At 41.6% G+C, this 144,179-nt stretch overlaps 2 protein-coding genes and 1 pseudogene across 3 annotated transcripts; all 3 read right to left on the minus strand.

The window, feature by feature from the left end:
- Positions 1–6,665: 6,665 nt before the first annotated feature.
- On the minus strand, positions 6,666–14,460 carry ANKRD46 (ankyrin repeat domain 46; the record flags this gene model as incomplete). Its single annotated transcript, XM_079722853.1, has 3 exons — positions 6,666–6,882; positions 12,426–12,584; positions 14,150–14,460. The coding sequence occupies 3 exons, from the start codon at positions 14,458–14,460 to the stop codon at positions 6,666–6,668; spliced, it is 687 nt and encodes a 228-aa protein (XP_079578979.1).
- Positions 14,461–49,924: 35,464 nt separating this feature from the next.
- SNX31 (sorting nexin 31) lies at positions 49,925–114,460 on the minus strand (the record flags this gene model as incomplete). The annotated part of the gene is made up of 14 exons (XM_079722852.1): positions 49,925–50,017; positions 52,524–52,580; positions 57,745–57,822; positions 60,784–60,897; positions 66,204–66,407; positions 71,472–71,564; positions 76,684–76,753; positions 80,189–80,276; positions 81,240–81,330; positions 85,846–85,956; positions 97,101–97,165; positions 100,188–100,302; positions 114,210–114,284; positions 114,395–114,460. 14 exons carry the CDS (start codon positions 114,458–114,460, stop codon positions 49,925–49,927), a joined length of 1,320 nt encoding a protein of 439 aa, XP_079578978.1.
- Positions 114,461–120,500: 6,040 nt separating this feature from the next.
- Positions 120,501–120,786, minus strand: LOC307065863 (proline-rich protein 3-like; annotated as a pseudogene). The gene has a single exon. The product of its transcript is annotated as a proline-rich protein 3-like (transcript).
- Between the last annotated feature and the right edge of the window lie 23,393 nt (positions 120,787–144,179).

Genomic DNA, 144,179 nt, shown 5'->3' on the forward strand with positions numbered 1-144,179 from the left:
AGAGAACATAAGATGGAAGCAAAGCTCAGCAGAAATGCAGTTATCTGTGGTTGTAAAAAGCAATCGGGGTCTTCATACTGAAGAACTGTGCCAAAAGCATGCTCAGTAACTTTCCTTAGAATAGATGCAATGGTTAACACACTGGGCTAGTCCTCGAGACAATTCATACTTCAAGATGATGGCACCACAACTAAGCAGACGGGGGCATCACAGCGCAACGGTTAGAAGAGACTCCAGTCCTATCCTGTCAGACTTCAAACCCCAGCTCTGCCACTTAATAGCTGTGTGACCTGGGGCGTTTTTCCAACCTGCCTCAGGGTGACCTCATTTGCCCTGTGAGGTGGGGATACAACAGCAATGTGCTGAGGATTAAGTGAGTTAATAAGCACTGTTACAGTGTTACCACTTGATAACAAAGAGTTCAGTAAAAGCAAATGCGGTGGAAACTGCCTTAATACAGTTCCGTAGCTAGCTCTACCCAGACCCGACGAGCCCAATGTAGATTTGAGAACAGTGCTGTCCAAAAGAAGTTTCTGCAAAAATGCTGTCCAGGGCTTCCCTGGTGGCGCAGTGGTTGAGAGTCCGCCTGCCGATGCAGGGGACACGGGTTCATGCCCCGGTCCCGAAGGATCCCACGTGCCGCGGAGCGGCTAGGCCCGTGAGCCATGGCCGCTGAGCCTGCGCGTCCGGAGCCTGTGCTCCGCAACAGGAGAGGCCACAGCAGTGAGAGGCCCGCGTACCACAAAAAAAAAAAAAAATGCTGTCTAATACAACAGCCTCTTGTGGCTACTGAACACCAGAAATGTGGCTAGTTTTGTTAAATGTAAAATGGAGTTGGGTTTCAGGGTCAGATAACTGTGCTAATGAAGAACTGAATTTCTAATTTAATTTAAATTAATTTGAGTAGCCACAATGATGAGTGGCTACCACACCAGACAGCACAGAAGCAGAAAATCTCCATGACTGCAGAAAATTTGGACAGTGCTGACCTAAAAGAGCTTCCAAGGAATACTCTCTTAATACTGTTATCAGCTAAGTTTTTGATGACTACTAGGCAACAAGGAACTCCACACTGTATTATTCCTTGACATCTAACTGGAGCGTGACCAAACCTCTGTTGCCTAATGAGCAGAGACCCCTATGCCTTACATGGAGCTGTCCGTTTGTGATGTAAAATGAACAGAATGAACACATGAGCGACTGAACAGAGTGCCAGCCTATCTGCACTTTGAGGGAAGCCAAGGAGGTACCCATAGCAAGGCCAAGATCCTCCCTAGAAAACTGTTTTGAATCGACTTCAGAGCTCAAAGGAATGGGCTTGATCCCAAAGTCCTACTTCATCTAGCACAGCTGGGATTGTTTCAGCTTGAACAATTTTAAAAGGTTTAACCAGATGCTGGCTTCTTTTCTTCTCCCCAGTGTTCTATTAACTTTGAGAAATGCTACTTCCTGGTGTACCCTCCAAGATAAACTACTAGGAAAAGGTATACCAAGATGACTAAAAGAAGCTCTAGTATACATCCCAGATAAAAGTGACTAACAACTGCTGAAATAAAATGATTTAATATAAAGGAAAAATAAAGGGAAAGTAATTGATAACAAAGTGTGCATTTCAATATGTGAAGACCCAGGCACAGCTACACTAGAAGAAACAACAAAGTTATCGGTAGCCACACAGAGAATTATATGGGGGACTCAATTATCATCAGTAACACCGCCTTCAATAACAAGATTTCTCAGAAGAGGTATAATTCCTGGTCAAGCTTTGAACAAAATAGAGTAGAATCTCCCCTCAATTATCTTGTGGTTGTATTCTTAGAAAATTCAGGGTATATTAAAACCGTATGAAAAAATACTTTAAAATGTAAAATGGATTTAGGGTTTAGGCTCGGAAAACAAACTTAAAAAAAAAACCACCCATATGAATGACCAGCAGAACATTCAAGAATCATGTGGGGGGCTTCCCTGGTGGTGCAGTGGTTGAGAGTCTGCCTGCCGATGCAGGGGACACGGGTTCGTGCCCCGGTCCAGGAAGATCCCACATGCTGCGGGGCGGCTGGGCCCGTGAGCCATGGCCGCTGAGCCTGCGCATCTGGAGCCTGTGCTCCGCAACAGGAGGCCACAGCAGTGAGAGGCCTGCGTACCGCAAAAAAAAAAAAAAAATCATGTGGGATGTGGAATGATTCTTTGTTGTGCTGAACTGCCCCATGTTCTGTAAGACATAAAACATCTACAGGCCCTGCCCACTTACCACCAGCAGCACCTCCCATCATTTCTAAAACAACTGGTCCAAGCCAATCACATTAATCCTACCAACCCCACCCTCCCCGATGACTGATCCATCAAGCTAGGCCTAGTAAATCAGTGCATGGCATTGGCTGGTTTGAGAATAGGGTACACGATGTAATGTCGGCCAATGAAACCAAGAGGAAGTTGGCTGGGGACTCTGCAGGAAAGCTTCCTAGGAGAACACCAGAGGAAAGATGGTTTCTTTCTTCTTCTCTACATGGTCACAAATGCATGTCAGTCCTGAAAATTCTGGACTCATCTCAGATCCAGCTGGAGGATAAAACCAACAAATGGGAGGACAGCACGAAAAGCAGAGGGTGACTGAGCTAGATTTGGATTATGTCACCCTTGGGGTCTACTCTACCTCTGGGCTTCCAGTTACATAAGTCAACACATTTCCTATGGTTTAAGCCACTTTGAGTTTGGATTTTGGCTTCTTGCAGCTGAAAGCACTTTGATACATTCATAAACAATTTCACAAGTCAAAGACTGAGGTCTGGTTAAAATAAAACAACAACAACAACAACAACAAAAGGTGACTATTGTTTCTGGACTTCTAATACCATGTGGTAAAAAAGATAGCAACTATGCTTTTTTTAAAAAAACCTATGGTAAATGTGAGGCAGGCTATACTAGTGGAAAGCCTGCATGCTCTTACATAAAGAAGCCAGGGGTACAAGACTCTAGCCCTTCCATCCAGCGGCAGGCATACCGCGGAAGAAGAATGGTCAGCACATTCACACATGCAGCCTGTTGGAGGAAACGTGTGAAAAGCACGTTTAAATCTGAAAAGAAAAAATACAGTTATTGTAAAAAAAAGTCTTTGTGTTCAAAGAGTTCTACAGGGTGCACTGTGAACAAATAGGAAAGGAAAAACAGACCAAGTCCCTGCTCTCATGAAACTTATCATCAAAAAGACCCAAAAAAAAAAAAAAAATTCAGTTCAGGACTTCCCTGGTTGCACAGTGGTTAAGAATCCGCCTGCCAATGCAGGGTCCATGGGTTCGAGCCCTGGTCTGGGAAGATCCCACATGCTGCAGAGCAACTAAGCCCATGCACCACAACTACAGAGCCTGCACTCTAGAGCCTGTGAGCCACAACTATGGAAGCCCGTGTGTCTATTGCCCGTGCTCTGCAACAAGAGAAGCCACCACAACGAGAAGCCCATGCACTGCAACAAAGAGCAGCCCCTGCTCACCACAACTAGAGAAAGCCTGCGTGCAGCAATGAAGACCCAACGCAGCCAAAAAAAAAAAAAAAAAAAAAAAATCCCACCAGGCTTTAAAAAAAAAAAAAATTCAGTTGCCCCTTGAACAAGGGTTTTAAGTGCATGGGTCCACTTACACCCGGATTTTTTTGTTAAATACATAGTACAGGGACTTCCCTGGTGGTCCAGTGGTAAAGAATCCGCCTTACAATGCAGGGGATGTGGGTCTGATCCCTGGTCGGGCAACTAAGCCCATGAGCCACAACTACTGAGCCCACGCCTCAACTAGAGCCCACGTGCTGCAAACTACAGAGCCCACGCACCCTGGAGCCTGTGCGCCACAGCTAGAGAAGAGGAAACCCGTGCAGCACAACAAAGAGCCTGCGCGCCACAATGATAGATCCCGCACGCCTCAACAAAGATCCCGGGTGCCGCAACTAAGACCCAGCCGCAGCCAAAAATAAATAAATAAATAATAAATCTTAAAAAAAGATACGTAGTGCAGTACTGCAAGATCATCTACTGTTGGCTGAATCTGCAGATGCAGAACCATAGATACCAAGGGCCCCCTGTCAAGTTACTCGCTGATTTTCAGCTGTGCGGTGGTCAGCGCCCCTACTTCCTAGTAACCCCTGCAGTGTTCAGGGGTCAACTGTACCTGTTTACTGAGTACGGTAAGTGATGAGGAATGAGAGGTAGAGAAGTGGGCAGTCAGATACGTTTAACTCTGTTAGGTTTTCTGAACATGCCAGGGTCTGAGCTTCAGTATGAAGGGTTAGTAATCCTGGGAGGATGTGGAAAAATGGTGCATTATAGGAGGAGGAAAAGATAAGTATTTAGAAACAGGAGTGAAAATTTTAGTAACAGGTGTTGCTGAGATGACAGTAGGCAAGACTCTAGATGGTTCTACTGCCAGACTCATGACAGACAGCAGGGCAGAAGGAAAAAGCAAACTTATAATTGGGGATAGAGCCTGAATGTGGAATCCCTATTCCACTATGTCCTAGCTGTCTGATATTGGACAAGTTACTTAAACCTCCTAGTATCAGTTTCCTCATCTTATAAAATGGGGAAATACAGCAGGGGTAGGGTGAACATAAGGATGAAATGAGATGAGGCACGTGAACTGACCTGTAAAATTGGGAGGTGCCTAATCCAAAAGCAATTCAACCAAATTAGTGTCAGAACATTTATAAGGCTAACATACGTGAAACGTGATATAACTATTACATCAGGTTTAAAAAAAAAAACTTTGTTTTTATGAACAGCCAATTGGAACCCACTTAAAAAAATCCTAAATTAAAAGAAAAACGATACCTAAGCAAACAGATTGTGATTAAGAGATTATAAATACGTTTATTGGTAGTATTACTGAATACTGAATGCAGAGAATAGAATACAAAGAAATGAGCACTTAAAAGGAAACATAAATCTTTAAAAAATGCAATATATTTACATACATGTTAACCAATTTTGCACATCTGTTTAGAGTTACAAACAAAAGCAAAGCTAATTCCAAAGCTTTTAATCTGAATATACTTTGAGTTCTAGTGCTCTCCATTCTAACATCCACGGTTTGCTGTATTTACACCAAGTATGATTAATTTTGTTTGTATCTAACCTAAAAGCAAGATGCTATGAGCTGATCCTGAGGCAGCCAGGTAAATCAGGAATTTTAGAACAGCTCTTTAAGACAGGATAAAGTCACATGAAAGAAAAATGCCTCAATCCTAGATATATAAATGCAAAAGAGAAAATATTAAGAAGCAAAAAGAATCACAGAAATACCAGTTCTGCTTTAAATTATAATTTCTAATTCTAGCAACAATTCAATTAGCAGTAGCTCAGATGACTTATGTTCTAAAAAATAAAACCATTAGTTCTTTCACTATAATTTTCTGACTACACCCAATGAATAATTCTCAAGTCTTCATATCCTTTTTTAATAACCCAAGAATATGACTTAAACATAGCAGAAAAAAAAACATAGCAGAATCATTAACAAAAGAGGACTTCAAACTGCTAAAAGCTGCAATAAAGTTTGGGGGCCGTATTTCAATTTACATAATATTAGCATTCATAAAGAGTTTAGGACACCTAGTACAATAGTGTTCAACACTGTTAATTCAGAAATACACCATCCATTCTTGCCATCAGAGAACAACTGACATGGATGGGATTGTCACCACAATTCTAACAGGGCCTCTGAACAGGATTGCACATAAAATGAAAAAATTATGAACTACAATACAATTGTGACAACACAGCTAGCTTATAGAACTGAATTTTTCACCATAATAATAGTACTACAGAAGTACAGTGACATTTAAACATCAGAATTATTTTCCCCTGCTAACTACTGAGTAGAGAAAGTTTTCTGACTGCATTTTTGATGAATAGAATAACTCTGAAATAAACACTAGGGGAAATTGACAAATGAACAAAATGAACTTCTCAAGTTCGTCACAGGTATCAACAACAAGCAAAGTAGCTTAGAAAAAAATCAAAATTATCCTAAAAACAAATAAATATAAGATCAAATCAGTCATTTTTGAGGAAAATACAGCTCATTTTCAAAAGTTCTGTTTGGTATGTGACTAGACTTGAAAATATTAAAACAAACCAAACATTCCAAAAATACTGATTTGCTCTACAGGATTTGAAAAAAGCATTTCAAGTTTTAAGCTGAATGCTTCATTCTCCCCTAGCCCCCGCCCCCGATATTCCCCAGAGAAAGTAAATAAAAAGAGAAAAGCAGCTCTTGCAAAAATAAACAAAAACAAAACAAAACTACCAATCAAAACTAATCATATAAGACAAGCTTCAAACACTTCACTTTAGTTGGTCTTATGTTAGGGTAAGGTTTCTGTAGCAAGGATTTCCTAGTCTCATCCTCTATCTCTCATTCTTTAGTCACTTCCATGTTTTTATCAAACAAGGCTATGCAGAGCCTTTCCTAAGAAGTCAGGCTGAGTTGGAGGTAGCTTTAGGACAGTATACTTGACTACAGTATGTAGTTAGTTCTTCTACAAGGATTACAATGTGTAAAACTGCAAAAAGAAAAAATGTACAGCCCTCACTGCCTTGCACCAAGAGAAAACTTTGAGAAACTGAGAACAAACAATGGAAGCCAGGACACTGGCATCTGCCTCCTCTCCCATGGGCTCTTCTAATGCACCAGTTCAGGCTGGTTTTCCACGAAGGGTAGCACCCCACTCACATAGTAGGCGATGCCAAGAGACAGCAGAGCAATGACAAAGATCAAGAGCAACACCCTCCAGAAGCCCAGATCCTCTACAAACTCCTGCCACGTGGTTCGGAAGCTGGACAGGACCCCCTCACCTTGCTGCAGGTTGGGATTGAGGAGGGAATGGCTTTCCATGGCACTGTGAGAGAAGCAAAGGGAAAAGAAAGGGCGTGAAACAACACATTTCAAAAACATAAAACCATAGGAACTGCATTGTTTAGAAAAGACCAACCTTAAAATACAATATTTACAAGAAGAAAACTGACTTATATATATATATATTCTCACCCATTTGTGTACTGATTTATATACGTGCAGGTATCTGGACAATCTAACTTCAACTATAAACTGCTAAACAGTAATGATTATGTTTCTTGGCTTAGTATCTAGAAGAGTCAGTTAAAAATCCTTTTCTAATAAAAACGTCCCAAGCAGAAGTCTTGAAGTAGGTCAAATGAGTTGTTTATACCAGGTACTAAAGCAAAACACATTTGGTTATTTGAAATTTAGAATTCAACACGATGATTCAAAATTTGAGAATTCATGTTAATGGAAATAAGCAAAGATGGGCAAATCTAAAAAACTGTTCTATAAAGTATGTGAATCTTAAAGTGAAAAGGGAATTTTATTAATTTAGTTCAATAATCTGACCAATGAAGGAATTCCTTCTTTAAACTGTAATACTCTAGTAATGGATGCTTACTCTTCAGTCTATTGTACACTTGGACTGGGCTAGCCATTAGGAATTCCTCTTAATAGGTTCCTCCTACTGGTTTTAGTTCTATCTTGTAGAATAACACAAAATATGTTTATTTCTCTTCTATATAAAGGCTGAGTCTAGTTGAAAATAAGGTAGCACAAATACCATAAAAACACTGATTCAGGTTTTCGTAACTATATAAGTGAGAAATATGACCACTACAAATACAGTATATCTGACATTGGTATTTGGATGGCTGCACAGTGATGAATTTGAAGCTCTAAGGGATTAGCACCCACAATTATGTCACAACGTGCAGGACCAACAACAGGGTATCATTTAGATTAAAGCCACAATGACCATAATCATAGGTATCAACTATCTACCACTGTTATTATCCTTCCTAAACTCCTTCTCTTCATGTTCTTCCAACCACCTTGGGGCAGAACAATGGAAACAGCACAAAACAATGTCTTAAGAGTCTGGTTCATCATGCAAAATTGACAGTTGTTTTTTTTTTTTTGGTAACCTACAACTTTATTTTACTTCTTGACACTGTTAAACAAAGGCACTTCAGCGTTTACTGGCATTTAGAGTCTTCTCTAATCATGGGAAGGTGATTTCTTAATGGGCCAATCTGTTTGACATCCAAACTTTTTTTTTATATTTATCTTCTGAATAGGAGAAGAAATTTTCAATGGGAATCTACAACAACACAAAAATTTAAAGAAAACTCAAGCAAGTTCAAAAATAAGATTAGAATTTTAAGAAGTTCAGGAGAGGTTAATTTTGACTTACATGAAATTTATTGACTACGTCTGAGTCAACATGCTCTCATACTTAAAAGTGTTAGATATACAGGTATCCCCCATTTTTTGAAAGTTTGCTTTATGCCACCTCACTTTTTTTTTTTTTGCGGTACGTGGGCCTCTCACTGCTGTGGCCTCTCCCATTGCGGAGCACAGGCTCTGGACGCGCAGGCTCAGCGGCCATGGCTCACGGGCCCAGCCGCTCCGCGGCATGTGGGATCCTCCCGAACCGGGACACGAACCCGCATCCCCTGCATCGGCAGGTGGACTCTCAACCACTGCGCCACCAGGGAAGCCCCACCTCACTTTTAAGAAACATCTACACTACTACCAGTGTTTGCTAACTGAAAGAAATCCCAAGAGGATTTTTGCTTTTATACAAAAAAAGGCGAAAAGCAAAAACAGTGTTCAGTGTTTATTTTGCAGCAAGAGTGGCACCACCAAGCTCCTTCCCCAGGAACTACACTCAGCATCCAGCTGCAATATCTTTGAACTGTGTCTGTGAGCACCTGTGCTTTATCTCGATTTATTTTGTGCATCCATTAGTAAGATGAGTCCTAAGGCAATTGCTTTATGCCATCTCAGCTTAAGGAAAGTTTTCCTAGGAACACTCTACTTTTGGATAGTGGCGGGTGGGGTAGGGACCTGTAAAATGAGAATTCAGTTGCACGTTCTCTAGGAGCCCATGAAGTTTTGCCAATCAGAACTGTCTATAGCAACCTGATCCAATGAAATGTTTTCTACTGTCTAGGAAATACCTGATTCTAGCATGATGGTCTGTGTGTGCACGTGTAATCTTTTTTGTACATGTGTCACCTACACTGTCTGTTATCCCATACCTACAGAGTAAAAAGGAACTAATTAAACTTAGGATATAAGGGGCTGTGGGGAAATGTTTTTCATCAACATGACTGATAGGCCCTTAAGAAGTTATGCTATGTTTCAGGGAATCATAAGGGAACTGGAAAATACTAAATACATTCAAAATTTTGCTTTATCTCCTGTTCTAGAAAAGGCTAATCATTACACAGCTATGCCACAATGCCATGTACTAGCCAATCCCTTTAAGCTTTTCCCCCACTTTTTTTATTTTTTAAAAAATATTTATTTGGTTGCACAGGGTCTTAGTTGTGGCAGGCCGGCTCCTTAGTTGTGGCTTGCAGGCTCCTTAGTTGCAGCTCACCAGCTCCACAGCTGCAGCACGTGGGCTCCTTAGTGTGGCATGCAAACTCTTAGTTGCAGCATGCATGTGGGATCTGGTTCCTTAACCAGGGATCAAACCCAGACCCCCTGCACTGGAAGCGTGGAGTCCTATCCACTGTGCCACCAGGGAAGTCCGTCCCTCACTTTTTTTAAATTGATGTAATTCATATACTATAAAATTCATCTTTTTAAAGTATGTGATTCAGGGGCTTCCCTGGTGGTGCAGTGGTTAAGAATCCACTTGCCAATGCAGGGGACACAGGTTCCATCCCTGGTCTGGGAAGATTCCATATGCCGCGGAGCAACTAAGCCCGTGCGCCACAACTACTGAGCCTGTGCTCTAGAGCCCGCAAGCCACAACTTCTGAGCCCACACGTCACAACTACTGAGACTGCATGTTGCAACTACTGAAGCCCGTGTGCCTCGAGCCCATGCTCTGCAACAAGAGAAGCCACCGCGATGAGAAGCCCACGCGCCACAATGAAGAGCAGCCCCCGCTCGCTGCAACTAGAGAAAGCCTGCACACAGCAACGAAGACCCAACACAGCCAAAAATAAAAATAAGTAAAATTTAAAAAATTAAAGCACATGATTCAGTGGTTTTTAGTAATTCGCAAAGTTGTAGACCCATCTCCACCATCTAATTGTAGAACATTTTGGTCGCCTCTATAACAAACTCTGTACCGTCAGCAGCCACTTCCCACTGCCCCTTCCCCTGCTCCTGGCAACCACTACTTTCTATTTGCTGATTATGGACACTTCATATAAATGGAATCATATGATATTTGGCCTTTTGTGCCTGGCTTCTCTCATGTAGCATGTTTTCAAAGCTCATCCGCGTTGTAGCACATATCAGTATTACATTCCTTTTTATGGTGGAATAATGTCTCACTAGATGGATAGATGACCATTTGTTTATCCACTCATCATCGATGGACTTTTGGGTGGTTTCCACCTTTTGGTTATTATAAATAATGCTTCTATGAAATTCATGTACAAGTTTTTGTGTGGACATGTGTTTTCAATTTTCTTGGGTGTATACCTAAAAGTAGAATTGTTGGGTTGTATGGTAACTCTGTGTAACTTTTTGAGGAGCTGCCAGACTGTCTTCCACAGCAGCTATGCTATTTTACATTCCCACCAGCAATGTATGACGGTTCGAATTTTTTCACATCATTGCCAGTACTTGTTATTGTCCATCTTTTTGATTGTAGCCATCCAATTGGGTATGAAGTGGTATTTCACTGTGGTTTTGATCTGCATTTTCCCTAATAACCAATGATGCTGCTTTAAGCTTTTTAATTTAAGCTTCAACCACACCTTCCTACCATGACACTGAAGGGCAGGAGTAAGATAGGACAACTAGGTAGTACAAGTATTAATAATTCAAGTTTCAAAGGACAGGCTTTACGTAATGCCGTAAATAATGCAGGTTCTCATGCTGAAGTGCAACGGCAGGTACGTGAAAGAAGTAGGAATAAATACTTCATATTGCGTTGCTCAAAGGACTAATCACTTCTTAGTTAATAAGTAATCACAACTGAGGCAAAATAAAGTGTATTTCTAATAAAGAGATGACAAGAAATTGGCTATTAACAAAATATACCAAGCAAAGTCCTGAATATATACCAAGAAAATGCACATTCTCGGACATTTTTCACAGTAAAGGAGCTTAAAGTAGTTTCGAAAATAAATTTTAAGTTATTTTGCAAGAACATGATCTTTAACAAAAAACAGATAACTCAATGTTATTGAATTGCTTATAGCACCCTGACTGCCAATCCAGAGCACACAGGTGAAAGAAGGGCTTGCCAATGCACCTCTGGCTTCTTATTTTATGTCCTTGCCAGCCTTCAGTGATAACTCATAAGGAGCATGTTCTAGAAGTAAAACTGTTTAATTTCTTTGGACAATAATAAGTATTTGTAACAAACAAAATAATCCTAAACTTGAGAGTAGAATTAACAGTCCCCAACGAGTACACCAGGCAGTCCATGAAGAGGGAGGAAAGGAGTCACAGGCACAGAAGAATCAAATTAAGGGTGAACTATGAAAAACAGAGGATTTCATCTGGAACTCCCAGAAACAATGATCCCAACAGTCTAAGTGGACCATAGGCTCCTAATTCCAAGTCTTGGTCAATCTGCTACTGGGTCAATAGCTCATGAGGGCCCTAGTCCACTGACAATTTTGGGAGGAGACTGTAAAGCTCATCATCCTTCCTCCCCTGTAATACCTGGAAAGCTTAAACTCCATGGTGGTCAACCAAACTACATGCTAGTACAACTAAGTCTGGCCTAGAGACTTTACCTGTTGAGCCCATGATGCCAGAGAAAAGATGACTGGTCACCTTTCCAGAGCTCCCTGAACTATGTTCTAAACTGCTTCTAGATGAGAAATGATGAGATGTTTGAGACCCTGTCAGTCACTACATCTTAGCTTCAATTACTTACAGAAGCCCACATTTCCATTGTTCCGTCTCATGTAAAAGTCACTTTCACATCACTGAACTGTGTTAAGTCTTGTCTTACTCTCCTCCTGTTTTACTTTTCCTCAGCACTTTAATTCCCTACCTTTGAAAGGTAGCTTTTTGGTCTTTTCTAATACTGTCCAAGTTCTTGTCCTGACTTATCTTTCTCCTCCTTTTTCGAAATTCCATTCTTTTTGTGATCTGTACTTAAATTCTCAGACTCCTGTTTCCCTCCCTCTTATTCAGCTCTTCTCACTTGTACTGCCAATATAGCAGGCTGCCCTGCCCAGTGGCTAACAGAACATTCTGTGCATGTGGGCACACAGTACTTTCCGTTAATAGCTTTTCATTTGTAATCTGGAGCCAGAAGGACTAATATAAGTTCAAAGAAAGTATCAAAGCACTTTACTTGAAAGCAAATAAATATAAAGCTGACAAAAAGTTGTCATAAAAGATTCACTTAAAGTGACTTGCCCCTTAAAAAAATGATATCTTAAGTACCTTTCACTCTCAGCTGTCTGCATAGTCTCCAGTTTTGAGTGAGCTCCTCTGTTAAATCCTTTTACCTCCTGTTCTTCCAAAGATTCCAGCAATCGGATGACATCTTTATTCACTCCCCTGCGCTTTGCCAGAACTAGGGGTGTAGCACCTTGATGATTGCTAAAAAGTTCATAAAAATAAAGAGGTTATATTATACTGTTGGTAGCCATTTGTGTTGATCTCACTGAGGAGGGCATGGGCCCCATTAACTCAAAATTAAAACACAGAGCAGAACCAGTGGTTGAGTTGGAACCTGAATTTTGAGTTAACCTTTTTTTTTTTTTCCTTTTAGGGAAAAAGGAAAAAAATATATATACAGGCAAGAGTAGATAAGTGAGACTAAATAAAAGGAGGGCATCTTCCTAGAAATTAATTGGAAAATTCTAGATTCATCCTTATCTGACATTTATATATTTCATGAGAAGGGTGTATACATATATATATATATATATATATATTTTTTTTTTTTTTTTGCGGTACGTGGGCCTCTCACTGTTGTGGCCTCTCCTGTTGTGGAGCACAGGCTCCAGACGTGCAGGCTCAGCGGCCATGGCTCACGGGCCTAGCCGCTCCGCGGCATGTGGGCTCTTCCCAGACCGGGGCACGAACCCGTGTCCCCTGCATCGGCAGGCGGACTCGCAACCACTGTGCCACCGGGGAAGCCCAAGGGGGTGTGTGTGTGTGTGTGTGTGTGTGTGTGTGTGTGTGTGTGTGTGTGTGTGTGTGTGTGTGTGTGTGTGTGTGTGTGTGTGTGTGTGTGTGTGTGTGTGTGTGTGTGTGTGTGTGTGTGTGTGTGTGTGTGTGTGTGTGTGTGTGTGTGTGTATATTAATGTCTAAGAATTAAACAAACAACAAAAAAAAACACCCACGCTCAAAAGCAATCAAATAAACTGCTTTGGTCCACCTAGCTATTTAACAACAGGAGAGAGCCCAAGTAACACTGAATCCTATAGTTAATTCCCACCACATCCTGTTCTGTAGCAGCCGAACCATTTACTGTCTTATTCAGATTTAGGGACATTATAGCACCAATAAATTAGGGCAACATGAAACTGTAGCTTAAAGGTCAAGGTCACTTTTTAAAGTGGCCTGAGAACAAGGAATCACTAAAACAAACCAAAAAAACCACTACTTCTTCAAATTGTTCAGTATCAAAAGGACTGTGAGCGCCCCAGAGAGATTATGAAGCTAGCATGGTAAATTATACGATAGAAGGCAAACAAGCTTTGGAATCAGGTGGAACTAGGTTCAAATTCCAGCTGTGTGACCTTTGTTAAGTCATTTAACCCAGAATGCTTGTCTCAATTATTTCATCTATAAAATGAATACCTACCTTAAGAGTTATTCATTCTGAGATTAAATGAGCTAAACACAGTATGTGCAGCACCCAGGTCATAAGAGATTTTCAACAAATGTTAGTTCTTTTCTTCTTTTGCCCTTGTCTTACAATACACAATTAATTAGTAGCAGAACCTAGGCACTATTTTCATAGAAAAACATACACTGCTTCAGCATAAATCTAGAAGTCAGCCTCTTGTTCCCTCACTCATGGTCCTCAATACCCTTCTGAACTTGTCACTATGCTCGATCAGTGAGGAAACAAAATCAACAGACTCCAAGATTAGATCATTGCTTGACAGACTAATGGGAAGAAGTGACAAGACTTCAAAAACCACAGAACTTACCAAATATCAATTTTGAGTCCATTGGAAACTAAGAATTGAATAGTATCCACATGGCCACAGAGATGAAGAGCTGTGTTTCCCTGATAATCTGTGGCCAGGAGATCAGCACCAAATTTATGTAATAACTGGCAGATGTCTACATTCCCTCGGGCTGCTGCGAGGTGAAGGCCTGTTCTGCCCCTGCTGTCACGGATATTTGGGTCAAAGCCACTTTCCAAAAGCCTCTTGGAGTAGTTAAAGTCTCCATCAATACAGGCTTGTAGCAGGGGCACATTAGTCTGAGAAGAATCATTCACAAAAACGTAGGACATTGTTCAGATGTGGTGACGGAATGTGCCTGTAATGAAATATGAGGTGAGCAAGATTCAGAGAAGTCAACTAAATCAGGACAATGAAGTCATTTAGAGGAGCGCTATTTCTTTTCCTTCTTGGCCTCCTGCCTCTAATAAATTACCTCACTATCAATTATTATATTTTATTTTCCATTAAAGTGTCTCATTTTTTTCATATCTGTTGAATCAAAATTGCAATTAAATTACCATAAAGCTGTATTTCACTTTTCATCGTATAAAAAGACTGAGATTATTTTTTTTTTGGCCACGCCACACGGCACGTGGGTCTTAGTTCCCCAACCAGGGATCAAACCTGCATCCCCTGCATTGGAAGCGTGGAGTCTTAACCACTGGACCGCCAGGGAAGTCCCTGGATTGAGCTTTTTTAAAGTGAAGCAAGATATAAATGCTGAGATTTAAGTTTATTACATCGTCAGAAGACAAAGACAGCATGTTCCTTAAACTTCATAAAACTACCTATACATGCACATACACACACACAAATGCTACTACTGGTAGAGATTCTTATTTAAAACAAAGTAATTCTCTTTCATATATTTGCTTTTTATTGTATTTGAGATATTCTATATGGTAAAACAGAATTATCAGCTCAAAAGTTAACTAAATCAGCATGAAAAAAACAATAACTTAATTCACACTCAATAAGGACCTGCTAAATGTTGTGTTTAGAGCATAAACTTCAAATTTTTCCTAGAAAGAGAAAAGCTAAGGAAGGCAACAAACTAAATTTAAAAACTGGAAATATCATGAAATTAAGAATTCTGTCCTTTTTACAGTATTGATCCTATTCTGCTTTGTTCTGTGGTTATCTAAATATCTGATTTTGCCAAACTCCCACTGTCTGAAGATGGAGAGATGAGGAAAAACAGGTCTCTGTGGGAATGCAGAGGCAGGAAAAGGCAGCAATCCCAGCTGTGTCCATGCTAATACTTCACCCATCTGAGTAGCCTTGGTTCACCAGTAGGTGTTTCCACACATCCTTCATTGATACTTCCCCGCCCTCAGCAATTCCTTGGTCTCTCAGTGCATGCGTGCGTGCGTGCGTGCGTGTGTGGATGTGTCTCCACTCCACCTGCAATTGTCCCTTCCTTGGTTCATTTAAGAAAAAGTTAAAGCCTGACAAAAGAAACTTTACTAAGAAGTTAAAGAGAAAACAAACCAAAACAAGAAAACACAGGGGCTTCCCTGGTGGCGCAGTGGTTGAGAGTCCGCCTGCCGATGCAGGGAACGCGGGTTCGTGCCCCAGTCTGGGAGGATCCCACATGCCGCGGAGCGACTGAGCCCGTGAGCCCGTGAGCCCGTGAGCCATGGCCACTGAGCCTGCGCGTCCGGAGCCTGTGCTCAGCAAGCCTGTCCTCCGCAACGGGAGAGGCCACAACAGTGAGAGGCCCGCATACCGCAAAAAAAAAAAAAAGAAAACACTAAGGCAGAGACCGATGTGTTTGTTAAGATGGCTCCCTTACTCGAAGGTTAAAAAAGCTTAGTCACAGATGAGCTTGGCTTATAATTTATCAGGCAAAGTCTTCCTGGAACACAGATGGAACTGGATGCTAGATCAATCTATTGTGCCTAACCTCCCGGGGATTTAGGAAAGCCTGGCTCTGGAGTTCGGTGAGATTCTTGGCCCCTACTCCTTTTAGCCTGGTTTCCAGCAGAGCCACTGTCCCTCTATTCCCGGGCCACCTTAAGCTCTGCTGCTGCCATGCGTGCAAGGGGGAAACATTAACACAGACTGAGAGCCTGTTCTGAGCCAGGCACTGCATTAAGGGGTCTTAATGAATTTTATTTAATCTTCCTAACAAGTCCATAGTAAGATTTATTATACCTGAATTTTAGTAAGGAGCCACTGAAGGATTTTAAGTCAAGGAAATGGCATGGTCTTAGTATATTAGTGTTTCAGAAAGATGACTTTCTGGCAATACAGAGAGGTTAGTTTGGAGGGGGTCAAGATTGGAGACAGGGAGATCAATCAGTATGTCATTGTAGAGATCCAGGCAAGAAATGATGATAGCCTGATCTAAGGCAGTGGCAGAGAGAAGGGGGCATACTGGAGAGGGATACACTGGTTAGAATGAACACAACTCAGTGACCTGTTGGATATAAAGGGTGAGAAGGAGCTGTTAAGGATAATTCTAAATAACGGGAAAATATGTTTATGATTAAGAATTACAGGGCTCAAGAGAAGATAAACCTCAGATTACGATACTATATAATGCTTTTTAAAGAAATTAACCCAATGGGAAGATGTTTCTCAAAAAAACAGTCAAGAATTCTCTTTCAAGGGTAATCTCCCTATTTTCCCCTACGGTAGTCATTGGATTGGATCATAAAAAAGACAGAGGTATCACAAACTTTTAAAAAATTAAAATACCACATATCAAGTGCTTTTCAAGAGGTACCGTGTTTCGGTTAAATTCTCTAAGAATAGATAATGAAAAACAATCTACTTGGTCTTTTTGGTTCAAACAATTAAGAATTCTTGTGGTTTGCAGACTGGGATTCTTTCGAATATCAGCTCAGTAAAAAGGGCAAGTCTTTCTTGTCTATTTTTTAAGTGAGAATAAGCATGGTTTATTCTGTGATTTCTTTGTGTCCTTAAGAAACTACTAACCTCCAAATTTAATAAGCCCAATGATAGATAACATTTTTCATCTTGACTATAGAACTGAATCTGCACAAAAGCAAGGCCACAGTTCACTGAAGCTTTCACATGTTGTGAGGGAGTCCACAGTAGAAAATACTCACGCAAGCCTTAAGATTAGATCTTTCTCTCCGTGGTCACACGGCAGTTTCTCTGAATTCTTAAGAAGGTTCAACAGACTATCCAGAAATGTGCCTGCAAGGATCTATAATAAATAGAAAATTCAGTTATAACAAAGATGTGGTGTGAAAAAGGACTTGCTATTCTACTAAACATGGACAAGGTACAGGGACCTGTAGATATTTTCCAGAAAACCTATGGGTAAGGCATCAACTTATGAGGCTACTAAAGTCAATGACGAGTAATAAAGTGGTGAAAAGGAGGAAAGATGGGCTTAATAAGGAGAAGCTCTGTTGCCCACTAACAAGAAAGCACGGTCAGAAAGATGAAAGAAAGAGAGCCAGATTATGTTACCGTCAATAGGGGAGAAACTGCGCTCTGAAAATTCACTCTAACTTACCAGAATCTGATTGCATATTTTTCCCATTATAAATGGTGGCTACATCTCAGGTTAGCCCGCTAAAGCAATTTTAGAAATAAAATGCTATTTGGAGTGGGGGAAAAAATTAAAAACAACCAATACTTGTGTTTAAACCAGACAGGTACATTAAGAAAAAAAAATGTCTAATCTGTCTTGAATACTGGTACTTAAATCTCCTCCTGAGATTGTCCCCCTACCTTTTCTTTTCAGTGTGAAAGAAAACTGGCTCAAATCTATCTGCAGTCTTTTCCACATGCCTGACCCCACCCCTCCTGCATCTCGGTGCAGCCCCACGCTCACACTTTCGCTGGGACCCCCCCTCAGGTTTCCCCTTAGGTCACTGACATTTGGAGAGTCCCCCGTCAGTCCCACTGCACTCTTCTCTTGAGGGAACATGGAAGCGAGGGGGTCACGGACAGGCAGCATGGACCACAAAAAATCAATAGTAATTTGTTAGGCAAACATTTACTGTGTGCCCAAAATGTTCCAGATAATATGCTAAGTGGTAAATTTGGGATATAAAGTCTAAATCCCAAATTTATAGTTCCAGCTGAAATTCATGACTTTTACTAGTCATTTACGCTGTCATCAAGTCCCTTTAAATAAACTTATAGGGAATAATCAATGGCATTTTATGAAGCTCCACTTGCCATATGTAAGTCAGGTTGTATCATAAGGGCTATCAGTGCGAGGTTGGAAGTGAAGACAAACTACATGTGAGGACCAGTCCCACGACAGTTCAGCAAATACCATGATGACATGATAATACACAAAACATTCAACCCTCTTCAACTGTTCCCTATATTTCTGCAAGTCTGTAATACCAGTTTAGACAGACTTCATTATCACTGAGCCACTTAATTGATTTCCCTGAACAAATAGTCTGTGTTCACCCAAAGCCTACTATTTTCCTTTTTTGTCCTGCCCACTAGGGCTGAGTCTTCATGACTAAAGTCTCTCTCTAATATATTAATATAAGATGTGGCTTTTTCAATGTTAAAATGGTACAGGGGTTATTCTGAAGATAGTAGGATTTATATTATGAAAAGGACAAGTGTAGCTGTTTATTTGGAGATAAGAATTATAGATTATATAGTTATGTGTCCCCAAAGTAATCCTAATGTTTCCATAAATCCATAAGAAAGACCATTTTCTGCCAGTTTCTTTTGATATGACAAGGTCACGTAAGAAAACAAACGATCAAATTACAAATTTATGCGATTTCAAACTTAATACTATATAAATGCATTAGACCTAATTACTAGAAACCTGCCAAGAAAATGCTGAAGACCCTAAATAAACCACTAGAAAGCTATTGATAGATTCCCCAAGAAATAATAGAAATGAATAAAAATCGGGACACGTTAACTATTGTCCAAAGGGTGAAGAGGACTAAAGATTTTTTAAATTAAACTTTTTATTTTGAGATAATTGTACATTCAAATTCAGTTGTAAGAAACAATACAGAGAGATCCTGTGTACCTTTCACTCAGTTTCCCCTGATGGTAACACAGAGTGAAGCAACAGTAGTACCATATCACAACCAGGATATTGACATTGATACTGTCAGGATACAGAACATTTCCAGCCCCACCAGGATCTCTGCCCTCTTACAGCCACACCTACTCCCCTCCTGCCCCTACCTCTCCTTATCCCCTGGAAACCACTACTGTCTTCCATTACTATAATTCTGTCATTTCTAGAGTGTTACATAAATAGAGCCATACAGTATGTAACCTTTGAGGATTTTTTTTTCACTCAACATAATTCTCTGGAGATTTATCTGGGTTGTTGTCTGTATCAACAGTTTCTTTTCTACTGCTGAGCAGTATTTCAAGGTATGGATGTACCACAGTTTAACTGTCTACCTACTGAAGGACATCTGATTATCTCCAGTTTTGGGGTGTCACGTTAAGGCTTCTAAAAACATTCAGGTACGTATTTTTATATTAAGTCTTCATTTCTCTGGGATAAATGGCCAGGAGTGCAATGTCTGGGTCATATAGAGGCCTAAAGATTTTGATGGAAAGACTGTTGAGTCTAAATGTGCTCATCTCCATGAAGAAAGGAAGAAAGGAAGGAAGGAAGGAAGGAAGGAAGGTCTTCTTTGAGGCCATTTCTCTGGGTGCTAGGAGAGTAAGAGGTTATTTATGGAAGAGTTTGTAGGACCTACCATTTGGAAGGGCTCAGGTGGAAGCCCTGGTATTTACCAAAGGGAATGTGTCATAAGAACCATTCCACAGGCAGAGTTAGAGGCACTAATGTGTGATATCTTTCAAGATTCACAGAAGGCTGAGTCTGTCACCTTGTGAACGGATACAGGCATACTGGAGGCTGCTTTAGAGGTGGGAAAGCAGAAAGGAGAGACGTGACACAGTCTGACTGTCCTGAGAGGCGCTACTTTCAGGAGTGAACAGCACTCTAGAGAGGCGGTTTCTCTACTGTCAGACGTTCAAAGAACTTGGCTACTCCACCCAGAATGCATCTGGAGCTGGAACGCCTGGGTCTGAATCCCAATTCAGCTACTTACTAGTTGTATGACTTAAGCACCCAAAAAATAACAGTTATTGCTCTCCTGGGCCTGGGTACAGTCCTCAACTGTGCTCTAGCTTGCATAGAGCACTGATCCTCTGGTAACACAGCAGTTTCTAACAACTGGGTGACATCTAGTGGGGAGTAAAGACCTCCAGGAAAGAAAAAGAGAACTGGTTCCTCCTGGCAGAAGAAAAACCACAAGAGCAGTCAATAATGGGAAGAGTCAAGCCCCAGAAAGTCCTCTGGTTGTTCACCATGGCCTGGTTCTGATTCCTAAGGGACAGTGTCCATAACGGACAATGTCCAATGACTGGCTCAGAGGCTAACTCCCTGGGATTGTTAAAAGCAGGACTTTGGGGGTCAGATCTTAGAGGGCTGGCACAGCTTAGATTTAAAACTCCAACTCCATACTCTGTGGCACTGCCCAGGAAACTTCATGAGGATGGAGGCACTCATCCTTTGGGACAAGGCAGTCACCCAGATCTAAGCAACAAGAGCTCCTAACGCCAAACAGCACTTGTCTCAACCCACATAACAATAAGGAGGTTTTAGTGAAAGCTTGTGAGTCCCCAACTTGATAAGAAAGTTCTAGTTAATACTCTCTTTCCTTTATATTTTATTTTATGTTCATCTTAGGTCAATCTACAGAACTTTAAGATAAGTATTAAGAACTAATGGAGAGAACGGAGCCCGCGTTTCCGCAGAGCTGGAACTCCCGGCTCGGGGTCTCTTCCCTCTGCTGTCACGGAACTGCCCCGGAGACCGAGGGGAGGGCGGCGTCACTGAGGCTGCCGGTTCTGGAGGGGCCCCGGCAGCCGAAGCCGCGACAGTACTGGGGACGGCGGGCCGGTTGTTTCAACAAGTAACTTAAAGACAAAATGGAAAAACAAGGAGGTTTGTGCCTGAGATCATGTTGACATGAAACCAGGGATGGCCAACTTGTGCCAGCCGTGTGGATGAAAGGCTCTTGGTGCTCCAGCCAGGAGTCAGTGCTGTGCCTCTGCGCTGGGAGAGCCAACTTCAGGACACTGGTCCACAAGAGACCTCCCAGCTCCACATAATATCAAACTGAAAATCTCCCAGAGATCTCCATCTCAACACCAACACCCAGCTTCACTCAATGACCAGCAAGCTACAGTGTTGGACACCCTATGCCAAACAACGAGCAAGACAGGAACACAACCCTATCCATTAGCAGAGAGGCTGCCTAAAATCATAATAAGGCCACAGACACTCCAAAACACACCACCAGACGTGGACCTGCCCACCAGAAAGACAAGATCCAGCCTCATCCGCCAGACCACAGACACTAGTACCCTCCACCAGGAAGCCTGCACAACTTTACTGCACAACTAGTACCCTCCACCAGGAAGCCTGCACACTGAACCAACTTTAGCCACTGGGGGGAGACACCAAAAACAACAGGAACTGCAAACCTGCAGCCTGAGAAACAGAGACCCCAAACACAGTAAGTTAAGCAAAATGAGAAGACAGAAAAACACACAGCAGATGAAGGAGCAAGGTAAAAACCCACCAGACCTAATAAATGAAGAGGAAATAGGCAGTCTACCTCAAAAAGAACTCAGAATAATGATAGTGAAGATGATCCAAAATCTTGGAAATAGAATAGAGAAAATGCAAGAAACGTTTAACAAGGACCTAGAAGAACTAAAGAGCAAACAAACAATGATGAACAACACAATGAATGAAATTAAAAATTCTCAGAAGGAATCAAGAGCATAATAACTGAGGCAGAAGAACGGATAAGTGACCTGGAAGATAAAATAGTGGCAATAACTACTGCAGAGCAGAATAAAGAAAAAAGAATGAAGAGAACAGAGGGCAGTCTCAGAGACCTGTGGGACAATATTAAACGCACCAACATTTGAATTATAGGGGTCCCAGAAGAAGAAGAGAAAAAGAAAGGGACTGAGAAAATATTTGAAGAGATTATAGTTGAAAACTTCCCTAATATGGGAAAGGAAATAGTTAATCAAGTCCAGGAAGCACAGAGAGTCCCATACAGGATAAATCCAAGGAGAAACATGCCAAGACACATATTAATCAAACTATCAAAAATTAAATACAAAGAAAACATATTAAAAGCAGCAAGGGAAAAACAACAAATAACACACAAGGGAATCCCCATAAGGTTAACAGCTGATCTTTCAGCAGAAACTCTGCAGGACAGGAGTGGCAGGAGAAAAACCTACAACCAAGATTACTCTACCCAGCTAGGATCTCATTCAGATTTGATGGAGAAATTAAAACCTTTACAGACAAGCAAAAGCTGAGAGAGTTCAGCACCACCAAACCAGCTCTACAACAAATGCTAAAGGAACTTCTCTAGGCAGGAAACACAAGAGAAGGAAAAGACCTACATTAACAAACCCAAAACAATTAAGAAAATGGGAATAGGAACATACATATGGATAAGCACCTTAAATGTAAACGGATTAAATGCTCCCACCAAAAGACACAGACTCACTGAATGGATACAAAAACAAGACCTGTATATATGCTGTCTACAAGAGACCCACTTCAGACCTAGGGACACATACAGACTGAAAGTAAGGGGATGGAAAAAGATATTCCATACAAATGGAAATCAAAAGAAAGCTGGAGTAGCAATTCTCATATCAGACAAAATAGACTTTAAAATAAAGACTATTACAAGAGACAAAGAAGGACACTACATAATGATCAAGGGATTGATCCAAGAAGAAGATATAACAATTGTAAATATTTATGCACCCAACATAGGAGCACCTCAATACATAAGGCAAATACTAACAGCCATAAAAGGGGAAAACGACAGTAACACAATCATAGTAGGGGACTTTAACACCCCACTTTCACCAATGGACAGATCATACAAAATGAAAATAAATAAGGAAACACAAGCTTTAAATGATACATTAAACAAGATGGACTTAATTGATATTTATAGGACATTCCACCCAAAAACAACAGAATACACATTCTTCTCAAGTGCTCATGGAACATTCTCCAGGATAGATCATATCTTGGGTCACAAACCAAGCCTTGGTAAATTTAAGAAAATTGAAATCGCATCAAGTATCTTTTCCGACCACGACGCTATGAGACTAGATATCAATTATAGGAAAAGATCTGTAAAAAATACAAACACATGGAGGCTAAACAATACACTACTTAATAACCAAGTGATCACTGAAGACATCAAAGAGGAAATCAAAAAATACCTAGAAACAAATGACAATGGAGACACGACGACCCAAAACCTATGGGATGCAGCAAAAGCAGTTCTAAGAGGGAAGTTTATAGCAATACAATCCTACCTTAAGAAACAGGAAATATCTCAAATAAACAACCTAACCTTGCACCTAAAGCAATTAGAGAAAGAATTAAAAAAAAAAACCCAAAGTTAGCAGAAGGAAAGCAATCACAAAGATCAGATCAGAAATAAATGAAAAAGAAATGAAGCAAAACATAGCAAAGATCAATAAAACTAAAAGCTGGTTCTTTGAGAAAATAAACAAAATTGATAAACCATTAGCCAGACTCATCAAAAAATAAAAAAAGGGAGAAGACTAAAATCAATAGAATTAGAAATGAAAAAGGAGAAGTAACAACTGACACTGCAGAAATACAATGGATCATGAGAGATTACTACAAGCAACTCTGTGCCAATAAAATGGACAACCTGGAAGAAATGGACAAATTTTTAGAAATGCACAACCTTCTGAGACTGAACCAGGAAGAAATAGAAAATATGAACAGACCAATCACAAGCACTGAAATTGAAACTGTGATTAAAAATCTTCCAACAAACAAAAGCCCAGGACCAGATGGCTTCACAGGCGAATTTTATCAAACATTTAGAGAAGAGCTAACACCCATCCTTCTCAAACTCTTCCAAAATGTAGCAGAGGGAGGAACACTCCCAAACTCATTCTACGAGGCCACTATCACCCTGATACCAAAACCAGACAAAGATGTCACAAAGAAAGAAAACTACAGGCCAATATCACTGATGAACATAGATGCAAAAATCCTCAACAAAATACTAGCAAACAGAATCCAACAGCACATTAAAAGGATCGTACACCAAGATCAAGTGGGGTTTATTCCAGGAATGCAAGGATTCTTCTATATACGCAAATCAATCAATGTGATACACCATATTAACAAATTGAAGGAGAAAAACCATATGATCATCTCAATCGATGCAGAGAAAGCTTTTGACAAAATTCAGCACCCATTTATGATAAAAACCCTGCAAACGTAGGCATAGAGGAAACTTTCCTCAACATAATAAAGGCCATATATGACAAACCCACAGCCAACATCGTCCTCAATGGTGAAAAACTGAAACCATTTCCACTAAGATCAGGAACAAGACAAGGTTGCCCACTCTCACCACTATTATTCAACATAGTTTTGGAAGTTTTAGCCATGACAATCAGAGAAGAAAAAGAAATAAAAGGAATCCAAATTGGAAAAGAAGTAAGGCTGTCACTGTTTGCAGATGACATGATACTATACACAGAGAATCCTAAAAATGCTACCAGAAAACTACTAGAGCAAATCAATGAATCTGGTAAAGTAGCAGGATACAAAATTAATGCACAGAAATGTCTGGCATTCCTATACATTAATGATGAAAAATCTGAAAATGAAATTAAGAAAACCCTCCCATTTACCATTGCAACAAAAAGAACAAAATATCTAGGAGTAAACCTACCAAAGGAGACCAAAGACCTGTATGCAGAAAATTATAAGACACTGATGAAAGAAATTAAAGATGATATAAATACATGGAGAGATATACCATGTTCTTGGACTGGAAGAATCAACATTGTGAAAATGAGTCTACTACCCAGAGCAATCTACAGATTCAATGCAATCCCTACCAAACTACCACTGGCATTTTTCACAGAACTGGAACAAAAAATTTCACAATTTGTATGGAAACACAAAAGACCCCAAATAGCCAAAGCAATCTTGAGAATGAAAAATGGAGCTGGAGGAATCAGGCTACCTGACTTCAGACTATATACTACAAAGCTACAGTAATCAAGACAGTGTGGTACTGGCACAAAAACAGAAAGATAGATCAATGGAACAGGATAGAAAGCCCAGAGTTAAACCCACGCACATATGGTCACCTTATCTTTGATAAAGGAGGCAAGAATATACAGTGGAGAAAAGACAGCCTCTTCAATAAGTGGTGCTGGGAAAACTGGACAGGGACATGTAAAAGTATGAAATTAGAACACTCCCTAACACCATATACAAAAATAAACTCAAAATGGATTAAAGACTTAAATGTAAGGCCAGAAACTATCAAACTCTGAGAGGAAAACATAGGCAGAACACTCTATGACATAAATCACAGCAAGATCCTTTTTGACCCACCTCCTGGAGGAATGGAAATAAAAACAAAAATAAACAAATGGGACCTAATGAAACTTAAAAGCTTTTGCACAGCAAAGGAAACCATAAACAAGACCAAAAGACAACCCTCAGAATGGGAGAAAATATTTGCAAATGAAGTAACTGACAAAGGATTAATCTCCAAAATTTACAAGCAGCTCATGCAGCTCAATAACAAAAAAACAAACAACCCAATCCAAAAATGGGCAGAAGACCTAAATAGACATTTCTCCACAGAAGATATACAGATTGCCAACAAACACATGAAAGAATGCTCAACATCATTAATTATTAGAGAAATGCAAATCAAAACTACAATGAGATATCATCTCACACCGGTCAGAATGGCCATCATCAAAAATTCTAGAAACAATAAATGTTAGAGAGGGTGTGGAGAAAAGGGAACACTCTTGCACTGCTGGTGGGAATGTAAATTGATACAGCCACTATGGAGAACTGTATGGAGGTTCCTTAAAAAACTACGAATAGAACTACCATATGACCCAGCAATCCCACTACTGGGCATATACCCTGAGAAAACCAGAATTCAAAAAGAGTCATGTACCAAAATGTTCATTGCAGCTCTATTTACAATAGCCAGGACATGGAAGCAACCTAAGTGTCCATGATGGGATGAATGGATAAAGAAGATGTGACACATATGTACAATGGAATATTACTCAGCCATAAAAAGAAAGGAAACTGAGTTATTTGTAGTGAGGTGGATGGACCTAGAATCTGTCATACAGAGTGAAGTAAGTCAGAAAGAGATAAAGAAATACCGTATGCTAACACATATATATGGAATCTAAGGGGAAAAAAAAGGTCATGAAGAACCTAGGGGCAAGACAGGAATAAAGACACAGACCTACTAGAGAATGGACTTGAGGATATGGGGAGGGGGAAGGGTAAGCTGGGACAAAGTGAGAGACTGGCATGGACATATACACACTACCAAAAGTAAAACAGATAGCTAGTGGGAAGCAGCTGCATAGCACAGGGAGATCAGCTCGGTGCTTTGTGACCACCTAGAGGAGAGGGATAGGGAGGGTGGGAGATGCAAGAGGGAAGAGATATGGGAACATATGTATATGTATAACTGATTCACTTTGTTATAAAGCAGAAACTAACACACCATTGTAAAGCAATTATACTCCAAGAAAGATGTTAAAAAAAATGGAAAAAAGAAAAAGAACTAATGGAGAAAACGTGTTCTATTTTAACATATACTTATTATAACGTATCTTTAAATTGGTCTTCCATACCCAATATCACCAACCATACATAATGTATTGATTTATTTTTCATTTTGAAAGGTCACTGGGAAAGGCAAGACTAAGTGCTACAAATGGTTCAAATGGACTGACAGCCTTATGCCTATATAGCAACTTTGATCAGAGATCAAAGCACCACACACTTCAACAAAATTCAAGGGAAAAATGGCGTACCTGAAGAGATGTGCTATCAGATCTCAATGCCTGCATTTTCTAATGTCGAAGTACTAGAACTGAGAATGACATACAGTAAATGGAACCCCCAAATCTGTATTCACTATACCTCACTTGGTTATTCTTACCCTTTTAAAAGGATACAGTTGTTTTTAAAATATAAAATAACTTCAAAGAACCATAAAACAAGAACATCCAATGAATTCATTAAATCCTAACTGCTTGCACTTTAGAATTACTCTTCTTAAAACCTAAGCACTGCACAGATCCACAGAGATTAGGAAAGGGTAAAAAAAAAAAAAAAGCTCAACCTAAAAGAAATTTAGCTGTGCGCAAGTAAAAATTTTAACAATAATTTAAACCCCTTCCCAAAATATCGATAATATATTTCTCCAGTCTGTTTATCTTCAGCAGCTATACTTCTCTAATAGAGTGGTCTTAATAATTTCCAAGGCTCAGAAAAGTTAATGTGTCTAAGGCCATATTACTGTATGTGGCAGAGTGGACTTCAAATTTAGTCCATAATATTTACAATATGCCATGCAGCTTCTATACAGTTATGAAGATAACCAGGAGAAAACAGTTCATACAAAGCTTTGTTACTTGTTCAGAACCATTTTCTAAAATTCCTGACAGTCTTCCTCTAGAAGACAAAAAATGGGTCGGACCTGTCTGTGCACCCTGGCAGATTACACAGTGCCTGACATGTTATTTCTTGAAATCTAGACATGAGAGAATCCAATAATTCTTTGCTGAATGTACACTCAATTAAGTTCATTGTAACAGGATTTTAAAGTAACATCTTTTTTCTTATGACTAGTTCTACAGTTCACTGTAAAATTCTTAAAATAAATATGAACAAAGAGAAGAAAATAAGTTACTCATAATCCTACCAATTAGAAATAACTATAATTAACATTTTGGTGCTATGGTCTCACAGCTTTTTTTCCTCTACATTTTTAAAATTCATAATATACGTACTAATGTTAAACTTTTTAAATTATACTGTGAACATGCTTCCATGTTACCAGTCTTCTATTACAATTTTTAATGGTTATGTTATATTGTATGCATGTACCATAATTTTCTTACTGAATTTCTTAGCACACTAAAACAGAATTTTCCCTATACTTTTTAAATTATTACACAAATTCAAATTCACTGACATTTTAAGCCAATCAAAATGTAGATAGTCTAAGAGAATTTTAAAATAATATTTTTGGTCAAAATTTGACTATCACAATGGGTTTTCAGGCGATGTATTTAAAAGATGTGACACAGATGGATCTGACTATAATGTAAGGCTGGGGAACTAGTTTCATTTTTTTATTGGCAAATGGTTTCACTGTGATAGCAATCTTGATGCAATGCTCATTTTGCTCACTATAAAACTTCCAAGATCCTGGTTTACAGTTCATCTTAAACTAAGTTGGATTTAGGATCCTTATTTATCTGTTTTTTTGAAGATTGTCTTGGGTCTGAGATTCACATAAATCTTAGGGGTAGGATTCCAAATTTCAACCTTTGACGTATCTACCAAAACAAAGGCAAAAAATATGTAAATATTTGAGTTCTTAAAAAAAGGAAAAGGGTAGCCCCCCTTCTGAAAGCATGGTAGTAAGTAAACAAAAAAAGAATTGAGAATACTATCCTTTCAGGCTATCGCAGTACCATGAAGAACATTTAAAGGAGGAAGTTTATAAGTAGAACCTTCTGAATTTTACTTCCAAGGCTCAAAAATAATTAACAGAAGTTCAAAAAGAGTAATTTTTAGATAAATCTGGACCCACCACAGAAACATTTTTACTTTATATTTAAATCTGTGGAAAACACACGTTTTATGGTATTTCCAAGTCGAATCTGGTAAAATTTTTAATCTTGTGATTTCTTCAATGCCAAGCTATCAATTACTTCATAATTAAAAATGTTTTAATGCACTAAAGGGGAGGTTAATTTCAAATGTGTGAATTACAGATGCTACTTTAAGAAAGGTCAGTTCATTGTGTTTAAGTTCATATAATAATTAAAAGTAGGCTAATCGGGTATTGCTTAGGTGGTGCTCTTAGAGAACAAAGGATTTATTTATGTTTATAAATATTTATTGTTATGTTTATTATTTATAATTAAAAAGGAAAAATGATGTATTTGTATGTTTGCTATTACTCTGCAAACAACTGCTTAGCAACATGTTAAACATTTATTAAGTTATTATTACTTCAGGTACTGTTTAAGGGTTTTTCCTGTAATAACTAATTTAGTCCTCATGAAAAAAACCTATATGGTAAGTACTATCATTATTCTCATTTTATGGATGAAAAAACTAAGTCCCTAAGTTTGTTTTCATAAGATTCTTTTAACATAATGAATTAGTTTAGCAAATCTTTTCATCAAAGGTTATATAAAGGGAAACATCAGACTAGCCCACACACTCCAAATTAACTCAGAATTATTTCATTAAAAGTAAACTTTTTAAACTGCGGAAAAATAGATAAAAACATATCTGGAAATGTTTCTTACTTTACAGGAAGCATCAGTCTAACACATATATTCTGATTAATTCTTTGCAATCATTTCACACAAAGTAAACTTTTTTAAGTGTGAGAAAAATAAAAATACTTGGAAATATTTTCCACTTTACAGGGAGTGACTACATTCCTGGACTTGTTATTCTCAACTATTTCTTACTTGTTGGGATAGTGAGAAAACACTTGCCTAAGTTTTTATTTCTCCATCAGGAAATCAAAACACACCAAACAAGAGTTTCTGATATATATTTCCTGCAATATTTATGTTACTTATTATTTCTTGCATTATTTAAATTTAGTTACAATTCAAATTTCAGAAAGATGTTGGTTTAAAATAAATAAAAATTAACTTTTCACAAAAAGAACATTGTTTATCTTGGATATTTTATTTTACTCTAATGCCTTTCAGTATTTTCCAAAATTTTTACTGTTTACTGTGTTTAAAATTCTTAGCAAGGAACCTCCTCCCATAGAAGTTTCCAATTTATAATCTGTAATTATATAATAAAGACATTAAATAAGCACTGAGAGGTCAATGTGAAGTCTTTCATGCACATGTATTACTTCTGTAATAAAGTTATCTGATTTTTTAAAAAATCAGTTTTTTCCTAGACACAGCTGTATTTTATTTACATGAACTAATGGTGCCACCTTGTGGCCTACCTGGGCTTCAAGAGCAATGTGAGCATCTAGTACAAGCAAGAGGAGTGAGGGCCTTTGAAGTTTCCCTTTGTCCCATTTCACAGTCACTTATTATAATTCTCACTAATTTTGAAACTGTTCAGAATTGGGATGAAGTTCAATTTTCCTTAAAAAAGAAAAGTTTACCTAATATGATGTTGTATGCCAATCATATCTCAATGAAGAAAGAAAAGAAAAGAGAAGAGGTATTCCCTGGCCCGCTGGTTAGGACTCAGCGCTTTCAGTGCCAGGGCCCAGGTTCAATCCCTGGTTGGGGAACTAAGATCCCGCAAGCCATGCAACACGGCCAAAATAAAAAAGAAAAAAGACCAGTTTACCAAGCAAATAAATAGCATAAATATGATTCCAGGCCTTTTAAAAAATCTAAACCTCATTAAACCCACCTTATCAGACTTCATTTACACAGAATTGTTAAAGTGCTACAAAAATGACTTTCTTATTCATTTCTTTGGTGTTATTTTAAAATATAGGAATTACAACTTTTTTTTTTTTTTTTTTTGCGGTACGCGGGCCTCTCACTGTTGTGGCCTCTCCCGTTGCGGAGCACAGGCTCCGGACGCGCAGGCTCAGCGGCCATGGCTCACGGACCTAGCCGCTCCGCGGCATGTGGGATTTTCCCAGACCGGGGCACGAACCCGTGTCCCCTGCATCGGCAGGCGGACTCTCAACCACTGCGCCACCAGGGAAGCCCGGAATTACAACTTTTGTAAATTATTCCTTATTTCCTAAATAGTTCACAAAATTTAACCAGACTTCAGCTCAAATAATTTGAAAGCACAAGACTGTGTTCTTAGGAGAAACTTAAGTATTTCTATGAAATTTTTACAGTTGAAGGGCCATCCAGGATCATCTAACCTAGATCATCGAACCCAATCTCCCTGTTTTACAAGTAAGGATACTGAGAACCAGAGAGGCTGTAACTTTACATGCCAACCCTCACCTCTAAGGTTCTAGCCCTATTCATGATCTATGGTAGAAATATAAGGTACATCATCTTCAACATAATAGGCTTTCACAGTTCTCCTATAATCTGCTCCCATTCATGCTCTGAATTATGTGCTAGATGGAAGCTAGCTTGTACTGCATCCTTAATATAAAACACCCGTTCTAGTGACACAGGACCCTCCCTAAGCTATACAACCCAAGAGAGGACCTAGTGGACTTTGAGGTGTGGTCTGACTGCTGGTAAGGCTATGCAAATCACTCTAGTCTAGAGCTCCATGATGTTTACACTTATGGCCTAGGTAGACCCTTAAAAATCAGGAACTCCTTACACATCATCATTAGACCCACATCCTACTCCACTCATTCCAACCTCTAGGGACCCTGGTAAATAATAAGAATGCGCAATGAAAAAATGACTAAAGACAGGCCTAAGGGGCTAACATAGCCAAACCTTCAAAAATGGCATGTTTATGTATAGATACCATATGGGGTAGTAATTTCCTCTTTCTCCCCACTGGAAATAATTAAGGATGAGACCTTTGGTAGGAAGTGAGTACAGAGTTTTAATAAGAAAGTTGAGGAGTGCCTGAGGCTTTAAAGGGAGCCTTTGGTTCTTTTCCTGCTGTCTCTCCTTTGGACTGTGGGTAACCTATTTCAGGAGGCATCTTTTGATACCCTGAGAAAACAAAGTAGTGAATTATATGCTTAGAAATGGCTCTAGGTTCAAGAAAGAGAAATAGGGATTTTTTTTCCCACTAGGTTTTTTCTGTCTTTTTTTAGCCCAGCTTATGAGGATAAAAATAAGTATAGGATTACAAGAAGAAGCTGTTATTTTTTGGCTGGAGTTTTCCTCATGCTGCCACTTAGGAACCTAAGATGTGGGGCAAGAAGTGGGAAATGCCAGTATTGTAAAGTGGAACTGAACCAGCAGGCCTGGTAGCTTCTTTAGTAGAACAGCAATTCTGAATAGAGGGACAGTGAATCACAGCAATCCTCTTTCTGACTGAGTCCTGGCTCCCACACATTGGATCTGTGAGTTGGCTCAGTTTACTTAGGTCTGGTGTAATCAGGTTCTAGGGTATCTTTCAGAAACGGGAATAGGGGCTGGCAAATCCCTGTATCAGTTTCCCATGGAACTATTTCTATAGACTGCCCAAAGACCTACCAGGCCATTGTGACCAATATGGGAAAGAGTGGTCAGTGATTAAGGTCTCAAGTTTTAATAGATACATGGCTCTTCCAGATGCACTGAAATGTTTTCTCAGCAGAGTTTTTTTCTTAACATTGTCAATTAAAATTGTTTGCTAGGTTTAGCAAATACAAACCTCATTTTCCTCCTGGTCCTTATTTTCAGTCTCTTAAAACGATTTAGTATTTTGTGATTTGGTCTGTGACAAATACTAAAGAGACTGGGAATAATATGGTAAATGTCTTCATTTCAAAATTTTTTTTCTGTATGAACTGTAGATAGTGTCATGATGTACTATAAAACTGTTAGGAAGAGTCTTTTTTTTTTAAGTTTGAACAATTGCTACTTTGAACATTTGTCCTTGTACTCAAGAGAACTGCATTGTCAAGCAAAAATAATTATGGTAGGAAAATTATTCTTTAAAATACTATGAAAAGATAATTACTTCATGGTCTTCAAACAATAGATGGGAAGATAAATTTCTTATATTTAGATAAATGAAACAAATTACATTCTCAGAATTCACAAGCTTTGGATTTGGGAAAATGATCTAGGAAGTGAAATGTTTAGCATTTTAAACTACAGAAAAGCATAAGAACAGATACAAAAACAAACTAAAGGCAATCTTTTGAGTTCAAAGTAATTATTAAATGTACTGATATTCTAGCACATCACCCCCATCACCCCCAGTAATACAAATACAAATAAACCTACTGCCTTTTCATACCACTTGCCTTCTATCTTCTCTGGCCCAAAGTTTAGTTTTTAATTATATTTTATTGGATGGTTTCCTGTGTGTAACTTATCACTTAAAATAGATTAACCCAAGAGTTCCTCAAATTTCTCAATGTCAAATACCTTTATCTCCACTTCACTTCAGTCTCCCTTCCTTGGACTTTGTCCTCTGGAACTTGGTTCCACCACCCAGATCCTAACCCCGAACTCTCTCTTAGGACAACTATTTCTGGATTATCTTTTACCCTTTCTACTCTATCACACCTTATAAAATGTCTCCCATTTACATCTCTCAACCTCTTCTTTAGCCCCCTTTTGGCTACCTCGAGCAGGAAGAAATCTGTCTGTACAACTGTCCATCTCTTCAGCCAGCTTCTGGTTCCTTCTAAGGCTCACTCACTTCTAAGGATCACTCCCATTTCCACCAGGGAAGAAGGTGCCTTCCCCATCCAGAGGACCATGACATATAGAAGCAAAGACAATGTGTGTGTAAGTGTAAGGTCAGAGGGGAAGGCCTAAGGGGACTGACAACTGGGTAAAAGATTAAAAAATAATTCCCAGAAAACATGAAGAATTCTATCAAATTTCAGTGTCAGGGTTCTGCTAACCCAAAGGTACCACTTCCCTCTCAATCTAGGTAAGATTGAAGCTAGAAACCTAACCAGTTAGGTGATCATAAGCTATGAACAGTAAAGGCAGACTTAAAGACTTGAATCAAGAGATTTTTGCTCTGTGAATTTATCAAGAACTATTCTTTATGATAGGCACTGAGGACTACATATTAATCAAAAGATTTGCATCTTAGGTCCTAACTGCCATTTTCTAGGGTACGATCTTAAGCAGTCAGTCTCTAAGAGCCTTGGTTTCCTCATTTGTAAAATTGGGATAATAATATCTGCCCTATCTACTTCACAGTGTTTTTTTACAAAAGGACTTTGAAAACTATAATGCAATATATAAATATAAAATGCTAGATTTTTTGCTTAGTTTCCTAGTGAAAGTTCCCCTTAAAGAAGTTCAGCCTGAATTAAGGGTAAAAGTATTTCCACATCTTGGTAACAACAGGTAAAAAGATTTCTGCCCTGCAGGAGCTCAGGGGCAGTTCTTAAGAGTCTGGTGCTCTGAAAGGGCAGAGTGAGCAGAGAAATGGAAAGAGACAGTAATAGTACCGTACACTGGAACGTGAGTACACAGGGCAGTTCTGTACACAGACCCATCTGCATACCTTGCCTCCACTTCCACCTCACATCTAACACCCAACACTCCACACACCCCCACCCCAACAAAAACACTTCCAAATTTCTGTCAGTGGTACAGGGTTTTTGTTGGTGTGTGTGTGTGTGTGTGTGTGTGTGTGTGTGTGTGTACGCAGATATGCTGTTGAGGTGAAGGCAAGACATCCAGACGGGACTCCAGTAAACCACGCTGCTAATCGCCATCCTTGATGCCTTCTTTTCTCCTGACACTGAATCAGACACAAAGACCTGTCAACTCTTCTTTCGTTGTCTCTCAAATTCCTTTTCCTTTCCATTTACACTATTTCCACTCTTACTTTGGGTTCTGACAAACAACCTTATGTGAGAAGTTCTCCAGTGCTTTCCCAGTTGGTCTCTCAGTCTCGTTCTCTCCCCTGTCACCCCCATCCCAGTCAATCTACATTAGGTTGCCATGTTCATCTTCTCATTTCATTCTTTGTGAACATCACTTCCAAGCTAAAAAAAAACTTTTTAGTGGTTCCCAGGGTCCAAGTATGACCTTTGATCTAGCCTACTCCAATAAACTACTAACCATTCTCCACTTTTACCTTCACCCCTCTACAATTCATTTTCCACATGTAAACAAAATCTTTCAAAAGCACAAATCATTTCATGCCATTCTTCTGCTTTAAATAAGTCGATGGCAACACAACACATTTAAGGTAACATTTAAAACCCTTACCATGGCCTGCAAAAGCCCTGAATGATTTCACTCCTGCCTACCTCCCCAATTTTAGCTTTCACCATCCCCCCTTCTTGCTCTCTATACTCTAGCCCCACCTGCCTCCTTCATGCACCCTGAAGCTCTTTTCTACCTTAGGGCCTTTGCACTTACTCTCCCCTCTACTGGAATGTACTTCCTCTGGATAGATCTTCACTTAACTGGCTCATTCTCAGCACTCAGGTCTCAGCTCAAATGTACTTATCCCCACAACTTACTTCTCACATCACCCTGTTTACTTCACTCCTGTTCTTACCACAATCTATAATTTTATTATTTGCTTATTTGGTTAATCATTTCCTGTATATCTCCATTTGAAAATAAGTTCTTTGAGGGCAGGAGCTTGCCTGTCTTGATAACATGATCCACAGTGTCTAGCAGTGCCTACTGCAAACTAAGTGCTCATTTCATACTTTTTTGGTTAAATGAATGTATGGTACAAATGTAATATAAAGTATGCATTCAAACATACGTTCAGTGGAGTCTGGAAATTAGCATACATAATGCCTAAATGGTGACAACAGGAATGAAGACACCCACTGAAGGTGGCCACAGACTATAACTACACTAAAAAGATAAACAACAAGGTCCTACTGTATAGCACAGGGAACTATATTCAGTATACTATGATAAATCATAGTGGAAAAGAATATGAAAAAGAATGTATATATATGTGTATAATCACTCTGAATCACTCTGCTGTGCACCAGAAACTAACACAATGTTGTAATCAACTATACTTCAATAAAATAAAATTTCTTAAAAAGTTACATGAAACACCAAAAAAAAAAAAAAAGAGATAGTGACTCTTCATCAACATGGTGAGACTGACCTTTGTTAATCTTCTAGGTGAAAATAATAAAATGTTGTTTCACTTTGTCTACTACTGATTTCAAATAAAGCTGAAAATTTTTCAAAAAAAAAAACCTCACACACACAAAAAAAGGGAAACCATGTTCATATGACTACTTCTTGAAAGTCTTTTGATGTCTAAGAAGTAGGAATTACTTAGAAATAATAAACCAATATTTGTTACCTCCTTCCATAGCAGGCACATGTTAGCTAGAAATGAAATATTAAAGCAAAATGAAAGTATGGATATTTCAATACTTATTTTATATAATATGGAAATATTAGCATTAATACTGGTTATTTTATTTTTTTAAATTCAGAATTCATGTTTTAACAAGTAAAATTAAATGTTCAATACACCTCAAAAACATTAATAACATTTCAGAGCATCAAATAAAATATAAACTGATAAAAATATAACTGGGCATATACTATCATCCTAATAAAAATCAGCAGAAAAATAAAGTGAAATATTATCTAAAAATAAACCACATGAAGTAATAAAAATGGCAAGAATCCCAAAAAATTGAAAACAAAAAATGAATTTGATTTTTTCTGACAGCATAATTTTACAAATGCATTACTAGCACTGCAAATGAGTTGTGAGCATATTTTTGTGCAAATTTTTCCAGCTGCTGAAAAATCTCTCTATATTAACTGGAGGCAACATAACGGTAATATAATTCCACATCTTCTGACTCCATCTTCAAATCGTTTGATCTCTTCTTTTAATTACTTCTTTATTTTTGCAGAAACTGCAATCTTATTATTGCTAATGAGCTTTTAGCTGTGTCAGAGAAAACATTTCCAATTTGTCATCTCTTAATTTCATCAGGGATATCTCAATCAATTTCAGTACTCTGAATTTTAAATTTTGCTTATTTGGAAAGTTTCTGAATTAGTTAGGATTATTTTTACAACAGAAGATTTGATTTGACAACTTTCTCCTCTTGAGATAATGGAAATACAGAAGAGAAGTTTTTTTAAAACACATGTAGCACCATTCAGTTTGAAATTAGAACATATAATTCCCTGGCTATGTCCCAAGGCATATATACATAAGGTTTTAAAAAATATCCCCAAACCCCACAAAGATATATCTTCAAAAATACTTTAAAATATTACTAAATACAAGAACACCAGACTGCTGAGAACCAGTGTTGCAGTTATTAATGCTAGGTACCATACATTTAAATTTTAAATAAGCCTTATGTGTCATAGCTATGTACTGGACAATGTGGCTCTAACATATAACAAATTTCTGTTTATGTGTATCTCTATTCTGTTCCCACAGTCTATGGGACATATATGTGTCAATACCACACTGTCTTAATTACTCTGGCTTTATAATAGTTTTTGGTATCTTGTATGGCAAGTCTCCCAAATTTATTCTTCAAAGTAACAATTATTTGCCATTCCCTATTCCACCTGAATGTTAGAATTATCAACAAATGTTATTTTGACATACATGCTAATAATTTTTCTTAAAGTCTAAAATTATCCAGAAATTTTATTCTGAGTCCACTATAACCAGTACAGAACATTCCATTTCATGACTGTTGTCCAGAGTTTAATTTTACCTTAAAAAAAAAAAAAACAAAGTTTTAAAAGAATGGTTAACTAAATTATCAACATTTTATCAATCAGACCACTCTTTTAAAAAAAATCCCATGCCTGTAGATTCACTCTTCTGACTGAAGTTCATTCTTCAGTCCTTTAATGAGGATCCGTGAGTAGTAAACTCTTTCAGTCTTTGGAAATTTGAAAGTGACTTTGAGTTTATTTTTGAATGACAGTTCATGTGATTACAAGATTGTAGCTGATGGTTACTTTCCCTCAGCACTTTGAGGCTATCACTCCACTGCTTCCTGGCATCCATTATTGCTAGGAAACATCCGCTTTAGTTTAATTGTTGCATAAGAAAAGACTTTTTTCTTTTTCTTTATTTGGTTTAACAACATTGTGAAAATCACTCTACTACTCAAAGCAATCTACACATTCAATGCAACCCCTATCAAACTACCAGTGACATTTTTCACAGAGCTAGAACAAAAAATTTCACAATTTGTGTGGAAACACGAAAGACCCCGAATAGCCAAAGCAATCTTGAGAACAAAAAACGGAGCTGGAGGAATCAGGCTACCTGACTTCAGACTATACTACAAAGCTACAGTAATCAAGACAGTGTGATACTGGCACAAAAACAGAAAGGTAGATCAATGGAACAGGATAGAAAGCCCAGAGTTAAACCCACGTACATATGGTCACCTTACCTTTGATAAAGGAGGCAGAAATGTACAGTGGAGAAAGGACAGCCTCTTCAATAAGTGGTGCTGGGAAAACTGGACAGGGACATGTAAAAGTATGAAATTAGAACACTCCCTAACACCATACACAAAAATAAGCTCAAAATGGATTAAAGACCTAAATGTAAGGCCAGACACTATCAAACTCTTAGAGGAAAACATAGGAAGAACACTCTATGACATAAATCACAGCAAGATCCTTTTTGACCCATCTCCTAGAGAAATGGAAATAAAAACAAAAATAAACAAATGGGACCTAATGAAACTTAAAAGCTTTTGCACAGCAAAGGAAACCATAAACAAGACCAAAAGACAACCCTCAGAATGGGAGAAAATATTTGCAAATGAAGTAACTGACAAAGGATTAATCTCCAAAATTTACAAGCAGCTCATGCAGCTCAATAACAAAAAAACAAACAACCCAATCCAAAAATGGGCAGAAGACCTAAATAGACATTTCTCCACAGAAGATATACAGATTGCCAACAAACACATGAAATAATCCTCAACATCATTAATCATTAGAGAAATGCAAATCAAAACTACAATGAGATATCATCTCACACCGGTCAGAATGGCCATCATCAAAAAATCTAGAAACAATAAATGCTGGAGAGGGTGTGGAGAAAAGGGAACACTCTTGCACTGCTGGTGGGAATGTGAATTGGTACAGCCACTATGGAGAACAGTATGGAGGTTCCTTAAAAAACTATAAATAGAACTACCATATGACCCAGCAATCCCACTACTGGGCACATACCCTGAGAAAACCAGAATTCAAGAAGTCATGTACCAAAATGTTCATTGCAGCTCTATTTACAATAGCCAGGACATGGAAGCAACCTAAGTGTCCATCATGGGATGAATGGATAAAGAAGATGTGGCACATATATACAATGGAATATTACTCAGCCATAAAAAGAAACGAAATTGAGTTATTTGTAGTGAGGTGGATGGACCCAGAGTCTGTCATACAGAGTGAAGTAAGTCAGAAAGAGAAAGACAAATACCGTATGCTAACACATATATATGGAATCTAAGAAAAAAAAAAAGGTCATGAAGAACCTAGGGGTAAGACGGGAATAAAGACACAGACCTACTAGAGAATGGACTTGAGGATATGGGGAGGGGGAAGGGTAAGCTGGGACAAAGTGAGAGAGTGGCATGGACATATATACACTACCAAACGTAAAATAAATAGCTAGTGGGAAGCAGCCGCATAGCACAGGGAGATCAGCTAGGTGGTTTGTGACCACCTAGAGGGGTGGGATAGGGAGGGTGGGAGGGAGACGCAAGAGGGAAGAGATATGGGAACATATGTATATATATAACTGATTCACTTTGTTATAAAGCAGAAACTAACACACCATTGTAAAGCAATTATACTCCAATAAAGATATTAAAAACAAAAAAACTGCTTCTGCTGCTTCTCTGGCGCTCCCTATCCCTCTTCACTGCTTTATTTTTTTTCTAAGCAACTGTTACCATCTGACTGGATATATTTTAATTTTTATAAAGTATTTTATTTACTGTCTCCATCCCCACCTTCCTCCAGTGGAATGTTACCTCCTGGAGGACAAGAATGTTGTTTTCTTTTGTTCCTCTTGCATCCCCAATGCTAAGAACAGTGCTTGGCCCTGGGAGGCACTCAGTGTACATTTGCTACAGGAATGCTGAATATGCAAACTCTTAAATCCTGATAAGGTAAGTGATTTAGGACACTACAGTATCTAACTTCTTTCCACAAAAGGAAATACCATTCCCCTTCTGACATTGACAGAAACTGGAAATCTTTCTCTTCCATATAGTAACACAGTCTGCTCTAAATAACATGCCCCAAACCTCTTAATTCCTTTTTATTTCAGTCTTTCCTACATCCTCTAAAATATTAACTTTCTGTCATCGAAAAATCTTTCATTTCCCTTCAACACTACTGTACATAATATTGCAAAGGCAAAGTGAACTCACTACAAAGGGTATCAAAATGCAAATAATGAAGAAAAGTCATGAAGCTCATTAACAACCAAATAAACCCAACTCTACTTCAAATCAAAGTGCATCAGAGTGGTGAGGGCCCTAGTTCATGTTTAACTTTATTATCACTATACTCCTTAATGAGTAAACATTTTTCTCATTAAACTCCTTTTAAACTAAAAACAAGTTGGTACAGAACTCTTGCATTTAGCCATGAAAATTAAACCTGAGAGAAATCAGTTCAAGCTAGAAGTCAAATTAATAAGCAAATAAAAGTCTTAGGGAACATGTTTGGACAGGTAACAAGTAGAAGCACAGGAGTAAGGGAGATGACGTTCAAATCCCAGCTCACCCTTTACTAGCTGTCTGACCTCGGACAAGTAAATTCAGACTCAGTTTCCTTACCTGTAAAATGGAAATGGTACTTCCTACGGTTGCTACAAGGATTAAATAAAGGTACTAGGTTTTTAAAGCATCCAGCACAATGACATATAGTAAGCACTGAGGAGAGTTATTACTATAATTCCTACATCACTGATAATACAGCTCTTTAAGCTAGGAGCTCCTTGGTACCACCGTCATTTTTTAAAGAGTGAGAAGGGGGGTTACTATTCAATGGTATATATTTTTTTTACCTCGTTATGTTCTGTAGCCAATTCTGAACACTGTGGACCGTTCTGAAGAATAAACGTGTTTTTCTCGAGGCAGAGCACTGTACTGGAAGACAATCTGCTTCCAGCATTGCATGTGAATAAGAGCCAATGCTGTCTTTTAACCCGGACACCCGGGGTCGTGTGCCATCGGGACAGTCCACTCACCTCTCAGCAGCTTCTGTTTACGCCTAAGACTGCGGGCGCCTAGTAAACGGCCACGTACTATCTGTGCCAACGCCAAGACACAGCGCACCTTCTCGGGCCCGACGCCGAGAAGCCGGCCGCGGACTTCGGCTTGGACCTCCGACCTTGCGAAGCCACGCGAGCACGCCCGCCCCAGCCCCGCCCGCCGCGGCCGACCGCGCAGCCTTTACCCACAAAACCCCCAGAACATTCGCAGGCCCTCCCAGCTCTCGCGAGCGGCACAGACCCGCCAGGAAGCCACCCGTCGCACCACCACGGGTCTGGTTCCCTGCAGCCAGGCCCCGGGCCGATGCTTTCCAGTGCTTCGAGGCTGGCGGGAGAGGTGTCAGTGGCTTCCGTCCGGAGGCCGCTCGCGGGCCGAGGCCCAGGTACCTTCGAGACGGCCGAGCAGCGGTGACAGCGGCAGCACGTTCCCGACGGCGGCGGCGCCTGCGGCGGCGGGCGGAGGGGAAAGGCTGGCCACTGAGACGAGTCGGGGGCCCCAGCTGGCCAGAGCGGCCTCACTGCGCCGCGGCTGGTGCTCCCCCTGGAGGCGGGCATCCCGCACGGCGGCTCTGCCGGCTCTGAATCAGAAACTCAGTGATTCCGCTGTGAACTAGGCAAAGTACCAAAACTGCGACGGGGAAGAAGAGAAAGACAACAGAAAGAGGTTTCATCGATTTGAGTCCAGGAGCATTTTGCATTTTTCACGTCTTTTTCTAAAGAAACATACCACCCCTAAGCTAAATGCAGGCTTCATAGGCAAGGACAGTTTTACCAAGAGCTGTAGGCATCAATTAACAGTTGCTGGCCTAATTTAGGTAAGTCTTCTCTATAATCCAAATTGATGTATTAGTAATAGCAACTACCGACTGGCTGCTCTAATTCTAAAATATGACCCTGAGCTTTTTTCTAAAAGGGTTTGAATACTTACATCCCACTTTTTAGGATTCCCAGACAAAATGCAACATGTGTCCAGCCCGAACTAAAAAGGTGGCAGGTCGTGGGAAGTTCATTTACTGGAAACTTTTTTTTTTCGGCTTACCAACAACTCCAGTTCTACAGCCAAGAAGACTTGCCCTGCACAGTGATCCTCCCTCCCCTGAATTCTAGCATACTCGCTCAGCCAAGCCACCCTCTAGGGGGTCTCAAGTCCTTCCATTCAATGGCTACTACTCAGTCTAACAGTTTGCTCCTGGAAATGTCATGTAAATGTTTAGGATTATTGTCAAGTTTGAGAAAACCTCTATCACATCTCTTTCACATAAGAATAAGATGTCAGGGACTTCCCTGGTGGCACAGTGGTTAAGAATCCGCCTGCTAATTCAGGGGACACGGGTTCGAGCCCTGGTCCGCGAAGATCCCACATGCTGCAGAGCAACTAAGCCCATGTGCCACAACTACTGAGCCTGTGCTCTAGAGCCTGTGAGTCACAACTACTGAAGCCCGCGCACCACAAGAGAGTAGCCCCTGCTCGCCGCAAATAGAGAAAGCCCACGCACAGCAATGAAGACCCAACGCAGCCAAAAATTAATTAATTAATTAATTAAAAGAAAAAGATTTCAGGCATTTCATATTTTCTTGTGCAGTGACTAATCATAAATATTAAATACTCTTTGAATTGATGACATTTATTAACCAATTTGTCATTGATGTCCTCCTTGAGGTTGTGTGTTAAGTTTGTTATATCTTCATTGATGCCTGTAAATTGTGTCAAGTCAGCAAAGAATTTCAGCCTTCTCCTAGTGTGTTCATACAGTTACCTCCTTTTCATTAATTGGTTTATCAAACAATCCAAGAGCCTGTTCATTACTTCTGTTCAAATGAATCTCTCCACCTTCATGAACTACTGCTTTTGTTTGATCTGAAAAAATGTAGAGACCGTTAAGCGTAAGCAGTGCTGCTTTCCTTCTGGAGGCTCTGAGAATCCGTTTCCTTGCCTTCTCTAGCTTCTAGAGGCCACCTACAATCCTTGGCTCATGGCCCCTTCCTCCATGTTCAAAATCAGCAGCTTAGCATCTTTTCAGCTCTCTGACCTCTGCTTCCAACCTTGCATCTTCTCTAACTTTGACCCTCCTGCGTCTTTATAAGGACCCTTGGATTATGTTGGGCACATCTGGATAATCCAGAACAGTCCCTCCATTTCAAGGTCTTTAATTTTAATCACATCTGCAAAGTTCTTTTTACCATGCAAGTTAACGTAGTCACAGATTCTGGGGATTAGGACATGGACACCTTTAGGGGAATGTTATTCAGCCCACTGCAAGGGCCCTGAAGCTTAAACTCCATTTCCTTCAGGTAAATCTACCTTTTCTTCCTCATTACCAAAATCTGTTTGGTCCTGAGTTCTGATTGTGAGAGTTCCAACAGGGAGGAATACCTGTAATTATAAGTGGATAAGTGGGATAAGTGTTATGAAGTAGAAGAAGAGAGATGTTATATGAGGGCAAACTGTCCAGGACCTAATTTAGATGGAAGGGCAGCAATGCCTTTGAATAAGTGATATTTAACTGAGATACACAGGATGAGGAATTAATTATACAACAAACAGGGGGAGTGTTTCAGACAGAGGGGACAGCATGTGTGGCCTGGGAATACAGTGATGTCAGAAGGTCAGTGTGGCTGAATTGTGTCCCTGCCATCAAATCCTCAGCACCACCACAATGAGCGGCACATAGTTGGTACTCAAGATTATTAGCTTAGCAGTTCTTAGCCCTGGCAGCACATTACAGTCACTACAGGACTTTAAAAATACCAACACCCTAGCCGAGACCAAGTCAGAATTGTTTGGAAGTGTGGCCCAACATCCATAGTTTTTAAAGCTGCTCAGAGAATTCTAATGTGCAGTCAGCGTTAAGAGCCACTGTGTCAGATACAACCACATAAGTAAAGAATGAAAGAATGACAGAAAATATTTGCTTGGGGTAGGATTTTCTCTAAGGAGGTTTTCTTCTGTTTAAAGAAAAGAAGGGTTTTGGCCATCTTGATTATACCTTCCTATTCAGTCTTAGAAAATGCAGAAAAGTCTTTCAAAAACATTGTTAAAATAAATAAGTTACAAGGATATATTGTACAACACGGGAATGTAGCCAATGTTTGATAAATAACATTTGTAATATAAATGGAGTGCAACCTTTAAAATTAGTGAATCACTGTGTTGTACATCTGTAACATATATCAACTATACCTCAAATTTTTAAAAAGAAAAAAAAAACACTTTGTAATAGAACGCTTATCAGAAGAGACTCAGAGTGATCTAGCAACCACCCCAGTGTAACCAGTTGTCTCAGTAGAAAAGAGATGTGTTGGAATGGAGAGGTGTTTAAAAAACACACCATATCTACAAAGGAAAGGGCATTTCTTGGTTTTGAGTTCTATTTCCAGAAGGCATTCCAGTTTTTGGTAGTACTAACGAATGACCATCAGAGGGAGACATGCTCCCAGAAAGCTTGGCTTCCCCCAGTCTCCAGTCTACACCAGGCTAACAAGTATCAGGTGTTTTTAACAACATTGAGAGCTCTCAAGGCATAACCATGGAGTGAGCAAGTCACAGGATTAGAGATAGGTAGCATATATTTATCTATGCCAGAGTTCGGTTCATTTCAGTTCTCCAACAGTTTAAACATTTAAACCACCAGAAAAAAAATGAATTACGTATGTGTGTCAGGTATTGTATTTGCAAAACTAAGGAAAATTTTCCTTCAGCAGACAGTACAATTGGAAATGAAGTATCAAGCAAATCTTTCGGAAGGAGATCTCTTGTCTTTTGTTAATTGCAAAGAAAACATCATAGGTCTCCTTGAATTTCTGGAGTTAAAATAACAGCTAGACCCCTCGGGAAGAAGGAACGAGCTCGGCTACTTGCTGAAAACCCAATTTGTTATTTTTCTTTGCATTTACCCACACATGGCAGAACCACACAGGGTTTCACATATACGTTAGATGAAATAATGTATGTGATGGGAATGTATATAGTGCCTAGCCCTAGTTAACCTTTCTTTCCAAAAGTAAAGTAGCTGATCGTTAGCAAGGGAATACCTTTTGCAAAGGTTTAAGCAAATGCATTGCTTTGCTTAATCAGCCTATCTTCATTGTAATCCCCAGACTGCACGTCACCTGTTTTAATTTTGACAAATGAAAAGGAAAAAGAGGAGATGAGGTAAGAAAAGGGGGAAAAAAGAACATCTGTGACACAGACAACCCATAGTTAATTGCAAAAGACTAATATTTACATACATAATGGATATAAATTCAGTTACCTGTAAACATCTTAGGTTTAACCACTGTGGTATGTGTTCAGTCAATACATGAAAATAAACTCTGATGTACAATCTTCCTATTTTCTTCCTTAATGTGGTGCTATACAAGTGATGGGAGTGGCACTGCATTCCCTCTGAACATAAGGATGTGTACTTATTGGCCTAGTGCTCCTGGAAAGCATGAAGCTCCACCAGCTCTTGTGAAGCAAAATCCAGGAATCAACTCTACGATTATTGATTTTTGAATAAAACTCATCTCCAAGTTGTTGACTTTTGCAACATATATGTTTAATATTAAACTGCCATTTCACTTGTCTTACTCATCATTTTTGTTCTGACCTTCCCTTGATTGGGACCCCGAAGTAGTAGATTTACATCATCTCTTCCTCTGCTCACTAGACCCCATTCCAAAGGATTGGAGCGCCTCAGAAATTCCACAGGGACCAGTTTCTAGTGAGAATAAGAGCACGCATGTGGACAGCAAAGCCAACTCAGACTTTTCAGCCTGCTGCTCCGAGCGCTTCCACGCCAGACAACTGCTGTACCACAGACCCCATCAAATATGTGCTCATGTGGACAGATGGAAAACCCATTAGGAAGTACAGCCAACTCTGTGTTCCCACACCCACATTTCCAGGAGAGGAACCACATTTGGTGCAAAGCAGTGCAAAACCACTAGGGTCAGTGCCTTTTTTTTTTTTTTTTTTTTTTTTTGCGGTACGCGGGCCTCTCACTGTTGTGGCCTCTCCCGTCATGGAGCACAGGCTCCGGACGCACAGGCTCAGCGGCCATGGCTCACGAGCCCAGCCGCCCCGTGGTATGTGGGATCTTCCCGGACCGGGGCACGAACCCGCGTCCCCTGCATCGGCAGGCGGACTCGCAACCACTGCGCCACCAGGGAAGCCCGGGTCAGTGCCTTTAAATCAACTGAATGTCTAACCTCTTCTAAAATATTACGCAAGCAAAGCCCATATGGTTATCTAAAGACTACCCTACAAAATGTACATGTGCTGGGGCTACACCAAAGACCCAAGCCCACTATGTATTTTTTCTATAGCTCTATCTAATTTTTCTTATTTGGAAAATTGTTATACAAATGATTTGCTTATTAAGAACACTTACAGGGCCTCCCTGGTGGCGCAGTGGTTGAGAGTCCGCCTGCCGATGCAGGGGACGCAGGTTCGTACCCTGGTCTGGGAAGATCCCACATGCCGCGGAGCGGTTGGGCCCGTGAGCCATGGCTGCTGAGCCTGCGCGTCCGGAGCCTGTGCTCCGCAATGGGAGAGGCCACAACAGTGAGAGGCCCGCGTAAAGCAAAAAAATAATAATAAATAAATAGTAACAAATAGCTATTATAAAGCAACTTATAAGTACAATTATAGCTCAATAAAGTGGGGGGAAAGTACAATTAGAAGACTTAAAAGCCATCTTATAAGGGATTATTAGTTTGCCATACTTTTTCTAAGTTAACTCAGCACATCTTATTTTGGGGGTGTTATGAGCCAGCAAAATGTACGTAACTTTTTCTGGACTTTTTTTTCTGGGATCACTGATGGCAGGATTGAGAGCTTCCTCGTGAAGGAGAGAATCGCTTTCTACTCCATCTCCTCCCTGAGTCCTCATGGGCCCCTCCTTGAGCCTGCCTGGTGGACCACTGCCCACACACTGCAGGAGGAGGGATGACCAGAAAGCATCTGGAGAAGTAGCTGCCTCCACTGTGGAGTTTTCTTTCGTTCTGTATTTTAGGGTCATTTTGGCCATTATTTTCCCACTGAGGCTTGTAACCTATTTGGTTTTCTGCAAATTAAGATCCCTTAGCTCTTCTTAAAATCACTCTGAGGGGGAAACGTAAGGTAATTTCTAGTTTACAGAGTTCACATAAAATTTGCTTCCCGATTGTCCACATGGGGACCTGTGCAAGCCGTAAGCTCACCGCATACTGGTGGCTTTGGCAAGCACATCAGCTCTTTAAACAAAGCCCGCGCGTGCTTCCCTCCGTGGGACGCAAAGGGGCTCGGACCTCCGGGCCTACCTACAATTTAATCAGCTGTGTCCCTTTTTTCTCATAATTATTTTTGTGAAATTTTGAAACCCAAGTGTGTTCGCCCGCGGGCAGAATGCTTATGACAGTTATTTTAGGAGTTTAAACCTCAATAGAAACAAATACATATGTCTACGCATGGAGAGAAGTGATGTTGGTGAATGTAGATGTAGCAGGAGAAAATCTGGCTGAGTGGGGACCATGAGGAGTGAATCTATAGATTAAACCATATGCTAATTTGCAAAGCCACGTCGCACCCCTTAGGGGTTACTTGAAGGAATTCAACAGTTGCCTACCTTTATAACTCATGCCCTGCATGATGTCTTCTCCCCTGCTGGATGGCTGTGCTGTTGGGAAGGTCCCGACCCAGCAACACCACCTGAAGAGTGAAGGCATCACCCCCAGCGGAGACGGGGTCTCACTCTCCATCTTCTCTCGGAGCCTGCAGCAGGGCAGGACACTCTGACCGGTGGAGCTTAGGCTTTTTACTCAATGATGAAGTGCTTCGATCTACAAGTGATTCAAACTCCCAACGCCGTCTAGAGAAAGATAGGCCCAGTAACCCCCAAAGGGGCTAACAGCCCCTTCTTCTCTTGCATAGCTGCTGAGGAATTTTATTTTCTGCTATCTCAGTTCCTTTATTCTTCATGTTATATACTGTGGAATGCACTTCATCACTTGCATTTTTCTTCACTTGTATTATTCTGATATTGATGATAATCTCAATGTCTTGGAAAAAAACTATTAAATTCAACATTTCAATTTTTGCCATCTTCAAATGGGGATAAATCGCTCTATTATATTATAGGGATGCTGCAGTCGTGTATGCATATATACTGATCCCTCTTTCCTCTTATCTCCTAATCACTCCCTTAATCTCAAACTTTGCTAGCACAGTTGCTTATCCTTCCCTAAACACTGTACTCACTCTCCCATCAGTGTCTATCCTTTCCTTTTACATGTGTGCCCCCATCTCTGCCTCTACTTGTCTCTACTCTTTCTTCAAAGTCCCTCTTCCCCTCAGGCCTTCCTGACTCACCCCACCCACCAACTTCCTATGACACACAGGTCCACACTACACATTGGACACCTAATCCATGCTGTCTTGGATTACTCGCAATTATGTATCAAGTTGCAACAAATGAAATGGGTAACATTCAACTATTTTTGACCTACAAAACAGCAGTTACATATGGTTCGATCTAATATATGCATCTTCTCACCCCAAATACAAATTCTCTTTGCATTCCTAGGGTCTTCAATAGATCCTTATACAGTGTAGGCATTTGCTATTAAATAGACATAGACTTCGACTATTCCTAAACTGGCGAAATAGAGGATAAGCTTCTATTTTAATCTGAAAATGCATCCTAGCCCATTAATACACTCACCACGGGTGATCTGGGATGTTTATGATTCTCCTTGCAAAAATGTCCCACTACAGCCTAAAATATAAATATAAAACTTTACGGTGCTAGAAGTTATGGCTAGAGACATTGCTTTATAAATATTATAGGGCTTTAATAGATTCTACACTTCAAAAAATGATTCACAGAATTTTCATCAATAAATTCTATGTTCACTAGAATATATTTCATACTTATTATATAATTAGTTACACAACCCAGTTAGAAAAGAACATTATAATATCATACTTTACCTAATTACATTGATCCCTCTGTCCCTCTCCCTTACTGCAATCTTAGTTCTATATATAATTCTATTCTATAATTCTATTAATTAGTGATGAACTGAAACTGGATAAGAAAAAGTCTAGAGAAAAAGTATACATAGTTTTAAAGCTAAGGTATCTGATATCAAGTGCAGGGGCCCATTGGTTTCCAAAATAAAAATATTCAAAATAGTGTCATGACTATTGAACTGAATTCAATATTCTAAGAACAGAATACAACTACAACAGTGGAGAAACAGAGAACTGGGTAGCCTATTACTTTGAGTACATCCATATTGGGAGGCTCAGAATTATATAAGGAAACAAATCGGTATTTCATCAACTCCTTGCTCTGGTGATGGATTAGTGAAGTCCAGATTTCTTTTTCAATGATTCCATTTCTTAGAGCCACAGCTGATGAGTCATGTCCTCAGATCTTAACCCAAAATGCATTTTTAGTGTTTTATATTAAGCCTTTCATTCATGCAATATCAGAACATATAAAAGGTTTCATGAAGCCAGGTAAATATCTATTTTAGGGGAAAAAAAACCCCAACGAACTTTGTACTAATTGGTTCAGACTTGCCATTTGTCATATATATGTCACTAAAAGCAAACTATATAACTTCGCTTTGCATTTCCTTTTAATCTTGAGATGAGCAAAGTTCTGAAGTAGTCTTGATGAATATGGTCCATCTTAATGTGAAAAAAATGGGAAGGAGTCACATTTCTTCCACTGGTGGTAGGAAGCCTACTTTCAACCCCCAAGCTCTCTCTCATGGTCAAGACAGCCTTTGAGAACATTTTAAAAAGTTAGACTTTCTCTTCAAAGACCTTCTTCCTTTATGGTCCCCAAACCACAGTCAACTTCAGCTGTCTTAATCTTGCTTTTTCTTGGCAGAAAACTAGAATAGTCTTTCTGTTACGAAGTAAACAGAGAGGTTAGAAATATATATGAGAGGAAATAATTTCCATAACAACAATAATAGTTAAAAAGCCAAAGTTTAAAATAATATAAAAAAGGCAACTAAAAGGTTGTATCTGTTAAGCACTGGTTGTTTTAAATGGCTTTATCGTGTAGAAGCTTTGTTTCTGAGGTAGGTATACATCTGTTAGTGCTGAGAATGCTTCCTATGGGTATGGAGAGGTACGCATGTCCAGAGCACCTTTCCAGGCACTGGGATCTCTCCAGGTAACACTTGAACTCTGCCTCTGTCTTTTTCCCCTCTCTTAAAGACATATGACTTTCAATTGTTAACTTCACCCAAAACCTTTAGTGCACATCCCACACAAAATTTTAAAAAGTATTATAGTTATTTTAAAATATTTTAAGAAGTTATGGTTGCTGCAAACCTTCAGTAAGTGAACAGTTGGCTTTCAGTGTTTATAAAATCTCTAAGACAGGGCCATGGAGAGTGGGCTTTGGCCCTGGTGAAATAAATGTGTGGCAGCTCACCAGGCAGAGCAGCTAATTTTTTTTTTTCTCTGAGAGATTTGTCTTGATAGAGAGGCCCCATGGCAGAGTGGTTAAAGGAACAAATAAACTTTATTTGTTAAATAACAAATAAAGACTGCTTGGGTACGGAGACTAACTCCATCATTTACCAGCTGTGTGACCTTGGGAAAGTTACTTAACCTTTCTGTGTTTTCAGTTCCCTTGGCTACAAACCAAGGATAATAATAATACTTGGGTTGCTGTGAAGATTTAATGAGTTATATGTGGAAAGTAACTATAACAGTGCCCATCTCAGGATAAGCTCTCTAAGGTTGGCTAAAATAAGTTGGAATTCAATATAATTGGACACCAGGCCCCCTTCCGACATGCTGGCCCGGCTCAGAGCATGAGGGAGGTTTGCCTGCTTTAGCATTGCTGCTCACCCATGCTGACTACTGTGTTGTCTGTTGTTCTAGGACAGTGGCTCTCAAACTCAAACATGCATCAGACTCAACTGGAGGGCTTGCTAAATACTGATTGCTGGCCCCCAACCCCAGAGTTTCTGATCCAGTAAGTTGGGGGCCTGAGAATATGAATTTCTAGTAAGTTCCCGAGGGATGCTGACCCTTCCGGTCTAGGGACCCCACTCTGAGAACCACTGTTTTAGGATAATAGTTCCAATCCTGGCTGTACTTTAGACCACGTGGGGAGCTTTAAAGAATTCTGCTGCCAGGCCCCTCAGATCAGTTAAATCAGAATCTTTGAGGGTGCAGCCCAGCCATCATTAGTTTTTCGAGCTCTTCAGGTGATAATATGCAGCCAAGGTTGAGAACTACAGCTCTGTGCCATCACTATGCTGCCGAAATGGATGAATTTAAGTGACGGAGTGATTTTCCAGATAAAGAAGCTGAAGCTTGGTGCAGTGTTTCCCACTGGAGTTCTTGCTCTAAATGCTGATATACCGAATCCATCTTTTGGGGTGAGGCCCAGGAATTTGTATTTCAGTAAGCACCCCAAGAGTCCCTTATACACATTTAGTTTTTTGATCTGCCTGAAGACACACAGCCAGTAATTGGTGGAGTTCTCACCTCCTGTCTCTGATGTAAGCAGCCAGAAATGCCGTTCTTATGTAGGAGAGACAGCTCTGCATTTAATCTGTTTTTAAAATTTTTCTCTGAGCTCATTCACTCAAGGAAGGACCTTATATATTTATAAATACTGTACTTATATACTATCTTTATATACACAGCAGACTCTGTGACAGGAGCTGGACCAATAATAAATCCCATTCAAATGCTACTTAGAGGCTACCTTTATTTTGTTCACCCACACTAGGATTTGAACCTCGAAAGGAAGAGTTAGTTAAGGGCACAGCTCTGGAATCAAACTGCCTGCTTCCTCCTACCATTGATAACTGTACAGCCTGGAGCAAGTCACCTAACTCTCTGTGCCCCAATTTCCTCAACTGACTTACAGGATCATGGTAAGGATAAATGCATTAATCCACAGAAAAGTGCTTCAAACAGTGCCTGGCAATGAGTGTCTATTAATGCTTTCTATTATGATATTTATTGTTATTGCTATCTGCACAGCAGACCTAAATGCTTGAAAAAGTAGTTTATAAACGTAAAAGTTCTTTTATACAGAGTTCACCACAGAAAGTCGATGAAACTAAAATATACAAACTAGAAAGAGGATTTTAAAAAAATGTATGGAGTGTAGAAGAAAATTACTAAAGAATTTTGTATGCTTCTTGGAAGTTTTCTATATATAAATTCAGGAAAGTATTTCTCCTCGCCCAACTGGGTGCCACGGTAAAAAACACTATTTCTATGATAGGTGTCCAACCGGACCAGCGTATATGGACGAGCTTCTGTGAAAGACAATTCTGGCTTAACCTTAAAAGTAGAATGACTGGTTACTTAAAGGGGAAAAACGGGCAGATTTATCAGAATTATAATATATCCATTACATAATTTTACTCACAGACCTGGCTTTGTTGACTGTGATGTTTTTTACTTTTGCCTTGTTCTGGAACTTCAATCTGCTAAATAGATTAGTGAAATGTCAGTCAGCACAGCCGGAGAAGCGAGCACACAAATAATCTATTTAACCAGCACATTTCTCCTTCCACAATAATCCTCTTAATGGTCCCGAAGGCTGCCAGTCAGCAGGACACCTGCCCATCATCTGCACAGGCCCCCTTCGTTTGCAAGTATCTCAGCGTTGCAGAAATTGAGTCCCCCAAAGTGAAGTGAAGCTTAATGTTTAACATTGGTGGCTGCCTGTGGATTTTGTGATTTAACACAGCTTTTAAAAGGACTTCACACGAAATGAACTCCTAAATCCAGAAATAAGCCACAGAGCTCCAATCCATATGCTGAACCAAAGCCAGATGGGGCTTTGATTAATCAAAAGGCATCATTAATCAAGGGAAGAATCAAACCAAAGTTTAAAATACTTGAATATATCTCATGCACATAAGGTAAACTTAATATAACGGTCAGGGGCCCAGCAGAAAACAGATGGCCCACTCTTGGGGTAGCTGAGGGAAGTTTCTAAAAGGAACTGCCTAATGGAGGTGTGGGGAGGATTCAAGTGAATCAGTGACGGGGTGTGGGAGCCCTCAGAGGCTAGCAGTGAGGGGCTAGGGAGGGTGGGAGTAATTCTTACCGCTTCTAGGCCTGAAGGGGTGAGGGCAGCAGCTGGTACTGGAACCAGAGTGGCCACAGCAGCAGGGAAGAGAGGTCACCTACAGGAGCTGTGGCCCTCAGTAGAGGGCCGGGCCAACCCCAGAGACCCAGCTGGGACAGAGCTGGAGAAATAAATACCCCAGTCTCCATTTTCTCCCACTCTCCAACCTCACTGGGTTTCCCCCTGGGTGACACCAGTCGGAGGCTGGAGGTCAGAGGGCAAGGTCACAGCACACAAAGGTCAGTCTCCTAGCCAGGGTTTAGGGGAAAGTGCTCTTAGACTCTCCTTATAGAAAAAGAAAAGAACTGCTATTAAACAACTATGCATTATGTGCGTATCTCAACTTATCACTCTATAATCCTGAATGTTTCTGTACTAATTGCCTTTCTCCTTCAACAAATAAACTTCTTAACACTGGATTCTCAGTTTCTAGCCACTGTATGGTAAACATAGGCATTGGTAAATGACAGAATGAGGGGGTGAATTAACTAAGTTGTTTACTATTGCTTATTATTCATGAGACTATAGAGTGGGACATTACAAAATAAGTGGGATAAATAACATGACACTGCAAAAGAGCATCATCTTTTAACTTAATTTTGCCATAAAATACATTGCTTTGAAGGCTACGTAGGACTTCCTTTAGGTTAATATTCTCAACAGAGATAGTTTATATAGTTGAAGCCTATCTCAATAGTTTAAAAAAATCATTATTAGGTCTTGGTAAATGAGAAATTAATGTTCTGATATCTTATGTGTTTCATTATTATTATTTTATGATATTACATTATAGTTTGTAAGTAGTCTTGTGTGATGAAATACAGAAGTTGGGAGAAACCTCCCAGAATTTTTCTCTCTCCTAGTCTCCTTCCCCTCCCCCTCCCCATGTAGAAATGAAATAAAATAGAACCCACTACAAATGTTAAGCCATTTCTGAAATAATCAGTTTCCTTGACTTATTTCAATAGGCTTTATATATTTTATATACTGGCGTAATAAAGTTGGGGGAAAAAGGTAATCCTTTTTTCATAATGCAGTATTCCTGCACTCTCTCTCTCATCAACAGAATTTCTGTTAATAATATAACCCTTCATTCCTGCACAGTAACTTCCCCCTGGCTCTCTAAAACTTTGTCCTCCTGCTGTGCTCAGACCATTCTTGTGATGACTGTAATGTCAGTACATTTTCTGTTTTCTGAACTGGACCAGCTATGCAAAGGCTACCATTCTTGGGACATCAGACAGCACTCCCTTGGTGTTTTCCCTTCTCATCACATAGCAGAAGCACACTTCAAAGCACTCATCTCTGAACCCAGAGGCCTTTTACATAGTCTGATCTTGCCCCAAATGAAAGAGGAGTGGAGAGAGAAATATTTATGGCAATGGTAGTTGGGGAGGGGATGGGAGGTATGAGGCAAGCTGGAATCAGAATGCTACCTGTTCTTTGCCATTTTTCGGAAAACCAATTTAGACACTCAGACCCACAGAAGACGGTGGAGCAGAAAGGTCTCTGGTGACATCATGGAGTCACCATCCCAGCCCCAGACTGCCTACTTCTTGGCTTCTTTTAGATGAGAGAGAAACAAACTTTTATTTTGTCCAAGACACTTATTTTGTCTTGTTTTGTTTTTTGTTACAGGAAGCCAAATCTATTCTTAACTAATAGACTTTATTTTCAAATAAAATAATCTTTTAATTCTGTTCTAGTTACAAGTAGCAAATATTTAAAAAAAAACAATTTAGGTTTTTGTGTAGGAGCATAGCTCTAAGAAGAATGTTACACTTCTTTTTTCCTTTCTGGTTTTCAATTAATACTGTCTGAAGAATTTAACATGTTTTTAGTTGGGTGTTTACATTTTTCTTTAGTGCATTTGTTTGACTTCAAATTTTAATGATCAAATTTTAATGATCTCTTCATAAATGTTTCAAGTCTTACCTTTGAAAGCATTGCTTAAAGCTAACTAAGCTAATTAACTTTGTTAGCACTAAATTTCTTCTTTCACTCCTTCCTTCTTACCAGGATAAAACAGTACTATTTAATCTCCCTAGGGATCATCTGCTTTATTTATGGGGCTCATTTGGTTACAGTTTTCTTAATTTCTCTTTCCCTCCCCAGATTCTTCACAATTATCAAAATCTTAGAATTTATTCTGCCTTGCAAATTAGAGACCTCTGTATCTTAGTCCATACAAGCCTTCTATAAGCGACAGGTGTCAGTTCAGACGTTATGTGCTTACCTAGAAAATGAGTGAATGTCACAGTCAAACATTTATACGGCTACTTTAAGCTCCATAAAATGACTTGTTCTCATCAATTGTGCTTTGTGAGGAGGTCTAGAACTTAGTCGAAGTTCAAACAGCTGATCTGTCTGTTCTATTTCCCTTCCAGGGTCTCATTCTACCCAGGGGTTTGTACATGAAATTCCAGACTAAAATGTGGACTATTCCTACAACATTCTCTTGAAATGTGGACTATTCCTACAACATCCAATTTTCAAGAGGAAGGGTCTTAACTTTTCTTTCTAAGAACCAAAATAAGGGAAGAAATAAAAAGTTCATGGAATAAAACTTGAATATTTGGATAAAACAGTACAAGTTTTATTGACTACCATGCTGATTTTGCTGTCAGCCACTGGGATAACTATAGATTTTAATTTGCGTGCAAATCTAAGGAATGTGGTAGCACGCTTGCTTTTCTTTAAAACTTTAAATAGACTACTACCTTCTCCTATTATAGAGCAAACTCTTTTGCTGTTCACTGTACAAGTATTTCCTGCATCAAATAGCTTACACTTTACTGAACCACATTTGAGAGTAGTTCTCCCTTTTAATGGGGCTACTTTAATTACTTTTCTCTCTCTGTCTCTCTGTATCTGTCTCTCTCTCGCCCTACATATATATACACACACATATGTATAATGACATGATATATTTATGTTTATACATATTTATCATATATATATGTAAATATGTAAATTGGAGCCTAAGAGGGTCCATCCTGCCTAGGAGGTTAGATTTTATTACTCTTTTAAAAAGATAATCCTTGGGACTTCCCTCGTGGCGCAGTGGTTAAGAATCCGCCTGCCAATGCAGGGGACTCAGGTTCAATCCCTGGTCCAGGAAGATCGCACACACCGTGGAGCAACTAAGCCCGTGTGCCACAACTACTGAGCCTGTGCTCTAGAGCCCACAAGCCACAACTACTGAGCCCACACACCACAACTACTGAAGCCTGTGCGCTCTAGGGCCTGCATGCCACAACTACTGAGGCAGTGTGCTGCAACTACTGAAGCTTGCGTGTCTACAGCCTGTGCTCTGAAACAAGAAAAGCCACCACGATGAGAAGCCCGCGCATCACAATGAAGAGTAGCCCCCGCTAGCCGCAACTAGAGAAAGCCCATGCACAACAACGAAGACCCAACACAGCCAAAAAAAGAAAAAAAAAAGACACGTTCTTAATTAAAAAATAAAAAAGCATCCTTGATTCTTTCATCGCTTTGATTTGCTGCTTTCTAGTACATTTTGAAGTGTTTGAACACCAAGGGGCAGTGAATTTTATCTTCCCTGGGAAAATATTTTCAATTCTATAAGAAAGAGAAATAAGGATAAAATGCAAGTTTTTTCTTAGAAAAAAGCTGCTAAGTCAAGTAAAGATCAATGTTAAACTAATGGTATTATCCACCCTTTTTTTTTTTTTTTTTTTTTTTTTGCGGTACGCGGGCCTCTCACTGTTGTTGCCTCTCCCGTTGCGGAGCACAGGCTCCGGACGCGCAGGCTCAGCGGCCATGGCTCACGGGCCCAGCCGCTCCGCAGCATGTGGGATCTTCCCGGACCGGGGCATGAAACCATGTCCCCTGCATCGGCAGGCGGACTCTCAACCACTGCACCACCAGGGAAGCCCTGGGACAAGCTTTTTAATGATGGTGACAAGGCAAGTAGAAAGTTTAAAATCTCAGGAACTCTCTTTATAGCACCAACACTTTCAGTGAGTAATTAGGCCTTTATTGAAGAGATGAAGACTAGAAAACCAAAGTAAATTTTACATTGAGGAAAAATTATAGCCTTGAGAGCTTCTTTTACTCAATGGCTTCTCCAAACTGCTAAAGGCATTTTAATTTGGCACAGTGGAAGTATTAAGAGGCTGTGAGTTCTTTCTAGAGACAAAACTGCAGAGCTTATGTAAGCTCATCGCTGCTGTGTTAAAGACCTCTTAAGACCCTGTCTTTATGATGTTGCTTTCGTGGTAAATCTGGAGTCTTCTGTTTGGGGGAAGGCAGAAATACAAGGATACAGAGTAGAGGATTAGAGAGTTCTCAGCAATCCAAGGACGACTTCTCCTTGGAAAAAATGGCTTGCATTCTGAAGACTGAGCTCCCGGAAGGCAGGGAAGCTCACTTCTGGGCAGTTGGGTTCTTCCCTTGAGGACCAGACTTGCTAGCCCAGGGAATTCATCAGTGTAGTTTAGTGTCAGCTGATGGTGGAAATAAAGTGAAACATATACACAGATAAGAGCACTTACCATTTCTGGATTCTCTGCAGCTTGCTTTGCCATCTTTTCTGAGATCATCTTTTTCAAGCAGCTACTCAGCAAAAAAGCCTAAGAAACCCAGAAATAAAGAACTCTCTCAATTGAAGAGATCCTCATTCTCTTCCTTCCCTCTTCATACAGCAAAGCAGATTTTGTGCTCTGCCCTACAACAGTATGCTTTGAAGAATTTAGAGTTCTTCTTTAACTTTCATTAATTTGCATAAGATACAATTAGCAAATAACCATAAATTTTCTCAATTACATGGATATATTTGCAGTAATTTTTTAAAAGGTAGATTAAAAATGACCAGGATCTCATTTTTAATCTTTTTCCCTTTCAAAAGTCCCCCCTTACATCCCATTTTTTTCTATTACTTTGTAAACAGCTCATGTCTTATGAGCAACAAATAATAAAAACTGCTTATAATTGCAATCAAATCAACTGATGGTCAGTCTTATATTTAACTGTATGCATAATGACTGAGAGACCTATTATTACGTATACATACTAACCTGTTTGAAAGAATATATTAGTACCTTATGGCTTTTACTGAACTAAAGACAAAATTAGTTGTTTTTCTTCATTTTTAAATTTTCTGGTATTTTTAATCATTCACTGCCAAGACAGTCAGTTGCCGCCAACATCACCTGTAGCTTATTGCTGGCTCATCACTGTTAGTGCCAAGACACACATGTCATCCATTTTGCTGCACAAAAGCCGGGGCTTCCTTTTTCCAGGAACTTCACCCCATGTGCCAAATTTAAGGTTCCCTGTGATTTTCCCATTTGCTCCTTTCCCACAAATCCTTTTTTTCCCCTCTTTTTTCTGTTCTCAACTCTTGGCTTGTTCTTTTCTTATTCAGCCCGACTGAGGTTTGAGACAACTGAAGCTCAAAGCTTGAGGCTATAAAACTTTAGTATAAATTTGTGCTCAAGGATGGTCACTGAACAGGGTGGCTGGGGACTGGGGGAATGATGGAGAGGAGGAGCGGGAGAGGGAGAGAAAACTCAGCTGGGGGTGGCAGCCAATATACAAAACCCTTGGAGGACAGGACATAGAAAGCAGAATTAGAGGGCGACTGGGCTACACAGAGGGAGCATTCCAAAGTTTTGCAGGACTGTAGAGCATGATGGGTTACATTTTATTCAAAGGGAGAGAAAGGAGGGAAGGGAAAAGAAAGGGCTGCCACCAACAAGGAAAAGAGTCACAGATGTGGGTTTTATGCACAGAAACAAAATTTGCCTTCCTGATTTAGCTGAAAACTAACCCTGTTTATCTGTGCCTATATGTAACCTACACAAAACCAGGGTACGAAATAGTTAAACAACAAACTGAGCTGATGCAGTTAGGAAGGGTGTTTAGTGGTGTCTCACAAGGTGGGGACTGATTCCATACTCCTATACAAAGTTACAGAGATATGTACGTTAGGATTCTGCTATAAGCCAGGTAAGGTTTATTAAATATGAAGGGACTGAGCTTCTGTTTAAAGGGCTCAGGAACGATTTGGGCCCCAGCCCTCTTTTGTATTTGCAAGGCACACAAGCCACATTTCTGTCTTTTGCAGAAGTAGCCCTTGGGTGCATATCAAAAAACCCACACTCCAAAGGAAATAAGACCTTACCAGGAATCCTTTAAAAGAATGTTTATTGCACCTCTCTATAGTGGCTTAAACTCATTTGCCTCGGACTAGATTAAAAGACCATAATAAAATTTAACTACTGCACATAACATTCTAGCGGAAGGGCGTGGTTTCACTGCCAAAATCTCTCTGTGTCTCTCCAAGTGACTGCAGATCTCGCCTCAGCAAACCATCCTATCATTTCCCTAAGAATGTTTTCTATTTAAGGTGAACCTGGGGAGACATTTCTTTAACCTAGGATGTTGGTTTAGTACTTTGTGTTTTTCAGAGGACATTGATATCTATTATCTCCTGATCACCACTGTACCGTAGGGAGTTGAAAGGGAGCTTTGTGCCTGAGACCAGAATGCTCCATGGAACACAGAAGTGAGTATGATCACCAGGGACTCAAGCTGAATACAATGTTGATGCAAAGATTACTTTGATATTTCGGTTTCATTTTAGAACTTTTGTAATTTTGACTCCAAATTGAAATAGTTTATCTCGGTAAAAAGAATTTTCAATTGGATTTGGCATTTAGAAAATTAGATTTTTTAATGGATTTTTATTTCAATTATTTCAAATTTACTTCAAATTTAATTATTGCTACCCAACAGCCATTGTTCCTTCTTCCCTCGTAACAGAACACTGATTTTGGAAGTACCCAGCTCTAGGCAGTGATGCTTATTCTAAACTGATCATGAATCCAGTTCCTCTATGCTAAGTGCTTGATTCCCAGACTCCCTTGCAGCTAGGAGTGCCCATGTGACCCAGTTCCAGCCAATGAGACAAAATGGAAAGTCTACTGGGGGGCTTCTGGGGTAAGGCTTTGGCTTTCCAGATAAAAGGGATAGCTTTTATCTACTTGGAAAATGCCAAAAGAATTATAGAGATGCCAATCATTTGCCTCCAGTATTCTTATTAAGTAAGATGACAAATGTCTGTATTGTCTAAGCCAGGGGTTGGCAAACAAATCTAGCTGCCCCACCTCTTTTTATAAATAAAGTTTTACTGAAACACCCATGCATTCATGTATTGTCTGTGGCTGCTTTTGTGCTACAATAGAGTTGACTAGTTGCAACAGAGGCCATATGAACCTCAAACCTAAAATATTTACCAACTGGTTCTTTGAGAAAAAGTTTACTGACCCATGGTCTAAGTCACTGTTAGTTGAGTCTTCCGTTACTTGGTAACTAAATTCATTTCTAACTGATATGAAAGCTTTGGTGACTAGTAAAATAAAATAAAATGAAACCAAACAAAATAAATGACATTACAGGCTCAAAGGAGCATGTGTAACATACTCTAGTACTCTGATCCAGTTGGGTTAGGGTAATGTGCTTTGTCCACCCCAGAGTGCAAGAGAGCATTTTAGCACAGAAGGTTTTCCTGCTCTGCCCTAAGAACTTACCTGTTTGGTGTAAATAACAAACCACTGCCAGTGGCTATCCTCATTATACTGAAATCTGAGCTCTAAGTTCTGGTTGAGAGTTTGCTGGGGCCCATCTGTATCCAGCAGAGTCCCCTACAAAGGAAAAGATATTATTTGATATTCAGTAGGAATGTAAGTGGCTACTATGTGCTGGGCAAAATATCAAAACAAGTGAGACTATTCCTAGTCTCAAGCAACTATAAATATCAATCTATTTGGGAGCCATTAAAGCAAATCATCATAGTGTGATATAATAAGTATCAATATTATAAGGGAAATGAATACAGGTCTATGGAAGGAAATAGGATGGACACCTAATCCAGACTAGGATGTAAAGGAAGGCTGGCGGAGGCTGCGGGGGGGGGGGGCGGGGGGGGAGGGGGGCGGTGTTATTTGAGCAGAAGTAGAAATTATCCAAGTTTGTTGTATGTTTTTTTGGGGGGAAGGGGGGTGATGGTGACAAGTGGTTCCTGGTAGAAGAAAAAACAAGTGCAAATGCATTGAGGCCTGAGGGAACCTGGCACACTGGAGTGTGGCTGAAGCACAGACTGCAAGGCATGGAGGGTGGTGAGAAAAGGGGCTTAGGGAAGCAGGGTAGGGCCAGATCCTGAAAGCCTGGAGAAAGCCCCTGTGGTTTTTGCTATACAGCATCTATCCCTTTCTCTTCTAGTACTGGAGTTTCAAATTCCCTTGGGAAAAATTTCCCTCTTTGCTATGGCTCTCTAGGTAGGACTGTCAGGAAATGCTGCCCTCCTGGAGGGTGGCACATGTATTGCATGGTTTATGAATTATACCTCACTAAAACTGTTACAAAGGAAGAGAATGATGGTGTGGTATTGGTGGAGGGACAGACACAAAGATCAGTGGAACAGAGCAGAGAATCCAGAAATAAACCCACACAAATGTGCACAACTGATTTTTGACAAAGGTACAAAAGCAGTTCAGTTGAGAAAAGATAGCCTTTTCAACAAGTGGCGCTGGAGCAATTGGACTTCCATAGGCAAAAAAAGAGAACCATGTTCTAAATTTCACACCCTATATGCAAATTAACTCAAAATGGGTCATGGACTTAAATGTATAACCTATAACTATACAACTTCTAGGGGAAAAAAATGAACAAAAAAACCCGGGGAAAAATTCTTCAGGATTTTAGGGTTTGGCAGAGAATTCTTAGACTTGACACCAGAAACAGAATAAAAAAACAGATGAATTACACTTCTTCAAAATTAAAATCTTCTGCTCTGCAAAAGGCCCTATTAAGAAAATGAAGGGCCTCCCTGGTGGCGCAGTGGTTGAGAGTCCACCTGCCGATGCAGGGGACACGGGTTCGTGCCCCAGTCCGGGAAGATCCCACATGCTGCAGAGCGGCTGGGCCCGTGAGCCATGGCCACTGAACCTGCGTGTCCGGAGGCTGTGCTCCGCAACGGGAGAGGCCACAACAGTGAGAGGTCCACGTACCGCAAAAAAAGAAAATGAAAAACTGCAAAGTGAAAGAAAATATCTGCAAACCGCATATCCAACAAAGGACTAGTATCTAGAATAAATTTAAGTACTCTCAAAACTCAACAGTAAACAAACAATCCAATTGGAAAATGGGTGAAAGATATGAAAAGACATTTCACCTAAGAAGATATACAGATGGCAAATAAGCACATGAAAAGATGTTCAACATCATTAGCCATGAGAGAAAAGCAAATCAAATCAAATCATTAAATACCATTAAACACTTATCAGGGTGGATAAAATAAAAAACAGTGAAAACACCCAGTTGCTGAGGAGGATACAGAGAGACTGGATTGCTCCTACATCACTGGTGGGAATGTAAACTGGCACAGACTCCTTGAAAACAGTTTGGCAGTTTCTTAAAAAATTAAATATGTAACTTCCACATGACCCAGCAATTGTACTCCTGGGCATTTATCCTAGAAAAATGAAGACCTGTGCTCAGACAAAAGTTTACACATGAATATTTATAGAAGCATTATTCATAATAGCTAAAAACTGGAAATGACTAGATAGTGGTTAAACAAATTATAGCCATTCTCTACCATGGAATACTGCTCAGCAACAAAAAGAAACAAACTACTGAAATACACAACAAGCTGAATGAATTTCCAAAGAATTATGCTAAGTAAAGGAAATCCCAAAAAGCTACATAATGTTTGATTATATTCATGTAATATTTTATTTTTTAGGGTAATCAGTTCCTTGCTTGTATTTATATTTTTACCTCCTAAACACAGTCAATTCTTATTATTCACAGTAGTCGTGTTCTATAATGATACCATAAGCACTAAATTAGTGGGTACTGAAAAACAGCCCAAGGGGAAATATAGGTTTAGGTTCCTGTGAACCTCTGGTCACAACATTTTCATCAACCGATCAATACATAACCTTGTTTTATGTGTGTTTGTTTTTTCAGTTGAGGTAAAATTGATATGCAAAAAATTGCACTTATTTAATGTACACAGTTTGAAGAGTTTGGACATATGCACATATACATGAAATCATCACCACAATCAACTAATAAATATATGCATTACCTCCAAAAGTTTTATATAATATTCTTGAAATGATACAATATGAAAATGTCAAATAGATTAGTGGTTGCAAAGGTTTAAGGAGGGATGGGGGTGGGAGAAAGTGGATGCAGCTATAAAAAGCCAACATGAGAGATCCCTGTGATCCCTGTGGAAAAGTCTTGACGCTTCATTGTATCAATGTCAATACCCTGGGTGGTGATGTCATACTATAGTTTTGTAAGATGTAATAATTGGAGAAAGTGGGTAAAGTGTATGCAGGATCTCTGTACCATTTCTTTCAACTGCATGTGAATCTACAATTACATCAAAATTAAAAGTTTACCTAACAAATAATTAACTGTTTAAAGCAAAAATAATTATAACATAGCATGAGGCTTATATGTAGAAATAAAGTATAGCAATAAATACCACAAAGGACAGGAGGGACAAATAGAGGTACACTGTTGTAAGGTTTTTACCCTTTTTGTGAAATAGTGTAATATTTGAAAGTAGACTGTAATAAGTTAAAGATATATATTAAAATCTCTTAAATCACCATAAATTTAAAAGGTATAGCTCAAAAAAAAAACCCCAATGGTGCAAATGAGTAGAATCATAAAATAGTCACTCAGTCAAAAGAAGGCAGGAAAAGAAGGAAAAAACTGATAAAACTCAAAGAAATGGACAAATCTACAATTATAGTTGAAGATTTTAACACTTCTCACAATAACTGACAGAAGAAGTAGAGAGAAATGTGTAAGGACAGAGGCTATTTGAACACCATCAACTGCTTGACATAACTGACATTTATAGACTATTCTACCCAATAGTGGCAGCATATATTTACATTCTTTTCAAGTGCACATTGGACATTTCAAGATAGACCAAACTTTGGGCCACAAAACAAGTTCCCATAGTTTAAAAAGCCTGAAATCATATGATATATATTTTTTTCTGACCCCCAGAGGGAAAGAGTGGCGCGGAAAGAAGGGTTAGGAGGCTATGGATTTCATCCAGGCAGGAAATGTTGAGACCAAGCTGTGAGGGCAGAGAGAAAGGGAGAGTTTTGAGGGATAGCAGGGTCATAGAATAGATAGGTCTCTATCAGCAATTAAATGTATAAGGTGGGGGGAGGATAAATTATGAATTTGGGATTAACAGATACACACTACTCTATGTAAAATAAACAACAAGGACCTACTGTATAGCACAGGGAACTATATTCAATATCTTATAATAACCTATAATGGATAGAATCTGAAAAAGAATATATACATATATATATATATGAAACTATCACTTTGCTGTACACCTGAAACATTGTAAATCAACTATACTTCAATAAAAAAATTTTTTTTAAAAAACCACGTAAGGGGGCTTCCCTGGTGGCGCAGTGGTTGAGAGTCCGCCTGCCGATGCAGGGGACATGGGTTCGTGCCCCAGTCTGGGAAGATCCCACATGCCGTGGAGCGGCTGGGCCCGTGAGCCATGGCCGCTGAGCCTGCACGTTTGGAGCCTGTGCTCCGCAACGGGAGAGGCCACAACAGTGAGAGGCCCACGTACCGCAAAAAAAAAAAAAAAACATGTAAGGTAAGAGAAAAGCCAGAGATTATTTCAAGATTGCTGGTTTGGCAATTAAGGAGTGGTGGTAAAGGTTCCCTTTATCAAGATAGGGAACACAGGAGGAAGAACCTTAGGATGGGCATGAGAGGGAAAAGATGAGTCTGGTCTGGGGAAAGGTTGAGTTTGAGGTGTCTATGAAACACTTGGTGAAGATGTCAAGAATGCAGTAGGAAATACTGGACTTTTAACCAGTCATCTGTACTTGATTTCAGGGAATGTGTAGAGGAAAGATGCTAGAAATGGAACCCCAGGAAGCACCAGCATTTCAGGAGTCAGAGGGAGAGGCAGCCCACAAAATTAGGGGAGGAAGCATGGGAAGTTGTGAAAAGGAAGACATGGTTGACTGTATCAAATGCCACAGACAGGCCTAGTACCAAGCCAGCTAAAAAATCCCTGTGGGTTTCATGGATTTAGCAACTGGGTATCATGGTTGCTCTAGTAGCATTCATCCTCTACTAGTTAACCTCCATTTCCTGTGTAAAGGGGATAATCCCTCTTAGCTCACTGGGTTATTTTTTTTTTTTGCGGTACGTGGGCCTCTCACTGCTGTGGCCTCTCCCGTTGTGGAGCACAGGCTCCGGACGCGCAGGCTCAGCGGCCATGGCTCACAGGCCCAGCCGCTCCGCGGCATGTGGGATCTTCCCAGACCGGGGCACGAACCCGTGTCCCCTGCATCGGCAGGCAGACTCTCAACCACTGCGCCACCAGGGAAGCCCTCACTGGGTTATTTTTAAGAACTTAATTAAATAGCAGATGTGGCATTGCCCAGCACAGCACCTGGTACAAAGTAGGTACTCAATAAGTCTGATCAGAAGGGTTTCTCTTGGGAGGAGATGGCAATGTAGGTACGATGACAGGGATCCTTAAAAATAGCTCTGATGGGCAGCGTTCAGTTTCCAAGCACAGAGATCTTGTCGGTACTGAGAACGTATTGAGCGCTCAATAAATGGTAGCTGTTATTGCTACTCGTTGTTATTACTTTAAACACCCTTCAAGCAGTAAAGAAGCCTGAAGGTGGAAGGTGGGAAGATGGTTGTCTCTACAGCAAGGGTGGGGAACTTGTACCAGATAATAGACAGGTTTTTACCACTAGGTGATGTGTACTGTGGCTTAGATGCCAGTCCACTCAAGGTACTGATTCGAATGGCAAATCTGTCTCCCCAATACAACTGCTGTCATCCAAGAACACTAGGATTTTAAAATCATGGGTGGAGGCTTTAAATCATGGGTAAGGCAAGCTGCCAAGATACTCACAAGGAAAGTGACCTGCCAGCACTTCACTCTGTTCATCTGGAAAATGACATCCTGGGTCTGGTTATCAGGCAGGGTTATGCAGCAGCTGATCTCATTATTGCCAACAGAAAGAACGGTCCCACAGCCGGGTTCTGGGTAGTCACAGGTACAGGGATCCAGCTGTATGTATCCATAGTGCCACACCTCTTGGGATAGCTCCAAAAACTGCTCCAAAGTGGGGTGGGGGATGGAGGAAGCAAAAGACTGCTTGAAGCAGATGAAAATCTCATGTCAGAAGCTACTACCATTCTAATGCAACACATGGAATGGAGTCACAGTGAAAGCACCTTTATCTTCTGGACGATACACATGAAGACAATGCCCCTTGTGCTGACAATAAAGGCTGTCCACGTTCATGGTGTGTCCTGCCTCGTTGACCATTGTGTCCCGGCTCCTGTTACAGTGCTCAGACATCATGGAAGTAAAAATATTCGATGTGTGAATGAAGAAGGAAGAAAAGGGTAGAAGGAAATCGAATGAAGAGTTAGGATTCTATCTCAGCAGATTATAGCAGCAAAATAAACAAAAAGTGTATATTTAAAATGCTGTGTTTTAAAAAACTAAGCTGAGATCAGTATAGGAGGAAAGTAGTTCATTTTTACAGGCTGTTTTATATGCTGGTGGCATTAATTGTCAGAGACAGAGTTTTTGGAAATGGCAACGAAATGAGGGCAAGAGTGAGTCTTCTCTCTAGGTTGAGCTCCACAGCCCAAAGGTGCCAAGGGAATGTTTAATGTTAGTGATGCTTAAGGTTTAGATTTTCCCTCTGCTTCTGATGTTACTCCAGAACAGAGGATAGCTGCATTTCACACCTGTGTTCCTGGCATCCTGTCTTGTTAATGTCTACTGAGGACTTTTTTTTTTTTAAGTGATTTTTAATGACTGCATTCAAATAACCTGAAAGAGAAAGACAAATACCGTATGCTAACACATATATATGGAATTTAAGAAAAAAAAATGTCATGAAGAACCTAGGGGTAAGACAGGAATAAAGACACAGACCTACTAGAGAACGGACTTGAGGATATGGGGAGGGGGAAGGGTAAGCTGGGACAAAGCGAGAGAGAGGCATGGACATATATACACTACCAAACGTAAAACAGATAGCTAGTGGGAAGCAGCCGCATAGCACAGGGAGATCAGTTCGGTGCTTTGTGACCGCCTGGAGGGGTGGGATAGGGAGGGTGGGAGGGAGGGAGATGCAAGAGGGAAGAGATATGGGAACATATGTATATGTATAATTGATTCACTTTGTTATAAAGCAGAAACTAACACACCATTGTAAAGCAGTTATACTCCAATAAAGATGTAAAAAAAAAAAAACAAAAAACCCCACAAATAACCTGATATCAGTTTAGTGACCTCCACCTTGTTCTTCCAGCCTCACCATGGTCCTGCCTGATGGGGTGGGAGACGTGTGTTCAGAGAAGGTAGTTCTCACTTTACCACATGGTTAAGTCAGAAGGACCACCCAGTGACAACCTGGCTCTCTCCCAATCCTTCCCTGAAGCAAGGTAACTTACACCTCCCTTTCAAGGACCACGTGAGCACTCTCTGATAAAGGGAAACCTGCTGAGACATATGCGGTGAGGGACAGCTGACTCTTGCTACTAGGTGGCAGAGGATTCCAGGCTACTGTCCCTCCCGGCCACATGTTGGACCAGCTCACTGTGCTGCAGTGCATGCATTCAGCTTAGGAGATGCGTTAAGCTGCCGGGCCTCCCTTTGGGTCAGTGGGCAACAACAGAAATGACAGGTTGTAAGTAGATGCTACCTACCTGTGTGTGTGGGGACCGGGGCTGAGCAATCTTGCCACAGAGCATTCAGAATAGTTTCATGGTTTTTACTACAAAAGTTCTTTTTTATTATATGGTATAAATCTTTAATTTAATTAATTTAAATTAAAATAAATTTCATTTAGTTTATTCTTTGGTAACACTTAAAAAATTTGTAATAAACTCTTGGCTGCAATGCTCTAAAAGAGATGAAAGTATTTGTTTAATTAAAAGTTAAGCTCCAGGGTTTCCCTGGTGGCGCAGTGGTTGAGAGTCTACCTGCCGATACAGGGGACACAGGTTCGTGCCCTGGTCCGGGAAGATCCCACATGCTGCGGAGCAGCTGGGCCTGTGAGCCATGGCCACTGAGCCTGGGTGTCCGGAGTCTGTGCTCCGCAACGGGAGAGGCCACAACAGTGAGAGGCCCACGTACCGCAAAAAAAAAAAAAAAAAAAAAAAAAAAAAGTTAAGCTCCATTTCTAAAGAAAGTTGTTGATGAATAAGTATTTTGCTCAAAATGCTGGCTGGCATTTGCCATTCAAAGGAGGTACACTGATATTACTGACTGTGTGAAAACCAGAGGACAGAAATCTAAAAGGATTATCTATTTGAAAATTAGTTCCGTTTTTGTTTTTGGCTGTGGCACACAGCTTGCAGGATCTTAGTTCCCCAACCAGGGGTTGAACATGGGCCACGGCAGTGGAAGCATAGAGTCCTACCCACTGGACTGCCAGGGAATTCCTGAAAATTAGTTCTTTTAAGAAGTACTTTAAAGGGACTTCCCTGGTGGTCCAGTGGTTAAGACTCTGTGCTCCCAGTGCAGAGGGCACGGGTTTGATCCCTGGTCTGGGACTAAGACCCCGCATGCTGCATGGCGTGGCCTAAAAAAAAAAAAAAAAAAAAAAAAGTGCCTGAAAAAGATAATTTAACATGTGTAACTGCCGAAGGTATGGTTATGTATTTTCATTTAGATCAGGGTTTGGCAAACTTTAAAAAAAAAATAAATTTATTTATTTATTTATTTTTGGCTGCGTGGGGTGTTCATTGCTGCGCATGGGCTTTCTCTAGTTGTGGCGAGCGGGGGCTGCTCTTCATTGTGGTGCTGGCTTCTCATTGCGGTGGCTTCTCTTATTGTGGAGCACAGGCTCTAGGTGCCCGGGCTTCAGTAGCTGTGGCACGTGGGCTCAGTAGTTGTGGCTCACAGGCTCTAGAGCTCAGGCTCAGTAGTTGTGGCGCAGGGTTTAGTTGTTCCACGGCATGCTGGATCTTCTCGGACCAGGGCTTGAACCCGTGTCTCCAGCATTGGCAGGTGGATTCTTAACCACTGTGCCACCAGGGAAGCCCTGGCAAACTTTTCTGCAGAGCCACGTAGCAAATATTTTCAGTTGTGTGGGCACATGATCTCTATCGCAGTTACTAACTTCTTCCACTCTAGCACAAAGGCAGCCTTTGACGATACATGCATGAATGAGCGTGGCTGTGTGCCCGTGGACTTCATTTACACAAACAGTGGCCCATGGGCCACAGTTAGCCTCTCTCTGGTTTAGATCAAATGACTGCTCCTTTAGATTAATCTCACTCATTTTCAATTCCAAGTTTTCTTGTACATGTGCATAAAATTAAGCAATAGTTGTTAATGTGTTCACTCCATTAGTAGAACTTCACAAACACTTAAATAATGCTGGTTTTATAGCAGTATTCTCAGATGCTTCAAGAGAAAATCATTTGTTAACTTGAATAATGGTTCAATATCTTTTCAAATGAAAAAAAACCCCACACATACCCTGTCCCAAAGCAGTATAGACGAGTCTGACAAACAAGACATATTTTAACAAAAGAAATGGCCTCTGCTTCATTGTGTTATCTTATTTTATTCTTTATATTTGGCCAACCACTAAAGCATTGATATTGAACAAAATGCAAAGAAAATTTAGAGGACTAAATTCATACACTCAAAGTGAGGTTTTTAAAAGACCACTATCAAAATATTATGATAAAATCAGGTAAAACATTCAACATAGAAAATAAAATTTAGGGCTTCCCTGGTGGTGCGGTGGTTAAGAATCCGCCTGCCAATGCAGGGGACACGGGTTCGAGCCCTGGTCCGGGAAGATCCCACATGCCATGGAGCAATTAAGCCCGTGTGCGACAACTACTGAGCCTGCGCTCTAGAGCCCGCGAGCCACAACTACTGAAGCCCGCAGCAGAGCCCGTGCTCTGCAACGAGAAGCCACCGCAATGAGAAGCCTGCGCACTGCAAGGAAGAGCAGGCCCCACTCACCGCAACTAGAAGAAAGCCCACGCACAGCAATGAAGACCCAACGCAGCCAAATAAATAAATAAATAAAACATTTTTTAATAAAAGAAAAGAAAATTTGTTTTGTGGCAAAAATACAGATACAAATTTTGGTAGAGCAAAGCAGCATGGTTAAAAACGGCATTCTTACTAAATTAAGAAGTTTATAGAGCAGAAATGTCCTTAGAATTGGTAACTGTATCCAAAGTAGTAGCAATATGCTGTCCATCAAAATAGAAGCTGTAATTATAAAAATTTACAAATACACAGAGAAACTGAACTTCAAAATTTCTCAGACAAAGCTGTGGTGGAATACTAAGGGGGGAAATACTAAATCATGGCAGTATATGCTTTTTCTCTTTTTTTGCAGCTCATCAATAAAATTCTCATGGTAGACTTTGAAGAATTACTTTCTATATCAACCTAAGTATAAATGAGTCCTCTAAATTTGTTGGCATTTTCCTCAAAATCAGTGCTTTGGTGGTGAACACTGGTTAAGTATAAAGGATAAAAAAAAGAGACAACACAATGAAGCAAAGGCCATTTCTTCTGTTAAAATATGACTTGTCAGACTCATATACACTGCTTGGGGGAATGTGAGTTGGTACCATATTTATGGAAGTTTTTAAAATGGACATTTAGAAATATATCCTAAAGAATAATAGAACATGTATTCAAAGACAGAGGATGTTGGCTGCTGTATTCAGGGACTTTCAGCCAGGAACCATACCAGGTGTTGGGAACACACAGAGTATGTATAAATTAGACTCAGTCCTGGGCCTCGTGGTGCTCACTGCCAACATGATTTGTAGCAGCAAATCCTGGAAACAACCTGACTTCCGATAATAGGAAATTGGTTAGCTAAATTATAACATAACTATAAAATGGAATACTCTGTGTCACTAAAAATGATGTTAAAGGTCTATATTAATTAACCTGGCAAAGGACTCACAATATATTGTCTGTATTTTTTAGAATCTTTAAACAATAAGCCTTTATTAATTTTATGAAAAGAAAAATCGATGAAGGTATTCTCATCTTTAAAAAGGCCCCATTTTTAGTGCTTCATGGGTTTATAAATTACAGAAACAGCTCAATTCCAGTCTGTTTCTTTAACTCCCTTCCAAGAGATTTCTCTTGGTGCAATATTTCATTCACCTTAGTTTGGTTGTCTTCTTTCTGGAGAGCCTCTAATTTCTGCCTCTGCACCTCTGTGGGTTTGGCCCATTCTTTTTCAATGTCCTGTATTGCCTTAAAACAATATAAGTTGTAAAATTAGCAAAATTAACAGAAATGAATTAATCTGACAAAAACAGACTCGTGTATGAAAGGCTATAAAAACAGACCCAAGTGGACACATATAAGATTTAGCATGTTATAAAGGTTACTTTTTAAATTAGTTGGATATGGGAAGCAATTTCTCAGTGGTTTGGGGACAACTGATAGCACTTAGGAAAGAAAATAAAATTAGCTCTTTCCCCACACCACCCAAATAAACACAGATAGGTTAAAGATTCGAACGTAAAAACCATAAAAGAACCAGAAGGAAATAAAAGGTATTTTTATCTGATCTTGTGATAGGAAATACCTTTCTAAGAAACAAAGATAAAATGTCATATAAATGAATGTATAATTACATAAAAATATAAAAACTTCTGTATATAAAACCACCAGGAACAAAACTAAGAAGCAAATGGCAAACCAGGGGAAATGACTGCATCATATGTGGCAAAGAGTTGATCTTATTTACGTAAACCAACAGTAAAAATGTAAACATCCCTAATAGGAAAATGGACAAAGGATTTGTATCAGCAATTAATAAAAAGGAATTCCAAATGACAAATATAGATTGAACCTCACTAGTAGTCAAAGAATCTGTTTGCTTCTCAAATTGGCAAAGACAAAAAATATATATAATATTCAGAGTCAGCAAGGGTTTGGAGAAACAGGAAGTTTCATATAGATCTGATGCAATTTAAACTAGTAAAATTTTATGGAGGTGACTTGGCATATAAATCTAAAACCACCTATAGGCATGATAAACATAGACGTGGGGAAAATATACTGATAACGCTATTAATACTATTGTTTGTAATACTGAAAATTTTCCAACTATTAATAGTGGCAAACACATGTATAGTGCTTACTATGTGTCAGGCAATGTTTTAATTGTTCTAAAACAAAAGTCAATCCCAGCCCCTCCCCCTCTGGTAACTACTAATTTGTTCTTGGTATCTATGCATTTGTTTTTGTTTGGTTTGGTTTGTTCATTTATTTTATCATATTATTTATTGATTATTTAATTTATATTTCAGTGAAATCATATGGCATTTGTCTTTCTCCATCTGACTTTATTTCACTCAGCAAAATACTGAGTGAAATACAACATGTCCATCCATGTTGTCACAAAGAGCAGGATTTCATCTTTTTCATGGCTGAGTAGTATTCCAGCCAAGGAATGCTCAGAGCCACCAGAAGATGGAAGAGGCAAGGAACAGAAAATTCTTTAGCACCCTGAGAGGGAACATGGTCCTGCCAGCACCTTGATTTCAGACTTCTGGCCTATGGAACTGTGAGAGAATAAATTTCTATTATTTTAGCGCTCCCCTACCCCTCGCCCCCCCGCATAAAGAAAAAAGTCAACCCTCACATCCACCCTATGAAATAGGTACTATTATGAAATGCCCAAAAATAGGTGATTGAGTTTAGGTACAACCAAATAATAGCTTATGCTATCATTTAAAACTATATAGAATATTTAACAACATGAGGAAAGTCTGTGATGCACTGATACATGAAAAAATGTCAAGTTACAAAATAAGGGCATAGTAGTAGATCCTGATTTTTTTTTTTTTTTCCGGTACGTGGGCCTCTCACTGTTGTGGCCTCTCCCGTTGTGGAGCACAGGCTCCGGACGCGCAGGCTCAGCGGCCATGGCTCACGGGCCCAGCCGCTCCGCGGCATGTGGGATCTTCCCGGACCGGGGCACAAACCCGCGTCTCCTGCATCGGCAGGCGGACTCTCAACCACTGCACCACCAGGGAAGCCCTAGAATGCATTTTTGAAACTACAATTCAGTGTGCTTTCCATGAAGCCATCTTTCCCCCAGCTATAAGACGAGGAGACACCATCGATATCTCTCTGGTTTACAACTCCTTAATGAAGATAGGTAAATATCATATTATGATGCTAGCAGTTCCTAATTCTCACTACTCTGTATCCCTGGAAACCATGCCACAGAAACAATATTAGAATTAGGTGATGCATTCTCAATGAAGGATGTGCTGGCAAAAAAAACAGACACTAATAATGTATCATAACAGCAAGAATACAGTGGCGCAGAGCCTCAGTAAACATTTAAAATGGTAAATTATGTTCCAGCTCATGTAACAGGGGTGTAAGTACACTGAACATGGTTATACATGGATCAAAGTGGGATATGAAACGAGCTCAAAACTATATCCTAGGCATAAAAAATACCATAGTGAACATTAACTATTTAATAAGTGATATTTTGATTTGCCTTCTTAGAATTTAGAAGAGTTTCGTGGAAATCATTTACTAGATGGCCTTGGTCTCTTAAAAAATCACCTAAGGAGAAATGTGTATTAAGGTTGTGAGTCCTGTGACATTCTGGCTGCTGGGGTCTGCTCTGTTCAGTCATACACCCAGGTTCTCTGCCCTGTGCTGAAAAAGCCAAGGTCCCTGTGTGGAGTTGGTGGTCTAGTGGGGGAGATATATACACAAATGATGCTCTATTTTGTCAAACTGATGATTCCATTGGTTTTTCAATATGATGGTCTTGTGTGACACTAAGAAAAAACACAGCCAATTGAATTATAACACAGTGCCAGGTGGCAGTCCTGTGCAGTGCATGAACTGCTCATGCCAGTCTCTCCCAGCTGGTAATTGCTTTCATTTCTTCTGAGGCATGTGGCAAATTCTCTCACATTCAGCAGCACTGCTCAGCCTGTGCTAGGCAGTCCTTTTGCTTAATCTTAGTATAAAATGGAGCAGTTTCCTCTCTCTGGGAACATAAAGCACCTGGTTGTTGCTTTGAGAGAAAATGTGAAACATGGAACTGCGGTCATTTCTTCAAAGATGAACATTTGCTTTTCCAGTATAAAAGGAAACCCTGCCACCCACTCTTTGCCTCTCTGTGTAAGCAATAACTCCCATTCCATGCAGAATCATACTCTATGAAGTTTAAATGACAATTAGACTCAACACATATGTCAACAACACACCTAATCCAACTAAAGGGAAAACAGTATGAACAGCTATGTATCAGTTAGCTATTGCTGCATAACAAACGACTCCAAAATGAAGACTTGCTTAAAATAATCCAATTAAAGCAATGTAATTGCTTAAAACAAAACCAGAAGTATGTGCTTTTCCTCTTCTATGCTCTTTCGTAAACCAAAGCATCAAAATCCACCCTTTCACTTTTTTGCTACAACCAAAGTACTGCAGGAGGTTCTATCAATGTTTCCTTGTCCCCTTGCAAAGCTCATTAAAAGTAATGTCTGACCCGACACTTCTCCTCTCTCTTCAATTTTACCTACTTAGTTTATGAAGAGCCACAGAGTACAGCAGCTTAGAACCGCACTACATAAAAGCCACCTGCAAATGTGTTAAATCCCTTTTCTAAATCCTCCACCTCTAAGCCTACTCAATCCTTTGTCAGCAAACGTTATTTTTTCTTTTTCTTAAAAATGCAGATAGTACCAACTGCCTGACAGAATTATTATGAAGCTTAAATGAAACAATGCATTTAAAACAGTTAGTACTATGAGGGGCCCCCCAGGAGGCTTAATGCTAAGGTCATGCTGGGAATAGTTCTAGTCTCTGGAGATACAGCAGTGAACAAAACAAATTCCCAATCTCATGGAGAAATCATTCTAGTAGGGACAGAGACAGTAAACAAAAATGTTATATATAGTGAAATGGTGGAAATGCTAAGGAGAAGATAAAGCAAGTACGTCAGGATGTGGGGTTTAGTCTGAGGGAATAGAAAACCGTGGGAGGGTTTGAACAGGCCAGGAATTCGACCCACCATTCTGCTGCTTGAGAACAAACTGAGGGATAACCTCATGGAACACCTTAAAAGAAGTTTCCAAACCTCCCTCCCACAACTGGCAAGCCAGGCCTGGGAAAGGATCAGGCCTCCGAAGATGCTGCCTCCTGAGGGTGAAGAGTGGTGGGGAGCTGGGGAAGCAGGCAGGAGCTGAGATGGGGGTAACCAGTGGTGCATCACAGAGGCAGCCTCTGCTGACCACGGCTGAGCAGAGCCTTCATCACATTAAGTCGGGCAAGGAAAGGAGGCCAAACACTAAATTTACTTTTCTGGAGACGGAGGGGCAGGGGTACGGCAGGACCAGCTACATAATTTGCAGGGCCTAATACGAAACGAAAATGCAGGGTCCCTTGTTAAAAAATTAAGAATTTCAAGATGGGACAGCAGAGCATTCAACAAGCCTGGGGCCGTCTGAGCTCGGAGGGCAGGGGCAGTGCAGCCCCACAGGCCACTTGCCCATGAGGCTGGCCCCGGGGGCAGGTATGCTACTTGTTGGTTTAGGGAAAAAGAAGATTATGCTAAAGCGAGATTTAGGGACCATGCGTGACTTTAAATTAGCAGGGATATCCTTTCCGGGCTCATGTAAATTAGCCTAGGTGATGGAGTATCAGCTGCCAATTTGGAGAGATTGTTAGAATGGGGGAGAATTCTTTTCCCTCTAAACTCTACTTCTTTAAAAATATTTATCTATTGGGCTTCCCTGGTGGCGCAGTGGTTGGGGGTCCGCCTGCTGATGCAGGGGACACGGGTTCGTGCCCTGGTCTGGGAGGATCCCATGTGCCGCGGAGCGGCTGGGCCCGTGAGCCATGGCCGCTGGGCCTGCGCGTCCGGAGCCTGTGCTCCGCAACGGGAGAGGCCACAGTGGTGAGAGGCCCGCGTAACGCAAAAAAAAAAAAAAAAAAAAAAAAAAAAAAAAAAAAAATTATCTATTTATCTATTTATATTCTATTTATTTAGTTACTGTGGTTAAAATATACATAACATTTATCATTCTAACCATCTATAGGTATACAATTCAGTGGCACTAAAAACACTGACAGTGCTGTGTAACCATCACCACTCTCTATACCTAAAACTTTTTCATCATCCCTAGCAAAAATTCTATACCCATTAAACAATAACGCCTCCCCTTCTCCCAGCCCCGTGTAACCTCTATTCTACTTTCTGTTTATATGAATTTGCCTCTTCTAGGTATGGAGGTAGAATTCTGAACTGCCACGCGTGTTCTGTAATGGTTTCAAACTCAAAAGGCCTATAGTATCTGGTGTTCTGATAGCTCTTGGTTCGCCTCACCTGCATGTAGATCAAATCTACAGCTGCTCTGCAGTCCATCAGCCTGGCGTCGAGGGATGGGTCCAGGTACCTGCATGATTCAGGAGCGTTCAGTTAATTCATGACACGGCTAATGGACACACCTGGGAGTACATGCTCTCTGAAGTGGTGGTCCTCGACGTCTTGAACCAAGGCCCCCTCTTCTAGCAAAGCCACAACCCTCTGCTTGCCTAGTCTTCAACTGTCCTTCCATCTCTTCTATTTCCTATTGTCCTTATATTGTAAGCTTACCTGGTGGGCTCTGAGAATAGAAATGCAAAAAAAAAAAAAAAAAAGCTTGAAGGGAATGGTGCACATCACTGTTCACACCCAGCACCCCTCTTGGCCACCAAGTCTTCACGCCCTCTCCCCCCCACCCCGCAATTCCTGGCATAACGATCTGCCCTGTACCCACATCTGTATCACTGCCCGGTACCCAGGCCACGTCATCTCTTGCCTGAGCTGCTCCGGTGGGCTCCTCACCAGACTTTCTGCCTTGGTTGTGTTCCCTCAGTCCCACACTCCACATTCTAACTGGAGTGGTCTTCCCCAAGTAACTTTTCAGACCCTCATAGTCCCAGGAGTTAGAGCATTTATCCTGGTTGCTCCCAAGACCCCAATGTCATTTCCAGTTCCATCTCTGGCCTCTCTCCCGTCCCCCACACTCTACATTCCGCCCCTGTTTTCTCTTCTCTCCCTCCACCCCGAAGACCACTCGCCTCAGCAGCCTCCTTCCCGGCCTTACCCGCCTCTCCCACAAGCTTCATCCTCATGTGCCCTCCCCTGGTCCCTACTCCTCAAGTCTGTGTTAGCAAACACCACCCCCCCAACTGCCGCCCCCGTGCTTCCTCAGCACGCTGAGTTTATCCTGACTTCTGCTCTGATCAAGCTGATCTTGACACCAGGTGTGAAGACCCCTTAGATCAGTGCTGGGTCCTATTCAGACTTGCCCCTCTGGACCTTGGCAAAGGGACTTGCAAATAGCAGGGCCTCATGTCTGTCTAACAGCTCTAGAATTGCCAGGATGTTACAAGTGAACTTACAAGTACTGTGTGAGCCCAGTGGCATGCTAAGAACCGACAGAAACCACCAAGAGAGGGTGCGCCAGGGCTGGTCTATCACCAGTCTGAAGGCGCAGGTGAGCAGAATCAGGGCACTCAGCAGTGGAGGGGGTGGAGACAGTGGGATCGGCCTAGACCAGGAAAAGGATGAAAATGTTGCTTGAAGATCAGCTTCATTCTAAGGGCTGGGGAGGAGAAACTGAAGCATTCCTCCCTGTATTCCACGTAGCTACTTCACCCCTTCTCCCCAGGTGCCCTGTGTGGCAGAGAATAGCAACTGTTGTACCAGAGTTGGAGAACTCCCAAACCCACCCCAGACTGGGGCCCTGCGAGGCCAGGGCAGGCACCCTCTGGTCTGGAAGGAACTACAGCATCTTTGGAGAGATGCACCAGGGAATTCACAGACAGAGAAAAATCCCTAAAACTTGACTAGGTCTCACTGCGAGGCCTCACCAGCTGGGAATCCCACAGCTAGTGTTAGTCAAGTGAGCCTCCATGCTCCAACCCAATAAGACCTCACTCTGGACAGAGGGCCAGGCACCTGTGGGATCCTTTCTCCAGGCTCTCCCCTTCCAGGGACCTCATCCTCAGCTCTAACAGCTGAAGTGGGACCTCCTTTCCTCCCAAGCCCCAGGAGCAAAGGCAATCTGCCCGGATCTGAGATACAGGCTGGTGATCGGGTAGACATTTTGTCTTGCACTTATGATCCAGAAGTTATCTATTTAATGAAGACGTAGGCAAAGCCCAATTTCCAATTCAAGCTTCGAGGTGAGGGACAGAATCCTCATCTCTTCTTTGATCTCGAGTTCTCTGGAGAGCCCATGGACAAAACAGTCTAAGCCCCAGGGATTTGGGTGGGGGGTTACTATGATCATCATTATTATCAGCAATGTAACAATAATAAACATGATCAAAATTTATTGAGCATATAGGATTACTTCATTTAACCCTCACTATAATCCTATGAGATAGACCCTATTATTATTATTTCCCATTTTACAGATAAAGAAACTGAGGCTTAGAGAGCTTGAATAACATGACTAAAGTTCAGCTAAACCCTGCGATTCACACACTCAGCTCCCAGGAACAACTATGCTTAGCCACCTGTTATTATGGGCAGCTTCCAGAAGAATAACTACTCTCTAAACTCTCAGACAGAACTGCATCCTTTTCCCCTTCTCAGGGCTCCATGCCACAGGTTTTGACCATTTCTCAGAATACTTTTGAATAGCAGTATATGAACTTCTAGCCTTGCTGGGAATCTTCTTCCGAAATTCAAAGCCACAGCCTGGAGCTCTAGCAAGGCATCACAAGGTCAAGATATCTACTATTCCTCGATGTCAAAATGCCTTTCTTTAAAAACTTCTGTGTTCAGATTACAGATTAACTGGGCTGGGCAAGAGTGAGCCAAAGAAGCAATCCAATACAGCCACAGTAATAAACATTGGGAATTACAGATTAATTCCCCCATTCCCCCATTGTTATTTTTATTATTATTATTTTTTTGCAGTACGCAGGCCTCTCACTGTTGTGGCCTCTCCCGTTGCAGAGCACAGGCTCCGGACGCACAGGCTCAGCGGCCACGGCTCACGGGCCCAGCCGCTCCGCGGCATGTGGGATCCTCCCAGACCGGGGCACGAACCCACGTCCCCTGCATCGGCAGGCGGACCCTCAACCACTGCGCCACCAGGGTAGCCCCCCCATTGTTATTTTGTTTGTTCTTCAGAGGACCCCTTCTTTCTACGAGAAATAAAAGTATTTTCTGCAAAAATACTGCAGATTTTTTTCCTAGATTGTGTCCTATCAACCTAGGAAAATATGTCTGGCTCTAGTAAATAAGCATGTATTGTTGGAATCCTTTAGGAATATAAGCCAAATACGTAGAATTCAAATTCACTGTGGGGGAATTCCCTGGGGGTCCAGTGTTTAGACTCTGCATTTTCACCACCGAGGGCGGGTAGGTTCAATCCTTGGTCGGGGAATTAGGATCCTGCAAGCTGTGCGGCATGGCAAAAAATAAAATAAAATTCACTGCGAATCGGCTGAGTCCACTCTTTGCCTTCAGGGAATATCAGTCATCTATTCCAAAGCAAACACACGACCTATAATTCCTCACCATTATCTGCTTCAATCCCCAATCCCCCTACCCACAGCCTTAACTTCATGGCTGCCATCCTCATGATAATATCCCTCAAGTTTTTAACTTGAGACCAGTGAAAGTCATCCTCAGCGTCCCATTCTTTAGGACAAATGTTCTGGTTCATTCGCTCCTTTCTCTTCCTCATTGCTTTCCTGGACCTTCCCCAAGCTCCTGAGCTCCCTGGAGCTGTCAGGCTGTGAGCTGGATGTGGGAGAATCTGACAAACTCTGATCTGCAAAGCTAAGATATCCTGAGATACCTTCTGTCACAATAAATGCTTACTCACCACTTCCTGAGTCCAAGCTTGAAGTTTTCCACTTCAGAACTGCGAAGGCTAACATAAGGGAGCTCAAAGTCCACCAATTTTTTAATGACTAGAGAAAGGGAAAAGAGTCTTATTGGTTGAAACAGCACAGATAGTTTTCATACAGTGCAGTGCTTTAAAATGATAAAATAGAGCATTACTATTGGAAGAATAATTAATACTGTCTTGCATTTATATGTAATTTTTAACTTTCTGAAGTTCATTTAAAAAATAAGTAGCATTTGATTCTCATAAAAGACCAATGGCTTGAGTAGGGGACATTTTCACTGTGATACAGATGAAGAAACTGGGGTCCAGAGAGGTCCAGTGCCTTCACCAGCACACCACACAGCTCCTGGTGGCCAAGCTAACTTCCATCTCCAAATCACCTCCCCACAGCTTCTGAGGACATATGTAAACTACTCGAAGACAACTGATACCATCTCACAACAAAAATAATTGTAATATCTAGAAATGCACTGTAGAGAAAAGCAAAAGCTATATGAAACAATGTCATTGGTCACTATCTCACTGCATGTATATTTTTTAAAGAACCTAAGAACTTATTTATATCATGCACATTTCATAGCAAATATTCCTCAACAAGGAGATATTCCTTAACAAGGTCTGATGGGATCTGCTGATGCCCGGAGTCCAGCACTCCATCCACAAGGGGGTTGTGGCGTGGCTGGAGAGCAGCCCCCAGCGTGCAGGGATAAAGGTGCACCGGACAGCAGCGCTGGGGCTCAGGAGGCACAAGAGGAAGTGTGGTTACTGGAGAGAACTGATGTCTTGTTCCTGACCATGCTGCCCCTCTGGAGCTGCTCACCCCCAGCTCACCTTGAACAAAGGCACAGCCCCCCATCCCCAAATGTCCGGTTCAGGGGCCGAGAGTCGTAGTAGAGACCACACACTGGGGCGTTCCCCTGGGGGGTGACTGGCCCCTCAGCTGCAACCCCGCATCTCCTGGCTGAGTGCCTGCCCACACCTGCCCACCCCATCTCAGGCTGCCTGCATTTCCTTCTCTCCTTACCAGACAGCTTGCCCTCTTTGTAAGACCGAATGAGAAATAGTCCAAAGTATCCCAGCAGCTCCTGACACAGTCCAATTTTGTGTGATACCACCTTTAACCAAAGATGAGAAAGAGGAGGGAAAAGTTATGAGTGTCCACCTGTAAATATCAATAAAAAGAGCTTTAAGGGGCCAGTGGGTATTAAGAGAAATCTTTCCTGAATCTAAAAATGGTATATACTTATTTTAGAAATTTTTAAAAATTACAGGGAAAAAAATAAAAATCAGTCCCCCCAACAATGGACATGAACTGGCCCCAGCTGAGACTGGTTTGTCCCATCTGGGATAAGGACTCGTCTCCCAGATTGGTTTGGTCTCTATTGTCCACTGGAGGGCAGTAGCCATTCTCCAGGATCATCAGCCCTTCTGTAATACCTGCCCCTGGGGCCCACGCTCCAATGTACCTTCCCTGGGGGCTGGATTACCAGATATTGGGAAAAGGGATGTTCCCCACCACTGGCTGGCATATAAAAGTATACAGGCTAATGTCCGCCTATGACACTCCAGGCCTGCTTCTCTCTGATGTCTGCTGTGATGCTCAAGTCTAATTTATGTGGCTTTTGCTCAGTGAAACCTCAGATCCCGGGCACAGGCTGCCCTCATTTCATATTCCTCTTTGACCTTTACCTCAAACAGCTTTCATTTCAACACCAGTGTTTTCGTTTTTACCAACTGGTCATGAGGCTGTAACCTCGAAACATTTCACATCCATTCACCCTCCCTTAGTAGGAACATTCATGCTTCCACAGGCTCTTTCCTCTCCACTCGGCCAGCCCACCCCCTCTTTAAGGCTGGGTTCCTGGGTGATTTCTTTGCATGCCTAGTCTGAATTTGCTAGATCACCTCTGCAACCCTCTGCGCGGGGGTCCACCTGTATGGCTCTGTGCGTGAGCTGACCCCTTGACCATGGCTCCAAGTTCTCAAGGTGGCAGTTGTACCAGGCTGAAAGGGGTACTTTCTTGTCCGAGGTCTGTAAATTACCTTGGGAGACAGTCTGATTAGGTGGATGGTATAAGTAGGTGTTCTAGTATAGAAGTAAAGAAGAGCCTGGGAACTTTTCACAACTTTTACTCAATGTTTATCCCCATTCTCCTTCTTTCTACCTTACTCTCTTCCCCATGCCCTTGCAAAACAAAAAAACAAAACAAAGCAAAACCCTGAACCAAAACACAGGGCACCTCTGTGTGTGGGGCTGAGTGTGCACCAGTGGTAACACATTGCAAAGTCGTCTTCTCCTAGAGTAAATATGAACCCATGCCCACTCAAATTAGATTTCTCTCTTCTCTGACTCATTCAGTGAAAACAGCAAGCTTACATGCCAAGGAAGATAGAGGAGTGGGAACGGAGACACTTTCTATAATTTATAAAGACATAAATACAGACACCTTTCGAGGAGGAGAAAGCAGCACAAAAAGAGACACAATAGTATTTCCTTCTTAGCAAATGTTAATGATGCTTCAAAATACAAACACCACCAATAAAACTACATTAGCACAAATGCATAGAAAGCAAAAAAGAGATTTTAGTTTGTTGCTGGTCCTTAAAGAGCCCATCAGGGGCTTCCCTGGTGGCGCAGTGGTTGGGAGTCTGCCTGCCGATGCAGGGGATACGGGTTCGTGCCCCGGTGCGGGATGATCCCGCATGCCACGGAGCAGCTGGGTCCGTGAGCCATGGCCGCTGGGCCTGTGCATCCGGAGCTTGTGCTCCGCGGGGGAGGCCGCGGCAGTGAGAGGCCCGCGTACCGCAAAAAAAAAAAAAAGAAAAAAGAAAAGAAACTAAAGAGCCCATCAGGATGGCTGGAGAAGCAAAGTGAGCGTGGTGACAAGTATGCTTGAGAAGATACGGACAATAATTTTTAACTACAAAAAGTACGTTACATTTTTATGTCAGCTAGAGAATTTCCCAGCCCCTGGAAGAGAATTCACATCTGTGCCTGGCCAAGTGCTCGCTTTACCTTATACAGAAACTCTTTTACTTCATTTTACCTCCACTGCTAATGATGTCCATGCTAATGGATTTGAATTTCTCACGAGCCAATGTGATGGAAGAGGGGAAGGACATTTTTTTGAGGTTAATGTACCTCATTCAACTTCTGCTGTCAGTTCCAAGGGGAACCGGACAAAACAAGTGGCACCGTGGAGCCCTAGACTTACTGCCCTACTTAATACTTATTCAGCACTCCCTCTAACATCATACCAATAATGATAAAGAGCCATACTCACCACTGCTGATGGATCGTGAGCTATTGCTATAATTACTTAGACATCATTTCAAAAAATTAAATAACTTACCCAAACTCACATGTAGCAGCTCTGTAATTTGAATCTGGGACTTGTCCTAACCCCAGCAGATAGGAGACCCCATACTCCCACCAGCAGCCATCTTCAGCTACAGTTATGTCTAGTTTGGCCAGCGAGCCCAGTGTGTGTAAAACATATCAATAATGGTGTCCTTGGGCAGGGCAGCTACTCTCCGGTTCTCTGTAGGCCCAACCATTTCCAAATGAGCTTATATCCTACAGCTGCACCCCTGACTTACCTGCCTGGCCACAGAGTACCTGAGTTTGTGGTCCCTACCCTCACTATTACTGTCTTCTCCTCTTTCTTTTATGTGTCTATCTCCCACTTTGTAAGTCCTGGGAGGGCAATTTAGGGAACTGTGTTTTGTGTTTTGGGGTCTCTTGGTATAAATCCACTCAAGTGTTAAGCATCAAGGGCCCTTGATAATTTCTAGAAAGATCATTCTAGAAATCCGTACAGATTAGCAAGACTGGAAGCAGGGAGGTTAGTTTGGGAGCGGCTAGGGGCATGGGGATGAAGAGGAGAGAGACTTGGGATGTAGTGTCAGTAGGATTTGGGGGGTGAAGGAGGAGGACCCAGGGTAACTTGTCAATGGATGGCCTCAGCAACCAGGTGGCTGCTGATACCGTGCAACCAGGTCACAATCCAGGAGCCAAGAAAAGGGTGTATGTAGTGACTTGAGTAGGAAGAAAGGTGCAAAATAATCATTCTCGAGCAGAGCAAGATCTAGAGAAGGAGTATTTCCTAATCTGGGGACTCAACCAGGAGGGCGTATGTGGGCTCAAATCTCCAGGCTGGTAAGGGGAGCCATAATGCAGGAGGAAGGTCCCACAGTCTCAGGTAGAGGCAGGCTCAAGAGCTGGGAGCCCAGCAGGGAGCACTTCCGGTCATCGGCTCAGAAGGTGGCAGACACCAGGACCCTAGCACAAGAAATTTCCATCCTTGGAAAGGTCCTAGAAACTTTCCGACTTCCTCCTGTTTATAACTTCTTATTCTCCCTTGAATGTTTCTCTGGAGGATTAGAATTTGTGAAAGAATTTCAATCTAAATGGAACCGGAGGATATAAGATGGAAAGCCCCACAAGTGTGCCTCAGGAAGACAAGACTTAAGGACCGAGAGGCTGATTTCCCGTAAATGCCTAATTCACAGAAAACAGATAATATTGGAATTTTCTTAAATGATAGGGAGTTAGTCCGGGGTTGCTTCATATCAGTCTTGGGAAATTTTGCTTATGGTTTCCAGAGACCCAAACAAGATATGACCCAGGTCAGGTTGGTCTCACAAAATAAGTGGAATTGAGCTTTGTTTGTGTGACCGGACCGGTTTTGTCTGCTGGGGGAATTTTCAAATCTGGTCTCCGTTTGTTTTGATTTTAGTAGACTCTCCCCTCTTTACGTCCCCGGCCCATAAATAAAGCCTCCCCTAAACCCTCAGTGGACACGTGGGCAGCCTTTCCAGCTTTCACGTCCCCAGCTGCAATTCCTCTGCTATCCCTAAACACACTCACCTTCTTGACAATTTTGAGCTGCCTCATTTAACCTTTTTATTTAAGTTGACAAACTAAAACCCTCCAAAGGCAAGGGACCTGGGAGCTGGCCCTAGAGCAGTGCGTGGGTGAGAGAAGACGGAGTCCTCTCTGAAGCCCAGCTCGAGGAAGGAAAGGCCTCAGGGACAGAGCTGGTAATGGCTGCATCTGGAGAAGGAAGGATGCTTTCTGGGTCTCGTCCTCTGAGTCCTCAGAGAACCGACCAGAACTCAGTTCTGGCCCTGTGGACCCAGAATTAGAAGTGCTGGGCATTGGTTTCAGGGGTTTTCCCCTGTGAGGGAGGAGGGACCACTCTTTCTGGCTTTGACAACCCCACGGTCACTCTCTGCCAGAAGCTGTCACCAGCCCACCTGGGTCGTCTCATCTGGGCTCCACCCTCCTTCCTGCTCCCAAGTAGGGACACCCCGTAATAAAGCACTTGGCATATTTGCAGGGCACATCCCTGGCTGAGTTCCAGAGAACCGACAGCAGCCTAAGCAAGGACCTGGAAAGGTCCTTTCCCCCACAGAGGGGGAAAAAAACCCAAAGAGACCCTGGGGATTGGCTGTAGCTGAGATTCCTCCATCAGTCTGTCAGAAGAAGCCAGCATCTCTACAGATAAGTCATCCAGAGTAAAATGATAGGCAGGAAGCTTCTGGAAGGTAACTGAATCCTAGTCCCTGCCTTCAAACAGAATGATTCCTAAATTCAGTTCTGGGGCTGGAATTTGGATAGAATTTACCTCTAGGACTCTTTCGGCAGTATCTGATGTTAGAATTTCGACTTTAATGCTCCTTCCATCGGGCAGAAATATATCCAGAGACGCTTTCTTGGTAGTGATGCTAAATGTGTCCTATAAGCAAAAGGAAGCACAATAAGCTTTGGCGCCTTTCCGTGGGGCACATTGAGGCAGGAGACAGTCATCTTCCTCTCTGTGGGCCCTTGGGGCATACAGTATCCAAAGCAAATGAAAGCCAAGTGCAGAGATTTGGGGGACTGGTTTTGGGGGTGGGGTGGGGGTGAGGAGAGGGTGGAGAGGAGCTCAGGCAAAGCAATGACATGCAGCTTGAATAATTTCCAAATAAACAAGGCATCTGTCTTAGGAAAAAAGCTTTTGAGAAAATCATCCACATGACTCTTGGTCATCGCAGATTTTAACTCATATTGAATATTGCCAGGCATCCCTAAAAGTTTGTAATATGCACTAATTTATGGTTCTGCTGCAGCAAAACTCTGAAGCTGCAAACTCTGAGGCCTGTGTGGGGATCAGGTCTCTATCTGGTGAATGGGCACCCAGCTAAGGGGCCAACACCCCAGCTCAGCACAGCCCTGCCTGCACTTTCGCATTCTGGCCTTCTGTGAGGGGATGCGTGTGTGCCAGAGGGGACTGTGAATCCGGGGACCTGTGAACCTCTCGGATGGAGCATTCTAGGATGTCAGAGACATGCTACAGACAGGGGAAGCCCGTCCGAGTGCAGGAAAGCGCGAGGCTGAGGTTGGCACTCAGTTACCATAGAGACAGTGACCCTGGCGGGGAGGCAGGGCCAGTGGCTGCCCACACGGACCTCCAGGGCAGCTGCACCTGGGGGTGGCTGTTCTCAGTGCCTCTGAAAGGGACCCTGTCAGTCTACAGAGCTGCTTGTCTCTGGGAGGCTGATCCCGGTCACAGTGTTCTCATCTCAGGCTCCACGATGGACTAAACCCTGACGCAGCCACTGCATGCAATGCGTTCACTTCTCTCCTAGGCATTTAGAACGGCACTAGTGACGTGTCATCCTTGGGAGAAATGAGAAAAGAGCCATTCAAATCATCTTCTGTGTTCTGAGCCTGCTATATAAGCCAGAATATTAGTAATTAGCAACACAGTGTGTGGGGATGGGGGCAGGGGGGAGGGGGGGAGAGGCAGTATCTCTTTTTAGTGACCAGAAAATTTACATCCAGGTCACCTCCTTCCTGGTATCGGTTTGGGGGAGGGAAGATCCTGATGACTGATCAGAAGATTATTGGGGGATCACGGGGTTGGGGCTCAGGTCAGCTGAGCAGGTGAGACCCCCTTTCCCCTCAACAGGCAGCACCTCGCCCTCCTGAGTCCTCCTGACCACCCCCTGCCATTCACAGACACGGCGGATGAGGCACCAGGCTTTGTAGGGAACCGGGAAATCCAACAACCCAATCGCACCGCCCAGGTACCTCAAAAGGTCCATCATGTTAGTGACAGGCTTATTTCTTCCTAATTTTGTTATCCAAGGGCAAGCTTTGACTTTAAATCTTAACCACGCCTGCCCTGAACCCACTTACTTACAATCACTAAATGTCTATGATTCGGAACCTAAGTACTTTAGAAGAGAAATGCTGCTGTTTCCCAAATTCAAAGGGTTCGTCCACAAAAGCAGCAGTTTGTGAATGTGTTATATCCACATACACAGGCAACTTGTAGAGATAGCATCTCATTTATGAGTAAATATAATATCTATGTATTTATTACATACAAATATATTGTTAGATCACGATACTGATAATTGTGCCCTGTGCTAACTGCTTCACATATATTGACAGTAGCGCATGTAATTCTCATAACAACTCCATGAGGGATATACACTTATTAAACCCCCCTTTTCAGATGAAGTACAAGTCTACAAAGGTTAACTTACTCCTGCAGGACAGACTGCTAGGTGGTGGCAGAGGCAGGATTCAAGGCCAGCTCCTCATGACTCTACAGCCTGGGCTCAACTAGGTTGGACTTATCTCCTGGCTGGTCCAGCATTGCCTTGCGGTGAATGTTTGTGTCCGTCCTCCCCCATTCATATGTAAGCCCTAACCTCCAATGTGATGGTATTTGCAGATGGGGCCTTTGGGAACTGATTAGGGTTAAGTGTCCCTCATGATGGGATTAGTTTCCTTGTAGGAAGAGACACCACAGAGTTTGCTCTCTCTGCACATACACACAAAGAATTGATTTCTCACAGTTTTAGGAATTTCTGTTCTTTAAGATTCCCAGTATGGGCTTCCTGGTGGCACAGTGGTTGAGAGTCCGCCTGCCGGTGCAGGGGACATGGGTTCTGTGCCCCGGTCCGGGAAGATCTGACATGCCGCAGAGCGGCTGGGCCCGTGAGCCATGGCCGCTGAGCCTGTGCGTCCGGAGCCTGTGCTCCGCAACGGGAGAGGCCACAACAGTGAGAGGCCCGTGTACAGCAAAAAAAAAAAAAAAAAAGGCAAAAGGGGGCCGTGGTGGTTCTGGATCAGGCACATGGAAGGATGTAAATGGAGTTATGGAAAGATTTGTCTGGCACTGTGGTGAAAATGAACTAGAGGAGGGACTGGAGGATGTGGGAGACTTGAGAGAAGTTGGAGACAGTCATTTGTGTGCAAGGTACCGAGGGACAGGGCTAGACCGTGTGCTTAAGAAACGCATGATCCACAGAGCAGACTGCTTGGTTCCAAGCCTAACTCCACCCTCACTGCATGTGACCCTGTGTAAACCCTGACAGGTGACTTCCCTTCTGTGTACTCCATTCCTTCAGCTCTAAAAGTAAGGATGGCAAGAGTGGGATGCCATTCATTGCAAACACTCAAATGACAGTTTTATTGTTTCATTATTGTTAGCAGTAGGAATGATGAGGTCGTTATGTACCTTTGATTTGACTTAGTGGCAACAGATTTGAAATAAAAGAGTCAAGAAAAGATTCAGGGGTGGGACTTCCCTGGTGGTCCAGTGGTTAAGACTCTGCGCTCCCAGTGCAGGGGGCCCGGGTTAGATCCCTGGTCAGGGAACTAGATCCCACATGCCGCAACTAAAGGTCCCGCATGCTGCAACTAAAGATCCCGCGTGCTACAACTAAGACCCGCGCAGCCAAATAAATAAATAAATAAATAAATAATTTTTTTAAAAAGAAAAGGAAAGAAAAGATGCAGAGAGATGTTTTCAACACTCATATCCAATCAAGTTCTGAGTCCTGTGTATTCACATCTTAAAGTATCTCTTCAATCCATCTACTTCTCTTCATCTTCAGCACCAGTTCTCCAGTCCCAACTGATACGTCCTCCCCCCTAGACTCCTGCAATGGCCTCCTTATAGGTCACCTTGTTTCCATTCTTGCCCCAGTCCCCTGCTCCCCACAAGGCACTCTCCCCACAGCAGTCGGAGAAATATTTTTTTTAATGCAAACCTGAAAATGTACCTCTCGTGCTCCAAACTCTCTAATGTCCTTACATCATTCATGGGACACTAAAAAGAAAAACACTATTTTTCTCTACGCCACTCACATCAACCTTCTTTTTTTTTTTTTTTTTTGGTACGCGGGCCTCTCACCGTTGTGGCCTCTCCCGTTGCGGAGCACAGGCTCCGGACGTGCAGGCTCAGCAGCCATGGCTCACGGGCCCAGCCGCTCCGCGGCATGTGGGATCCTCCGGGGCACAAACCCGTGTCCCCTGCATCGGCAGGCGGACTCTCAAACACTGCGCCACCAGGGAAGCCCTCACATCAACATTTTTGACACTAATTACGTGTTAGCGCAGACCACACGGATTAAGGACCGAGTCCCACAAGTCTGCCCCTCCCCCACTTCAGACGCCAACTGCAAGTCCAGGCCTCCCAGACTTCTGATCAACTCGCTATAAATCTGGGATTCCCAGCACTCCTTACTTGAGTTTGATAATTTTCTAGAGTAGCTCATAGAACTCAGGAAAGCTCTTTACTTACTATAACCCATTTATTATAAAGGATACAACTCAGGAAGAGCCAAATGGAAGACAAGCACAGAGCAAGGGATGTGGGTGCACCACCCTCCCAGCTCCTCTACATGTTCACGCACCCAGAAGCTCTCTGAACACCATAGTTCCGGGATTTTTATGGAGGCTTCATCATGTAGGCATGATCAATGATCTGCTCAGTTTCCAGCCCCTCCCCAAACCGGGAAGCCAGGGGGTGGGGCTGAAAGTTCTAACCTTCCAATCATGCCTTGGTCTTTGGGGTGACCAGCCCCCATCCTGAAGCTCTGTAGGGGCCCCCAGCCACCAATGATCTCATCAGCATGCAAAAAGACACCCTTAGCACTCCAGAGGTTCCAGGGGCCTTAGGAACTCTGTCAGATGCTCTTATCATCCCCATCACTCAGGAAACTGCAAGGGTTTTTGGAGCTCTGTGTCAGGAACCGGGTTCAGAGACCAAATATCTATTTCTTATTCTGTCTCGGAGACCCAACCCTTTGCCCTTGGTCAGCACGAGGCGAGTCAGCTGGCAGCTGCCCTTCAGTCTCCTTCCTCCTCCTCTCTAGCAATCATCACCCTGCAGGTTGCATCAGCCAGTGGAGCTCTGACCCCATCCGAGAGAGGGCGGAGGGAAAGGAGGGTGCTCTCCCTCAGGTGGGCCTGTCCATCCTGAAGCAGAGGCCATGGCGTGAAGAGGCTCTGTGAGAATGAAATCAACACAGAAGAAAGCAAAGCTCGGGGTAGGGAGTGGAAAGAGTGTGCCAGCCAAGCTTCCCCAGCTTTGCAGTTAAATGAATACATTTCCCTTTTATGGCTGTCCCTTGCGATTGAAAAAGGCCTGACTAATATGGAAATAGTTGAACTCCACCTTACTTATGCTAAGTATTCATTTCTTGCATGCTCTATTTTTTAATAAATAAATAAATTTATTTATTTTTTTATACTGGGCTGCGTCGGGTTTTTGCGACTGCGTGCGGGCTTCTCATTGCGGTGGCTTCTCTTGTTGCGGAGCACAGGCTCTGGGGGTGCGTGGGCTTCAGTAGCTGTGGCACGCGGGCTTCAGTAGGTGTGGCTTGTGGGCTCTAGAGTGCAAGCTCAGTAGTTGTGGCGCACGGGCATGTGGGATCTTCCTGGACCAGGGATCGAACGCGTGTCCCCTGTGTTGGCAGGTGGATTCTTAACTACTGCACCACCAGAGAAGCCCTGTGCTCTTGTCTTTTTTATACGTAATTTGTTTAAAGCTGGGTCAGATGGCTGCTTAGATGATAAATTCCTTCAGAGCAGGGATTATGCAGTACATTTATTTTGAAGGGTGCCTTGTGCAAACAGATATTTGAATAACCTTGGTGCCATAGTTCTCAAAATAATCCAAGTGAGAAGATCAAAGGAACTATGATAGTGCCATCTAAAATGGCACATTTTAAATTGATTATTTATGCACAAAACCTCCCTCTCGAGCCCACCACTCCATATTTACATGACCTCGATTTGAGAAGAGAATGTTAAGATTAAAGTCTCCAGTGTTCTGTTTGACACAGTGACACTGGTTCCAGTTGGGCAACCTCCCCTCCGCGGTAACCTCCACATCAAATGAGGTACAAAGTTTAAGCCCCACCCAACTCTTTGCCATCGGTTAAAAGGAGACGTGTTGGTTGGCAACAGGCCCTCAATGGCCTGCCTCTCCAGCGTGTCCTCTTGGTTGCCTCAGCTAGAGGAGCTCTGACTCTCACTCTGCTTCAAGCTTCCCCACTTTCCCCAAGAGTCCAACCATTATTTACCTCCTCCCTCATCCCCACCTGGTGACCTCACCTCTTAGAAGTCACAGAGGAAACATCAAGAGGGAGCTCAGTCTACTTCAACTCACAAACCTCAGACCTGCCTGTAGCCTTGCCCAGTCTTTCTCTCTGTCTCACATTCAGTTCAAGAGGAATCCTTCCTCCACCCGATCCCAGTTCGTGCTCAACCCTCCTTCCTCAAGGACTTGGTCCCATTGATTATCAAGGCCAATCCCATCTCCTTCTCTACTGACTACTCCCCACCAGCAGGCAGATTGACTCAAATCTCTCTCAAACATCAGAAAGACAGAGACTCACCTCCAAGAAAAGGATCTGACTCGTTTGACCTGGGAGAAGTTCTGTTTTCAGCACTGCTATAGGTATGGATAGAGTCATATGTTTAAAAACAACTAAGCATTTTTTTTTCTTTTAAATGATGCCATTTTTAACTCCCCCCCCAAAAAACCCCACAAAAGTTGTTCAAGAAAGTAAAGGTAATCATAAACATTATTTGTTCAGTAGTAAGAAATATTTCTGTATTATAATGACCAAAATACTGACTAAGGATTTAATTTTTTTTAATTGTAATATAACAAAATTGGGGAGAAGAGGGGAATGAAAGAAGGTGATACAAGAAAGCTGAATCCTCGTCCCCCATAACAGGCAGTCAGTGGATAATGTCTTCAAATTGAAGAACAGGGGAAAGAGATGTATATCATTAACCTCTAGATATTTAAATATCTAAAGAAAAAGCTAAAAGATTTGAAAGCCGTTGCCTCTGGAAAGCAGGAGATGGTTATAGTATAGTCCTTTCTAGCACTATTTTACTTTTAAATCCTTTTTAGCACCATTTTACCTTTAAAACTATCAGCACATTTTGCTTTGATTAAAAAAATAAACATTTTTAGAGCAATATGGTAAACAAGAGAAATAAACCATTGAAAAACCTTTGTATTATGAGATAAAAGCAAGTGAACAACAGATAAAACATTTGGAGTGGTGATCAAGGAGGAATTTGGCTCTATTTGTGATATTTGAATTTTACTTGTATATATATAATTTATAAAATGTAAAAGCCATACAAAAACGCAATTAGAGGAAAAAAACCAAAGTGGTGGGTTCGGATTGTAGGAAAACAAAACTTAACTCATCTTGATCTAGGGCAGATCAGGAATTAAAACACACAATTCACAGTAGTAAACGGAATGCATTTATCTTTAAGAAACTTCGAAATTCTCCAGTACCATGGGCTGCCTTAACACATTTTGAAACATGTGCTAATTCTTTTCAAATCGAATGTAACGCCCTGAGAAATTGTTTAATTTATCAAAGAAGCTCCATCAGTGTGCTTTATTGATACTCTGCTCTGAGGCAGAAGAATGTCTGGTAGCCACGGTGCTTATCTTGAGCTTTATTATCCAAGAAAATCCATATTTGGACTCGCCAACCTCTAAATTTCCATCACACTTAATATTCGGCCCTAATCATTTCACTCCAAGGGACACGGAAAACATTCTTAAGAGGAAATGGGGAAACAGTCATTTCCTAGAGCCCCCAGAGCTATGGTGGGCAACACTTCCCAGATACATAAATTGCCCCTAACTTCCCAAGTATACAAAAGCCATTCCAAATACCTTCTTAGTCTCCTTTTTCTCAAACATGTTGTCCACACTTTAGATTAAGAACCAGGAACATAAAAAGTCTTTAGTCTAAAGACTTTGGTTTTGCCTTTTCAAAAGTCCCTTCATCTCAGAGGCAATTGCAGGGCAAAAGCACAGAGCATGATAAGTCGGGCGTGGGGGGGTGGTGGTGGAGGCTAGACACACACAACAAGGGGTACCTGGCAGGGGGCGGGGCTGGGGGGCTGCCACCACTCTAGAAATATCTCATGACATCAGTGGATCCAGGCTCGCTGGGCTTCCACTTATGAAGATGTGGGTCCTTGACAAATTACTTAACCTGAAAAAGAGACACTAACAGCACCATCCTCATCAAGTTGTGAGGGATAAATGAGATACCACATAGAAAGCACTGGGTCTGGCCCAGATTGAATGCCCTGTAGAGGCAACCCCCTCTGATGACTGCAGCTTGCCTTTGGCCATCCTTGATAGAGGCTCCTCGGAAGGCTCCTCGGAAGGCTCCTACGTGGTCACATGTATTCACGTTTCTCACAGTGTGTCCCTGCCCAGAGACAGGAAGATGTGCTTGTACTTGCTGAGTCCTGGAGAGCCACGCCCGTGAGCGTGTGATTATTTGACAATAACCACTGGGAAACTGCAGGCCAGGCACTTATCAAAGGCAGTGAAAATATTTAGGTGGGGTCTGTATAATATTGAGGTGGGGAAACTTCCCAATCCCTGCTCTTTGGGCTCCTTTAATGGTCTGGCAGACCCACACCTCACCATCTTTGAAGAAGTTGAAAATGGTCCCAAGCCTGGACAACTGGGCTTTCAGAGGGGCTGTCTCTGGTGAAAATTGGGTCTGGTCAGGGAGGAGGGAAGCAGAGGTACAAAGATTCAGCGGGCAGGACTCAAGCCACATAGAAGCTGTGTTAAAGCAGCTCATCAGGAGGCACTAGGCAGGTCTGGGAGCACAACTCTGGGCCCATTTGACACCACCTAGTGTCTGGGGAGAGATGTGCTGGCCCGCCATCTTTGCCGGAAGCAATCTCTCAGCAGGCCGGGGAGAGGAAAAAGGACTGGCATTGGTAATAGCAGGAGGACCTCATAAGTGTTATAACATTGGCCAGATTACATTTAAGTGCCTTAAGAGCACTGGCTCACTTAATCCTCCCAACAACACTAAGAGAGGAGCCATTCTCCCCATTTTAGAGATGGGGAGACTGAGATACAAAGAGACTAAGTAAACACAAATCCAAAGTAGGGCAGCCAAACTTTGAACCTTGGCCATCTCACTTTGAGCCTGCACTCCTAACCACTAAGCCAGTTCTGAGGCTGATTAGTCAGCAGGATGGTTGAAGATGTGATCTTGATAAGAGGAACTGTGGTTTGGGTTTCACTGCAGACATGCCACTCTGGCCTGGGGCAAAGTGTTAGTGAGAAAGTCCTCAGAAGCGGAGAGCCAAGATCCAGAAGTACAGCAGACAGGTTCCACCAGCTCAGCTCCAGCAACTCCCAACACCGTGGGTCAGCCATCAGCTGGCTCACTGAATGCACCCCTTTCAAAATTGATGGATCACCTGGGAAGAACCAGAGGCAAAAATCCCGCAAGAAAGGAGGAAAGAAACATGACCAACTAAGGGTGAAAAATATATCCCCCCAAAAGTGATGCCACCAAGGAGATGAAAACAATGGCTGTGTTAATCAAAATAAGGCTTCTCTGAACTCAGACCTCAAAGAACAGATCAAGGTCTCAAAAAAGAGGTAAGCGAATAGATGTTAAAGGAAGCTGGCCAAGTTCACGGAAGCAACAGAAGCGAAAAATAAAGCCATTGCAAAAGTGAAAATCTCATCAGAAGAAGCAGGAAGAGACGCTGCAAAATGCAGCGGGGGCAAAAGGTTTCTGTGCAGTTATACAGATAAAAAAATACTGAGAGCACTAAAATCAAATAAAACAGATGTAGAGAACAAATGTATGGACACCAAGTGGGGAAAGGTGGGGTGGGATGGATTGGGAGATTGGGATTGACATATATACACTAATAGGTATAAAATAGATAACTAATGAGAACCTGCTGTATAGCACAGGGAACTCTATTTCAATTCGCTGTACAGTAGAAACTAACACAACATTGTAAAACAACTACATCCCAATTAAAAAGAAAGAAAGGAGGAAAGAAAAACACATTAAAAAAAAAACTCCTTTAAATTATCAGGAAAAAAAGACACTCAAAACAAAGCTCCAAACACTGCCACCCTCTGAATGACTTTTAGAAAGCATTGAAAGCAAAAACCATAATGCACACAAAGATGACAGAACCACGGCTGACTGCACCTCCATGCATTCGCACAGAAAGACTTGCAAGATGTAAACTTTGAAAAACAAGGTTCAGAAAGTGGGTAGAGTGTGGGCTTATCTGTAAAGCAAAAAAGGATATGCATACATATGAATGCTTGCATGTGCATGGAAATGTGTAGAAGGGACATACATTAAACTGTAAACAACAGCTGTCTCTGAGGGGGGCCCTGGAGACCCGTGGTGGGAGCGAGGTTACTCTCATCATAGACCCTTTTGTGCTGTTGGAATGTTACCACCAGCACCGTCTCAAAAACAATCTTTTCAAAGAAAAGAAAAGTATATACATATACATATATATATACACACATACCATTAAGTGTATGTGAAAGTACAAGCAATTGTACAATGGGAGGGGAGGCTCTAGGGGCATTTCTCAATTGGCTGGGCCAGTAAGTTTGTCAACACACTTGAACAACTGAGTAAATGCAAATTTGCTCCCAGTTTTTACACATCTGATCAAGGTATCATTCCTCCCTGACCTAAGGAGCCAGTTCAATATATCACGCCATTGTGCAATTTCAATCCTTTTGAAGCTCTTCCATTCAGTCAAGAATGCACACGCAGGGCTTCCCTGGTGGCGCAGTGGTTAAGAATCCGCCTGCCAATGCAGGGGACACGGGTTTGAGCCCTAGTCCCGGAAGATCCCACGTGCTGCGTAGCAACTAAGCCCGTGAGCCACAACTACTGAGCCTGCACTCTAGAGCCCGCGAGCCACAACTACTGATGCCCGCGTGCCACAACTACTGAGCCCGCACACCTAGAGCCCATGCTCCGCAACAAGAGAAGCCACCGCAGTGGGAAGCCTGAGCACCACAGCGAAGAGTAGCCCCCGCTCGCTGCAACTAGAGAAAGTCTGCGCACAGCAACGAAGACCCAACACAGCCAAAAATTAATTAATTAATTAAATCTGCATATTAAAAAAAAAAAGAATGTACGTGCAGGCATAAAAATGTTCCTATGTGTACCACCTGAATGGGTGCTGTGCTAAACAAATGTACTTGGCCAAGTTCCAGCCTCTAGGGGACAAGAGGCCAGTTGTTCTTTAGACCAACAAAGGAAAGGGAGTTGCTGTCTGTCATTCTGTTGAGACTGAATTTTCTCCATGATCCGTTTATGATAAAGTTAGGAGCAGAGAATATACAAGTGATAGCTGGCATGGCTATTACTGCTGTCCTGAGGTCTTCACTGTGGCACACTTGGAAGTCCCAGCTACAAAAGTAGGGTCCCACAATTGTCATGGGGGCCCTTAATGGTAAAAGGTTCTCTTCTCCATGGCCAGTTTTGAGATGCACAATGTTTAAGCTACAGGAAAAAAGGTATCTGCTTAAATAAAATGGGCAAAAGGTCAAGTGACACACTTAATTTTCCATCTAGAATCTAAACTTCCAAAGCAAGAAAATAGGAACCATTTTCCTGTTACTCCAAACGAATGTATTTTATCTGAATCCAGGCGCTGTAGGGCTGATGACCAGAAAAGCACACATGGAGACATATTCTGCAGTGAAATAATGACCTTAGTCAAGAAAAGCAAGCTTACCAGCTGCACCAGTTTCAAAAAATCAACGAAGACATCGCTTCTCAACATGTTTGGGTCCATGGTTACTGAAAAACAGGGACAGCGAGCCAGGTTACCACTAGTCTGGGTTGACTGCTCTGTGAAACTGCTCTGTCCTCCAGGAAGCCCTCCAGGCCTTGACAGTGCACCGCTGCCTCCTTGAAGGCGATGGAGCCTGTGACTTCTCAAATTCAAGAAAATCTACAAAGCCCGCCTCCTCCAGGCAGCATCGCAGGCAGCATGAACCCATCACACCAATCCGGCTGACTCTTTCCAGGAATCCTACTCTATTCATGCACACCCCTGGCCCAATATCCATCTAGCTGCCCCTACTAGAAGGATGATGAGGTTAATACGAGGTAGCAGTAAGATCTAAAATCTTGGACCTAGACTCTGACTTTAGCAAGATGCTTGGTAATTTGAAAATTTTAAATCAACCAAGAAACACTGATTGAGAGGACCTCTTTTCACGATGGGAGCTCTCAAGAGGTTACCAAAAAAAAAAGCAATTATAAGGCTGTCAGATATTTAAAATGTCATTCTTCTATACTTATAAGAGCAATTTCCTCCTTAGTTTTAAAGCTCCAGATACCAATACCCAGCGCTGTGGCCCGAGCAGATGGGCCAAGACTCTCCCCTGAGGACCTCACACTCACCCGTGAAGTGCTTCTCAGCGGCTTCCTCACTTCTTATCTTCCTCCCCACAAGTCCTCTCCTGGACCCTGCACTTGAGCTAAACTTATCCAATTTCTAAATCTGTATTAAATGTCTTTCTTTTTGTTGCTGTTTTACTGATTTTGTCAAATAACTTCTACCAGCATTCAAAACTAGCACTGACTGAGGTCATTTGAGGTAGTGCTTCCCAAACGATGCCATGTTTTTCAAAATAAAGTAACTAAGAGAGAGAGTGTCTCTGTAACAGGAGAAACTTTTTTTTTTTATAAAAGGTACTCCCTCTTTTTTAAAGGTGGAAAAAGCTCTTGTCTTATTTTCTGGAATATGTATGCCATGTATGCAAACTAATCATTATAATCATTAGCGTGGATCCTTGGGGATGGGGAAAGCTATTGAAAAAGTGTTCATCCAACTAGTATTTACTGTACAACTGTTAAGTACCAGGTACTATGCAAAGCACTTGGTATATTTGAGCTCACTTAATCTTCACAACAAAAGAAGATTACCTGAAGTAAATAGTATCTCCATTTTACAGATAAAGACACTGAAGCTCAGAGAAGGTAAGTGTCTTGCCCCAGGTCACACAGCCAGTGAGGTGCAAACCTGGGACTTGACTCTAGGTCTGAATAGAGCCTGTGTTCACAGTCACAGCACTATGCTGCACTGTCTCCTTCCTTTACCTTCCAAGAGGATTCACGAAGCATCCTGACTACAGATAAAGGCCAGGCCTGGAGAAGTGACCCTTTAAGCAGTGTGATCATTTGTGAAAAGGCCAGCTGTTAAAAGGAGTATTTCATGAAGATATGAGAACACAAACCAAGAAGGAATGAAAATTCAAAAGATATTACATTTTGAGCTTGAAAGGGTTTATTTAACAGGTCTAAAAGAGGTATAATCTCCACTACAAAAGATGAATGGAAAATAGATGACTTCTAGAATTTCTATTTACTATGTTTAAAAAAAATATGTGCAGCCCTGAGAAATAATGAGGTAAATCTATAATCTCTCACCTAGAATGACCTGTAAGAGTAATATTTTAAAAGGAATAAAATAGCATACAGAAGAAAAAGCTTTTTTCCTTTGTTATGAAGGACATTAGCGGGGTAGTTGGTGGAGTTTGAATAAGGTCTCTATATTAGATAGCATTATTATATCAATGCTAAGTGCCTGATTTTGATAACTATACAGTAGTTACAGAAGAGTTGTCCTCGATCTTAGGAAATACACATAGATGTATCTAAGGGTAAACTGGCTTGTATATGCAAAACAAGCATCTCAAAAAATTATATATAATATATATGTATGCACACATTCATAAATACAAACAGAGACATGGGAAAGTGAGAGAGAATGATAAAGCAAATGTAAAATGTTAACATTTGGGAAATCTAGGTAAAGAGAATACAGAAAATTTTGCATCAATTTTGCAACTTTTCTGTAAATCAGAAATTCTTTCAGAATAAAAAGTTTCAAAAACTCAGATACAGAAATGTGTATAAGGTAAGTTTCAATTTGTGTTTAACCAACAGGGATGTACCCACACACTAGAATACACATGATGGTTTCTGAGAAACACACAAGCCACTTGTAATAGTGTTTTCTTCTAGAGGCTTGGGAATCTGAGGTGGAAGGGAATGTACCTTTCATTTTATACTCTTTGGACGGGTTATATTTTTAAAACATTTTATGTCTATACCATTTCCCCCTTTCTAAACCTTTAAATATTTGAATGCCAATGTTTCTATTTCTCCCCACCCCCTTCTCTTTGTGAGAGCTCAGTCCTGCTGTGCAAAACACTTTTCAGGAACCCAGCAATGGGTCAGGACCTCTGTGTTGCCAGCCTCACAGGGCCAGAGCAGACCTCCGAGTATCCCTGGTGCCTTAGCATGGCTCCTGGGGAAGACAGAGATGGAATAACCAACTCTGGCGCTGCCAGTAAACATCTCTGCTATCTCCTGAGAGCTTTCACATAAGCAGTTCATTTTATCCGTTTGTTCAGTCTTAATCCAGAGATATGTCTTTGACTTCTACAATCAAAGCCAACACAGAGCCCCCGGGGGCAGGGGCTGCGGGGTGGTGAATCTAAACAAAGCATTTTTAAACCAAATACAAAGACCACATATTTTATGACTCCATTTACATGAAATATCCAGAGCAGGCAAATTTATAAAGGCAGAAATTAGTGTATAAAGACAGGGGCTGGTGGGGGAGAGAAACAGGGATTGACTGATAATAGGTATAAAATTTCTTTTTGGGGTGGTAAAAATGTTCTCAGATTAGATTATGGTGATGGTTGCACAATCCTGTAAATATACTAAAAACCACTGAGTATATATATAAAATGGGTGACTTTCACATCTCGATAAATCTGTTTTAAAAAATCCAAACACGTACCATTTTGCAAATACTGTTCCAACTGGTCCCTTCTCTCATCAGCCATAGACGCGGTCATTGCGAGATAGTACTTTGGTGGAAAGGGTGGCAGGCATTTTCCAAACACCCGCCTCAGCTGAAAGATCCAGAAAACACACGGTTAAGGCAAAGCACCTGAAATTCAGGGTTGGTGAGATACCAAAGCCTCCTCTTAGGGCAAGTCTCTCTCCAGCACTTTATTCAAAATGAACCCTTCCTGATGGCCAAAAGGAGATACCTCGATTTTCTTAAGGAGCAGTTTATTTCTGTATAGGTTTCTAGAACACTATTAGAAATATCATGGACTGACAACTCCAGTCTGAGTTTGGTAGGTTTGGTGTACCTTTTAATTTTTCATTTGTTTTTACAAAACTGCCCACCAGTCACATCATACAATATCCATACAACACAATCTTAATATTACATCATACAATACTAATATTTAATTAATTCCCCAATAGTATCTGTGACATCAATAATGAGAGTTAGGAATTTAATTCCCCCACCTTGCCCCCCACCCAATCTGAACATAACAGCAGATGTTTACAGCTGTGCTAATTTGGTAGCCACTGACAATGCAGCTAGTCCAAACTGAGATGTGCTGTAAGTGTAAAATACACTCCAGACTGTGAAGACTTAGTACAGAGAGAAGAGAATGCAAAACATCTCGTTAATAATTTTTTATATTGATTACCTGTTGAAATCATATTTTGGATCTGTTGGATTAAATAAAATATATTCTTAAAATTAATTCCACCTGTTTCTTTTTATGCTTTTTAACATGTTAAAATTTTAACAGAAAATTTTATATTACATACGTGGCTCACGTTATATTTCTAGTGGACAGCACTGGGTTCTAGAATTCCTATAATGCTGACATATGATCCTGATAGAAACCCAGCCAGGCCCCTTCCTCCTCCCCACACACATATGACCCAAGACCATGGCAGAAATTATTTTTATGCAAGTTCATAGTGGATGCATCAAAAATAATTTTTAAATTAAGATAACCAAAAGTGCATCTTCCTTCATTCTAGCCTTACGCTTACAGTGATAGCTTGAAGATAAGATACCTCATCATTCTCTTTAAAATAGGAGAAAGGAAACCAGTAAGAAACCCACTGAGATTTTAACATGGTACCTCTGGAGCAGGAAGGCTCAGTGGCTTAAAGAAAATGAAAGCAGATCTAAGAGAAATGAGACTGCAAACAAATAAGAACTTTCATTCCATGACCTTTGTCAAAAATACAGTGTGTGTTTGGCAAATATTTACCTTGCATAGGCCTTAACTTCAAAATACATCCAGAATCTGACCACATCTCTCCACCCCCACTGCCATCACCCTGGCCCAAACCACTGTCATCTCTTCCAGTTTACTGCAGTAGCCTTCCAACAGATCTCTCTGCCTCTGCCCTTGCTCCCCTTCTGTCTATTCCTAATACAGAATCTGAGGTTATAACTTAAAAATGTAAGTCAGATCATTCCTCTGCCCTGTGCAAAATCCTTCATGGCATCCCATCTCACTCAAGTACAAGCCAAAATCCTTAGAGTGGCCCAGAACTGTACCATCCGATAAGATGTCCATTAACTGCTTGTGACTACTTCAATTAAAATAAAATAAAATTTAAAATTCAGTTCCTCAGTCATACAAGCCACATTTTAAATACTCAATAGCCACTGGAAATGTGGCAAGTTGCTACTGAATTGGACACAAATGATATAGGGCATTTCCACCAGCACATAAAGTTCTATTGGACAGTGTTGATCTAACACCTGGAAATGTTATTAGCTGCCTACCTGTAGGGAAGATACAGCTCCCTATTTGTTTTGTTTGGTCTGCTAGGTTGTTTGTTTGACTACTAAAGAGTTTTCATTTGAGGCTAACATTTATTTTTGCAATTAAAAATTTTTTTAAGTTATGTCCTGGAGAGAATACAAAATGGTACAGCCACTTTGGAAGATAGTTTGGCAGTTTCTTACAAAGTAAACATAGTTTGACCACATAGTGCAGTAATCACACTCCTAGTTATTTACTCAACAGATTTGAAAACTATGTCCATAAAAACCGGCACACAAATAGTGCCTTATTCATAACCACCAAAAGCTGAAAGCAACCAAGATGTCCTTCAGTATGTGAATGGATAAAAAAACTCTGGTGTATCCCTACAATGGAATATTACTCAGCAATAAAAAGAAATGAGTTATCAAGCCATAAAAAGACATGGAGGAATCTTAAATACATATTGATAAATAAAAAGCCAGTCTGAAAAAGCTACATACTATATGACTTCAATTATATGATATTCTGGAAAAAAGCAAAATTATAGAGAGAGTGAAAACATCAATGATCACCAGGAGCTTGGGATGGGGGTACTGAATTGGTGAAGCACATGGAATTGTTTAGGGCAGTGAAACTAGTCTGTATGATACTGTCATTGTGGATACATGAGACTATGCATTTGTCAAACCTACTGAACTTTACAATACAACCTTAATGTGTCCAAATATTTTTAAAAACCATTTAGGTAGTGGGGAAAAACCCAGGATGGAATGCAGAATGTGAGAAAACAATTTAACTATACTATAAATATATGAAACAACTGCAATGAAGGGGGTGAGGGAAAAGGTGCTGACCTAAGTCACTTTGCAAATGAGTGGAGTCTGTAACAGTAAAGGCAAAAGAAGCTGTACAGAAGCACTGCGCTTTAGCTGATAAACTTGTTTCCTACACAGGTACAGGTTAACAATTCTAATACCACTATATGTGTGTACAGAATAGAATAATTAAGTAAATGGATGGCAGATGGTGGGAGTCAGGTTTCTCACTGTTGGAATGAGAATTTTCGGGTAAGTAAAGGGAATAGGCTAGAGTAAGCCATGAGGTAATGGATTATTGTCAGAGATATTGGTATGAACTCATGTTTAACTTAATATACATACAGATGGTTACACATAGAAGTATTTACAGACATGCATATATACACATATATTTTCTTGCTGTGTCAGCTGAGAGGGCCTAGAAGAAATGACACTGCAGTAGCAGGGAACACATCTGGTGCCCAGATCTTGGTTTCTAATATCATTCTCCAAAAAGCAACTAGCGTTCCAGGGAGAAATGGTTGACTCCAGGACCAAGGCAGGAAATATACAAGGTGAGTCTGGGGCATCTTGTAGCACCAGAAAATAAGAAAGTGGGCAAAACAAACAAAAGTCAACAATAGGGGTATGTCAAAGAAACACAGGAGCAAACTGGAAGAGCTCCCATAGGACAAGCTGGAACAATTCGAACAATAAAATAAAGTCTTACTGAAGTACAACCTAAAGTATAAATTAAATATCTAGGAGTCTACATAGATATAAATTATTGAATAGGTGGGGAGTAACCACGCCGAGTCTGACCCGGTTGCTGGACTGTCGCTGCTCCGCTCCGCGCAAAGGATCCGATGGCGGCGCCTGCGCTGACGGACCCACCTCAGGGCAGTGTGACCTTTGAGGATGTGGCCATGTACTTCTCCTGGGAGGAATGGTGTCTTCTTGATGAGGTTCAGATACACCTGTACCTTGATGTCATGGTGGAGAACTTAGCACTTGTATGCATGCTGGGTAAGGCTCTCACACCCACCCCTATCCTCTGAGCTAGGTTCTGCCTTTCTCCTTTTCCCTAGGGGCTGCTGTGTCATTCTCACATCTGGACCATGGATACTGCTTTCTTCTTCAACTGCTTGGTCATGTGCTGTGGTTACTATGGCTAGCCAGAGTGCATCCCTACTCCTTAGTGCCCTAACACCAGTAGCCCCAAAGTTGCAGCTAAGGATTCAGGCTTGCAGTATCCTAGTTCCCTGACCAGGGATTGAACCCAGGCTAAAGCAGTGAAAGCTCCGAGTCCTCACCACTGGACTTCCAGGGAATTCCTGCAGGTTCTTTTCCTGGAGTTGAGGATGAAGAGACACCTTCTGAACAGAGCGTATCTGTAGAAGGAGTGTCACAGATGAGGATCCCCAGAGCAGGTTTGTCTCCTGAGAAGACCCAGCCCTGTAAGATGTGCACCCCAGTCTTGAGAGACATTTTGCACTTGGCTGAGGAGCAAGGAACAAATAGGGGGCAGAAAGCATACACACGTGGGGCATGCGGGAAACAATCCTATTTCACTGCAGACCTTCAAGAGCACCAGGAGCCGCATATTAGAGAGAATCTCATGTGATATGATATGGGGAGACCCTCATTTTGGAAGAGCTGCACAATCCACACAATAGGGAATCTACCTACCTACTGGAGATTGGGAACGACTTCGTGGCCAACATGGGACTTCAGCCACAGGCCACTAATACCAGGAAGAAACCGAACAACAGTAAGGAGTGTGGAGCTGTTTTTCACAGTGGAACAGGTCATCACAGCTGGGGAGAAGGCAAGAAAGCCTCCAGCCACACAGAAATACTTGTTCAGGATGAGAGAGTCCTTACTAGTAAAGGGTTTTGTGAGTGCAGCAAACGTGGGAAAGCCTGCACCCAAACATGTAACTTTATTCAGCATGAGCCAGTTCACACTGGAGAAAGGCCTTATGAATGCAGCCATTGTGGAAAATACTTTAGCCACAGATCTGGTCTCCTTGGACATCAGAGAGTTAACTGCGGAGGAAGGCTCTATGACTGCAGTGACTGTGGGAAATCCTTTAGCCTAAGGAAGTACCTCAGAGCACATAGGAAAATCCACAGTGGAGAAAAGCCTTATGAATGCAAGGAATGTGCTAAATCTTTCATCCAAAAGTGCATCTTAATTGAACATCAGAGAGTTCATACTGGAGAAAAACCTTATCGATGCACCCAGTGTGGAAAATGTTTTGCCCACAAATCCAATTTCCTTGCACATCAGAGAGTTCACACAGGAGAAAAGCCTTATGAGTGCAGTGAATGTGGGAAATGTTTTGTTGCTAGGAGTGGCCTCCAATATCATCAGAGAGTTCACAGTGGAGAAAGGCCTTATGAGTGCAGTGAATGTGGGAAATGTTTTGGTGCTAGGAGTGGCCTCCAATATCATCAGAGAGTTCACAGTGGAGAAAGGCCTTATGACTGCAGTGAATGTGGGAAATCTTTTACTGCTAGGTCAGGCCTTCATGATCATCAGAGAGTTCACAGTGGAGAAAGGCCCTATGACTGCAGTGAATGTGGGAAATGTTTTATTGGTAGCTCTAGCCTTCTTCGTCATCAGAGAGTTCACAGTGGAGAAAGGCCTTATGAGTGCAGTAAATGTGGGCAATCTTTTACTACTAGATCCTCTCTCTATGATCATCACAGAGTTCACACTGGAGAAACGTCTTATGAGTGCACTGAATGCGGGAAAGCCTTTAAGCAAAGACAGCACCTCTGCATCCATAGGGAAATCCACACTAGAGAAAAGCCTTCTGAGTGCAAGGAATGTGGTAAATCTTTCACCCAAAGGTGCCACTTGATTAAACATCAGAGAGTTCACACTGGAGAAAGGGCCTTATGAATAGCGCACATACGGCTGGCAGTGATGTTGGAGGAGTTTCAGGTGGTAAGAGAGTAAGAAGAACCTGTGCAGCTAATGGACCCTTTCTAGAGAGGAAACTGAGGCACAGAGACAATGTGTCATCTGTTTGTGATCTCCCAGAAATGGACAGGGATCTGGGCTTCAATGCCAGGTTGCCTGGTTCAGGATATCGGGAGTCTGGTCACTTCACTCCTCCCCTGCCCCCCACCCAGGTTTGGGGACTGAAAGAACACCTTGTCCATCCTGACACTTCTGCCAGCCGATCCCCACACCAGAAGCCCTGCTCATACCCCAGCCCCGTGCTCATGGACAGGATTATCTTTTCTCTGGGAACCAATATTGATGACTTTCCTGTGACTGACTCCATTTATCTACCCAACCAAACCAGTGCTGTGATTCAGTTAGTATTATTGCCACTTATGAAAGGAGGGGTGTCCAGCTCAGAGAGGTTGAGGGACTTCCACAAGGGCTCACTACTGCCAGGCCGTTGATGAGAGTGGTTCCTCTACACACTGCACCCGTCCACTGGCTTCTCTCCTGCCCTCCGATCAAGGCCTCCATTTGCTGTGTCCTGACCATGAACTACCCACACCTGACATCTGCATCTCCACCAGGGTCTCCAGCTTCATTTTTACCAGTGCACATCTCCTGGAAACACCCTCCTGCTTGGGAAGTTCTCCACAGGGACAGCAGCACTAAGCCAGGCACTCTGGACTGGGTCATTGGTGTCACCCCAGATTTGACACTGGCTCCACTGCCATATGCAGTGATTTGTTTCCAATGTCCTGTCCGTCTTCTTTATATACCCACCTCAGGATGTCCCTGTTGCCCTGTTAGGCGGTTGACCTGCTCACTGTTCTGGGCAGTGTGAGGGACATGTAAGGACTAAGGATGTCCACTGTGGCCCTACGTGGCCTGGTCCCTAAGGCTCCTCTTCTTAAGCCCCTTGATCTATTGCCTCACTGCTCCTCCTACTGCTCCAGAAAAATGTTAATTCACCAAAATGATGATTGTTAATTAGCAAGAACTTGCCCTCCCCCGCTTGGGACCCACACTTGATCAACTTACCTTAAAAGCTAAGGCTGAATGCAGGCTGATCCCTCCCATGAAGACTTAAAAACCCGTCTATAAAAAAATTATGATTTTAGGGACTTCCCTGGTGGCACAGTGGTTAAGAATACACCGGCCAATGCAGGGGACATGGGTTCGATGCCTGGCTTGGGAAGACCCCACATGCCACGGAGCAACTAAGCCCGTGTGCCACAACTACTGAGCCTGCGCTCTAGAGCCCGCGAGCCACAACTCCTGAAGCCCCCACGCCTAGAGCCCTGTGCTCCGCAACAAAGAGAGGCCACCACAGTGAGAAGCCTGTGTATCGCAACGAAGAGTAGCCCCCGCTCGCCGCAACTAGAGAAAACCCGCGCGCAGCAACAAAGACCCAACACAGACAAAAATAAATAAATAAATAAATAAATGTATTTTTAAAATAAATAAATTATTGAATAAATAAACAAATTGGAGAGAATAGACAAATTTCCAAATAATGTATGTAGATATTTATCCCACAAGGAGATGGAACATAAATCCTTACTCTTTAAGTGTGGGCTGTGCATGGTGACTTCCTTCCTAAGAGCACACTGTGGAAAAGGAGGGAAAAAAGTAACTTTATATGGAGGAACCTGACAAACACTACCTCAGCCCGGTGACCAAGGTAAACATCGATAGTGTTAAGTCATGTCAATATCAAGTATCCTAGCCATGATGTGATTAGAATGGCACTTGGCCCCTGTGGTTTTCCTCTCAAAACCATAATCCCAGTCTGGTCATGTGAAAAACATTGGACAAATTCCAATAGAGGGACATTCCACAAACTACCCGACCCGTGCTCCTCAAAACTGTCAAAATCATTCAAAACAAGGAAAGTCTGAGAAACTGTCACCGTCAAGAGGAGCCTAAAGAGACATGACAGTTAAATGTAATGTGGGACCTGGGTGGGATTTGGAACAGAAATAGGACATTGGGTAAACACTAAAGAAGTCTGAATAAATAACATGGTATCAATACTTCATTAACTGTAACCAAAGTATAATACTCATGGAAAACAACAGGGGAAACTGGGTGCAGGGTAGATGGGAACTCTCTGTACTATCTTCGCAATTTTTAAAAATAAATCTAAGATTGGGCCACAAAAATAATGTTTATTAAAAAAAGAAAAACTGATGTTCTGGCTTCTCTTGAAGAATCGGAAGGTCTGGAATCACCAAGTTTATATTCTCTCAGGCTGTTCCCACCACCCACCACTGCCTCTCACCTGATCCGTGCCTCTCATTTAAATTACCTGCCTGACCCCAGTAGCCATTTAGTTTGCCATCTTTCCTCTAAATCTAGTAGTATAAAATATTAGAGCAACGATACGTTTCTTTTAAATTCAAGGAAATTTTCCTGCTGTGACAGAGATGGTCCAAAGGCCCCCCAGTTAGAGCACCAACCAGGCAGGGCTGCTCAAATGACCTGGAATTTATGCACCCCATCTCTGCTAATTCCATGAAGTAGAAGCAGGAATTTGTCTCTTTGCATGCAATTATTTCCTGATGAACTGAGTGAGTGATCTTTAAAAGGCAATTGTCTTCCTTGGCATGTATTCATAAATGTAGCAGATGCTCCCAAATTGGTTGGAATCACAGCAGCCTTGAGCCACTAGGGCTGCCTGGGTTACCCATCTACAGGGGAGCATCTGGAGGGGGGAGCCCTCAGACCAAGAGCTGGGGAAAAAGTCAACAAGGATTAAGGTCCTACTACCCAACCCAGAGCAAAAACTCTCCCAGCAGGTTTTACAACCTGAGCTGACTTCTCAAGGAATCTTTCCCCTCCTTTCTTGAGCACTAGTCTAAGGCGGGAGATAAACACACAACAAACTGAGCAGTTAAGTCCACCAAAAGTCAATCACCAACTCCACAAGTTCTTCAACTCTATCAAAATACAGTTTTTTCCACTGGTCTCAAATAGCACACAGTTTAGCTGTTAAAAGCACTCACATACTAAGAATTATCTGACATTAGAGTTTAGCTCCATCACTCTTTAAAAAACTGTTTCAAGAGATCAGAAAGAAAACACACCTCTTCTGTTCATTTATTATGTGGTGTTTTTGCTTGTTTGTTTGCTTTGAAAGACCATGTTCAGATAGCATATTTTTTAAATCCCAGCACAATCTCCTGTTCTAATTTCTCCATCGTACAGTTCTGCCCCTTAACAGGAAGAGAACTTTACTGGCCAATTGAAAATGTCACCTCCTTCCCCATCCCATGCACTCACAGCCCCCTATTCCCATCCCACAGTGGTGGCCTGGGACAAGTAGAATTACAGTCACAAATGCTGTCCTTTTTACAGTCTCTTTTTCTACTGTTGACTCATTCATCCTACCTCTCCAAGGCCCCTGGTAATAAAAATCTCAGATTCTCCAGATAAAGGGCCACAAGCTCAAAGCAATCTGGACTGTGATATCTTGTACCAAAGAACACTAGTCTTGTATATTATTCCATTTCTTCCTCAAAACAGTCCTCTGAGGTAGATGATCATCACTGCCATTAACACTGTCACCCTCCCACCTTGACAACGAGGGTAATCTCACAACGTCCTTTCACCTTGACAACAAGGGTACTTGATAATATGAGTAACCTGAAGCTCAGGCAGCTGAAGTGACTTAAACCAAGATTCTAGAGCAGCAGAACTTGGACACAGTCTTCTTACTCTTTTGTCCTTCTCCTTGCCCTCTTTTCCTCCCATCCTCCTCCTCCATCAAATCTCTTGGGCATCTCCTAAAGCAGGATTCTGTGCCGGATACACTATGCCTACAGCCTTCATTCATTCCTTCATTTAAGTATTTGGGTTTTTCAACTAAATAAACAGGGGAAACAAGATCTTCACACACACAAAAGGAACGTGACAAGGTCTAAACATAAAGTGGCACAGGAATCAGAGAAAGGCATCTTGTGCAATCCAGGGGGACTTGCCAGAGGAGGTGAGGCTTAAGGTGAGCCTTGAGAAAGGGCTGGTCCCTAACCCATGGACCAGAAAGCAGGGGTCTTCCCAGAAGGGGGAAGTGAGCCAGGCAGAGGCAATGGGCTGCTTGATGAGAACAGAGGGTCTGAGTGGGGGAAAGAGGGGAGATCAGGTGAAAGAAGGGAAGAAGCGAGGCTGAGTCAGCACTCGGCAGGGAGGAGGACTGAGCCGGTGTGTAGCCCTCCTCTCCCACTGAAGGATCCTTCGCAAGCTCCCATGGCTTGTCTGCGTTGCCATGTCTGGCATCAGCAGGGTGTTTTCAAAGAGGCAAGCATCCTTTCTACAGAGTCTAGCCTCACTTACACAGGATGGCCAAAATGAGCTAGTTAAAGGTTTCTTTTACAGATTTCTTTAAGTCTCCTTGAGGGAGGCGGTACAGACAAGGGCATAGATCAAACTGGTTTTATTCATCTAAAGGCACAGAAAGCAGTCAGGTCAGGCAGTTCACACAGCAGAGAGATGGGCAGGACTCAGCAGCCGAGGGAAGCTGCCAGACCTTAAGGGAGCCTCAGTGGGGACAGGGCTGCCAGTGATGGCTTCAGAGAGCGCAGCTGACCTCTGGGAAACACACCCATCTCTCCTCAGGTCAGTCTTATAGGCATTAGCCTCCACACAGCTTGGCTGAGAGGAGCAGGGGCCACTTCACCTGGGCCAGGTTCTCCTCCTTGATTGCAGAGTTCTCCAATATACAAAACAGAAATCCAATTCGTACATCCAAAAATCACACATGCGAAAGTCAAGAGTCTTCACTTAATTGAACATAGTGCTTGGTATTTAATAGGTACTTAGTAAATATTCTTAAGTAAATGAGTAAATCAGTTAATTCTATTAAGATGAAACTTCTGTTCTATTGTGATGCAGAACTTCCCCCAAAATCAATTGGAAATGAACTTATATTCACCAAACATGCACATAACACACACACACACATATATAAACACAGTTGGGGCCTTTATACTGTTTCCCTTTTTTATAGTGCTTAGTATTAAATCAGATTAAGAATTCTGAGCCATTTCACGTCTTCCATGGAATAGGAAGAATAAAAACTAGCTGAGAAGTGGCTGGGAGAAGCCACCCAACCTTTCAGTCTCAGACTTAGGGTTGCCAGATAAAATACAGGATGACCAGTTAAGAGTACCCCAAATACTGCATGGGACATTCTTATACTAAAAAAGTGTTCATTGTCTACCTGAAATTCACATTTAACTGGGGATCCTGTATTTTTATTTGCCAAATCTAGCAACGTTACTTGGACTCTTCATCCTGCAATACCAACCTTACAGGGGCTTCCTGGGCAGGTGGAATAAAATCCTGTGTCTGGAACTCTAATGACAGAAATCAGATGTCTGGGGCTAGGGGTGGAGGGAGGGAACCAAGGGCACGGGGACAAGGGAACATTATGCGTGTGGGAGCTGTTCTCTGTCTTGATTATGGTGGTGGTAATTGTATATATTTACCAAAATTCACCACACAATACATAAAATTGGGGAATTTTATTACGTTATGCCTAACAGGATGGTAGTTCAGGATGCAATTGTTTTCCTGATGCAATTTATTTTGTCAACTTTGATAAGGAACCACAAAATGTAATGGGTTAGAGCAGGTTCTAGAGATCAAATCCTGGCTCCAACACTTACTAGCAGTATGACCTTGGGCAAGTTGTACCTCAGTTTCCTCATCTGTTAAAAGGGGCTAATTATAATCCTAACTCATAAGACTGTTGTAAAACTTAAACACGATATGACATGGAAAGCTCTTGGCACCAACCTTAGCACAGAGTAACTGATGTTAGTTATTGTTTTAAATTAATAATAATACCAATAGCCACCTCCTAAGATCTAAATAGTTGCTTTAAAATGAAGTTGTTCCTACAGAAAAGGGAAGCAATGACATGTGTAAGGTAGTTAGAAACTGGATAAAGAAATCCCCACTTTAGAATTTTGAAAAACCTGGGACAGATATGAAGTATTCATTAATATCTCTTGTATACTTCACAGAGGGCACTGGGCTGTGGCAATTCCATATGTAAAAGTCCACTGCAGGGACTCCCCTGGTGGTCCAGTAGTAAAGAATCTGCCTTCCAATGCGGGGCACGAGCGTTCAATCCCTGGTTGGGGAACTAAGATCCTACACGCCGCAGGGCAACTAAGCCAGCACACCACAACTACTGAGCTCGCGCGCCTCAACTAGAGAGCCTGCGTGCTGCAAACTACAGAGTCCACGCGCTCTGGAGCCTGTGTGCCACAACTAGAGAGAGAAAACCCACACACCACAACTAGAGAGAGAAAACCCACACACCACAACTAGAGAGAAGCCTGCACGCCACAATGAAGATCCCACGTGCTGCAACTAAGATCTGACACAGCCAAAAAAATAAAGAAAAACCAAAAAAAAGTCCACTGTACTGAATAACAGACGGTTTCTTGTTCATGGCTTCCAAAATAGAAGGTCAAAAGAACTGGCTTTATATCTCCACTTCTGGACCTTCTAAGATTGGATAGGTTCGAATTTTCCTGAAAACAAGCATTTTCCTGTGTCTGCTGGTTAATAAGGACCAGATTCAGGAATTCTCCAAGCATCTGAGTCAGTAAATGTTTACTGAGCATGTAAACTATGTGCCACACTCTGTGAGAAACTGGACCCTAATCTTCATAAGTGCCCTGTGAAGTTGACATCCATAACTAATTACCTGATTATTTCTGAAAGGGAAATTGAAGATCAGAGAAGAGGTGAAGTGTCCAGCCAGGAAGTGGTCAGTCAATCCCATGCCCTCCCTGCTCCTCCCGGCCATCTCCTGCTTTTCCCCTGTGATAGTCACCTCCCTGATCACACCTCACACACAGGAAGACAGATGAGGGCGGGATATGACCCTCAAATTCCTCCTCCAAATGCCTAAACGACCTGTACTTTCTCTTCCTTCGAGATCCGCATCTGCCTTCCTCTGCAGTCCTCCCAACTCCCCAGACATGTTTCGGTCACAAGTAGCTTGTCCTCCTTCAGAAGTCTGAATCCATGCCCTTTTTATTCAGCCATTGACAATCATTCCTGAGGACCTACCAGGTCACAGGCACTGTGTTAGGTGCTACCGATTCAAAGACAAGCACAAAAATTAATTAACAACCACATTACACCTGTTTTTGTTATCTCCAAAGAAACTTAGTCGTACCTTGAAAATGGACTTTTCCAATGCACTACGATGTATGAGCAAGAAGGCTCACTGCAATGATGTTTTTAATAGAACAATGGACCTGAGCTATCAACAGAAAATGGTCTTAACGGAAACGTGATGTTCTACTCACTAGAAACCAGGATTGTCTGAAAGGATTCTCCCAAAAATGTTAATAGCTGTTGCCTAGGCAAGCATCTTCCTTTCCTTCCTCTCTTCCTTCCTCCCTCCGTCCATCTCTCTTTCTTCCTTTCTTTCTCTCTCTCTCTTTCTTTCTTTCAACTTGAGGTATGTGCTCTTTATAATCAGTACACAAAATCTTAAAAAATAAAAAAACCCCAAAAAACACTGTGCATGAGTGTGGGGGAAGGGTGGAGTTCATTTCAAACTCCCAGGTACTCCTCTAACCCACTTTGAAGACTTGCAACACTTCCTTATTAGGAAAATAAAACCCATTAGGGCAGGCTAATAAATCAGTCTACCTCCGGGAAGAAAATGCCATTAGGACTTGTGAAGACACTAGAGTGAGAAATGGCCTTCTGACTTGATAAGTCGTCTGTTTCCTGGGTTTCCAGCCCGTGTTTGAAGCCTATGAATACCCTCGTTTGAAAACAAAAATAAAGACACACCTTTTTAAATAGGGGGCAATTAAACTCTGGTAGAAAGGAGATTAAATACCCATGTACAAGACTCCTAAGACTAGGCCTTGATCTAGACTTGGTTTGCTCTTTTTTTTTTTTTTTTGGTGGTACGCGGGCCCCTGACTGCTGTGGCTTCTCCCGTTGCGGAGCACAGGCTGGACGCGAAGGCTCAGCGGCCATGGCTCACGGGCCCAGCCGCTCCGCGGCATGTGGGATCTTCCCGGACCCGGGCACGAACCCGCGTCCCCTGCATCGGCAGGCGGACTCCCAACCACTGCGCCACCAGGGAAGCCCTGGTTTGCTCATTTTGAACAGGGATATTGTCCTGGGGGAACAGCGGGAACTGAGATGGAGCCCAGGTGGGGATCACCGGGCTGGAACGGGTTGGGATAATTGCCTGTGCCCTATTCCCTCATTTCACAGCTATAGGTGATCAGGCGCGATATCATGTATTCATTGAGCTGTATGCCAAGCAATTCACAATTAATTGTTACCACGACCAGGATTAAGAGCCTGAAGCCCTCAAGAGGTGCAGTGTCCTGCCAGAGTCAAGCACCCAGAGCCCCCTGGGCGCACTTTTCCTCACCTGCCTCAGGTGGGCGGGCTAGTACCCGCCTCGGATACGCTCACCTGTTCGTTCCAGCGATGCAGCTGGCTGTAGCGCACCTTGCAGAACAGGAACCCGTCCAGGTACACCGAGTACAGCTGCAAACAGAGTTATCACGTCCGGATTAGCCGAGCGAGGTGAGCTCCCGCCCCCGCCTTGTCACCGGCCTCCTCCTCCCTGCCCAGTCGGACCCCGAGCCCCGGCGCACCACGTAGCGGCCCCCCAGCGCGTCGGGCCGCTGCTGGGACACTGGGATGCAGAAATGCATCTTCATGGCTTGGGCGGAGGCCCGGGAACGGCGTTGGGAACCCGACCCGTGGCAGCGGCGGCGGCGCTGTTAGCGAATCCGGACTCCTCTATCGGCAGGGGAGCCGGACCTGTGGCGGCGGCGGCGCGGTCCTCTGCTCTGAGCCCCGCGGCGGTGGGTGCAGTGGGCTGGCCCCGCGGTCCGGGGCGGGGCCGGGCTCCCGCTGCCCCTCGCCTCTAGTGTCCGCAGGTGGGGCCGGCCTCCTGGTCGCCGCCCCGCTCTGGCTGTGCCACTCGGGTCCCGGGAAGGGAGGGAGGCGGAGCGCGGCCACGGCCAAGGGCCCGGGCCCCGTGCACAGACCCCAGGCAGACCTGCGCCCCGGGCAGGGCTCCCAGGTGCGAGGCGGGGCCTGAGACGCAACTCAGGGTAGAGATACTCTAGAAAGTGCCAGTGCCTCCCTCGGGCCAGGGGTTTCACCCTGGGGTCTATGGACTCCTGGGGGTTCTTTGGGGAAAGTTGTGCATGGTTGGGTGAGGTGATGGAATTCTTCTGGGGAGAAGGTCCAGGGTTTCATCGGATGTTCAGAAGGTCCCTCGAACCCACAAAAGTTAAAAACCGTTGCTCCAGCTGCATAGATGTCCCGTGACCCTGCCTGATGAGTAATTCACTAACTACTCCCCACACCGCCCCAGCATCTCGGCTCAGGCTCCTTGCTGGGGGTTAGGGGTGAAGGAGGCACAGCTGAGGAGAAGCCCCTCTTCTCCAAGATTCCTTTGGCTCTTGGGGGTCTTTTGTGTGTCCACACAAATTTTAGGATTGTTTGTTCTATTTTTGTGAAAAATGCCATGGGAATTTTGATAGGCATTGTGTTAAATATGTAGATTGCTTTGAGTTGTATGGACATTTTTTTTTAATTAATTAACTTATTTACTTTTTTTTTTTTTGGCTGCGTTGGATCTTTGTTACTGCGTGCGGGCTTTCTCTAGTTGCATTGAGCCGTGGCTACTCTTTGTTTCAGTGCTTGGGCTTCTCATTGCTGTGGCTTCTCTTGTTGTGGAGCATGGGGTCTAGGTGCGTGGGCTTCAGTAGTTGTGGCATGCAGGCTCAGTAGTTGTGGCTTTCGGGCTCTAGAGTGCAGGATCAGTAGTTGTGGTGCACGGGCTTAGTTGCTCCGCAGCATGTGGGATCTTCCCAGACCACGGCTCGAACCTGTGTCCCCTGCATTGGCAGGCAGATTCTTAACCACTGCACCACCAGGGAAGTTCTGGTATTAACAATATTAACTCCTCTAATCCATGAACACGGAATATCTTTCCAATTATTTGTGTCTTCTTCAATTTCTTTCTTCAGTGTCTTGTAGTTTCCATTGTATAGGTCTTTTACCTTCTTGGTTAAATTTATTCCTTTTTTATGCAGTTGTAAATAGGATTGCTTTCTTCTCTTTCTGGTAGTTTGTTGTTAGTGTATAGAAACACAACAAACTTTTACATGTTGATTTTTGTATCTTTACTGAATTCATTTATTAGTTCTAACAGGTTTTTGATTGAGTCTTTAGTTTTTTCTATGTATAATACCATGTAATGTGCAAATAGTGATAGTTTTACTTCTTCCTTTCTGATTTAGATGCCTTTTAGTTCTTTTTCTTGTCTAATTGCTCTGGCTAAGCCTTCCAATATTATGTTGAATAAAAGTGGTGAGAGTGGGCACCTTGTCTTGTTCCTGATCTTAGATGAAAAGCGTTCAGCTTTTTATCATTGATTATGATATTAACTGTGGGCTTGTCATATGTGGCCTTTATTATGTTGAGGTATGTTTCCTCTATACCCACTTTGTTGAGAGTTTTATCATAAATGAATGTTAAATTTTCTAAATGATTTTTCTTCATCTATTGAAATGATCATATGATTTTTTAAATCCTTCATTTTGTTAGTTTGGTACATCATATTATTTGATTTGAGATACTGAACCATCCTTGCTTACCTGGAATAAATCTCACTTGATCATGGTGCATGATCCTTTTGATGTATTGTTAAATCAGTTTGCTAATATTTTATTGAGAATTTTTGCATCTATGTTCATCAGGGATATTGGCCTGTACCTTTCTTTTCTTGTGGTGTCCTTCTCTCATTTTGGTATCAGGGTATTGTTGGCCTTGGACAATGAGTTTCGGTGTGTTCCTTCTTCTCGTTTTGGAAGATTTTAAGAAGGAATTGTGTTCATTCTTCTTTAAATGTTTGGTAGAATTCACCAGTTAAGCCATCTGGTCCTGGACTTATGTTTTTTGGGAGATTTTAAATTACTGATTCAACTGCCTTACTAGCAATTGCTCTGTTTAGATTTTCTGTTTCTTCATCATTCAGTCTTGGTAAATTGTATATTTCCAAGAATTTATCCATTTCTTCTAGGTTGCCCAGTTTGTTGGCATATAATTGTTCATAGTAGTCTTTTATGATCCTTTAAATCTGTGGTATCAGTTGTAACATCTCTTGTTTCTGATTTTATTTGAGTCCTTTCTTTTTTTCTTGGTTAGTCTAGCTAACGGTTGTCAATTTTAAAATCTTTTTAAAGAACCAGTACTTAGTTTTGTTATCTTGTCTTTTTCCTATTCTCTATTTCATTTATTTCTGCTCCAATCTTCATTATTTTCTTCCTTCAGCTAACTTTGGCCTAGTTTATTCTTTTTCTACTTCTTCAAGTCATAATGCTAAGTTGTTTGAGATCTTTCTTTTTTCTAATATAGGTATTTATGGCTATAAACTTTCCTCTTAGAACTGCTTTTGCTTCATCCTTTAAGTTTGATATATTGTATTTCCATTTCTATTTGTCTCAAGGATTTTTTAATCTCCCATTTGATTTCTTCTTTGATCGATTAGTTGTTCAGGAGAGTGTTGTTTAATTTCCATGTATTTGTGAATTTTTCATATTTCCTGCTATTGATTTCTAATTTTATACCATTGAGGTCAGAAAAGATACTTGATATAATTTCTATTCTCTTGAATTTGTTGAGACTTGTTTTGTGGCCTAACATGATCTATCCTAGAGATTATTCCATGTGCACTGAGAAAAATGTGTATTCTGCTGTTGTTGGATGGAATATTCTATACATGTCTGTTCAGTCTGTTTGGTCTATAGTGTTGTTCAAATCCACTGTTTCCTTATTGATTCTCTGTCTACATGATCTATCCATGATTGAGAGTGGGGTATTAAAGTCCCCTACTATTATTCTACTGCTGTTTCTCATTTTAGTTCTGTTACTATTTGCTTTATATGTTTCAGTGCTCTTATGTGAGTTGATAAATATTTACATTTGTTATATCTTCTTGATGAATTGACACCTTTGTGATTATGTAATAACCTTCCTTGTCTCTTGTTAAATTTTTAGCTTAAAGTATATTTTGTCTCGTATAACTATAGCTACCTTGCTCTCCTTTGGTTACCATTTGCTTGGAATATATATTTTCATCTCTTCTCTTTTAGCCTGTGTGTCCTTCAGTCTAAAGTGAGAGTCTCTTTGAGGGAGAATGTCATTGATTCTTTTTTTTTTAATCCATTCAGCCATTCTATGTCTTTTTATTGGAGAATTTAATTCATTTACATTTAAAGTAATTATTAATAAGTAAGGACTTATTATTGCCATTTGATTAATTGTTTTCTGACCATTTTATATGTCCTTTGTTTCAGTCTTTCTTGCTGTCTTCCTCTGTGGCTTGACAACTTTTGTGGTGGTATGCTTTGATTCTTTTATCGTAATCTTTTGCATATCTACTACAGGTTTTTCCTTTGTAGTTACCGTGTAGCTTACATAAAATATAACATCCTAGTTTAAGCTGATAACTTAAATTTGATAGCATATAGAAATTCTATGTTTTTTCTTCTCCCCCTCACATTTTAGGTTATTGATGTTACAATTTATCAAAGAACATTGTTGAGCTCCTTCTGTGTACCCAGCACTATGCAAGATACATTGCTCAAACATGTCCAAGAGATAAGTATAATAATAATAGCTAACACTTTAAGAACTTACTCTCCCAGGCATTGTTCTGAACACTTCACATAAATGAACTCATTTAATTCTCACAACAACCACATGTAGTAGGTACTAATATTATCCTGATATATGGATGAGAAAACTGAGGCACAGAACAGTTGAGAAACTTGCTCCAAATGGCAGAATTTGTAAGTGGTGGAGCTGGGATATGAAGCAGGCAGTCTGCATCTACAGCCCATGTTCTAGGAAGTTGCTTTTCAAGGGTGCCTTGTGAAATCTCTGCCATTACTTTACCATGATGCCCTTTATAGTTTTTAACAATTAATGCAGTTTTAAGTAAATAAATTTTATGGTGCTCAGTCTCTGAATCAACTCTTTCTCTCTCTCTCTCTCCCTATATATATATATATATATTTTTTTTTTTTTTTTTTTTTTTTTTTTGTGGTACACGGGCCTCTCACTGTTGTGGCCTCTCCCGATGTGGAGCACAGGCTCCGGACGCGCAGGCTCAGTGGCCATGTCTCACGGGCACAGCCGCTCCGCGGCATGTGGGATCTTCCTGGACCGGGGCACGAACCCGTGTCCCCTGCATCGGCAGGTGGACTCTCAACCACTGTGCCACCAGGGAAGCCCCAACTCTATATTATTTTTAAGGGGTATTTTAATTTACTCTGTGCCTGGCACATGGTAGGCATTCAACAAAAGCTTAACACTCCTTCAGTCAAGGACAATTTACTGAATGCCTCCTATAGGCTGGGCACTGCCGTGACAGATTCAGTATCCCAACCTCATAGAACCTACAGCCTAGTTTATATATTTTTTTTAAAGGCTATTTCTGTAGTGTGATCCGTAGTATTACCAAACATATACACCATTTACTGCTTTTTTTATTCCCACTGACTTTATTACTAATATAAAAAATGTTAAAAAGAAAAATATTAATTCTCAGTTCTCCAACAGCTCTCATCCCTCCCTCTTGCCTACACAACTCCCGACACATTTCGTGAGGGCCAGTTCAAAACTGAACCTGTTCACTGCCATTTTCACAGGAAATAACCAGTGCCTTCCCCTATGTAGGGGAAGATGGTTGGAAGAGGGCAACAGCACTGTTGCCAAGTTCCCCCACAGGAAGACCAAGTGGAGATTCACTGAATTCAAACGAAAGGGCTGGTGGCCTAACAATAATGTAGTCTAACTAAAATGGGCTGGAGAGGAGATAGGGTAGGCCCATCCAAGCCTTTAGAGGACATCTCTCGGGCCTGTGTCAAACCCAGAGAAACCGACACCAGGAGAATGGGGAGGACCAGGGAGGCAGTCTTGTGGAAGTTTCACAGTTCTCCCATGTCAGGAGGTGGGGAAAGTTTAGAGGGCACTAACGGCCCCACGCATTTTGGCAGACAAACTTACTCTAGTGTTGGGAAGTCACAGAAATGCCGTGGACAAGGAGAAACGCCTTGAGGGGATGCACAGTTTCACAAGCTACAGTGATCACAGACCACAGTGGTGGGGATCACGCTGCTGACACAGAAACCACAAAATCCAAAAGCAGGGAACGTGGCCTCTCAGGAGTAACTCTGCACCAGTCATCCCAACTTGACCCCAGGTCAGACAACCTGGTGAGTGGCACAGAGCAGCTGACAACATTGGTGGGGGGGTGTCACATAAAAAGGACTTAGAACAAGCAGCTTGAAGAAGGGAATGGTAGGAAACTGCTCCAGGGCTCTCAGGAATCCAGGGCAATACTGAGGGCTGGGTGGATAGATGCACAAGAAATGGCACCAAAGAGGTTTCCTGTTCCACAGTCAGCTGGCGAGGGGGAAGAGGATCCAGGAGGCAGTTGAATGGAGCAAAGGTAGGGTCCGGGAGGCGAGTCTCTAGAGGCTGGATCGGAAGAAAGGGTGCACACCGTGCACCAGTGATGGAACACGATTCTGGACCCCAAGTAAGGGACGTGGTGGTGGGGTTGGACTGACTGAGGGTGGCGGGTGGAACAGCCTCATGGTAGCCATCACAGCCACAGGGAAGTATATGGCCGCTAGGTCAGAGAGCTCCTTCCAGTGTGGATGGGGAGGCACAGTCTCACAGAGGAGGTCTATTGACGCCTGGGTGATAGAAGGCACAGAGGTCCTCGTATCGACGGTGACCCTTTTTGGCAAAGTGTCGGCAGACAGGGCGGTCGAATTTGTCTGACTTGGGGTCACCAGTCTTTCCATTGGCCCTGGGGGAGGGCCCAGAAGGCTGGGGGGTCCAATGGGACTCATCCTCCTCATCTCCCGGCTCTTCCTGCTCTGGCAGTGGGGAGGGGGTGGGGGGACTGCTGCTGCGGTGGTGACGGCTGCTGATTCTGCTTCTTTCGTTTTGGCATCATGGTTGCCGCAATCCATCTACTGCTTTTTAAGCCTTTTAAATGTTATTTGCATATAGCCCCTTATCTACGTTGTGTAATTTTTTGGTCCTTTGCTGTGTGGTACCCACACCCTTTTGAGGGTGTGGATAATGAGCTTGAGCTTTCTGCCTCTCCTGAGTCCTTCATACCCTTGGGCCTCTGGGATGCGCAGTGTAGTGGGGTCCCCTAGAGAGCCAGATGGGTGGTTCCTAATGGCTGGTGCTCTCATGTACACTGCAGGGACCCATCCAATGTGTGCATAAGTGCTCTTTGCTCCCTCCTTTCTTATAGCCCAGTCTTTGGGCACCAATAGTCAAAGCCGTGAGCCATATGAACAAAGGTACCTGAGCAAACATGCAAGAGTTTCTGGTTCGGTGGGAAGCTTTTCTGAGCAAATATACCAAGGTATAAGAGGCATAAGACAAGGGGTGTGGAATGAAATCTTCCCACCCTATTTTTCTTCATTTGTCAGCATTCTCTTTAGTCCTTTGAGGTTCAGACAGGTGAGTCAGAAAGGTAAACTGGAGAGCTTGGGCTGTGTGTCTGTCTTTGTCTTGACTCTACCTGTATTGGGCTATGTTGAGTGTTTTGGGTCCTTTGGAACTTGAGAAAACATAAGAGCTGCAAAATTTTACTAATGGGTAGTTATGAAATATCCATGGTTCCTGGGTGATTTTCTGATCTGGAACACCTAAACCCAGAGACTGACTGTAATCAGTTGGATAGTGTTCTCCCAAAATTCACGTATGCCTGGAACCTCTGAATGTGACCTTATTTGGAAACAGGATCTGTGCAGATGCATTTCAGGTAAGAGTTGAAACTTAGTGTTAGCCTTGCAGCTAAGTTCCTCCCAGGAGCCTGTGAGCAAAAGTTATGTGTGCCACTTACAGATCTTTCCTATAAAACAGTTAGTTACAAAAAATGGGTGCAAGGGCTTCCCTGGTGGCGCAGTGGTTGAGAGTCCGCCTGCCGATGCAGGGGACACGGGTTCGTGCCCCGGTCCGGGAGGATCCCACATGCCACGGAACGTCTGGGCCCATGAGCCATGGCCACTGGGCCTGCGCATCCAGAGTTTGTGCTCCACAACGGGAGAGGTCACAACAGGGAGAGGCCCGCGTACCGCAAAAAAAAAAAAAAAGTTTCTCAAAGGAAAACTTAATCCAGGTTGTAGAAGAGTCTGAATAACCACTGCTACTTAATATTGGTCATGATAATAAGCACAGCTAAACCTGTAAGGGTTTTCTCGTGCCAAGCCCTATCTACCTTCCATATACTGTAGTAACTCAGTCTTCACAGTGACCCTGAGATACATGCTATTATCCCAATTTGACCTTTGAAGAAACAGGCACAGTGTGGTTGAGAAACTTTCTTAGGGACACACACCCCTCATCCCTCCCTCATGGCCTCCTCCAGCCTCCTCTCACCTCTTCAGGGACTCTCCATAGCCCCCTTCTCTATGTTCCAGGCGCGGCTCCCATTGCACCTTCAGCATGTGCGGGGCGGTTGGTCATTTCCCCTTTATACATCAGTTCTCCTCCGTGAGGGCCGTTTCGGAAGTGCGAGGCTCAGCTTTGCCTTTGCCCAGCCCTGCCTTTGGGTTCACGTAGGAGGTTCTGAGAGCAGGACGGGTGTTAGCAAACAAGAGGGAACTGTTCCCCTAAAGCTCTGTAAATTACAAGAACACAAGCAGTACTACCTGAGGACCCCCCAAACCAAGCATCTCTTGAAAAGGAGATCAAATACTATGGAGCTTTGACATCTTAACGTTACTGATCTAGGTTCTTGGACTCTCTAATCAATAGAAGTTGCTAAGAGGCCGGACGAGGAATTCAGGCAAGGCTTTATTGGGACTCCTGCTGCAGCACGAAGAAGCGAAAACGAGTAACATGTGCCCTTGCTTGCCCCGCCCCGAGGCGGAGTGGGCTGGTCCCTTAGATGGAGGGAGGGTGGGGGAGGACTGGTGGGTCGGGCCAGAGGGGCGGCTTAGGTGGTCTGCCCGCCCCCGGGTGGCGCCGTGTGCAGGGATCATGCGCAGCTCCTGCTTTTGCTCCTGGCACCTCAGAAGTGGAAGCTGGGTTTTTGTCTTTTTGTATCTGTTGTTCATAATTTGCCCTAACTGAGCATTCAGGCAGTTATTTTTAGTCCCTTATAGTGTCTTTGTATTGGGTTGGCCAAAACGTTCGTTCGGGTTTTATCCGTAACACCTTATGGAATTTGTTGCTCAAAGAGTTGTCTGTCCAGGTGCAAGCACTGCAGCAACGGTTCCCAAGTCCCAGCCTGTCTCATTAAAGGGCTCCATTCCTGAACCTTTTCTGCCCCCCAATCTTGCCAGTTTATTAGCATCGCATATCTTTAAATATCAACACATTAGTCACCACCTGTGACCCATTACTACTGTGAAAACATTCATAAACCCATGACATTTGGTTCAGACCCAGGCAGCGTTTCTCAGCCTTGACTGCCCATTAGAATCACCTGGGGAGCTTGTAATACTGAAGGTGGGACTTAGGAGTCCCACCTTCAGGGATCCTGATTTAATTGGTTTGAGGCTACATCCTGGGCATCTGGTTTTTAAAACTTCCCAGGTGTGAAAGTTACGGGAGGGTGAATAAAAGCCATTAGAGTCAGAGCCCCTCATAGGTTTTCAGGATTCTGAAGGTTGAGTTTGGCTCCAACTTGCTCTGTGCGAGATGATGTCTCGTCTTGAAGAGATGGCTACCTAGGAGGCTGCATTAAGAGCTTCATCCAAGCTGCTTGCTGAGATAAAACTGAAGTCTGTGAAGCATCGCCTGGGATTTTATTCAAAGTCTTTTTTCATTCATCTGCAGAATGAAGATTTGCTTCCCATGCTGCTGGGGACCTACTGAGGGAGGTAAGTGGATGCTCAAAAGCTGAGCAGAGGCGCTGGGCAGGAACAAAAATAGTTCACATGTATGAGTACTTACTGTGTGCCAGGCACGACTCAGAGCACTTTCAACATCAATTCACGTAATTCTCATACTAGTCCTAAGAAAGATATTATTGTGCCCATTTTACTGATAAAGAAACTGAGATACAGAGAAATTAAGTATCTCACCCAAGGTTACACAGCTGGTAAATCCCAGGATTTGTAATTCGACTGTTTGGGCTCTGCAGTGAAATGTAAGACAAAAGGACAATGGTGGGGCATAGCCAAAGTGGACACATGAAATGCTCCTGGGATCACCATACTTTTTAGGAAGTTCTTTGCGGTGGCTTCTGGTCTCGGTTTGAGCAGGGATGGCCATGAACTGGTGACAGTGTTTCATCACTCTTGGTGGGACCCAGTGACTAATAGTCTTGGGGGAATTCAGGATACAAGAGGATTAGTCTCAAGCTGAGTCATACAGGTAGAAAACATGTGGGTTCAAGATGAATTGAGGTTAACGTATGGATTACAGAGCAAGATCTAGCATTAAGGGACATAAGGAGGCTTGGGGACAGCCTTATCTTTTTCATTTGGGTGTCAAGGGGCATAGCAGGACCTTCCTGAAACTACCCAGTGGCACAGGTTTCAGAGGCGGATGCCTGAGCTGGCAGATCATACTTAGGCATTTTAATTCTTTTTCTGTTTACAGCTGATGTTATCTTTATTGGTTAGAGGTAACAAGAATGTTTCTTGCTTTTCTGAACAAAGGTAGCAATTCCATACCAGAAATACTTTGGTTTGGCTTTTTTTTTTAAAGTTTCTTATTGAAAAAGTGATGTCCACTCATAGAAAATTGAGAGAATACAGATAAGCTGAAAGAAGAAAGTAAAAAGCTTAACCCTAAGTCAAAGTGTAACCACCGTTAGTGTTTTGGTTTATACCTCTTGGCACATACTTGGTACAATTTTAGTTTGCATCTTTACAGTCTTTTTCACTCCGGGTTTATAAACTTCCTCTCACCCCTAAAATGAGGTCTTCTAACAAGTGCTGTTTCTTGCAAACACCCCTGCAGGCTCTCTGGAGTGATACTAAACAATTGTCTTTTTCTAACACAAGGGATCAAACCAGGTCCTGCTACACCACTCAACAGCAGACTTTAACTCATCAAAGGGCAAAGGGCCCTGGCCAGAAGGAAGAAGCTTTGATAGGTAGCAGAGTCTCCACCTGGAAAATTCCTGTATAAGATGATCCAGCTAACACTGGCCATGCCTCTCCAAGTGGCCTGGCCTGGGTCCCTCAAGACTGACACCTCTGAATCCTCCTCTCCACGGCCTGATGAGTAACCATAAAAATGAGCTAAAACGGTATTCATACAAAACCCATAAATCCAAGTAGTATTTGTAAAAAGGGCTGCTTTAAGAGGTGCTTAGTATCAAACTCTGCTGGCAGACCAAGTCCTGGCAAATCCATCAGATATTCAAACGAATACAGCACATGTCAGTCCCTCGTGTTTGCCTAACACTGTACTGGAGCACTTTGATGAACATTTCCACATTCAACCTTCACAACTATCCAGAAAGGCAGGTAGATAGAATTTCCATGTTCCTGATGGAAAACATGGAGGCTCAGAGTTTGTGACTTGTCTAAGGTGAGAGCACTAGTAAGTTACAAAATCATAAATTCTCAAAAGTAGGAGAGAATCAGAAAAGCTCATCTAAACCAGGGATAACCAATAGGACTAGAATTGAGTGACTCTGATTCATTAATGACCACCTGGGGCACTGTGTAAACAAGGGTGGGATTAGTGGGAAATTGTAATGGCTGACTTTTTTTTTAAGAAGCTTTATTGAGACATAATTGACATACAAGCCGTACATTTAAAGTGTATAATTTGATCAGTTTTGACATAGGCATACACTCCTGAAACCGTCACCACAGTCAAGACAGTAAACATATCCATCACCATCAAAAGTTCCCTTGTGCCTCTTTTTCTTCCCTCCCACCTCTCCAGTCCCAAGAAACCTCTGATGTGCTGTCACTACAGATTTGTTTGTTTTTTCACGAGTTCTGTGTAAATGGAATCATATAGTTTTTTTGGTCTAGGTTCTTTCCTTCAGCACGGTTATTTGGAGATGCATCCAGGTTCTTGTGTGTGTTAATAGTTTTTATTTTCATTGCTGAGTAGTATTCCATTGTATGTATATACCACAATTTATCCATTGGCTTGCTGATGGGCACATGGGATGTGTCTAGTTTTTGACTTAAGAGCTTAATATTTTTTGAGTACTTACTTTGGGCCAAACACCCTTCTAAGTGCTATATATATATATATATATATGTGTGTGTGTGTGTGTATATCTCAAATCACTTAGTCATTCAGCCAATCACACAATAGGAGGCAGGTGCTCTTCTGTTCTTCCTTTGTTGATGAGCTAACTGAAGGACTATGTGGTTGAGTAAACTGCCCAAGGTCATGCAGGTGTTAAAGGGCAGAGCCAGGATTCAAACCCAGACAGCATGATTCTAGAGCCAACATTCTCAACTGTCCTGCTTAACTGTTACCAAAACTTAGCCACCCCTGTCATATGTCGGGGTGGGGAGATGGCAGTTGTACCTTGTATTTGTAGTGCCCAGGCTTTTAATAACCGCCATAATTTGTCAGCTAAATGGTCCTGCCACATGCTTAAGTCCCCTTACAACTTCTATTTCAGGTGTTCATTGAATGGAAAATATTTCTAGGTATGAATTTGTTTAGCACTAGAAATTTCTGTTCCAGTGATAGACTATCATAACACAGCTGGCCTTATCTTTTTGTTGTTGTTGTTTGTTTGTTTGTTTTTTTGCGGTACGCGGGCCTCCCACTGTTGTGGCCTCTCCCATTGTGGGGCACAGGCTCTGGACACGCAGGCTCAGTGGCCATGGCTCACGGGCCCAGCTGCTCTGTGGCATGTGGGATCTTCCCGGACCGGGGCACGAACCCGTGTCCCCTGCATCGGCAGGCGGACTCTCAACCACTGCTCCACCAGGGAAGCCCTGGCCTTATCTTTTTAAAAGAATACTTTTGACTTCTGAAAATCAACAAAAATCAGGAACACATGATTGCCACTGAATAGTATCTTTGTATTTGAAAGTTTAAAAAGAGAAAGAACTCTTTTCCCAACAGTACAACTGGAAATGACCCAAGCCACCCTTTTCTGAGGGTACAGCCTTTCTTGGAATGCCTTTTCGGAAAAGCTTTCTTTCTGCTTTTGATTCTTTTTGGCTGCTGTTCCTCAGTTGCAAGGATACCATGTGAATTGCAGTGATGCCCCGCAGCTCTGCAGCAGAGCTGGGCTCTCCCTGCCACTTGACCCTCTATTGTTTAAGGAGTCATATAAAGAAGATTTGGTTCCTTCAAGAGAAATGAGAGCCACAGGTCCATGGCTGGCGATGAAGACAGTGCGTTACCAGCCAGGCCAGGACACTCTGTAAACAATAACCTGCCTGGGTATGCCCTGCCTGCTGAGCCTGTCTTCCTATTCAACTATCAGACTTTGCTTTTGTTGAAATAAACATGAACTTGAGGACAGCCAGCTTTTCTGCATCTCTAGTCGGGGAGTTGAAAGAGCAAGGTTGAGCTGGTGGTTCCAGCAGTGAGCTGGTCCAGCAAGATGGACTGGTATTCAGCCAAGAGAGAGAATGTTTAGTGGAGATCTACCATGTGTCTGCCCTGTGCCCGGGCTGTGGGTACCTGGGGACCGTGCAGATGTTGTTTCAGTGCTCATACAGTCTCAGACATTCAGCAAGAAAAAAACACAATAGATTCTAAGCACGATCTGTTCTATGCAGGACAAGCATAGAGCACAGAGCATGCATGGGGTTGGGGAAGGGGAGGTCATCGCTGAGTCAGGGGCAAAGGCTAAGGCTTCCCTGAACCACGGACAGTTAGCTGAGACCTGAGGTGTGAGTCAGGATTAGTCAGATGAAGAGCCTGTGAAGAGAGTGAGAAAGAGAAGTGTTTAAGGTAGAAAAATGGGCAAGTGTGAGGAAGCCCTTAGTTCAGTTGGAGAAACAGAAATAAGGCCGTTGAATCGGAGTGGAGGAGGAGGAGGTAAGATGGGGCCAGGTGAGGCCCATTGTGCTGAAGAGGAAAATGAGGCTCTGGGAAGCCACTACTGTGCCTATGCTTTTGTAGCTGGAACTGACAATCATCATTCATCTTCACACAGCATTTGACCATGTCGTCCCCCTTTATTCCTGTAAGTCCTTTAAAATGTGCCCATTTTAGAGATAAACTGAGGCTCAGAAAAGCTTTTCTCAAGAGGACATAGCCAGAGGCATCCGAGCCAAGACTTCAATGCTGAAGTTCCGCCTCCGAAGCTCTCACTGCCTTGGCAGCCACTCTCAAACTTGCATCGAGTGTGAGACAATGCTTAGAAGCTTTGGAAAAAAACAATTCTGACCTCCACCTCAAATTATCTAAGTGGGGCCTTGGGCAAGTCACTGGTCTTGAACCACTTCAGCTTCCTGATCTGCAAAATAAGGGAGCAGACCCTCATTTTCTATAGTGAGAGGTCAATAGATGATGCCTGATCCCGAAAAATATGTGGCATTACAAGCGTGGTATTTGCTGGCATGGAGGTTATCAGCCAGATACAAGGAAAGATGGCCTCTAGGGAGGGTAAGATGGTGGTGAGGTCTAGAGACTGCTGTTTGCCTTCATAAGCCTTATAGAATTAGTTGACTCTCTAACCTATATGCAACTCTAACCTTTTAAAAATTAAAAAAAATTTAAATTAAACAGAGTGGGGATTGGACTAGATAACCTTTAAGACCCAATCCTCCTCTATCATTCTGTGCTTTGTCAGAATTTCAGATTAAAATTCAAGTGCAAGAGAGGCATTACCTGTTGTGCCGATACTGAGGAGCTGGTTAACAGCTAAGAGCAAGGTGGCAAAGAGGAAAGGGGAGGACGTAGGAGAAATATTTACTGAGCCCAGACGACTGTGCTGAGCACATTTCTGTCTTCCTCTCACTGAGCTGCCATTGCAACCCTGGGAGGCAGGTTGTCACTATTGCCCAAGTTGAAAGATCAGGGGAGTTAAGTAACTTACCTAAAGAAACAGCTGATGATTGTGAAGATTTGATTCTAGATTTGATTGCGAAGGCCTGTGGTTGTTTCTTGTGTTGACCTTTGATTAAAGCCAAGGGTAAGCTGAGACGAAGTGAGAGAGTGGCATGGACATATATACACTACCAAATGTAAAATAGATAGCTAGTGGGAAGCAGCCGCATAGCACAGGGACGGAGATCAGCGCGGTGCTTTGTGACCACCTAGAGGGGTGGGATAGGGAGGGTGGGAGGGAGACGCAAGAGGGAGGAGATATGGGAACATATGTATATGTATAGCTGATTCACTTTGTTATAAAGCAGAAACTAACACACCATTGTAAAGCAATTATACTCCAATAAAGATGTTTAAAGAAAGAAAAGGAACTCTGAAAAAAAAAAAATTAAAAGTAAAGCCAAGGGTAACACTTAGCTCCCCACCACCTCTCCCAACCCCCTGGTTCTGCAGGGACGACCCACCCCCGTACCCTCACCATGCAGAGTGGCTTCCTGGTGATCTGATTTGATGTGAGGAGAGAACTTAGAATACCTATAGGAATAAAGTGTTAGATTAGACTTCTTTAGAGACAAGTAATAGAAACCCACTGGAGATGTAAACAAAGACTGGAAATTCACTTAAAGATACAGGGCTTCTTAAAGAGCCCAAGAGCAGACTATAGTTGTTTGTTGGGAAGCAGTGGGTCTTGGAACTAGAACGTGCCTGAAACTCTGTCTCTTTCTTTTTCTTTCTTTTTTTTTTTTTTGCGGTACGCGGGCCCCTCAGTGCTGTGGCATCTCCCGTTGCAGAGCACAGGCTCTGGACGCGCAGGCTCAGCGGCCATGGCTCACGGGCCCAGCCGCTCCGCGGCATGTGGGATCTTCCCGGACTGGGGCACGAACCCGTATCCCCTGCATCGGCAGGTGGACTCCCAACCACTGCGCCACCAGGGAAGCCCTGAAACTCTGTCTCTTTTCCTCTTTCTATGTATCTGCTAATCAGTTTCCCCTATCTCCCGAAGTCACCTGGCAGAATAAAGCTGCCTTACAGCTCTCCCCTTCCCCGACCCTAGTGCTCATTGTTACCTGGTAACAGTGCCAGCCCTGGAGAGAGTGCTTCAGTCCACCAGGCCCTGGGTTGAAATTCCAGGGAAAGAATTTGAGTGGTGCATCCCTGGTCCAATCAGTTATACCCAGAGAACGTGACCATAGTGTATGAATATGCCTGCTAGAGTTCATGAGTGTGTGTGGGGGGGGCAGGGTGTAGATCAATTCCATGAGAAAAAGAGAAGGTAGAGTCATTTGCTCATACACTTCACTAAGTCTGACCTACTGGAACGTAACACCCTAGAGTTCACCTTCCCTTTCTATTCCTACTTTGCAGGAGAAAAAAATAAGTCAGTAGTAATGATAAAATAAAACTGAACAAGCAAAAAAAAAGTTAAGTTGTGTCTACAACTGCCTTTTGAAGCATGTATTAGACTAAATTTTTGTTTGCACATGTCAGAAACCAAACACAACAAAAAGGACATTTAATGTTCATGCGAAGGGGGAAGTATAGATGTTAGACTGACTTCAGGCATAGCTGGATCCAGGAGCTCAAATAATATCTTGAGGACTCTGCCTTTCTCTCTTGCCCCCTCTACGTTCTGCCATCCTCTCCACGTTGGCTTCATATGTAGCTTCCACAAATGGCTGCTTCCATGAAGCTGGGAAAGAGGACCGCAGGCAGCCCTAGCGTAAAGTTCACCATCTTGGAACAGTGCTACTCAATGAGAGGAGCGGAGGTGGGGGGCAGCAGCAGCACCCCCCTAGAAGTCATCTTGGAAATCTGTGGGGATGGTTGCAGTTGTCACAATGATGGTGGGGAGCTACTGCTTGAATTTCATGCTAGACATCCGGCAGAGTACGGAGCACTCCTATACAAAGTAGAGCTCTCATGTTCTACACAAATTTCTAACATACTACTGGACATTCATGTAGGTGGAAAGCCTGTTTATAATGAACTGAGTCTAGACACAGTTTGCAGAGTCTAGACTCTTCAAATGACTTTATATATAAAATGGGGTTATCTTTAATTGAGATGTATATAACATAATGACATAACATTAGTTTCAGGCATACAACGTAATGATTCAATACCTATATATATTGTGAAATGATCACCACAATAAGTCTAGTTAATTTCTATCACATCACATAGTTATACATTTTTTCCTTGTGACAAGAACTTTTAAGATCTATGCTCTTAACAACTTTCAAATATACAATATAGTATTAACTATAGTCACCATCGCATTATATTCCCATGACCTTTTTTATAACTGGAAGATTGTACCTTTTGACCTCTTTCACCCATTTTGTCCACCCTCCGCTCTTGCCTCTGGCAACCACAATCTGTTCTCTGTATATGTGAGCTCAGGTTTTTATTCTTTTTTAGATTTCATAAATAAGTAAAAGCGTATGGTATTTGTCTTTCTCTGACTTATTTCATTGGCATAATGCCCTCGAGGCCTATCCATGTTGCCACATGGCAAGATTTCCTTCTTTTTTTTAAGGCTAAATATTATTCCTGTGTGTGTGTGTGTGTGTGTGTGTACACATCTTTTTATCCATTCATCCATTGATGGACTTGTCCATGTCTTGGCTATGGTAAATAATGCTGCATTGAACATGGGGGTGCATATCTTTTCAAGTTAATGTTTTTGTTTCCTTTGGATAAATACCCAGAAGTGGAATTGACAGATTCATATGCTAGTTTTATTTTTAATTTTTGAGGAAACACCATACTATTTTCCATAGTGTCTGAACCAGTTTACATTCCCACCAAAAATTCACAAGGCTTCCCTTTTCTCCACATCCATCACTAACATTTATTTCTTGTCTTTTTTTTTTTTTTGTGGTACCCGGGCCTCTCACTGTTGTGGCCTCTCCCGTTGCGGAGCACAGGCTCCGGACGCGCAGGCTCAGCGGCCATGGCTCACGGGCCCAGCTGCTCCGCGGCATGTGGGATCCTCCCAGACCAGGACACGAACCTGCGTCCCCTGCATCAGCAGGCGGACTCTCAACCACTGCGCCACCAGGGAAGCCCTATTTCTTGTCTTTTTGATAATAACCATCCTAACAGAAGTGAGGTGATCTCTCATTGTGGCTTTGATTTACATTTCCCTGATGATTAGTGATGTTGAACATGTCTTCATGTGACTGTTGGCCATCTGTATGTCTTCTTTGGAAAAGAATGTCCTCTGCCCATTTTTTAATCAGATTTTTTTTTTTTTTGCTCTTGAGTTGTATGAGTTCTTTATATATTTTGGGGTGTGAACCCCTTGTCAGATTATATGATTTGCAGTTATTTTCACCCATTCGGTAAGTTGCCTTTTCATTTTATTGATGGTTTCCTTTGCTGTGCAGAAGCTTTTTATTTTGACTTAGTTCCACTTATTTATCTTTGCTTTTGGTGTCACAACCAAAAATTAATTGCAAAGACCAATGTCAAGGAGCTTACAGCCTATGTTTTCTTCTAGGAGTTTTATGGTTTCAGGTCTTATGTTTAAGTTTTTAATGCATTTTGAGTTAATTGTGGGTATGGTGTAAATTAGTGGTCCAGTTTCATTCTTTTGCATGTGGCTGGCCAGTTTTCCCAGCACTGTGTATTGAAGAGACTGTCTTTTCCCCATTGTATATTCTTGACTCCTTTGCCATAAACTAATTGACCACATATGTGTGGGTTTATTTTGGAGCTCTCTATTCTGTTCCATTGATCGGTGTGTCTGTTTTTATGTCAATACCATACTGTTTTGATTACTGGAGCATTGTAATATAATTTGAAATCAGAGCACATGATGCCTCCTGCTTTGTTCTTCTTTCTCAGGATTGCTTTGGCTATTCAGGGCCTTTTGTGGTTCCATGCAAATTTTAGAATTTTTTCTATTTCTGTGAAAAATGCCTTTGGAATTTTGATAGGGATTATGTTGAAACTGTGGATTGCTTTGGGTAGTATGGACATTTTAACAATATTTATTCTCCTAATCCATTCTTATGGAATATCTTTGCAACTAGTTGTATCTTCAGTTTCTTTCATCAATATCTGATAGTTTTCAGTATAGAGGTCTTTTACTTCATTAGTTAAATTCATTCCTAGGTATTCTTTTTGATGTTATTTTAAATGGGATTTTTCTTAATTTCTCTTTCTGACTGTTCATTATTAGCGTATAGATGTTGTAACTTTACTGAATTCATTTATTAGTTCCAACAAGTTTTTGGATGGTATCTTTAAGATTTTATATACATAATATAGTATCATCGGCAAATAATGACAATTTATTTCTTCCTTTCCAGTTTGGATAACTTTTACTTCTTCTTGACTAATTGCTGTAGCTAGGACTTCCAACATTATGTTGAATAGAGGTGGCAAGAGTGGGGATTCTTGCTTTGTTCCTGATTTTAGGGGAAATGTTTTGTTTCTTATTCTAGGGGAAATTTTTTCACTTTTTTGGGGGGGGGTTCTTGTTTTTCGGTTTTTTGGTTTTGTTTTTTGCTGTTGAGAATGATGTTAGCTATGGGCTTGTCATATATGGCCTTTATTAAACGCACCATATATGTGTGGTACATTTCCTCTATAGCCTCTTTTTTAAGAGTTTTTATCATAAATGGATGTTGAATTCTGTCAAATCTTTTTCTGCATCTATTGAGATAATTATATGGTTTTTATCCTTTATTTTATCAATGTGGTATCACATTGATTTGTGGATAATGAACCATTCTTACATCCCTGGAATAAATTCTATTTTATCATGTATGATACTTTTAATGTATTGTTGAATTCAGTTTGCTAATATTTTGTTGAGGATTTTTGCATCTATGTTCATCAGGGATATTGACCTTTTCTTGTGCTGTTCTTGTCTCATTCTGGTATCAGTAATGCTGGCCTCATAAAATGAGTTTGGAAGTGTACATTCTATTTTTTAGAATAGTTGAGAAGGATTGGTATTCTTTAAATGTTTGGTTGAACTCACTAGTTAAGCCACCTGGTCCTGGACTTTTGTTGGGAAGTTTTTGATTACTGACTCAATCTCCTTATTACTATTTGGTCTGTTCAGATTTTCTATTTCTTCATCATTCAGTCTTGGTAAGTTTCTAGGAATTTATTCTGGGATGTCCAATTTGTTGGTGTATGATTGTTCATAGTAATTATGATCCTTTATATTTTTGTGGTATCAGTAGAAACATCTCTTTCATTTCTGATTTTGAGTCCTTTTTTTCTTGATGAACGTAGCTAATGTTCTGTCAGTTTTATCTTTTCAAAAACCTTAGGGTTTTTTTAATGTTTACTATTGTCTTTTTAGGCTTTATTTCATTTATTTCCACTCTGATCCTTGTTTTTTCCTTAGTTCTACTATGGGTTTCGTTTGTTCTTTTTCTAGTTCCTTAAGATGTAACATTGGGATGTTTTATTTGAGATTTTTCTTGTTTCTCTATGTAGGCATTTATTGTTGTGAACTTCCCACTTAGAACTGCTTTTGCTACATCCCATAGATTTTGGTATGTTGTATTTCCATTTTCATTTATCTCAAAGTATTTTTTTATTCTTTGACCGTTGGTTGTTCAGTAGCATGTTGTCTAATCTCCATGTATTAGTGAATTTCCAGGTTTTTTCTTGTAATTGATTTCTACTTTCATAGCATTGTGGTTGGAAAAGATGCTGACATGATTTCAATCTTCTCAAATTATTGACTTGTTTGTGGCCTAACATATGATCTGTCCTGGAGAATGTTCCACATACACTTGAGAAGAATGTGTATTCTGTTCCTTGGATGGAATGTTCTCTAAGTGTTTATCTAGTCTACCGTGTTGTTTATGACCAATGTTTCCTTATTGATTTTCTGTATGGATGATCTATCCATTGATGAAAGTGAAGTATTAAAGTTCTCTACTATTATTGTATTGCTATCTATTTCTTTCATCAGGTCTGTTAATATTCTATATTTAGGTTCTCCTATGTTGACTGCATAAACATTTTAAAATGTTATATCTTTTTATTGGATTGATACCTTTAGCATTATGTAATGCCCTTCTTTGTCTCTTATTACAGCCTTTATCTTAAAGTTTATTTTGTCTAAGTATAGCTACTCCAGCTTTATTTTGGTTTGCATTGGCATGGAATATCTTTTTTCATCCCTTCACTTTTAGCCTGTGTGTATCCTTATATCTGAAGTGAAGCTCTAGTAGGCAGCATGTAATGAGTCTTGTTTTTTTTATATCTATTTAGCCACTCTTTTTTGGGGGGGGCAAACTTTTAATTTTTGAATTTTATTTATTTATTTTTATACAGCAGGTTCTTATTAGTCATCCATTTTATACACATCAGTGTATACATGTCAATCCCAATCTCACAATTCACCACACCACCACTACCACCCCTCGCTGCTTTCCCCCCTTGGTGTCCATACGTTTGTTCTCTACATCTGTGTCTCAATTTCTGCCCTGCAAACTGGTTCATCTGTACCATTTTTCTAGGTTCCACATATATGTGTTAATATACAATATTTGTTTTTCTCTTTCTGACTTACTTCACTCTGTATGACAGTATCTAGATCCATCCATGTCTCAACAAATGACCCAATTTCATTCCTTTTTATGGCTGAGTAATATTCCATTGCATATATGTACCACATCTTCTTTATCCATTCATCTGTCGATGGGCATTTAGGTTGCTTCCATGACCTGGCTATTGTAAATAGTGCTGCAATGAACATTGGGGTGTATGTGTCTTTTTGAATTATGGTTTTCTCAGGGTATATGCCCAGTAGTAGGATTGCTGGGTCATATGGTAATTCTATTTTTAGTTTTTTAAGGAACCTCCATACTGTTCTCCATAGTGGCTGTATCAATTTACATTCCCACCAACAGTGCAAGAGGGTTCCCTTTTGTCCACACCCTCTCCAGCATTTGTTGTCTGTAGATTTTCTGATGATGCCCATTCTAGCTGGTGTGAGGTGATACCTCATTGTAGTTTTGATTTGCATTTCTCTAATAATTAGTGACGCTGAGCAGCTGTTCATGTGCTTCTGGGCCATCTGTATGTCTTCTTTGGAGAAATGTCTCTTTAGGTCTTTTGCCTGTTTTTAGATTGGGTTGTTTGTTTTTTTTATATTGAGCTGCATGAGCTGTTTATATATTTTGGAGATTAATCCTTTGTCCATTGATTCGTTTGCAAGTATTTCCTCCCATTCTGAGGGTTGTCTTTTCATCTTGTTTATGGTTTCCTTTGCTGTGCAAAAGCTTTTAAGTTTCATTAGGTCCGATTTGTTTATTTTTGTTTTTATTTCCATTACTCTAAGAGGTGGATCAAAAAAGATCTTGCTGTGATTTATGTCAAAGAGTGTTCTTTCTATGTTTTCCTCTAAGAGTTTTATAGTGTCTGGTCTTACATTTAGGTCTCTAATTCATTTTGAGTTTATTTTTGTGTATGGTGTTAGGGAGTGTTCTAATTTCATTCTTTTACATGTAGTGGTCCAGTTTTCCCAGCACCACTTATTGAAGAGACTGTCTTTTCTCCATTGTATATCCTTGCCTCCTTTGTCATAGATTAGTTGACCATAGGTGCATGGGTTTATCTCTGGGCTTTCTATCTTGTTCCATTGATCTATGTTTCTGTTTTGGTGTCAGTACCATATTGTCTTGAGTATTGTAGCTTTGTAGTGTAGTCTGAAGTCAGGTAGTCTGATTCCTCCAGCTCCATTTTTTTCCCTCAAGACTGCTTTGGCTATTCGGGGTCTTTTGTGTCTCCATGCAAATTTTAAGGGTTTTTTTGTGCTAGTTCTGTAAAAAAAAAAAAAAATGCCACTGGTAATTTGATAGGGATTGCACTGAATTTGTAGATTGCTTTGGGTAGTATAGTCATTTTCACAATATTGATTCTTCCAATCCAAGAACATGGTAGATCTCTCCATCTGTTGGTATCATCTTTAATTTCTTTCATCAGTGTCTTATAGTTTCCTGCATACAGGTCTTTTGTCTCCCTAGGTAGGTTTATTCCTAGGTATTTTATTCTTTTTGTTGCAGTGGTAAATGGGAGAGTTTCCTTAATTTCTCTTTCAGATTTTTCATCATTAGTGTATAGGAATGCCAGAGATTTCTGTGCATTAATTTTGTATCCTGCAACGTTACCAAATTCATTGATTAGATCTAGTAGTTTTCTGGTGGCATCTTTAGGATTTTCTATGTATAGTATCATGACATCTGCATACAGTGACAGTTTTACATCTTCTTTTCCAATTTGTATTCCATTTATTTCTTTTTCTTTTCTGACTGCCATGGTTAGGACTTCCAAAACTATGTTGAATAATAGTGGTAAGAGTGGACATCCTTGTCTTGTTCCTGATCTTAGAGGAAATGCTTTGTTTCTCACCATTGAGAATGCTGTTTGCTGTGGGTTTGTCATATATGGTCTTTATTATGTTGAGGTAGGTTCCCTCTGTGCCCACTTTCTGAAGAGTTTTTATCATAAATGGGTGTTGAATTTTGTCAAAAGCTTTTTCTACATCTATTGTGATGATCATATGGTTTTTATTCTTCAATTTGTTAATATGGTGTTTCACATTGATTGAGTTGCGTATACTGAAGAATGCTTGCATCCCTGGGATAAATCCCACTTGATCATGGTGTATGATCCTTTTAATGTGTTGTTGGATTCTGTTTGCTAGTATTTTGTTGAGGATTTTTGCATCTATATTCATCAGTGATACTGGTCTGTAATTTTCATTTTTGGAGTATTTTTGTCTGCTTTTGGTATCAGAGTGATGGTAGCCTCATAGAATGAGTTTGGGAGTGTTCCTTCCTCTGCAATTTTTGGAAGAGTTTGAGAAGGATGTGTTGTATTGTATTGTATTGTTACAAGAGACCCCTATAATGCAAATGTTGTTGCATTTAATGTTGTCCCAGTGGTCTCTTAGGCTGTCTTCATTTCTTTTCATTCTTTTTTCTTTATTCTGTTCCACAGCAGTGAATTCCACCATTCTGTCTTCCAGGTTACTTATCTGTTCTTCTGCCTCAGTTATTCTGCTATTGATTCCTTCTAGTGTAGTTTTCATTTCAGTTATTGTATTGTTCATCTCTGTTTGTTTTTTCTTTAATTCTTTTAGGTCTTTGTTAAACATTTCTTGCATCTTCTCAGTCTTTGCCTCCATTCTTTTTCCGAGGTCCTGGATCATCTTCACTACCATTATTCTGAATTCCTTTTCTGGAAGGTTGCCTATCTCCACTTCATTTAGTTGTTTTTCTGGGGTTTTATCTTGTTCCTTCATCTGGTACATAGCCCTCTTCCTTTTCATCTTGTCTACCTTTCTGTGAATGTGTTTTTTCTTCCACAGGCTGCAGGATTGTAGGGTTTCTTGCTTCTGCTGTCTTCTTGCTTCTGTAGTTCTTCTTGCTTCTGTCCTTCTTTCTTCTGCTCCAGCCACTCTGCTTTTTGATTGGAGAATCTAAGTCATTTATATTTCATTATTGATAGGCATGTACTTATTGCCTTTTTGTTAATTGTTTTATGGCTGTTTTGTTGTTCCTCTGTCCCTTTCTTCTTCTCTTGCTTTCTTCTTTTGTGATTTGATGATTTTCTATACTGGTATGTTAGATTCCTTTCTCTTTCTCTTTTGTGTATTTACTAGAAGTTTTTGCTTTGTGTTTACCATGATGCTTATATAAAACGACTTATATTTATAACAATCTATTTTAAGTTGATAACTTAAGTTTGAACACATTCTAAAACTCTACATTTTTACTCCCCACCCCTACATTTTGCTTTTAATTTCACATTTTACATCTTTTTTTTCTTGTGTATCCCTTAAATTATTACAATTAGTTTTACTACTTTTGTCTTTTAACCTTCACACTTGCTTTATAGTGATTAACCCACCTCCTTTAGATTAGGTTAATCTAATTAACCCACCACAACATTAGATTATTTTGAATTTTACTAATATTTACCTTCACCAGTGAGATTTTTTATTTCACATGTCTTGTTACTAATTAGCACACTTTTGTTTTTTTAGCTTAAAGGAGTCCCTTTAACTTCTAAGACCAGTCCACTGGTGATGAACTCCTTTAGCTCTTGCTTTTCTGGAGAACTCTATCTCTTCAATTCTGAATGACAACTTTGCCTGGTAGAATATTCTTGGTTGGCTTTTTTTTTTTTTAGCAATTGAATGAATATATTGTTCTACTTCCTTCTGGTATGTGAAGTTGCTGCTAAAAGAAATCTGCTGATGGTCTTATCAGGGTTTCCTTGTATTATACATAACGAGTTGTTTTCTCTTGCTTTTAAGATTCTCTCTTTTTCTTTAACTTTTGACATGTTAATTGTAATGTACCTTGATGTAGGTCTCTTTGAGTTCCTCTTATTTAGAATTTTCTGGGATTCCTGAATCTGGATATCTGTTCTCTTCCCCAGTGTGGGGAGTTTTTCTCCATTATTTCTTCAAATAAGTTTTCTTCCCCTCTTTTTTGTTTCTGGGACACATATAATGTGAATGTTGGTCCACAGGATGTTTTCCCATAAGTCTCATAAGCTTGCTTTATTCTTTTTCATTGTTTATTTCTTTTTGCTACTCTGATAGGGTAAGTTCCATTGCCCTTTCTTTGAGCTCACTGATCCTTTCTTCTTCTACATCTAGTTTGCTGTTGAACCCCTCTAGTGTATTTTTCAGTCCAGTTATTGTATCTTCAGCCCTGTGACTTGTATTTGGTAATACCTTATATTTTCTATATCTTTTTTGAAATTCTCACTTTGTTCATCCATTCTTCCCCTCAGCTAGGTGAGCATCTTTGTGACCGTTATTTTGAACTCTTTATCAGATAAATCCCTTATCTCCATTTGATTAAGGCCTTTTTCTGAAATTTTATCTTATTCTTTCATTTGGAACATATTCCTCTGTTTCATTTGCTTTGACTCTCTGTGTTGGTTTCTATGCATTAGATAAAGCAACCACCATTTCCAGTCTTAAAGGAATAACCTCATATTGGAGATGAGCCTTTTTGTTCAACCCTGCCTAGCTCTTTTTTGTCCTCAAACATTTGTGCAGCCTTTTTTTTTTTTTTTTTTTTAAGTGGCTCCTAGTAGTTGAGAGTGTGCAAAGACCTGTCAGGGTCTCAGAGGAGATGACCTCAGTCAGCATCTAGATTCAGGTTGATTGAAGAGTAGATCCTCAGGCTGCAGCTTTTAAAGTATGTAAATTTTTTTTTCTGGGGGAAGACTGAGATGGCTGTTTCTGCCTGCTCCCTTTGCACTGAGCCCTGGGGTTATAGCCAGTTAAGAATAGCTTCTTTCTTTGCTACAATCTTATTTAACTTGTGAACATAAGCCCCGCTGGCCACCACAGACAGGTGACATAGGCCTGTCCCCTGGGTGGCAGCCACCAAAACCAGGGTAACATGTAAAAACTGGGGCACTGCCAAGAGTACCTGCATTCTGAAGCATGGCAGAGAACTAACGCAGAGATAGCACCCACACTCTGAGGCCTTTGGAGAGGGTTACGGATAGCCTTAGGTGTGTGTCTAATGAGAAGCCTGAGCCTCAAGCCATAGCTATGAAGATAAGCTAATAGGCCTCTTTCACAGAAAGACTGGGCTCCTCAGTCTGTTGCCTCTCTGCTACTCTACTCTCCCTGTGGGTGGCAGCCAGTTAAGAACTCTTCATTTGTACAGTTCTATGGGGCCCACAAGCTTAAACCCCACTGGCCACCAGAGCCGGGTGATCTAGAGGAGTCCCCTGGATGGCAACTACCAAAATCACAGGCCAGAAGAGTATATAATCTCCTTTCTGGGAGTTACTGGTGACCTGGAAAGAGGCAGAAGAACAGAGAGCAAAGATAGAGTACCCTGGCCCCCGTCCCGAGAGAGAACATTGGTAGGCCCCTAGATATGCTGTGCAGTTCTTTTTTAACATCTTTATTGGAGTATAATTGCTTTACAATGTTGTGTTAGTTTCTGTTGTATAACAAAGTGAATCAGCTATATGTATACATATTTTCCCATTGCTGTACAGTTTTAATATACACTGAATTGTCCATGAATACTACCATGTGTAAAGTGAGGGGAAAATTGTACTTTCTTTTGTTTGGAATTTTAACAAGGGCTGTTCACTATTTCAGGTATCACATCACCAATGGTAATGTCACTAATGGTATTAGAGGTACCATACAGCTCACCTGTACATGTCTCCGTCTGTCACTGTTCTGCTCACAGTGATTCTATGTTTGGGGCAAGCATATAATGATCTTATATCTTCTAGTGTAGGCATGCCCATGCATGTATATATTGATGCATTATTATTCCATTATAAACTGTTTCTATAAACTATTTTTATTATGTTTTTTTATGAGTGATTTTTCTCTTTTGCATTAGAGATAGGGCAACATGTTTTTAATGGCATATGTATTATCTATGAATTCCCTTTTGGTGTGTTAAAGGGATAATAACAAAATATTTATAAAAAGGAAGTGTTGGCTTTAAGAACCACTGTCCTAGAGGAAGAGGGCAGCCTGCTCCCTCCTAATGAGCATCAATTTGCCAACTCATAGTGAGGACCCTGATCGTCTAGAATGGGTGAGACCCCATCACCGAACCCAGGCTCACTATGGCTAGAAGAAGGATGTGCTCTTCTTGGCTAGCCTGGGTAGCTGAACACCCCGGGGCAGGGGCAAGGAGGGAGGCAGGGGAGGCAAGACTCCAAGTTACACAGCCCGACTAGGCACACGAGGGTTGGGGAAGGGGTCCCCAAAGTAAAACTGGAGTGCTGTTTCTGCATGAAAGCAGAAGCTGGATAGGCTAAAGTGACAGTTAGGTGCAAAAATAAATACACACAACTTAGAACCTAAGTGACGGAGTAGTGTTAATGAAACATTCCCTACCACAACCTCCAGGGCTGACAACACAAACCCACAATGAACCAGATTGCCAAGGATGAAAAGAAACAAAAAGTTATCATTAAAATGCAAGAAAAAACTGCAAGAGAAAACCATGATCCTCTCTAAACAACACTGATGACGCAATAACAACAAAGCTTCCACCTAAAATTGGCAGGAATTCCAGCTATGCCATGCACACGCACAGTGGGAGATGGCAACACCTGAGAGCAGGGTTTGCCATCCAGGCTCCCCCATTGAATGTTAAATCAGTCCTTAGGAAACACTAGCAAAGAACTAATTTTGGTAACCCTTGGCTGCATATAAGCAATTGCACATAATAATGGCACTCTAGAGAATTGTATCCACTCCATGCCAGAAGCACTCCTCCTCCAGGCGTGACAACCAAAAATTTCTCTCCACATTGCCTGGTGCCCTGGTGTGCAAAATTACCCCTGATTGAGAAAGTGTTCCCACTGATCTAGGGGAGCGCTTTAAAAATAATTCTTGTCCACACAAACACTTGTACATGAAGGCTCATAGCAGATTTCTCAATAGCCTAACACTGGAAACAACCCAAACGTCCATCAAATGATGACTTGATAAGTAATTGATGGCCTATCCATACAATGGAATATTATTTGTGCATAAAAAGGAATTGAATATTGATATATACTACAATATAGATGAATCCTTGAAAACATTATACTAAGTGAAAGAAGCCAGTCACAAAATACAACATATTATATGATTCCATTTATAGAAAATGTCCAGAATAGGTAAACCTATAGAGACAGAAGGTAGATTAGTGTATGCCTAGGGCTGGGGTGATAGCAGGATTGAAGACTGATGATGAATGGGCACAGGGTTTTTTTTAGGGGGTGATGAAAATGTTCCAAAATTGGTCATGGATTTGGTTGCATCACTCAGTGAGTATACAAAAAACCACTGGATTGTACATTTTAAATGGGTGAATTGTAAAATATGTGAATTATATCTCAATAAAGCTGTTAACCAAAAGAAAAAAGAAGTCTCTGCCACATGTGCTCACTCACTTCCTATCCCAGAACTGTTGAGTGAGTTTCTATAAGGAGCAGACCCTGAGAATCAGGCATGTGTTGAAAACTTCCGATGTCATCCTTATGCAACTGGCCAGCTGTCCAGTGTTTGGGAATCTCCACCAACCCCATGGTTCTCTCCAAAACTCAGGCTGAGCCACAGACCTTTTTTTTTTTAATTGAAGTGTAGTTGATTTACAATACTGTGTTAGTTTCAGGTGTACAGCAAAGTGATTCAGTTATGCATAATATATATATACCTTTCCAATTATTTTCCATTTTAGGTTATTACAAGACATTGAATATAAAACATAGTTCCCTATGTTCTACAGTAAATCCTTGTTTTTATTTTATATATAGTAGTGTATATCTGTTAATCCCATACTCCTCCCCCAGCCCTTTCCCCTTTGGTAACCATAAATTTTTTTTCTATGTCTGTGAGTCTGTTTCTGTTTTTTAACTATATTCATTTGTATCACTTTTTAGATTCCACATGTAAGTGATATCATACAATATTTGTCTTTCTCTGTCTGACTTACTTCACTCAGTATGATAATCTCTGGGTCCATCCATGTTCCTGCAAATGGCAATATTTCATTCTTTTTTATGGCTGAGTAATAATATTCTATAGTGTATGTATATACCACATCTTGTTTATCCATTCATCTGTTGATGGACACTTAGGTTGTTTCCATGTCTTAGCTATTGTAACTAGTGCTGCTTTGAATATTGGGGTGCATGTATCTTTTTGAATGAGAATTTTCACTTTTTCCAGATCTATGCCTGGGAGTGGGATTGCAGGATCATATGGTAACTCTATTTTTAGTTTAAAGAACCTCCATACTGTTCTCCATAGTGGCTGCACCAGTTTACATTCCCACCAGCAGGATAGGAGGGTTCCCTTTCCTCTAACCCTCTCCAGCATTTATCATTTGTGGACTTTTTGATGATGGCCATTCTGACCAGTGTGAGGTGATGCCTCATTATAGTGTTTGTTTTGTTTTTGTTTTTGTTTTTTGTGGTGAAGGAAAGTGCAGCGTTTATTGCAGGAAACCAAGTGAGGAGTCCAGACAGCTAGTGCTCGAAACACTGGGAACTCCTCAATAGGTTTCAGCAAAGCATTTTTTAAATTAATTTTTATTGGAGTATAGTTGCTTTACAATGTTGTGTTAGTTTCTGCTGTACAGAAAAGTCAATCAGCTATATGTATACATATATCCCCTCTTTTTTAGATTTCCTTCCCATTTAGGCCACTATAGAGCACTGAGTAGAGTTCCTTGTGCTATACACTAGGTTCTCATTAGTTATCTATTTTATACATAGTAGTGTATATATGTCAATCCCAATCTCCCAATTCATCCTACCCCTCCTTCCTCCCCTGGTATCCATACATCCATTCTCTATGTCTGTGTCTCTATTTCTGCTTGTAAATAAGATCATCTG

Source organism: Hyperoodon ampullatus (assembly GCF_949752795.1).
Source record: "Hyperoodon ampullatus genome assembly, chromosome: 17".
In the NCBI taxonomy this organism is placed as follows: Eukaryota; Metazoa; Chordata; class Mammalia; order Artiodactyla; family Ziphiidae; genus Hyperoodon; species Hyperoodon ampullatus.